The 120,778-nt window shown below is 43.8% G+C and overlaps 1 protein-coding gene and 1 non-coding gene across 2 annotated transcripts; both read left to right on the top strand.

The window, feature by feature from the left end:
- The first annotated feature begins 6,896 nt into the window (after window positions 1-6,896).
- Window positions 6,897-118,220, top strand: LOC114656893 (cell adhesion molecule DSCAML1). Its single transcript, XM_028808491.2, is given in 34 exon segments — window positions 6,897-7,031; window positions 16,195-16,512; window positions 22,606-22,752; window positions 61,226-61,372; window positions 68,241-68,519; window positions 70,330-70,605; window positions 74,787-75,010; window positions 75,012-75,084; window positions 76,074-76,346; window positions 79,311-79,589; window positions 79,679-79,798; window positions 79,876-80,052; window positions 80,595-80,794; window positions 80,939-81,035; window positions 85,971-86,099; window positions 86,221-86,388; window positions 86,645-86,715; window positions 86,923-87,163; window positions 89,968-90,114; window positions 90,427-90,582; window positions 98,010-98,149; window positions 106,460-106,613; window positions 107,863-107,980; window positions 108,071-108,234; window positions 108,334-108,432; window positions 111,585-111,773; window positions 111,854-112,141; window positions 112,509-112,664; window positions 114,726-114,756; window positions 114,869-114,987; window positions 115,066-115,218; window positions 116,529-116,723; window positions 116,802-117,113; window positions 117,216-118,220. Coding segments are annotated over 34 exon segments (6,117 nt in total). The 5' UTR covers window positions 6,897-6,988; the 3' UTR covers window positions 117,650-118,220.
- On the top strand, window positions 61,954-62,144 carry LOC114658285 (U2 spliceosomal RNA). Its single transcript, XR_003717335.1, has one exon. It is a non-coding gene; the product is annotated as a U2 spliceosomal RNA (small nuclear RNA).
- Window positions 118,221-120,778: the final 2,558 nt, after the last annotated feature.

Here is a 120,778-nt window from a genome sequence, read left to right on the forward strand (position 1 = left end):
ACTCCCTGCATCCTCACCATTCCACTGACCTCCCTCTCATTTACACACATGTATTCTGTCTTGGTCCTACTGACCTTCATTCCTCTCCTCTCCAGAGCTTATCTCCACCTCTCCAGGGTTTCCTCAACCTGCTCCCTACTATCGCTACAGATCACAATGTCATCAGCAAACATCATAGTCCAAGGGGACTCCTGTCTAATCTCATCTGTCAACCTGTCTATCACCATTGCAAATAAGAAAGGGCTCAGAGCCGATCCCTGATGTAATCCCACCTCCAACTTGAATGCATCCGTCACTCCTACCGCAGACCTCACCACTGTCACACTTCCCTCGTACATATCCTGTATAACTCTTACATACTTCTGTGCCACTCCCGATTTCCTCATACAATACCACAGCTCCTCTCGAGGCACCCTGTCATATGCTTTCTCCAGGTCCACAAAGATGCAATGCAACTCCTTCTGGCCTTCTCTAAACTTCTCCATCAACATCCTCAGAGCAAACGTTGCATCTGTGGTGCTCTTTCTTGGCATGAAACCATACTGCTGCGCACTAATAATCACCTCACTTCTTAACCGAGCTTCCACTACTCATTCCCATAACTTCATGCTGTGGCTCATCAATTTTATTCCCCAGTAGTTACTGCAGTCCTGAACATCCCCCTTATTCTTAAATATCTATATGTCTGTTAATAAACCAATGCTAATATATGTCCCAATTTATATGAATGCTTACACATGTATACATGCAGATATACAGTGGATTCAGAAAGTGTTTAGACCCCTTCTCCTTTTTTTAAAATATTTCTATATTGCACCTTTCTGCTTAAATTACTTAAATTCATTTTTTTCCACACATCAAGCAGATCTCCATGCCTCAGAATGACAAAGTAAAAACAGGATTTTGAAAGCATTTTTTGCAAATTTATTGAAAACTAAAGACTGAAATATAAGATTTACACACGTATTCAGACCCTTTACTGTGACACTTGAAATCTGGCTTGAAATTCTGTTGTTCATCATTGAGGTGTCTGGAGTCCAGCAAAATTTAAGCTATGAGGTCAGAGGAATTGCTTGTAGAGCTTAGAGACAGGATTGTGTTGAGGCACAGATCTGGAGAAGGCAAAAAAAAAAATCCTACAGCACTGTAGGTTCCCAAGAGCACAATGGCCATCACAATTCCTTAGTGGAAGAAGTTTGGAACAACCGCAATTGTTCCTAGTGCTGGCCACCCGATCAAACTGAACAATTGTGGGAGAAGGACCTTGGTAACAGAGGTGTCCAAGATCCCAACGGTCACTCAGACTGACCTTCAGAGAACCTCTGTGTAGACTGGAGAAACTTCCAGAAGCACAACCATCACTGCAGCACTCCATTGATTTTGGCTTTATGACTGTATGCTCAGACAGAAGTCTCTCCTCAGTAAAAGACACATAAAAGCCCATGGTGCACCTGGAGTTTGAGAAAAGACACCTAAAGGACTTTTAGGCCATAAGAAACAATATTCTCACGTCTGAAAGAAACCAAGATTAACGTCATGTCTCAAGAAACCAGGCACCGTTCATCACCTGTACAATGTCAGTCCAACAGTGAAGCAGGGTGGTAGCAGCATCATGCTGTCAGGTTGTTTTTTAATGGCAAGGACTGGGAGACTTGTCAGCATTAACATAAAGCCAAAATGAGCAAAATACAGAGACATGCTTAATGAAAACCTGCTCAGAGCACTTTGGATCTCAAACTGGGCCATAGGTCCACCTACCAACAGGACAATAACCATAAACAGAAAGTAACGATAACACAGCAGTGGCTTGGGTGCAACTCTGGGAATGTCATTGAGTTGGGAAGCCAAACCCAGACTTGAACCTAATTGAAGAGAGACATGAGAATCACTGTCCACAACACAGTCTCCTTCCCACCTGACAGAGATGGAGAGGATCTGCAGAGAAGAATGGCAGAAAATCCCCAAATCAAGTTATGTAAAGCTTGTCACATCAAACCAACAAGACTCCAGACTGTAATCGCTGCCAAAGCGTCAATGGAATATTTCAGTTTTTAATTTTAATAAATTTGCAAAATATCCTAAAATCCTATTTTCACTTTGTCATTCTGGGGTATATTGAGTGTCGCTTGATAAGGGGAAAAATGAATTTAAATTTAGCATATGGCAGCAACATAACAAAATGTGTACAAAGTGAAGTGATTTCCATACTTTCTGAATTCAGCATCGGTGTGAGCTAAATGATTCTTCACAATGTCTGTGTTTGACAATGGATGTCTGTCTGTCCATGTGTGCATTTTTGCACAGTTGTGAGTGAGCAGCTCAAGGATTTGAGCATACTAAAGCAGGGGTATATTAGTATGTGTGTTGATATGTGTGGCTGATGTATACGTATACTGTATAAATTCTGATGTTTGTGTATCAATATATTTGTGCATGTGGGTGACTGCACATTTGTAGCTATTAATGCATGGCAGCTTGTAATAAATGTGCACGTTACAGAGGCTGATGCTTGAGTATAACAGCATGCGTAAGTGTGTATGTGTATATATGCATTCATATATATATCAGTATATATGCATATATTAATATACAGTATATAAGTGTACATTCATATGTACTGCATATGTATATAATAGGCAGTGTAGCATAGTGATTAAGGCTTTGGACTTTAAAACCTGAAGTTGTGGGTTCAAATTCCACTACTAACACTATGACCCTGACCTAGTCTCTTCACCATCATGTGCTCCAGTTGTAAATAAATAAATAAATATATATACAGGTACAGGTAACCAATTGTATCTTAGATATTGTAAGTCACCTTGGACAAATGCATCAGACAAATAAGTAAATGTAAATAAACACATATATTAGCATATATTAATGAATACTGTTAAGTATATATATATGTGTACTGTATATGTATATAAATAAATACAAGCACATATATACAGTATGTATCAGCATATATGCATATTTTAGTATGTATAAGGCTACAATTATATATACATATTCTATTATATACATAAATAAACACACAGGTATATATATAGTATGTATCTGCATATATGCATCTTTTAATATACATAAGTGTGCATGCATGCATGTACATGTATGTTATGTATATAAATAACATATACGTGTTCAGTATATAAGTATGTGTAAATCTGTATGAGTGTGAACACCTTGTTGCTTTATATTTTAACAAATGCATTTGTGTGTGTGATTGTTAATGAATGTGAGCCTACTGCTGCTTGAGCATTTTAGCATATTTATATGTGTGCCTGTTGTGCTGTGTGCACATCTGTATAGCTTTTGTGTGCGTATGTATCTTTTTGTGAGAGTGTGAGCCTTACCGGCATTTTTATGTGTGTGCGTGACTGCATGGGCAGGCGTTTATTACGGCAAACTTACTGTGTATGTATATTATCGTATTTTCGCACGCTTGTCTTGGTTTATAAGTGTGTGGATATCGATACTTTTGTGTATCAGTCTCTTTATGCGTGTGGGAGACTTCGTTTGAATGTGTGTGGCTCTGTGTTCGAATGTGAACATATTGCTGCTTCTGCATATCAGCGCATTAATGTGTGTGTGTGTGTTTGTGCGGCCGTATGTACGAGTGTAAGCATTTGGATGCTTGCGCTCATCAGTTTATTTCTGTGCGCGAATGTGGACGTGTATCAGCATATTTGTGTGTGTGCATTTCTTTCTCTCCGCGCATTCGATGACCTCTGAAGACATGGGACATTCAGGACTCAAACGGCATGGGTGCGTGAGCAGCCGCCTGCTGCACTCCGGATGTGAGCTCTTCTGAAGCCGATCACTCCGGAGACATTAATTATTTAACTGGGATTTGCATATCACTGCAGGCGCAGCTGATCGCCCAGATTAACACGCAGCACAGCACATCGTCCTCACAGCTATCTACAGAGGGCTGTGTCCAGTGTCAGGGTGCCCTACAGAGCACCTGTGCGTGACTGTGTCCACTGCCCGAATCCAAACGCTCTGAGCCTGTCGCTCAACAGCGCTGACCGGTCTTTGTTCGTTGTCTAAAATAATTATTTTCTAACCAGCAAAGAGAAGGGGGCTTTTCAATGCCACAACAACCCCCACCCGACTAGATCCCGCCCGGATCTGAGAATACTATAATCAGGTTGCTCCACGCCACAACTAAGGTTTCGTAGATTCCGCCTGACTATGCTGACAGCTATGTCTGAAGGTGTCAGTCAAGTCCGTTTGGTCCACAAGGCACCCGCAAGAGCTTGAGAAGCGTGCACGCCTAGACCTGCCTCCTGAATGCCCCATGACCTGCTTAGGTTACGCTTTTGGTGACGTTTCCGTGACAACATTGTAACAGGTAGATGAGAGACGACACCCAGCGGGATCTCTGAGCTGCTCTCGGCACACGTTCTCCCTGCTGTCAGGCAAGTCTGGACAAGCCACACTTCAGACTACTATTTGGGAGTCGTGTCCTATAGTCCGACATTGTGACCAGCGGGAGGTGAGAAGCACTGTGGCTGTCCGATTAAATTTTAAATATTTAACCTCGCCTACCGGTTGAGCTGTGGTCGATTTAAAGGTAGTTGTAGAACGGATGGCTTTACACCCAAATAAACTCCGTCACTCTCCCACCGTCTCCCAAAAATAAAGAAGATGGGGCCGCACCCCTCTCATCCAGATCAGCACTCTTCCAGTCTTTCCTAATTAAAAGGAATGACGTTTCCAGGCACTTCACACAACCCACTGTGAGAAAGGCTGCTGCCGGCTGATGTAATGCCGCGCTAATTTATTTAAATTAATGTTGAGGAATAACGAAGGAAAGGTAGGAGGTTATTAACAGCTTCACGTCTCTCATCACCACTGCCCCTTCAAATCAGAAGGGGAAGGGGGGGTGAGGGGGGGTTCTGCAGACGGAGGACCGCTTCATATTTTCTGTTTAAAATGCGGGGCCTGTCATTGTCTTGCCGCTCATTAGGCAGATCCCGCTGTGTCAGTGCGCCGATTTGATTGTGTTTGAGGTGCGGGGTGCAGCCTTGGCACGAGACAACCTACTGAACACTCCATCATTATAGGCTGACTTCTTTCCCAAGGCGCCCATTCTCCGTCACAGTGCACGAGCCGGGAGACTGTGTCTTTATTCGGGTTCAAGGCGGGTGAGGTAAGATAGAAGGCTTGTTCTCATTTGGACATTTATGGCAAGTAAAATTTCCCTGCCTCAGCTCACACCCCGAGGGGCTGGCGTCACGCTGAGCTGAAAGTGCAGAAAGCAGGGGGTGATGCACAGTCAGCGGTGTGATGATGCCTGTCACATCCACACTTCCACTCAAGTGAGGCACCAAAGGAAGAGCAGAGTCCAGGTGAGGCCGAACAAAGCTTGTCGGGATGACAAATTCTGATGCCCTCCAGTACACTTGATCCACTATAACTCCTGCAGAAACTTGAGCACTAGGTCTACATAGGAAATCGTCTTTGAGCAATCAGATCAGAGTTTGACCGGCGAGCGCACATGTATCACCTCTCATAGACTTTGCCTTTGTTCTGGATTCTTTCCCTCCGTTGCTTTTAATTTGCTTTGATTATCTTCGGAGATTCGTTTCATAAAAATGCACAGAAAGTCGTCATCCACGCGCGAAGGTCAGACAGGTGTAATCGGAAAGCGCACAGGATCCTTTTCGTCGGACGCTTGGAAAAACTGTCCACTTTTCGTGAAAAGACAAGAGATGCTCGGGGAAATGTTCGGCATGCTGTCACAAGATGCAGAGCATTGAAAAGACAAAAGACAACAAAGCTCATCAAACCCCCGCCACGCGCGCATCGATCCCGGTGTGAACTCCTCACGTGGAATAGTGCGCCTCGGGTGTGTGAGTGTGTTTGAGTACGCGCGCGTGTGTGTGTGTGTGTGTGTGAGAGAGAGAGAGAGAGTACGCTGAATGATGTGTATCAGAGTGTGCGTGTCAGTAGATGAGCGTTTGTAAAAAAGGAAAGCCATCCCAAGCTCTGCACGCGTATGAAGAGCTGCACATCACCACAGCCCAAAGAGGCATTCTGTTCGATACGATTAACAAACTAAAGAGACAGACGAGTCAAACAACAGTCAAAGAAGGAAATAACTTGTTCTTAAAAGTACAGATATGACACAAAATATAAAAACGGAATGGATGTGGAATTCAATACTTTGATTTCTGCAACCATTGTGTGCGCGCGCTGTGTCCAGCGTGGAGACGCACGATAGCCCTTAATGGGTAAGCACGAACTCTCAGTGACCCAGACGGAAAGAGAGAGATTGGTAATGTACAGTGTGTTGAAAGCCAACGGGGTCTTTGGTACATGGTGACCATCGTGACATTTGCAGCATAATAAAAAAAAAATCATTGATATAAAAGCCTGAGCGCACGACCATGTGGATTTTCTTTTTTCTATATCCAGCCGAGTATCCAGAATCCACTTTCATCATGTCTTCCTGACGCCTTTAAAATCTCGTATCCACGGATCCAACTTACCTGATGTTCCAAGAAAATGTAGACGCACCTATAAAGTCAAGGGTCCTGTGCTCCTGGAGCAGTGTGGTTTGAGGTCTGAAGGAACCTGAGTTTAGAGGCGAATGCTGTTGTCGTACCTGTGCCTCCCCTCCAGTCTTGTATTTCGAGCGCACCTTTGCTAGGGGTTTTTGCGCCAGGACGCACACCTGCTCGTCCAGAATATATTAACCACGCTTACCAGAACTCCCGCGATCCAATCCACCTGTCTCTCTCTCTCTCAGGCGAACCACTTTCACTGCATTTGGGGAGGTAGCGAGGGAGGGGCGAGGTGTCACAGCTCTGCCCACCTTGGCGATGACGGGACGGTCTGGGAGGAGACGGAGGCGGCGCTCAACGGTCCCTCCAACTCGGAGCTTCGAAGCGCCGGAGAGAGGCGAGGACCACCACGACACCACGGAACGAGGAGACTGCTGTACCGCACATCCCGGAGAAACGGACCTGCTATTTATGGCATGTGGCTGATAACTGTTATTCTCCTGTACTCCTTGCGAAAAGGTAGGAATTGTACCTGCTGCGCTGCAGACGGGCACCCCCACAACGCCACAAAGTTGCTGGCTTCAGATACAAATAGATGTTAACACAATTAGAGGGAATTATGAACGTTGCTGCAGTGAATCATAAAGCAGGTAGGGGTGGGGGGATTATATGTGCACCCCTTCCGCTCTTTGTGGACCGAGGTTTCCTAGCGCCTTTGACCTAAACATAAAAATGGGGGAAAAGTTGCAATTGCGTGTTTCTTTCCAGTTGATGTGGCTCCGAAAATCGTGGAAAAGGGGTAACTAAACAGACGCTCGTTCGGTTTTATATCGTTTTTTTTTTTGGTGGGGGGAGTGGGTTGCTATATTTCCAGAATCTCTTGACTGTACTCCCCCGACCTTTTCATTTCCTCCCCATAAGAAGGTAAACGTGAAGGAGATGCACAAGACGAAGCTCTTGCGACCAAGCGGAGATTCCTGGGCAAGATAATTCATCTGCCGCACAATATAATCGCTCAAGTGAGAAATATCAGGGTGATCAGTCAAGTTGCGATTTAAATTTAATCACTGCGGACCTGGCGAGTATGCCCGAGTCCGAAACAAGGAAATTCAAGAGTAGGAACAACAGGAGAAAGAGAAACAAAGAGTTTGACATATTTTATTTGGTGCATTTATTTATTGTCGTTGCGTTCTGTGCGAGCAGATGCCATCTTCTTGATGAGCGTATTTAGCAGCAGCGTCACCGCACAAGTGGGCATTTTCTTTCTCTCTCTCTCACACACACTCGCTCTCTCACTCACTCTTTCCAAAGGAGGATAATTATTTTCTTTGTGAATAATTTATCATTCAAATCTTCCTTTTTGCTAAGTCTTCGACCGAATTCTAGACCAGTTGTCTCTTTTTGAGGTCTAAACTGCAATACCTCTGGTTCTTCATATCACATACATACGGTTCTAAGTAAGATTCTAAAAAAAATGTGCAAATGTCTACGCTTAAAACTACACAAACTTTTTCGTTCTTTTCTGGAAGCAAAAAATACAATAAACAGAGCGACCCCTTTGCCAGGAGAAGGTGATCCAGACTGCACCACATCTGTTTGAAGGGGCTCCCTGGGCTTGTGGTGGCCCTTTCCGCAGCACTGTTTCGCTAGCCTCCGCAGTTCTCGCACCTCTCGCGAAAAAATCAGCCCAGTTCTTACTTGCTCGTTGCGAGACAGACATGTAGCTGTCTATCCAGACCACTGAAACTGAAAGTGGGCTTACTTGGAGGTAGTAGAGTGCGAGGTCAGTAACGTGTCCCTTTACCTGATCGGGCCAAGTCGGTGAGGGAGGGGCGAGGGTGCAGTAGAGGGCAACGAGACTGGAGTGAGATTGGGCAACTTCAACTGTTTCGCCCGAGAACAATGGCAGTTTCAAAAGAGGAAGTATTTATTCGAGATAGAAGAACGAAATAGTATTTTTATTACGAGGATAATAATTCATTCTTAGCGGCTTGGTCTATATTGTCCATTTGTGATCTATAATTGTGAGAAAACCCTGTATAAGCCGCAAAGTAGCAGTGACTAAATGTTTTGATTGCATGCGAAGTAAATAGCCTAAATTTTTCGTTTACTGGAATACATTTCAGAAATGTTATTTCTTAGAAAACCACGTCGTGCATACAACTGCAAAAATGCAATTTTGATTAGCATAAATATGTATGGCAAATAATATTTTTTATATTTACGAGTAAATAGTAATAACAATAATGAATTGTTGGTGATCTCTTATCGCTTATTATAGCTTGTAAAAAAACAAGGCAACGATGTTTTATATTCATTTTTAAAAGAATGGGCAATTTTGTTTATAACTCATGATAGATTATCGCAATAGTATCCATATCCACAGACGTTGCTAATGTTTATAATTAGCGAAATAATATACCGTAATGGAAATGAGTTTTGTAGATAGCGCTTTTAGTATGATATTATATGTATGTTCAGTTATTAGCTGGGCGAAATGCTAACGTTTAATATGGGCAGTGACATGAATAACAAGAAATGAGGAACATCATTATGGATGGCGATAACGATGGTGGAGATTAAAAAGTAAAGCGACAATCTTATCAATTTCCCCCGTTTACCATTAATGTGTCATTTTTCTTCAAATAACAGTTGTCAAGCAACATTTCCCAAAATAGTAAAATTGTGCAGATGAAAAGTGAAAAACAAGGCATACCGTGCGCCAAGCGTTCTAGAAATAACATTTTTAAACATTCGGTTACTAAACAGATTTCTTCTTATTATTATTCCTGATATAAGTAAAACTAAAAGTAATTCATGGTATAGAATTCCCCGGTGGAAAGGGAATTCAGCGAATTATGTTCTACCATTGTTTTCAAAAGGTAATTTACTTTTCATTTTCTCCAAAGTGCCAATGAGACATTAATTCAAATCAATCTATTTCGACCCCCACACCCTTTGCACGTTTTATATTCACATCCTCTTTTGGAAACGAGATTCAGCTGCGTAATTAACACACTCCTCTGCACCCCACCCCCAACAAAAATAGGTCACTTTCTAAAGGTTACCGTTTATTTTAAAACGGTGTGTTGTACTCTTTTTGTTTCTTTCTGTTTAATTTTTTTTAAATTATTTTTTAAGGGCTCGAAATGCGCTCTGCACACTCAACTACCGTAATTCTGTATGAAAAAGCCCGTTTGAACGCGCTGCGAGGTTTGCTCAGAAGCAGAAATTCAATTCGTGCATAGCGGAGCGCACGCCGGGCTGCGCTGGACGGACCCCGCGCTCTTTATGACTCCTTATTTTTCAAGCCAATGTTCTCTCGGTTAAGTGCTCTTAGAGTCGTCCGTGGCAGCTCTTTCTCTCTCTCTCTCTCTCTCTTTCCCCCCCAGCTGGCACACTGGATCTCTTCGAATGTCCCGAAAGGGTACTTTCTGCCCGCGCTGTTCTAAATCAGTGCCGACTGAAAGGACAGCGACCCTCTCCCGCTTTCATCGCTATTTTAAGTATTTATTTATTTATCCAGCTTGTTATTTATTCAGTATTTCTTCGGCAGCTGCACTTTGAAAATTCAAGTCCCCCTAGCCCCCAGGGGTCCTGCTTCTATCTCGGTCCTGTCCAGACATGCCCCGTTGCTGTCCCTGGTGCTGATTACGGACTGTCCTATTTTGTTTGGCTGGCTCGCACTGTCTCTTGACCGCTTTGGTTTGCTGGACTCAATAACCATTCTGTTTGTCCACTTCTTGGTTTGGTCCTTCTCTTCATTCTGCTTCTGGCTCTTTCTAATCAGACACCTTTCTTTTTCTCTCTTTGCTCCGAGTTGAATTCTCTCCTTTGAATTTTGAGTTAATCAGAAGGAATTATTTAGAAGTAGTGAGGGAAAATGTAACGTAGTCAGATTTTGCTCTCAAATCAGCACAAGCTGCTTTTAATTGAGCTACTACACGGAGGAGACAAGAGTGCTGCTCACCCAGACAGGAGACTGCAGTGGCCCCATTTGCCTGACTGGCATTACTACACCATGTGGTTAAGTGGCCTTCAGTGGTCAAAGTAAGATCGGTAGTTTGTCCGCTCCCTTGACCTGTGAAGATGAGACATATATAGCTCAGGCCACCACATCACACAAACCCCCAACCCTTCTCTGGCTCGAGTGCCCCTGTTTACAAAGTTCTCCTGATGAAGCGCCGACTTGCCGCTCTGCCAGCACCGAAGCTTCCTACCGCATAGCTGCTTTTCACTGGCTGCCATTGTCACATGGCATAAGCTCACATCCCCCCATGTTGGCGTTCACGTTCTGTTTGTTTGATCCAATTTTGTTTAATAGCAGCCGCTTCTGCGCAGACTGCGTTAGCAGCAGGGAAAAATGCCCCTGGCAACCCGGCCTTGGTGCAGCATCTCACTGGGCATCCATGCTGTTCCCTAAATTCTTGGTCTGCCTGCAGTCTGCTCATAGCTTGACTAGAATGAGAGATCCTTAGGTGATCCTGAGATTCCAACCCTTCTCCAGACATTTGGTGAATTCCACACCCTACTGGATAGAGCAGCTGTGGACGCCCCGATACGCAGCTCAAGAACATGGTTTTTCATCTGGAAATGCTGCCTAACAGCAACAGTCCTAATGGTCGGCAGAGGGTTCATTGGCATACACTAAACAAGCACTTTGGAAAAAAAAATGGCTGCTTATGCTCATTTCTGATATTTATTCGCTCCAGTTTTCTCCTTTGAAGTCAGGCAAGTGCTTCTCAGTTTTTCCTGACATTGCAAAATGAACGATGAACAGGGTGGAAAGGGGGTGCTCCTGGTTAAAACACCCACACTCTTCCAGCTATGAATAGAAAACAAATGCCCAATGTGGCACCTCAGCAGGGTACACACCAAACACTTCTCCGCTTCTCCAGGATGCTCCTCTATGCTCAAGACGCAAACTTCCTTTGATGCCCAAAAAGCGCAAGTGACTCCCCCAGGAGGGACGTGTTGAGCTGAGCTCACGACTGCGCTGTCTACTCGCCGTGTGCACTGCGCAGTGAACAGATTAGACAAGCAGAGGGCTGCATAATGCATGGAGCGCAGAGACGGGCCTCATGCCGCCATGAATATTCATGTGCACATTCTGATGGCATTACGTGTGCAAATAAATACACAGGAAGCAGAGGGATGGCGCTGCCCAGGCAGGTGCCAGGTTTGAAGATGGACAACCAAGACCTAGTGATGCCCAGACTAGTGTCCTGACCTTGAACATAGTGGCCAATTCATTTTTCAAATATTCAACTAGTGCCTGGTGATTGCCAGTATTGTGCTTGTAACTCAAATGGGCATTTAGTGGCTGGTATTGATTTGTCATGGGCATGACTCTCTTGTTGGCAGATGGAGTCTGGGAATGACCAGACTTGGATAAACACCCAGGGCCCTATGATGTCCTGACTGATGCATGCAACTCATATTGTCAAGCTTAGTCAGTCAATTCAGGTGGTCAACTGGTGTCATTTAGTGCACAGACAGTTACTCACAGTTTACCTTAAAAACAGTAACTAGTGCTAAAGAGACATATGCCCATTATTGAAAGAGGCAACTGCTGCATGGTGGTACCAAGACGTGTAGCTGAGATAGGCAATCTTTCCTTGTTGGTGTCTGGGCAGTTTCTCACTTGGTGCCTTAAGGTCAGATAAGCAGCAGAAACCTGAAGATGCTTAGCCATGTCCATTTAGCTCAAATGGGTGACTACTATTTGTGACTACTCAAAATGGTATTCATATTCATAGACCAGTATTAATTGCTTATTTTGAGTAATAATCAGACATAGGCCATTGGCTAGATAAGCAACAGGTGTTTAGTGATACCCAAATATTTGCCCTTGACTTGGGTGGGTAACCACTGGTCTGGTGATATACCTCAGGCATCTGATATTTTGTACTAACCAGATTGGTGCGCAGAGCACAGATAGGAAACCAACTGCTAGTAATGCCCCGGCATGTGCCCATTTGCTCAAATAAGTAATCTATGCCTTATGCATTCTACCCAGGTACCCATAACTTTGAAAAAAAATATTGTGTGGAAATGCCCACATACAGTTTGTGTCTGTGTGCCTGGCATTACACAGACAGTTGAGCACATGTCAAAGCTAATAGCCTAATTTTTCACAAACCCACAATGGGCATGGGTCTTGGCAGTGCCCACATATTTGTTCCTAGCTCAGATAGACATTCTGTTCTCATTCCTTAGAGGAAGAGCATTGGACTCTCATTCATTTTTAGGATTTCAGTATGGCAAGGGCATCAGCCATGTGTCCATCTGGATTGTGCTGGGCTGCCCTCATTCCCCATCCCCTTCTGCAAAGATTATGTTTCTGTCAATCTTTGCCACAGATGATTTATGGATTTTTTTTAAGCTGGTCAGTAATCCACAAGGTGATTTACTGGAAAATGTTGACTGGACTCCATAAGCTGTGTGGAACAGGGATTCACCATGGCATGCAGGATCCACTGTTTCTCCCTTGACCATTCACATTCCCACATTTCACCTTCATTTATCACCATCTACATAAAATATTCTCCAAATAGCTTAACAAATCTCAGGAATGGCAGATGGAGTTCCTGGTCACTCGCTACAGTGCCTGCCATGGTCCAGGGACCCTAGAGGGCAGCAAGCAGGCAGTTTGGCCGCATTTAATCTTCTAGCGAACTGGAGACACTTTTCTAAAATGCAGTATTAAGGCAGTCCTGTGTGTTAAATGTTAAAGGAGATTAAATGGATTTGAGTGTCCGCGTCTGTCATCCGAATCAAGCACACAACACAACCTTTATTTTCTCTTTGCAAATCTCTCCTAGTAACCTAGAGAGACTTTGTCCCTAATCTGCATCAGCCCTTCAAAATGTGAATCCATCCTAGTCTTGTGATTTTTAATATTAGAGCAATGAATGGGGGCTACAGCAACTGTAAGAAGCTCCATTCAGTCTTGGAGCTGGCAGAGCGGGAATTTTGACTCTATGAAGACATATGAGCCCTGAGAGCTAGGGAGACATTGAGCCTGTGAAGACATCCTAGGGTATGGAGAGCCACTGGGAGAAGAGAATCTCTGAATATATATTATGGTGTGGAAAGCCAATGGTGACACTGAAGCTATGAGCACCTTTGGGGATTTTAAGAGCTTGGGTTGTCAGTTAGGTGATTATAAGGATATCTGAAGGTGTGGTGAACCAGTAGGACATTGAACATATGAGGACATTTGGACATATACAAATCCAGTGGAAACAGTCAGTCTATGAGGATATTTGATACTGTGGAAGGCCATTAGTTACACCGAGCCAATGAGAGCCCCTAGAGATTTGCTGGAGGTGTACAAAACCAGCTGGGGCAGTCAGTCTGTGAGGACATTTGGTGGTGCGGTGACCAAGTGTTGACACTGAATCAATAAACAACTTTGGGAATTTGTAGATCCAGAGTAATAGTGAGAACATGAGAGTTTCTACGGGTGTGCCAGGTCAGTGAGCATCAAACGTGTGAGGACTTTTAGATGTGTACAAAGCCAATGGGGACAGCCTGTCTATTTGATGGTGTGGAAAGCCAATGTTGACACTGAATATATGAACATCTTTGGGTTTTTTGGAGAGCCAGTGGTGACAATAAGCTCTTGAGAGTACGCAAGTGTGCACCAAGTGGGCAGTGAACATACGGTGACATGTGGATGAGTATAGAACCAGTGGAGACTGTCAGTCTATGAGGATGTTTGATAGCATGGAGAGCAAGTGGTGACATTAAATTATTCGCACATTTGGGGCTTTGGATAGCTAAGGGTGTCAGTGAACTCATGAGTTCTCCCATCTGTGTCAGTGGGGTACTGAACCTATGAGGACATTCAATGAGTGTTGAGAACCATAAGGTTCAGTCAACCAAATGAGGAAACCAGGTGGTGGAAAGGCAATGAAAACTAAGAGCCTATGATGATATCTAGAAATGTGGAGAGCCTAAACTGGACCAATGAGGACTCCTGATTAAGTTACGGAAATACTATGGGGAAAGTGACATAGGAATAATGGGGTTGTGGCATGCCTTTGGGATCTGAAGCAAGGATTGTGAGGACACCCAGGCAGTGAAACAATGAAGCCAATATTATGTATGGAGAACCAAATGCAGACAATGAAGCCATAGGAATTTATGGGTTTGAGGCAAAGTAGTGAGAGGTAGTAATGTGGAAATATCTGAGATACTGTAATACAACTGGAAACAGTGATATACTCTGGAAAGATCTGGAATTCTAAAGAGTCTACTTGGCCAGTAGTAGTTACTGAAGATGTGAGACTCAGTAGAGTGAGCGTTATTCTATGTGTAAAGCTGGGAACATGGTGAGCCCATGAGAACAGGGAACCTATGAGAGAAAATGGGGACTGTCAGCCTCTGAGGACATTTAGAGATGTTGAGAGCCAATGATCACAGTGATCCCTAGAGGACCTGTTGAGTTTTGGAGAACCAGTGTAGGAAATGTGGGATCGTGAAGAGCCACTGGGACCAGTGAACCCATAGTGGCCTCAAGGTGTAAAAAGCCAGAGAAATCTTAGTAATAGTGTTAGAGAGGAAAAGCATCAGTAGATGACGAAAAATCATCACCAAAAAATTGCCTAAATTATCAAACCAGAGTACAAAATGAGGTGAAAACCACAAATGTTTGTCTAAAGTTAGAAAGGACTTGGGATCAGAACACAGAGAGACTTCCGGAAAAAATAACTATACTGAACTTTGTCAAGGATTTAGTCCATAAAATTGAATACAGACCAAAACATGCTGCCATTTTCAATAGGTATCTGCTGATAACGTCACCTCACAATGATTACGTGGCTGCAAAAACACACCATTGCTTTAACTACCAGTCTCAGCCCCTTGGAAAGCAAACAAGATGACAGCGAAATGCGGAAGTATACAACTATCAAAACATAATCAAAATATGAAAACAAAATGAGTCAAAATCAACAATACATCCATGAAACCCTTGCAAAATTGTACAATAATATAAGAACCACATACCTAGTGAGGACAGACAACCTGTGAAGAGGCATAGGACTGGGATGCACCAGTGGAAAGTGAGGATATTATTGAGAGCAGTGACACGTTCTGGAAAGATCTTGAAATATTCATTGGCTACTGGGTATGGGGTAGCTTTTCAAGGTGACTCCCATTCATAATTGTGAGAGTATGGAAGGCAAGTGAACTTGTGTGAATACGTGAGGGTGTGCAGGGTCACTAGGAGTAATGAATTTAGGAGAGGAGTGCCAATGGTGAGAGTAAACATGTTGCATCTTCTGGTGGTGGGGAGATTCTGTGATGGAACTGCACCAAAAATATGGTAGAGTCTGAAGAAATGAGCATGAGGGGACAATTGGAGAGCTTGAGAGTTAGAAGGAACAGGGGTCCTCATATAGTTCAGTGATTCTGCACAAGAGATCTTTAAAGTGAACATGTATGGAGCATCAGTGAGGTTGAGCATATGGAGTGTCAGGCAGGAAGTGAACCGCTGCAGAACTGTATAACCAATATTATATGGAGAATCTTTGAGGAAAATGACATGGCCTGTCACCAGTAGTCAGGAGTGGAGAGACCAGTCCTTTGTGAATATGTTAGTTTGTAGAGGATCAGCGGCAGTGCCCCATTATATTGTGCTTACTGTTTCTCTCTTTTTTTTTTTCTTTTGCAGCTTTCAGTGAAGATGCAGGAACCAGTTTATACTTTGTGAATGACTCAATACAGCAGTTCACGTTTTCGAACTTAGTGGGGGTGTCGATCCCCTGTCCCGCCGCTGGCTCTCCGAGTGCGGTGCTCCGTTGGTATCTGGCCACAGGAGATGACATCTATGACGTGCCAAATATTCGGAAAGTTCACGCCAATGGCACGCTGCAGCTGAACCCCTTCACCAATTCCGCCTTCAACAGCTTCATCCACGACAATGACTACTTTTGCACTGCAGAGAACTCCGCGGGAAAGATCCGGAGCCCTAATATCCGGGCAAAAGCAGGTGAGAGCAGATGGAGAGGTACTCCAGTGTATACCTGCCACATGGATTTGACATCCACAATAGGGCCTGTATCTTTAAGATGAGAATGGCAGCTAGATGACTGAAGGCACAATTGTGACTTCTAACATATACTGTTTATTGTGTATATCATAAGGCACAAGTCTTGCATCCCACTGAAAGCATTGAGGGTGTCAGAGATAAACACAGTGGTATCAAATATTAGGAAGAAGCAAAAACATTTAAAGTGATGCCACCTTAATTACATGAATGTACCTAACTAGCCTACCCTTCTGCGGTCTCCCCTATATTATTCCCTTTTGGCCCTTGTGCCCCCTATAATCATTTCAGTGAAGTAGTTTGACAGTACTGAGGTGCAGACCATAACATTTATTCCATTCAATTTTCATCCATTTCTTCCAATCAACATTTTTTTTATGCAGTAACATTTCTGTGAATCTGCATAGATCCTCATACACCTGAGACAAGGTAGTCACCAGGCTGTAAATGGCAGACATGCTTCAAACAAGTGAGTGGAGAGCACACGGCTCCCAGAGGCAGTCCAGTAATATGAAGAGAAGGAGAGGAAGGTGCCCTGGGAGTCTGATGGGTGATTAAAATGTCCAGCACATACTGTGAAGTGCCAATTCATGACACTCTGCCACTCCTCAAAGTCTGTCTGCCAAGGTGGATGTTTGTGGTCTAACAGATGGCAAGGGGACAAACTCTGACATCAAGGGAACACTGCTGCAGACTAAAGTTTCTGCTTTTACTGCTTGCTTTTGCAGACTGCACCACATGCCTCACACGTGCCATGTTGCCCTAGTCAAGTACCATTGATCAGATTCTCCTTTCTGCTTTTAACAGGCTAAATGAGGAGAGGTTTCAAAGAATTTCAAGCCAGCGTGTAACGTATATGTGCGAGAGAGTTTAACAGGTCGGCCCAAGAATAGCTCACCACGCTGAATATATTTCTAAACTGCCCAAAGTGCAGCAAACATCCCTGGCAGAGAGTCTAATTGTTTTCAGGGTCAGTTAAGCAGTGGCAAGGGGCAGGCAGCATATCATTTTAAATGGCTGTATACACTCACACTAAAGCATTATGATGGCAGAAGTGCCCCCCACGTGTTTGCATTAGTTTTACACCCGTACAAATTCTGTTACTTAGCAACAGATTAGCAGTAGCTGAAATTTTTAGAGCCTAAACTTTATTAAATGTTTGAATCAGCATGCAAGAATGGCACACACTGGTATGCTGCTGACCTACTGGTGGACGTGTCATGCAGTTGCTGCCATCACTTCTCCTCAGGTGCTAAGCAGAAATGATAGGATAAAATATCCCAGGAGACCAATGTAAGGTGGCATGACTGTGAATGTGGGTGCTATTCTGAAGCGTGGGAAGAGATGGTTATTGGTACTTCTTTTTCCATCTCATGTCCCTGAAGTGCACTTTAGTTGGACCTAGTGTTGCACGGCTGTCTGTTCTTGTCCAGTTGGCATGAATGCATGGATGACTATGTTAACCCTAAGGAGTTTATTCATCCGCTTTACTACTCCTCATAAAGAGGCTAATCACATAGTTATACAAACCTGATGTATGAGGTGGTTAGAATAGCTAATCTTTTCAACTTAACCCTAATGGGATTGTTCATATCGCTATACTAACACTGTGAACATGACTCTTCTTTTGGCTATACTGACTCCATCTGTTTTATCTCTGTTCAGCTGACTATAATTCTTCACTGAGCCAAGATGGGCAAGTGTCTGCTGTTATAACATATATAATAACTATGCACTTCATAACAGCTTCTAATTATTAGCTGAGTAGACTAACCCTGTTAGATGAGCTATTCATTTTCCCGCACAATTACAGGGCCTGATAAGTTCTCTATGTAAATGTTAGCAGAAGGGAACTTCAGACAATAACATAGAGGTGATACTCTGTCTCTGCTAACCCCAATACATGGCTTGTTGGTCTGGCTATACAAAACTTATTATAGGATCTTGGCTAGATTTAATAGTTCCGTTTGACTGTCTATTCAACTGGCAGTATTATCAGTCGTAAACTTGAATGTCCTGCTAGCTATGCTAACTACATCAGAGTGAGGATTTAGGTGCCAATGACTATCTATATAAAGTGGCTCTTCTGTTTGGTTTAATGACTGTATATATTACTATTCTAAGCCTGATAAAGAAGCTATTCTTCCGACCAGAGAGGCTGATCGACTAGAACTATAGACTCCATCAGAGACAGAAGATGTGTTTTAAACATCGTTAGAGTGGATTAATCTGTTCATTAAAGGTTAAACTCCATTAAAGAGACTGTTCATCTGATTATACTGACCATGTTCGTGAGACTTGACAGTTGCATGAAATATTCTGTTTTTCAAGCTACTTTTCAAACTTCTTTATTTCCCTTAAATGAAGTGTCCAACTGGTTGCATTATTTCAGAGTGAAAATTTAAGTTCCAGTACTAACCCTACTACAAAGTTTTTCTCTGCACTACATTGGCTTTGTCAGACCTTCTGTGTAAACAGGTAGACTAGTTAAAAGAACAACACACCATTTCAAAGCACATAATTGGCAATCTCATAAATATTACCAATTGAAAAGTACAAATTTTGCCAATAACACAAAATTAACTATTTACTATAATCCTAATAAACAACTTGTTTATCTGGCCATGCTGTCCTGGTAGAGGAACTTAACTGTTCTACAGACTAATTCTGACTGTCCATTCTTCAGGTTGCTTCATTCCTTTAGAATGCTTGTATTACTAGCTATGCTAACTGAGTCAGAGTGAAGGTTCAAGTGCTAAACCTAATCCTGTTGTGGGTGTATTACATTAGCTACTGTTTACTGACTCGTTTAGATTGTCAGCTCACTTCACTATAACTATTAAAATTAGAGGAGATTGTTTATCGGGCCCATTAACCTGTTCAGAGGGGCTGTTTAACTGCCTATATCACGGGTGTCCGACTCCAGTCCTCGAGGGCCGCAGTGGCTGCATGTTTTCATTCTAACCATCTTCTTCATTAGTGAGCTGTTTTTACTGCTAATTAACTTCTTTTGCTTTAGTTTTAATTAACTTGACTCAGATCCCTTAATTGTCTCTTTTTCCTTAATTAGTAGCCAATCAATAATGAGACATCAAACAAGCCACCATATGACCAGCTCACCTGTGCCCATCACACAATATCTAAAAATAAAGAAAGGTGAAGGTCTCAGTAAGGTAGCTCTCTCAGGTCACCAAACATTTTAACGGTGTTCTTAGAAAAAACAGAAAAATCAACAAATTTGGAAATAAGAGCAGCAACAAGCCATTGAATTAAATAACGGGCTTAATTAACAGCAAGAATCAGAGACTGTTTGGAGTGAAATTGGTTGGAGTTTGAAATCCCAGTTTAGGTGGTCATCTGTTGACTCGTATCACATCTCATGTCTGTTTGGCTGCCATTTAATGAAGAAACAAATCAATTCAGAGGGCTGAATCCTTAAAAACAGGGCTATTAAAATGAAGGGAAAAGGAGATAATTAGCAGTGAAAACTGGTCAGTGATTAGGAAAAGGGCTAGAATGAAAACCTGTAGCCACTGCAGCCCTCCAGGCCCAGAGTTCGACACCCCTGACCTATATGCACACCATTTGAAACAGGTGCAAAAGTGGTGAAGAGCTCATTGAGAGGTGGTTTGCCTAATCTAACCCTAGTGACTATACTAACCCTGCTAGGCAAACTCAGCCTTCTTTTCATTGTTACTAATTCAGTGGCTGGCGCTTTTATCCATATAATTGGTTACATTTCTTTTGTTTTTCCAGTTAGAGCTACGACCAATGAAATGACTTGTTCATGGTCATGCACTGTGTCAGTAGTAGGATTTGAATCCAAAACCTCACGGTTTGAAGTGCAAAGCCTTAACCACTATGCCACACTGTCTACCTACTTTAATGTCCTTAGATGTACTGTCCAACTAGCTAGAGTGAGGATTCGGGTGTCTGTACTAATTCTGTTAGAGGTCATTCTACTGTCTATAATTAATTACTCTGTCAAATCATTTGTTCAAACGGATAGACTAACCCTGTTAGACGAGCTCTTCATCTGATCATAACAATCCTTTCAGAGGGTCTAATTTGGTGCTTATGTCAACTTGAAGAGTGAAGAGGCGAATATGGTCAGAAGCCTCTTTTACAGTTTGTAATTTATTTGTACCAGTTATTTCAGCCTGGCTATTCATCAGACTGTTTTATTCCCCTTATATGTATTGTCCAGTCAACTATACTCACTATATTAATAATGAGGATTCAGATGTCTGTATTCTCATCACACTAATCGTTTCAGAAGGTTTAGTCTACTGCTTGTTCATGATTTTCCCTGTCTCATATAGTTGTATTCTCTTTAAGTGGACTGTCCATTTGTTACGTTAACTATATGAAAGTTGGGGGTCCATGTGCCTGTAGCATTTCTAGAGCAAGAGTCATTCTATTTAACACTCCGTACTAACTCTGTTAAAGGACCCATTCATCTGGTGACACAAACCCTTTCAGAACATGCAATCTAGTGTTTAAATCAACTGCCATTAAAGGTGAGGGGGCAGGTATTGTGACAAACCTCTTATCAGGTGGTAAATTATCTGGACTAACCCTAATTTATCATCTGGCTATACTAACCCTGTTAGATAGGCCTGACATATACATTTAATAATTATTTCTGCCTGGGTATTCATTAGTCTACTTTATTCTCATTAGATGTAGTGTCCATCCGGCTATGCTCAGTCTGTTTAGAGTGAGGATTCACATGTCTGTGCTAACCCTACTACAAGGGGGCATTCTACTATTTGTAACATTCTGTCTAGTCACTTTTTCAACTGGATAGACTAACCCTGTTAGACAAGCTGTTTATCTGATCAGTCTAATCCATTCAGAAGGTTTAGTCTACTGCTTGTTTCTTACTGTCTGTACATCAAACAACTGTATTCCTTTTTAGATGGACTGTCCAGCTGCTATACTAAATATATCAAAGTGGGGGTTCATGTGTCTGTAGCAGTTTTGAAGCAAGACTCATTCCGTTTAAGTCTCGGTACTAACCCTGTTAGACAAGATGCTCATATGATCATACTAATCCTTCCAGAAACTCTAATCTGTTGCTTATTTCCTGTTGTGGATCAAACAGGCCACTCTATTCTCTTTAGATAGTTTGTATAGCAGCTGGAAAGTCTATGGCAGATTTAGGGTTTGTGTACCTGTAGCAGTTCTGAAGCAGGGGAAATTCTGTTTAACTCTCTATATCGTTAGAGGACCTGGAAATCTGACCACAGTAATCCTTTCAAACTTGCTATGACAAACTCTGGTACAGATGTTGTTGTAAATGCTTTAGCAAGTGGTACTCTGTCCATATCCACTTTAGTGAGAATATTACATCTGCTTTGCATAAAATAATGGTTCATCTTGTTATACTAACGCTGTTAGATGGGACTGAAACATATACTGTATATATAATAATTAGATTTGAATGTCTGCTTATCCCCGTTAAATGCATTGTCAAACTAGCCATACAAACTATAAAAGTTCACTTGCATGTACTGCACATGAAAATACTACCCCCTGAAACAAGTGGCATACTAACCCTGTTAGAAGAGCTCTGCATCAGACCTCATTATTTGATTGGTTAACCATGTCAGTTCTACCAGAGGAGAATAGTAGATGTTTCAGTGAACACCCTTAGATGTGTTAGTCTGTGCACGTTAAAGTTTGTAAAGGGCTTGTTTATCTGACTACACTAACCCTGCTTCTTATCTTGGATAGTCCTGCTGCCTGCTCATGCCGCTGCACTAACCCTGTGATGCTATTTCTTCGCCTTACTATACTAGACCTTATAGTGAGATTATTCAGGTGCAGCAGGAACCTATTGACTAGTAATATGGACTCTGTATTTACATGTACAAGCCCCTGTTAGGGGGGCTTATCATCTGACAATACTAGCTCTGTCAGAGAGGCTGCTTCTCCAGGAATTGTAACTGTATTACTGTTGTTTCATTGAGCTAACTTTGCCATGGTGTCTGCTATACTGTTTATAATCTAAAACATTGTTTCTTATTACAGTTTTCAGGGAACCCTACACAGTGCGCATGGAGGATCAGAAGGCGATGCGCGGAAATGTTGTCGTGTTTAAATGCATCATCCTTCCTGCTGTGCAGGAGTATGTCAGTGTGGTGTCCTGGGAAAAGGACACAGTCTCCATCATCCCAGGTAAGATGCCTTTTGCTAAACGTGATTGTTTTTGCCGGTTGCCGAAAAGCTCACTTTGTTAAACAGCCTGTTTGTCAGAATGCCCAGCAGGATTTGGTGCGCTGAATGTGCTGCGTGTTGAGTCTTGAGTTGTGAGACAGGCTGTCCTTGGAAGCGTGTTTGTTTTGGTGGGTGGATCTTGACTCCTGGTTGCCGTTAGAATCATCCTAATTGTTACACAGGCTCTTACACAACGCCTCCGTTCTCTGAATTCTTGTCGTTCTCAGCCCCGGGCTCAGAATGCAGACCTGCTATATATCCTGCCTCGCATTCCCAGCTTATTTCTAGCACTTGACAACATCTGACTTCTCAAATGTCTGATTCCTGGGCTTTCATTTATTATTTCTAATTTACAGTTTCCCTTTTTCTCTTCACATTCCCAGTCAATGATTCTGCAATTTTTTGCTTTCTACACTTTGTCGTGCTTGTTTGTCTTTGGCCAAACCACCCAAAACAAGTACTGTTCCAGTTTATTTATGGGGTCACAAGGGTGGACATAGACAAGAATCCACCAGCAAGCAGATGATTTCCTCACCTGATGGATTAGCAGGGTTTGGTGTGAAGTTTGTGCATTTCGAGTAGCCTGCCTTGTGTCTATTTTTTCCACCTTTATAGCGTCTTGCTCCGCAGAGACTGGCATCTGCTGCTTGGCACCTAGTGTGTTACAGATGTGAGGATGAGCCCAGACTTGCAGGTTGGCTTGTGATGGCAGCGTCATGCCCGTTAGATGTGCAAGAGGGGTGGGGGTGCCACGTATTAGTGCTCCTGTCCCAGGAGAATGATGCCGCATGAATTCCGTCTCATCACCATAGCAACAAACAAAACCCGAGCAGGAAGAGATGTGGTATTTTTGTCTGCTGTTGTCTCCTGTTGTGTAGTAGGGATGGCAGATCTGCCACTTCAGGTCTTGTTTGCTGGCTTTCGACTGTCTGGAACGTCTGTGGTGGCCGCAGTGCTGTCCGCCGACTGACTTGCTTTGAGGCAATTTGCTCTCTTTGAGTGCCTCTCACGAGAATGAGTGCCTGGAGTGAACGCTCGGCTAGGGGGCAGCGCTCCAGTGCGGCACTCGTTACTGTTCGCAGGACGTGATGCAAGGGCATGTCGAGCTTGGTCTGAGTGTCTGCATGTGATCACAACAAGGGTCCTTGGGAGTATATGGCCATAATGACTGTATATGTGTGTTTACATTAGAGCAGATTGTAATGATGCTGTCATAGCTTTGTGCATGTGTGTGTCTTTAAGGGTGTGTATGTATGGATGAGTGTAATTGAGGCTATGTACCTAAATTTGAGACTGTCGACTGTCTGAGTGTGCGTTCATATCTGGGACTGTTAGTAATCATGCGTGTTTGTATCTCATGACCCTGAACGGCTACAAAAAAATGAATAGATGGGTGGATGGACCCTAAATTGCATGTCTGATTCCCTATGTGTTTCCATTAAAATTGTATGTCTGTTCCTGTGAGTTTGTGGCCACATTGTTTGTACATTTTTTTTAGTGCGATCACTAGGTCTGTCTGTGTGCCTCTGTGAGGTAACAAGTCGATCATTCGCCTTTCTTAGAAAGCCTAAGTATGTCAGTGTGTGCATTGTAGTGGGCTGCATGCACAATTTTGCCGGAGCCTCTTAGTGTCTGTCTGTGTCCTTGTATGTGACTTCCCACACATATGACCCTTCATACAGTCACCGTTTGAGTCTGTGTGAGCGTTTACCTAGTTTTGCACAAATCTGCGCTCATCCCTTTACTGGACTTCACAGTCACTCTAAGTGCCCCATCGGGACAAGCAGCTCATTGCCTTCAGCTATGCCCACTGCTTCCTCGGGCAATGCCAGATGAATTGTGCACCAGGCGGCCACAGCTTTTTTTTTTTGTTTGTTTTGTTTTTTCTTTGTGTAACATTGAGGTGGCTTTCCTGTCCTGTCGCTCCAAGCAGAGAAAACCAAAAAGAGGGAGAGCAAATTAACCCTTTCAACATGAAATGGAGAAAGAGGAGGAGGGCGGATTGAGGGAAGCAGGGAAGCAAAATCCAAAATGCAAGGAAAAGAGGAAAATGCCTCAGATTCGTGGGCCGCCTGCTATGTGACTTCTGAAATATTGATGCAGCTTGGCTTCAACGGGGAAGATTGTGTCGCACAAACGCATGTCTTGTTTGTCAGCAGACTGGCACAGCGAATGCAGGAAATGCAGAGTGTGTGTGCTTGAGAGCTGTGTGTATAGTGTGTGTGTGTGTGCGTGTTTTGTGCTATTTTTGTGCAACCGGTGTGTGAATATCTAGATGTCTCAAGAAGTGTGTGTGCGTTCACATTTGAAGATATGCTTGAGAGAGTTGTGTAGCATCATGTGTGTTAACTGCGAGGTCACATCTGAAATATTTTTTTGCTATTTCCCTCTTTCCACCCCTTGTTACCTCCATCTCATTGTGTCTGTTTGCCAGGCCCGCTGCCCTGATGGTGCTCTGTCTCTATGGTGTGCACCACAGAGCTGGCAGTGTGGGCGGAGGAGGAGCCCCTTGCAGTGAGTGGGCTCCTGCATTAAAATGTAAAAAGCAAATTCTGCCGACGTGAATATTAATGAGGTTTCTCTTGGGATGCGATGAGGATGCTGGTGTTCTTGAATCGTTCTGCCAATCGGGATGTAGCGCCACCTGTGGTTCACAGCATATTCAGCTCCCGAATAGAATGCCGTGTGACTTTATTGCCCAAGACCAGGGTCTTTGGTTGGTTATTTGGCAATGAAACGAGGGAGGAGTGAGTGTGTGTATGAGTGAGAGTGAGAGAGAGAGAGTGAGAGCGAGTAAAGCAGAGGGTACACACTGGCATCAGTCTCCCCACTAGCCCAGCTCCAGGCGTCTGTTCCTTGCCCGACGGGCTCTGCTCCTCTGTCACACTGGCAGCTGGGCAGAGCCCTTGGCCCTCCCTCATTCAGCAGACAGGAGCTTGTTAAACAAGTGGTGCTCATTCATATTCATGGCTCCTCCAGTAGTGATGGGGTGGCACTCGGTTTCTTCCACTGTCCCTTCCTCCCTTTGGTCAAGTGCTTGCCCCGGAGTGCCAGCCTGCCACTGGTGACTATTTTGGCACACTGGCCAGGCACAGATGTGTCCTTCATTCAGTGTGCCCAGCTGCACTTGAGGCCGCCCAGTGATACTAATTAGTGGCTCAAATGATGTGAGCGGAAAGCTTTGTGTTCAGTATGTGTGACTGACTGTGGTGTGACCCTCCCCTCCTGTTACACGTGCTGCTCATAGACACACACGGCTGTCACTTTTCTCATACACTTTTCTGGGCTCACTTGTAAATGTGTGCGTTTTAGCTGCACCTATTATATATGCACATGTCAGTTAGCACACGTACACTCACACTTCATTTCTACTACACAAGTACATCACTCTCTATTCTTGCATATGTGCCTCTTTACTTCATTTATACACCCACCTCTTACCCTCGCTACATACATACACACACTTTCTCCTGCACAGATCACTCTCTTTAGACACACCACTCCATCTTTGTTACATATGAATATCACACCATCCCTTGCACATATGTAAGTACACTGCTTTTGCAAACACATCTCTCCCTGCCCTCGCATGCACCAACACTGTACTATTTACACGTATATACTGTACACACACAAATACACACCTGTCCTCAGTGCTTGCATTTACACATTCTCCTTACACCTCTTCACTTCAGTTACACATACTGTGAGAAAGGCGCTATATAGCGCCCGACCTGGCACAGACTGACACAGAGGCGCATGTAAAATCCAAACAAGACTTTTATTTTCTTCAGCTGGAGGGCACGTCTTCCCCGTGAACCCCCCAGCCATAACACAGTCCCAAAAGCACTGAACCCACAACACATAATCCTCCACCTTGGCACCACCACTCCTCCCAGGCAACCTCGTCCTCTACCTCCCGATTCTGGCTCTTTTTATAGTCCACCCAGAAGTGCTCCAGGTGCTTGATCACCTGTTGCTAATTGCACTTCCGGGCGGGGCTGTAGAGGTGTCCATATTGGCTCCGGGATCCATGCAGCACAAACTGGTGGCAACCCCAGATCCCCACAAGGTTGTGGAGAACTCCATCTCCCATGGAACCTTGCGGGAAACTGAGGCACCATCGTCAACCAGAGAGGCTGCCACCAAGCATCCTGGGGGAGGTACTGAGGAGCCTATGGCTACTCCCCCGGAACATAAGTAGAAGGGGCATCCCTGCCAGGCGTGGGACCCGGCCCCTTGGCACAATACATAACTACTTGTGTGCTACTATCAACTCATGTTTGGTTACATGAAAAAGTCTTTCACTCTCCTTACATGCTCACTAGTTCATTATTGTGACACAAACATTTCACTCTCTTAAGACTTGTACATCTTCATTCCTCTTACACATGTACATCACTACCGATTCTTAACTTGCGTGCCACTTTGCTTCCTTTGCACACACACTTTGCGTTCTCCCTACACACATACGCACACATACATTTTACTTTCATGAGCACAGATCACTCTCTTTGGACACACAGCTTTATCTTTGTGACACATAAACATCTTACCATCCCTTGCACAGATGTAATTACACTGTTTTTGCACATTCACTACCCTCACATATATACCTATTATGTTGTTCACTCACACACACACGCGCACACACACACACACCTGTCCTCAGTGTTTGCACACACACAATCTCCTTACACTCAACACCTCTTCACTTCAGTTGCACATACACATCTACTTGTGTAAGCTCCTCTAACATTAAGAATAAACATCACACATTCCTTGTGAACCACTGCATGACACGTTTGGTTACACAAAGTCTCACACTCTCCTCATGTGCGAACCAGTTCACTATTGTGGCACACATCTCACTCTCCTTGAACACATCCATTATGCTGAAGTAACCCTCTTTAAGTCATTCCTCACTGTTATTATGTGTACACCAATTCATTATTGTGACACACATCTCATTCTCTTTGAAAACATCCATTGCTACTCTTTACTCTCTTAAAGCAATTTCTCATTCCCCTTACAAATACAGCAATTCATTGTTGTGTCACATACATTTCACTCTCCTTGGGCTCTTTCACCATTGCCATTTACCTTTTAAAACTCACTTTCCATAAGCACCCCACATAATTTTGTTAAACATACAATCACTTCGCTCTCCATGCACGTACATTAATTAGATGGTGTCTGCTGTTCTCTAACACTCTCTTGCACACACACTGTGCTTTATTATTTTCATTCCTTACTTAGTTGGTGCATCCTGTTCCAACTGTACATCACACTACTTGTTCTGTTATGAATTAACATCTCACTCTCCTGTGTGCATATCACTCCTTGGCTGTTATAAATGTTCATCCTTCACTGTTCACCCTTCACTAAAGTACACATGCATTTTATGAACACAACACCTGTTTTATGTTAGACACATTTCACACTCCTTACACATAAATAGTACAAATTAATTTAGTCACTCTGCTTGTGTGTATACAATTTGTCTCCTTTAACACACATATCTCTCATTTTTACACACAGGCTGCCTAATTAGCCATTAGTTGTGGCACGTATCATACACATAATCATTCCGAGATCCTGTCCATCTCACTATGCTTATGTTTAGCATCCCTCCCTTGTTATGAACACATGTGTCTCACTGCCATTCACACACTCTCCATACAAACATCATATCTCTGATATTGCTCGTGTATCGTACATAAATGTCTTGCTTTTATAACATGTATACCTTCTCCATGCTGTTCTTGTTTTACATCCCTCACTGTTAAGCACATCTGATATGCTTACATAAAATTTCACTTGTGTAATACATGCAGTACATGTCTCCATCTCTTCACATGTATTTCCTCTGCTGTCACTGTTATGCATAAACTTCACTTTTAGCACACCTATAATGTCACCTCTGCTATACGTATACGTCTCACGCTTCTCATGTGTATGCTGCTGTTCTTCTCACTCTTCTCACTGATATGTCCGCTTCATGTGATATTGCAGACATACAGTGTCACTTCTGCCATATATTGACATCTCCCTCTTCTTACCTGTATCTTTCCTCTGGTATTATTGTTACACACCTCTCACTATCATAAATACCAGATGAATGCACTGTTATTGGTGCACACATCTCGCCGTCTTCACACAAACACTGTCTTTCCTGCTTATACATAACTGTCTAACTCTCCATGTGTTATTGCTGTGAATTTCTGTAATTTACACTACATAAACACTACACCGGTAATAGTGCACACAACTCACTCTCTTTACACAGATACAGTGTCACTTCTTGTATGCACAGACATCTCACTCTTCTTACTTGTATGTCTTTCTTCTGCTGTTACTGTTACACACCTCTCACTGTCCTAAACACTAGTGTTGCACACATCTCACCCTCTTCACACGCATCCTTTGTCACTTTTGCATATACATAAATGCCTCACTCTTCATTCCTCTGTTGTTATTTCAGCACATCTCTCACTCGTATACACATTGTCATATATTGTACACGTCTCACTCTTGTCTGGTAGACAAACATCACGCTATCACCACCCGTGCACACACCACACTCCTCTCATTATGCACATACCATATGTGTATGTCACTGACCTCGTAAACAGACACTCGCATTTCTCTACCCTCACTCTCACACACACACACACACACTGCTCCACTGTACCACTCTACTCATATGCCCAGACCTCCGTCTCCTGTCTTGCGCAGCACTTGTCCGACATTTCAGGGTTAATCTACATCCATGTGCTTGCTGGGAAGGGGGACGTCCCTTGGCACATTCTCACAGGGTACTTGCTAGGCTTTGCCCTGAGGCTTGGCATATGGGCATTCACTCTGGGGAAGGCACTTGTCCAATCAGGGTTGGTGGCTCAGACATTCAGCTTTTAACTGGAGTTGGGGCAGCTGAGTTCTTGTGAGTCAGTCCGGAAAGGCCCATAAAATCCCAGAGCTTATTGCAACACTCTCAATTAATCAACTAATTGTCGAGTTGAAATAATCGATCTGTTTTGACCGCTGCCAACGGGTGTCCACAACGATGTGACTGCTGTGGCTCAGCACATCAATACACCTGCCGGAAATGTTCTCGTAAGGCCCCTGGCACACAACAGTGCATGCAGTGCCAAGCTGCAAAAGGCGGCTTGTCCCAACGCCGAGGCCATAATGTAGGTCAGGCGATGAGCATACACAGCAGGATCGCGTGTGGGGGAGTGTGTGTGCTACTGTGTCTAAGCATGTGCAACCCAGTCTATTGGAATGTGTGCTCTGTCCCCCTATATGTGTTCCCCCCGAACTGTAGGTTGTACTGTAGTAATGGAGTGCATCTGATCTGTGGCGTTGTAACTAATATTCCAGCAGATTCAGCAAGACATAAAGATTAATGTCATCAAGAGAAAATCTGGAAATCAGTGTCAGGGAAAGACAAAGATCAGAGCAATAATCCATATCTGTTGTGACATCGTCGGGATATGGAGTGCAGCTGCTATTAAAATCGATAATCTGTGCAGGCGGACGCAATGTTAGAGGGGTACTGGAGTGTGACCAGACCAGAGTGGAACGTGCAGCGGCAAGAGTGTATCTGAGCAAAGTGCTGTGCCAGCTTGTGATCCTATGCCTGCCTCCAAGCTATGACCCCAGGAGAGACACGTGGCACCACATCGCAGCAGCTAGGGTCCATGCCAGTCCCTGCCAGCTCTTCAGCACCCCACACATTAGACTTGTGAGAAAGCAACAGCTGTGAGAACAGCTAATGGCAGATCTAAATATAGCGACAGTTTTAATAAGCTCGCTGCCGCACCTTGTCTCTTAGGATTTGATCTGCAGTAGCCTGAGTGGCGCTGCAGTCGTGGCATGGCGCACAAGGCCGGTTGCCTGTCATTCTGATTACATGACGCGTCCCGTCCATGACGCTTGGCACAATTACGACCTGTCTGCCATTCGGGAAGCCTGATCCTGCCAAAAGTGGCCCCTGACCCTCAAGCTCCAATCTCAGGCAGCCGTCTCTGGAGAGCCAGTACAAGTCCGGGCCGTGTAGCGAGTGCTGAATAATGAATGCGTGCGCCATCCTACATGGTATCAGTGGCCGGGGGGGCAGGCCGCGGGCCTCAGGGACTGATCCTGCATAGCGCTGCATTATTTACAGCCGCGGTGGCAGAACACTACAAACAGCGGCAGGCCCTCTGATGCGCTCTAATGGAAGCCTTTGCCTCGTGCTTCACTAATTTTGCCCTTAATGGTTGCTGTTTTGCTGGCTTCTCTGTTTTTCGCCGGCTAATTTAATGAGCAGCCCTGCCACAGATTGCTTTTAGCATTAATATTCCAATATGGAACCGCTAAATAATTAAACGCCGTTTGAGGTGGGGACCCATCTGTCCGCTGAGATGGATGCAAGTGGACAGCCGTGCCACTGAGAGTGACAGCCGAGCCTTTTCATCTTGTGCGTGCTGTCATAGCTGCTTGGTGTCTTATATGCCATGTTTGCAGCTGGCCATCCCGCCAAGGCAGCTTGCTCCTTCACTGACCATTACAAATCCTAGTAGCCAATGCAGACATTTGGGCTACTACATCTGACATCCCTGTAGCCCAGTTGGCTGTGGGTGCAGCTCAAGAGATGTTGGTGTTCCTCTTTTTCATGTGTTATGCTTGTAACGTCAGCTCACTAGTGCTAAACATACCAGTGCCTCTGCCCTCTCAGAAGGTGCCAATTCAGTAGAGCTTTCAGGCCGATTTTCATTCGTTATCACCTGCTGAACTCTTATGCCTGTCAGGTTGGCATTTAGAGGCATCTTGATGGTGAATGCCAGTTGCCCTGGTTTCACTGCTCCCTTTGTCATATTTCAGCCTAAAGCTTATAATCTTCCTCACTGGGTCTCCTAGCTTGAGTTGTACTGCCATCTTGATGGTTGTTGCCAGCTTGTGCCTCCATTCCATTCCATTTCACAAGAGCCACTCCTCTAAAATTCACTGCCCCCTGTATCTTCCTTTGGTCTGCCCCATCTAGCTTCTGCTGCCATCATATGGCCTTTCTTTTCACTCTTGATAATAGATGCCATTTTCACATCTAGGTGCCAGTACCACTTGAGTCCGATACTCATTTACCAATAAACGGTTTTAAGGCCCCTCTTCACTATATGCCAACTCACTTCTATAGAGCTACTTATCGGATATCTATGGTCTTCTTTAAGAAATACCAACCTGAGATTTGTACTGTGTCTGACTAAGGGGTGGCCAGGTTGACATTTAGTGCCATCATGTTGTTGGCTGCCAACTGGACCCATGTTGCACCTCTCCCTGAAAGTCACAGCCCACTTTATCTTCATCTCATTTTGATGGGTACCAGACTGAGGCTTATGGCCTTTCTCCCCTGTCTTGATAATGGATGCCAGTCAGACACCTAGGTGCCAGTCCCCACTTGCGCCTGACATTTATTTGCCATTAAGTGGTTTTAATCACTTGCTGCCTTCTTTGTTAGGTACCAGCCTTTAAATTGTAGGGCCAACTTGGCATCCTCCTCTTCTTCTCTCTTTGCTAATTAACTCCTTGAGGCTTGAGGCATGACTTACTAGGGCTGCCAGTCAGAACTTTACAGCCATCTTGATATTGGCTGCCATCTTATGCTTCACATCCCTTTAACAAGAACCACTCATCTAAAATCCACAATCCCTTCTACCACTTTCCAAGCCTGTCTCCCTTAAGTTGTCCATCTGGTATTTAGTGCCATCTTGTTGGTGGCTGCCAGTTGGACCCTTGCTGTGTCTCCCTGAAAATCTCCCTGAAAGTCCACTATATGTACTTCCCATTTTACCAAGTATTAGACTGAGGCTTATGGTCTTTCTCACCAGTATTGATCGTGGGTGACAGTCAGCCATCTAGGTGCTAGACCCACTTGTGTCTGGCATTTATTTACTCTAAAATGCAGGAGCAGATTCACCATCAGGGTGTTCTGGGTATTCACCCAGACGCCTGTGATGGTAAGGGGCCTTTTCGGCATTTAGAAAATCTGATGAAACAATCGAGTATCTGCCAATCAAAATGATAAAGGTGGGACAATAAAGTGACTGAGTCTTGTGCCGAAATCACGCAAAATGTGACATTGCATTAAATGACCTGGTGTCATTGTTTAAAGTATTATCAGCTCTTTGTTAAGGGGCCTGTGGGCGGGGGGGTTAATCCGGCCTTGCTTAAATAGTTTTAATGACTTGTTGCCCCCCCTTCACTAGGTACCAGCGTGTCACTTGCATGGCCACCCATCTGACATCCTCCTCCTCCTCCTCCTTCTTCTTCTACTGCTCCTCTTCATCACTCTTTGCTAGATACCTCCTTGAGGCTTGAGGAATGACTTACCAGCGATACTAGTCTGAACTTTACTGTCATCTTGATGGTAGCTGCCAATCAGATGCCTACTGTTGACTTTATCAGATGCTGTCCCTGGAGATTTCTCCTTAGCACTCATTTCTCCTTTCCATTTGCCGCCCTCTTCACTGTATGCCAACCTGGGAGTAATAACCCATTTTTATAGAGCTACTTATCTGAAATCCATGGTGTTCTTTAAGCATTACCAGCCTGGGTTTTGTACCCCGTCTCATTTTAGAGTGGCGAGTATTACATTTACTGCCATCTTGTTGTCAGCTGCCAACTGGACCCTTGCTGCATCTCTCAGAAAATAACAGTCCACCCCTCTATTGCCCACTTTTGCCTATTATCAGACTGAGGCTTATGGTCTTTTTCACCAATCTTGATGATGAATGCCAGTCAGACACCCTGATATTGGTCCCAGTTAAGTCTTGAGTTCATTCCCCATTTAGTTGCCACACAGTTCACTATGGGCACCCATCTGGTATTCTCTTCTCTCTTTGCCAGTTATCCTCTTGAGGCTTGAAACAACCAGACATGCACTACACCCTTCACCAGGTACAAGTTAATCTTCAATGGAGGTGTTTGTTTGACATTCTATTTTTAATGGTAAATTTCACCAATTGCCCTCTTCACTTGGTGCCAGTCCAGTTCTCAAGAGCCACCTGACAGACATCCCTTGCCCCCTTTACCAGGTATCATCCTGAGGCTTTTAGGTATTCTCACTTGGGGTTGCCAGTCTGGTTGATGGATACCAGCTTGAACCATTTATTAGTTTCTAGCCCCACTTCTCATACTGACCAATTCATCAGATCCAGACTGGGGCTACCAGTCAGAAATAAATGGCACACTTATTAGTGCTTATCAACATGAAACCCCTTGCCCCCTCGACCAGATACCTGTCTACAAGCTGCCCTCTGTGAACACCATTTTAGTTGAGGAGGACCCACAGTAGGACAGACTGTGGCTGAGAGCTACACTGACTCACAAATCCACAGCGAGTTCAGCTAATTAATTTAGCTCATGCCAACAGATGGCATTGGCCACGTGCTCGCTGGTGAGGCGCCTCTCATGCCCCCACCTCACCCTCACCCTCATCTCTTTTAACCCTTGGCTATCCTGCACCTTCTTTAAGGTTAGAAGCGTAGACACTCATCCAGTGCAGACAGTGCCCATTGAAATACCTAACAACTAGGCAGCATTTAGCTGGTATTCTGGAAACTGTAGGCCCACCCCCCCTAACTCCATCTGAATGCCAACATCATTAGAAGACAGAATGGAAGGAGTTAACATTCACTTTGCAGGCTGTGGCTCAAGCAGGAGCTCAGCTGTGTCTGTGAGCAGAAGAGACAAGTCAGCCAGCTGGCTGGCACTGCCAAACTGCCTTTGTCTTAAGCCCCCACTGAATGATAGGAGAATGGATGCCCATGTGAGCTTGCTGGGGTCCAGGCCGGTGATCCCACAGCCATTCATTTCCGAAGTGATAAGGCTGGCATAATTCCCCTATTTCAAGGGCAGTCAGTGCAAGAGTTCCAGCAGGGTCAAGGTGGCACCTGGATTAGGACATAGCTTGCCCATCAGAAATGACAATAACGGAAAATGGGGCATGTGGACAGCGGGGTCTGTTGGTCAATCCATTGTTGGTTCGACTTTGGGGGTCTGCGTTAAGAATATGTGGGACCAGAGGCAAGTCATTCAAATCATCACAATTTCTAAGTAGCCCTCTGAAGTGGGAAATATCACACACGCATAATCATTCAGTGATCCTGCACATCTCACTCTCCTCACATGTTTAGCATCTCTCCATTGTTATGCACACACATGTCTCATTCCCATCCACACATTCTGCATACTGCACTGCAAACACCACATCTCTGATATTGCACACATCTCACACTCTTTACACTTGTACATTTTCCTCACATTCATACCCTCTCCTCATTCTTATACATCCCTCACTGTTAAGCACACTTTATAAAAAGCACATGTCCAGTCTCACTCTCCTTATCCTTACACACGTACAATTTCACTTCTGTGATACTTAAATGTCTCACTCTCATCACACATATACCTTTCCTCCTCTGTTACTGTTACAAATATCTCACTCTTATGAACACAGTAAACCTCTCTTATTGTACTCCCCTTACACTTTTAACACACATGGTGGGGGGGGGGGGGGTCACTTCTGCTGTACTTAAACATCTCACTCTTATTGTGAGCACACCAGTTCACTATTATGGTACACATCTCACTCTCATTGAACACATCCATTGCTGCTCTTTACTCTCTTGCAGTTATTTCTCATTCACCTTATATATGGATATGCGTCGCACCAGTCTGCCTCGGGGTGAACACACACACTCGCTAGGGTCTAATTTAGCGTTGCCAATGCTCCTAACCTGCATGTCTTTGGACCGTGGGAGGAAATCCACACAGACATGGGCAGAACATGCAGGCTGCACACAGTGAGGACCTGGGATGCAAACCTTGGTTTCCTTACTCTGAGAGAGAGCAGTGCCACCGTGCCACCTGTGTGTGGTTCTAGGGACTGAAACCTTTCCTGGTAAACAAACTTGCCTTTAGTATTAAGGTCTTTGATTTATGATTAGCATTGTGAACTTGATAGATTAATAGAATGTTTGGTAACAACTTTGTCTTAAATTTTTCAAGTACCAGTCATCTCCTAATCCTGTTCTCTTTTTGAGTCAGTAAAACTCATGCCAAAGTTTTTAAGTATTGTCTGTAATCTTGGACAACTAGGGAGTTCATGGCCCCTGACCTTTATGTAGTCGCATTGATAATGTCATGTGGCAGGTACAAAATACCATAGCAACATGTAACAAAAAATGGCATCAAGGGAGTATGTGAATGAATTTCAATGCCATTAAATACATGTTGAATATGAAAAAGATTTTGCCAAATTTTTTCCATGTTTAAATCCTCAGCAAAGAACCCAGTTAGCCATGAAGAGTGCAAAAGGTATGTGAGTTCAAAATGAGAAATACTTCAGCTCATAACAAACTGCTTCCATGTCTCATGCAATCCCATCTTAAAAAAACACCAGGGTATCCGTTTAAAATGCGTGACGTCTTCTCAGTGCTGCCTCATTTAGGATTGGCCACACAGCCAGGGTTAACTTCTCACTGATTGAGACGTGCAGGTCAAGATGGACAGCAGAAACAATCTGCTAATTTGAGCATTTCAGTCCACAATTGATTGTGGCTGCCAATCATGTACCTGCTGAACTCCTCACTGCACTCCACGTTGAGACTTACAGCTCAGTTCACCCGTGGTCAGGTATCACCCTGACGCTTGTAAACTTTTACACTAATCCTGCCATCTTGAGACCAGCTACCAATTGGCTGCCTCCTGTACATCACTGATTTGCTTCTGCTTACCACCTTCAAAAGCTTGAACCTTTAACAGGTGACTGAGTCCCACACCCTTTCCTAATATGCCTTGGTTTACCACATTTTTGACATTTCTGCTTTAATAAATTACATTCACCTCCACATCTGAGGCGTGTTCTCTGAAAGTCCTTACGACTTGGTGTTTGTGTTGGAATCACCTTGTATTCTGTTGACTAATTTCCATTCTTTACTGCTTCACCTTTGTTTGTCTCCAAATGGCCTTGCAGGTCCAACTGACCATTTCAATTTCCTGTCCAATTTAATAATTGTTGTTGGTGATTTACTGTACGATGAATGTGACCCATTTCTGTCCCACAGACCAGCCTGTGCCATAGCATTTTATTGAGCTCCCAGGAGGGAATGTAAGAAAATTAAAATAAAGTGAAATACGCATAGCGCATGTTAATAAACCCGTCAATGATCACGGCACTGGAGAGTGGTGGTATTGATTAACACATGCAAGTAACAATTTGACAGGACTATACACATGTGAAAATAAAGATCCTATAAACCTATGAACATTTCAACTAGAGAGAGACCAGTTTCTCCAGGGCATTCATTCCCCCCACTGATGGCAATTTTCTCATTTATGTATTAACTAGCTGTCCCCCCGTGGCTCTGCCCACTTAGTGTTAAAACAGGACAAACTTTAAAAATCAATAATAAAATGTAATTCTGGCCAAGTAGGTATGCTCCATTGTCAAACGTTTGCACTATATCTGATCATGTTCAGCTCTGACGAGAGAGCGTCCCCCGTGTGGGGAGAAGAGCACTGGCCATGATATCTCTGCCAATGAGCAGGTACCTTCTAAAACACACGTAGCTTGATCTCTCTGTCTCAAAAACGTCAAACGTTGCTCCTTAACAATCCCTAGGTGATAATGTCTGTTGAACAAACAGGTATTGCTAGCTAAGCGGAGGCAAGGTACGCTCCAACACGTGGCGAGAGGTAGAGTGACTCGAATGGAGGCTCACACAAGAATGAGGATGGCCCCTCACCCTCCCCTCGACCAGTTGCCTGTCCCTTGGGTTCACCCAAAAAAATCAGTGCAACCACAACCAAACTATGACACTTAGAACGTTGAGATAAGTCGCAAAATCAAATGGAATGTTCAAGCAAATTAGTGAAAAAAAAATCTGTTAAGTAGTTTTCTCATGAAAAGCGGACAGACTTTGGATTTTATATATATATATATACTCTTTAATAAAACCTCTGTGTGCGTCCAGGGTGTCCGTGTGTGTGTGTCTTCTGGTGAAGTGTGCATGTGCGGCGCCGCATTGCACAGTGCTGTGCGCAATGTTTATGCACTACTATTCTAGCGCCCGTTATTGTAACGGGCTTAATGTCTAGTGTATATATATACTCTTCATCAGAGGATAATGCTTAGACTTACAAGAATCAAAGGCATATATAGCAACACATTCAGTGGGGATACTGACTTAGTCACCTCCACCCACCCCCCCCATCTCCCCCCCCGTACTGAATGTGTTGCTATATATTGCCTTTGATTCTTGTAAGTCTAAGCATTATCCTCTGATGAAGACCCTGATAGGGGTTGAAAGCTCAGGAATAAAACTATTTTATGATACGTGATTCGTTTTTTCTCCCTTTGTGGATCTCCAACTGCAAATATGCAAACCGTATCACAGACCTTCTCTTCCATACATATATATATATATATATATATATATATATATAATATGTAGAGTGGATTCAGATTCAGACCCTTCCACTTTTTTCCAATTTTTATTAGTTGCAGCCTTGTGCTAAAATCATTATTTTTTTCTCATATCAACCAACATTCTTTACTCCAGAATGACAAACAGAAAATGTGATTTTAGAAATTTTTTCAAATTTATTAAAAATTGAAAAAAAAAGAACCCTTTGTTATGACATTTGAAATCTGGCTTAGGTGCATCCCATCCTATTGATCATCACTGAGGTGTTTCCATCCCTTGTTTGCAGTCCATCTTTCATTGTACTATGTAAACATGACAATAAAACTGACTTGACTTCGCCTCCAGTGTCCACTTTGCCAGGTACCACCCTTCAATACGCGGGACCACCAGTATGAAATTTACACCAAGGTCAAAGATGGCTGTTAGGATTTGAGGCAAATGTCTTAAATTTTCTTGGAACTAGATGCTTTTCTGGTTAAAGGAAAAACTGTCTGTTATGTTCAAATTATGGACATTACTTTGCCATTGTTATTTTTTCTTTCACTTACCTTTTTAACCATGATTAATATTTACTAGGATATTATTGGTGACATTTTGTTTTATGTACAGTATGTCCGCTGCCATTTTGAGAGTTTGTTGCATGGATGTGAAAGTTATTTGTTAGAGGACACACACACATGATTCTTTATAAGCTACTTGCGCCATTAGTGAAACATCCAAGATTGTGGATATTTTCTAAAAGATTGTGTTTTGATTAATAACTGTGATTATGTTTTCTTATTTATTTTTGCTTATTTTAAAAATGGGCTTCTGCAAACATTCCTGTGTTTATTATGGTTTTCTGGGTTACTGATGTTTTAACTCCAGTTTAATTTTGACAAAATCACTTGCATCTTACCTTATTGTTAGTTATAATCTCTGCCATTTTTGTGGCAATTTTGTGATATTTTTGTTTACAGATTCTGTGGCAAAGCCACCCAGAGAAAACCCGGGAGTGTGCAACACATGATGTTAGTTAGAACTATATAAAAGTCATCACACATTTTTGGGTCATCCAAAATTATGTATGGATAGTTAAAACTAAGTGTATTTTGGTGAAGCTTCTCCAATAAACAAATTATTGGCTTTGAATTTTCAACCTCAAGTTTAAGATTTAGTTTTGAGCTTGGTGAAAGATAGATTTGATATTCTAATTATGATCAGGAGCATTGCTTTGACTAAGGTTCCTCTTCTGGTTCTTATTTAAAATATCGGTCTGGTTTCCTTTAATTAAAGCAGAAGAATTTTGACCAAGCTCTGGATTTTTTGACTATTGAATTTTGACTCACTTTTTTACATAGGCAATTGTCCATTATGGCTTCCTTGATATTTTAACTAACATTTATCTCCTCATAAACGTCAAGCAATACATTCTAAAACCACTTGGTATCAGTGGTGTAGCTACAAGGGGGGACATCTGTCCCCGGGTGCAGCATCCAGGGGGTGCTGAATTGATGTTCCCCGTTGCATTTTGGCAAACAGGAGGGGGTGTGAAATCTTCAGTTGTCCCCGGGCGCTGAAAACGCTAGCTACGCCTCTGCTTGGTATATTGTCCCCCTTCACCAGGCGCAGACTGAGACTGCCAGTCAAGAGTTGCTGCTCTCCATAAGAGTGGCCACCAATATGTCACCCATTGCCCTCTGGATCAAAAGATCCTTTATTCAGGATCAACCTGATCTTCAAGGTGAGCCTGAAAGGGCAAAAGAAGTCCATTTAGTGTCTCTGAATGGATTCATCACCTCATCGGCTCACATCTAAAAAATAACAGGATCTCTAGTATGGCCCCATGCCTCCTTGTCAGTGTCCATTCATTCAGTACTGGCCATACTTCATTTGTTTATTAGAGCATTACAACAATAGTAATGAGATGAACAATTCAGTTCAACAAAGCTCACCAATCTTATTTATCTAATTCCTCCAAAATGACAGTGAGTCAAGTTTTAAAGGTCCATAAAGCCGGTCACCTATTCAAAGTATCTGTGGTTTTTTGTGTCAAGAGCTGTCTGTTTTGAAGCTGTGGCACCAAATGGTCAAAATAAGTGAGAGGCCACAAAATGACCCAAAAACCTGACCAGTACCTCACTGGTCACACTCAGATACAGGTCTCACCTCAGGCAGTCTAGCCCTTAACTTGACCAACAGGCTTCTAGGCCTGAACAGGCCCAACAACAGATTCAGAATTAATGTTAAATGTCCAAAGTACACAAAAATGCCCTTCTAGGGAGAGGATGACCGTAAACGTCTGGATTGAGAGGACAAACGCAAAACTAGGTTCTTTAAATTCAAAGAGCAAAGGAAGGTCAAAAAAGGGAGATAACAAGGTAAGAAAGGCCAAAATGAAGCAAAAGTCTTTTCCTAAAAAGCCAATCCAAAGCAAACAAGACCAAACTTGACATCTTGTACTCAGAGTCCAAAATCAGAAGCAATAAATCTACAAACACCAGAAACATTAATGTGATAATCTCAACTAAGATCTCATCCAACTAATATAAAGGTAGGTGTTCACTCAGAAGTGACATCATGGCGGCCTCTGGACATATTCAAACAGCTTAAATGTACAGTATGTACATACTAAATCATAAGGAAATGTAGCAGTATTGACAAAAATTAGATAAAAACAAACACATGAAAAATAAGAATTCAAAAATAACAATATAGTGGAAAATAAAGGGATCCAGTCATGGCCTCTTGTTCTTGTTGAAGATGGTTAACTGCCAATATGGATGGCTAGTTATTGTCAGGCTGCTGTATTAGTCAGGAGTGGACTTGCAGTTGGGGACAGTGTACCTGAGAGAATGACCACCCATAATTGCTTGCCAGATATTCGGATTCATGACATATTAGAGAGACATAAGAAAGCCAATAAAAGGATAACATCAAGTCAGTCCATCTGGCTTGCATGGTCAGCTAAAATCAGTCACTCCCAGTGTCTCACTTGCCCCTTCATAAATTCCACACTTTCTTCCTTAGCTACCATGTGAGTGCCACCTCATTCAGGAGCAGCCTCATTTAATTGCGGGCTGGACAAGTTTGTGGTCAGTTCCAGCCATTACAATGGGCCTGTTCAAGGTGTCTCAGTTAGGCTTGCTTGGCATGGAAGCCTGACAGTGAGTGTCTCTGCGCCAAGCAGTATAACCATTGGGGTCTCAGAGCCCTGCTGTTTGTGGAAGTGACAGCAAGCATGTGGAGGCCAACAGAACATCCGGGGGGCCCAGCTTTCCCGGCTTGCTGCCACACAGCTTTCTGTACCCAGGAGTCATCCTTGAAGCCCTGCTCGTCTTTCCCTAGTGTCAGGATAAAGCTTCTCATCCTGCTGCACCTATTCTTGGACCTCACACGCCTTGGGTTGTTTTTGTGTTTTAGAAGCCCGTAGCTGCAGGCTGGTCATTCCCAAGAGTGAGCGAGGCGGTGGAGCGGTCAGAATAGCGGCGCGCGCCTGCATTTAAAGTGCTAAGCAGCTCTGAGCCACGCTTATTAAGGACTTAGCAGTTCTGAGGCTGTGTGTGTTTGTGTGTGTGTGTGTGTGTGAGTGTGCAAGAGAATGTGTAACTATATGCTAGCCCATGTCTGTGAATATACTTGTTAATTTGTGTATGTGTGTGTGTGTAAATGAACACAGGTTTGTGCGTGTCACAGTGTATGGGAGTTCTAGTGTGTGTGAGAGGGCAGAATACTAGCATCTGTCTGTATCCTGGATGTAAGAGGGTTCATTGGTATGCACAGGTGTGTGTAAGAAAGTAAGAAAACGCAAGTTTGAACAGGTACAGGTACCTCTGTGCTTGCAAGAGAGTGAGTGTGAGTGAATGTGTAAGAGGATGTGCATCTACCATGGAAGTGTTAATGTGCTTGTCAAACACAAGCCAGAATATACATCTCTGTGTGTGTCACATTGCGTGCGTCAATATGCTAGTGTCTGTCTCTAGACTTACATGCATTAAAAACAGTACAATGGTGCATGGGTGCTTGTAAGTGAGTGCAAGTCTGAATGTGTGCACCTTTATATGTGCAAGAAAGTGTGTGTGTGTGTGTGAGAGAGAGAGAGAGACCGAGCATATAAGACAAAATGTGACATTATGCTTATGCTTGAGTATGTATGTGAACTTATAAACTTGTGTACCTTGATGAATGCAAGTGTGCATGAATGTGTGAATTTATATATTGTGGGAGATGGCCGGTCGTTCATCCCGACCAATACCCCCAGGCCACTAGATGGAGCCCTCCCTGTAGCGTGGAAGTGCCCCAAAGACCAGCAGGGAATCATGGACAATGGAGTTTTTATTCCCGACCCTGCTGGACACCATGGGGCCCACCAGAGGACGCTGCAGGGAGGCTCAAGGACTTACATGTGCCCTATAACCCGGAAGTGCATCTTAATTAATGCGACAGAGGAAACAACGTACTTCCGGGATAAAGAAAGAGAGTTTTCATCCGACCTGGAAGTGCTAATGAGTCACATGGACAAGGGTTCAGGAGCACTTCCGGGTCATGGACTATAAAAGACTGTGGGAAACCTAGACGAGGGAGCTGAGCTGGGTGGAAGGGTGGCAACGCATCTGGGAGAGAAGGATTGATGATTGATTATTGATTTATTGTATGAGTAGTGTGGAGTGGAGGGTGCTTTGTGCACGTTGTTATTATAAAAATAAAAAGTCTTGGACTTTTACCTGGTGTTTGGTGTGGTACCTGAGGGTTCAAGGGAGCAATAGCGCCCCCTACTGTTACAATTAGTAACATGTATTTGATGACATGAGTAGGCATGTACGTTGGTTGTTAGTGTATGTGACTGTGTACATGGTTGTCTGTCAGTGTGTCTCAGTGTCTTTGTGAGTTACTCACTGTATATGCACATTTTCTGAACTAGCATGTGTTTGAAGTGCATGTATTGTGGCAGACTGCCAAGGTTGTTACCCGGCCACAACGCCTCGATAGTGGAAGCACTGGGGGAGCGAGTTTATTTATGACATTATCTCCCCCGAAACGCTAGATGGCAGCCCCCCTGGCTTGCAGCAGGGCCACAGGTTTGGAGCATGGGAGCTCAACCTTGCTGGTGGCCATGGGCACCGCCAGGGGGTGCCTGGATGTTTCCCAAGCCCTATTTAGCAGCACGTCCGCCACACCCAGAAGTGCTGCCAGAAGAAGGTAGTTGGACACCTGGAGTGCTTCCGGGTGTTTTATAAAAGGATCCAGCCACCATTACTCAGGGAGCCACAATCGGGAGGTGGAGGACAAAGCTTACTGAGCAGGAGTGGAGGTGAACAGACAGAAAGAAAAGAGAGAGAAGAAAAGATGACTGTGCTTATCTGTGCTATTTGGTGCTTGTACTGTGCTGTGTAGTGGAGAGCAAAGGGAAAACGCAGTTTGCTGTGTGGCAAGACTGGGCTCTGTGTCTGTTGCGTCCGGGTTTGGGGAGCTGTATGCCCCCTGGTGGTCCACTGTATGTAAAATATATGATTGAAAGCCAATGTGTCCATTTGAGTGTAGGAAAGTGTATGTGTTTCATGTGTGTAACGGTGAATTAGTGTGTATGAGAGTTTAAGTGAGCATGTACATGGGTAAGTGTGCAAGACTGCATATAAGTACATTTGTGTTTGTGTGCTAATGTCTTCAAGATTTTAAGAGTATTTACACATGGCTACATGAGTGAGTTAATGAGCAGGTATACACCTACTTATAAGCCACTAAGCAAGTGAATGGGAATGTATAATCTAGTATGTGTGAGAGAGTGTGCAGACAGGTGCCTTAGTATGGGTGTAAATTTATTTTTGTAACAGTGAGTGATTGAGTGAGGCCTCATAAATGAGAGAGAGAGTGAGTGAGTGAAAGAGTGAGAGAGTATGCGAGACTGAAACAGTGAGTGAGTGAGCAAGCAAGTAACCTTGCGAGAGAGAGACTGAGTGAGAGAGTGAGCAACGGAGTGAGCGAGTAAGTGAATGAGCGATTGACCTAGCAGAAGAGTGACTGAACAAATGCGAGAATGAGTGAGAGTGAGCGGCTGAGAGAGCAAATGAGTAAGTGATTGAGTGAACAAGCGAGTAACAGAGAAACAGAGGGTGAATGAGTGAGTTAGTGATTGACCAAGTGAGTGACTGAGTAAGCGAATGAGCAAAGCTATGTAAGGGAGTGTGTGAAAGTTTACGTGTAGACTGACTGTAAGTATTTTTAAATGAGGGAGAGTGTATGCATAAGTGAATCTGTACGTGTTCTTGCTTCCCTGTTTGTATTGTAGCATGTCTTAGTATTATTATTATTATTATTGTTATTGTTATTATTATTATTGTGTATCTTAGTGTGGAACTGACCTTAAATAAGGCTGTGCCTGCACACATGTACTGCATACCTATCAACACTATTCAGTCTGAGTGTGAGTTAGTGAGTGCTTACATGTGTGCTCGTGACTTAGTAAGCATGCGAGTATCTTACTTTGTGTTTTTATGGTGCACATTATTGAGAGTACGTGTGAGCATACTTCTGTGTGTGTGTGATTCAGAGACGGGAGTAAGTGAGCACATGAACGAGTGTGGGTATGCAAGGGTAAGTATGTCCCCGCTTTTGTCATCGCACCAGGTGTGCGTGCAACACTGGAGAAGAGAAGCTCTCAAGCCCCCGTGTGCCTTTAATTGGATTTGTTTAAAAAACAAAAGCGCCCCTTCCCCCTCCCGGCACGCGCTCCTGCTGCGCTCTGCCTGCCTCGGCCATGACAGCTGTGTAATTAGACCCCACCATGACACGAGGTGACGATTTAATTAGTGCACTGGAGCGACTCGGAACAACAGAGCCTCACTGTCTTGGCCCTTTCACCAGCACAACCTCCTGTCCATTTGTCCATCCGTCTCACTTGCCTCTCTCCCCAGTTTGCCCATCTTCCCTAATAATGACATTCAGCACCTCCTATAGGACCCCCCCACCCCCAACCCCACCACAAACACAGCAGCGCCCTCTGGTGCCATTCGTAATAAATCTCTGTTCTGCACCCAGGCAGCATGTCAACACATGATTAAATTTTCAGGCCTGGCTTCTCGACTCTTGTCTGCTGTGTTGCGCTGGAGCGGAATCTCGGCGTGTAGCACTCCCAGGGACAAGCATGGCTAAGCGTGCAGCAAAACACCGTGCTGTTCCTCCCAGCGAGCGCGGAGGCCTGCCGATAAATAAATAAGTGCTTCGCTTGTGTGATGAATAATGCAGATCTTTGGGCGCCAAGTAAGTGCTGCTCTGGGCTTCTCGGCCTAAAAGGTACACTTGTAAAAACCAGCAACCTGTTGGATTCAGTACCAGTAGTGCACTCCTCAGCCTGCAAGCCACACACAGGGTGAAACTCGAGCAAATGGAGCCATGGTGATGTCAGAAAATAACCTGCAGCGGGGACATATATGTGCATCTTCAAAAGGACAGGAGGGAGTTCTCAGTGGTAACACCAGGTATCAGTTAGCCATACCTCTCATTGCCCCTCCTCCTTCTCATAAATTACTTGGTTGACCACACCCCTTGCTGTAAATTATCGGGATAGTTCCACCCTTTGGTCTATGTTACTTGGCTGGCCCCACCCCTTATTATAAGCAGCAACACCCCCAAAGTGAATGAATGACAGATCCAGTCTCCTCCCACTGATGAACTGCATGTGAAAGAACTCCATTGACTGTGTGCTTGAGCATGCATCTTTGGAGATAAGTGTAATAATATGTGTGTATACCTAGAAACTGCACACATGAGCATATATACACATGTGCTCAACATGCACACATCTGAGTGCCAGTATGTGATTGTTTGCCTGTGTATTTGAAGGTGCACACATGAGCCTATGTACTTTATGTGTCTATCCACCTGCACATTCATGTTTATGCTGGTTTGTGGATATTTGAATGTGTGTACTTGTGCACATGCACAAACATTTTCAATGGAGAGACTGTTGCTCCAGTATATGTAATATTAAAACTGTCTGGACATACTATGTGTATACCTGGTGTTTATACATCTGTAAGTTGGTGTTGGCAGAAATTGTTTGAATGTGCTTACTGTTGGCACATAAGTAATGACACACGTGTGTGAGTAAAAGTGTGAATATATATCTGGAAGTGTTTGTTCACATGTTTGCCTGCTTGAGTATATGGAAGTGTAGATGTGGAGTGGAGTGACAACGTGTGTCTATACTTGTAGGTAATTTTCACAATGTACTGCACATATATACTTGAGTGTGCACTCGTGCTTGAGACTGCAGTGTGTTTCTGGATTTGAAAGTGCTTTGCCTCTTGTGAATTTGTGCATAGACATTGAGCAAGTGAGCATATCCTTGTTTGGATGTGTGCACTTTTGCACAGATGTGATTGCACAATATGTGTCTGGTTCAAACTACAGTATGCCTGAGTAATTGGAAGACTGAATGAAAGTACTTGTATACAATTGGGGAAATAAGTATATGATCCCCTGCTGAATTTGTAAGTTTGCTCACTTACAAAGAAATGAACAGTCTCTAATCTTTATGGTTGTTTCATTTTAATGAAGAGAGAGACGTAATATCAACCAAAAATCCAGAAAAAACACATTAGATAGATAGATAGATAGATAGATAGATACTTTTATTAATCCCAAGGGGAAATTCACATACTCCAGCAGCAGCATACTGATACAAAAAACAATATTAAATTAAAGAGTAATAAAAATGCAGGTAAAAACAGACAATAATTTTGAATAACGTTAATGTTGCATGGAGCTCCTGACCATTACCATGTAGGCATCTACACATGTGTGCTTGCGTGTGCTTATCCAGAGGTATGATTGTTTGGATATGTGAGTGTGCACTTTTACAAGTGTATATATGAAGGGATCTGTATGTTAGTGTATATACTTGTACATAGGTGTATGCACAAACACAAGTGTTTTCGCTGTAGAGCCCGTTCTTCCAGTCAAAAGTGTGTAGTAGCACACATTTCAAAACATCTTACTGAGGTCAGTTAGGTCTTTGTGTACTGGCTGGACTAAAGAGAGCGCCAACTGGAACCTCTGTCCTTTTTGAACACTCCAGTGTCACCTTTCAAGTTAACGTGATGAGACCCAAGGAGCCAGCTGCTCTGTAACTTCAGAGTGACAAGGTAATGCCCGTCTCATTGTCAGTGAACATTGTGGTGACTCTCACTGCACTGCCATGCTTGAAAAGAACTTGACTTGGACAGTACATATTTTGAAAATGGAGCTTAGCATGGCAGTGTGCACACTCAGGTTGAGTATGTAATTCACACTGGCTTGAAGTCTTCAAGAGTGTTTGAGTAAGATGAATTGTTCCGCAACACAAGAGCAGTGGTTCTCCTGTCCTGGTCTCCCATGTGTACATTTGGAGCTTCTAGTGGAACAACAATAGAGGGAGTCGAGGCACGCCAGCAGGCACAGAAGGCATCATCACTCTGAAATGAGGTCACCGGGGTGACTGGCACCTCTCTAGCTTTCACTGTATGTGACAGATCATGTGCCTGATGCACGCTCACTCTCCTTTGCTGTGCTTGAAATGCTTGCTGCTTCGTAGTAAGCTGACAGGATGGCGTCTCATTAGGAGGAACTGCATGTCGAGAGACAATGCAGAGAGAAAAGCAACGACTCTTTCGAGAGTAACAGGCAGCCTGCTGGACAAGAATACTTCAGCGTCAGTGGTCAGAAAATGGGAGACCTGGTGTGTGTATGTGCGTGTGTGTGCGTGTGTGTGTGTGTGAGGGGGTTTATACAGGTGTTTTCAGGTGACTGAGTTTGTTGTTCAATGAAAAGCTGCTTAAAAAATCAAAAATTTTAACCAGGCTGAGTGCGTGTTGCCCAAGATGGTCAATATCCATCACCCATCAAGCATTTTATGTGGTTTGTAGGTCTAGGTGATATCATAGATCAGTCTGTGTGCGAGCTTGCTGGATGTGTACAACAAAGGTGGCTGATATTGCTGGTCAGTTTTTGGGCATCGCTATTCAGTTTGCCTAAAAATCTGCAAATTTGCTATCAGGTTGATACTATAAAAAATCTGTATGTTGGACGGGCCGATATTGCTTAGCAAATTACTGTTCAGATCTGTGTTAGTGTGTTGCAGCTAATGTCATGTGCACATTTGTATATGCATGGCTGACGAGAGTTGCTGATATCACAAGTATATATCCTTGAGACAAACAGCCCATGCGGCTAATGAGGCCTGTCTTGGTAAGTCTGTTTATGACAGGAGCGACTGATACCGCTAATCAGTTTGGGGTGATCTCTCTGCATGTGTACAAATTGCTATGTTTGTGTGATCACTTTGTGTACAAGGATGCATATGAAAATTTTGTGGCAGCGTCTGATTTTGCTACTCAATGTAAAGGTTGTAGTTTACTTGAGCAGTGTATGTTTTTGGAGATAGCACAGTTGTCGTGCGCTTTTATGGTTGTCACTGTCTGCGTAGTGTTTGTCACACAAGTTTTTTTCACGTATTGTGGTTCCCTTACTTTTCCCAAAGGCATACTTGTTAGATTAGGGTTGGTAGATTGAGGTTCCCGATGACCCAGAAATGGATAAAGTGGGTTCATTTGTATCTGTAAGTGTGTGTTTTAGACTGGAGAGTTTAGTTTTCAGGGTGGTGTTAATAGCACTGATAAGTCCATATGGTGTTTGATTGGAGTGGATGATACCCCTAGTCGGTTTGTATGAAGGTATATGAGTGTTTGACAAGAGAAGCTGATATCACTAATTAATGTGTGTAAAAATTGGTGACAGCGTCTGTATGTGTGCGTTCTTGGTGCAGTTGATATTTCTGGTGTGATTATGTGCATATATTGGATGGGGCAGTTGATGTTGTTAGTTATCTGTGTGACTTACTGGAGCATCTCATATCACAAGCCAGCTTGTGTAAAAAATTCTCTGAGTGTTTGCTTGGTGTGACCAGTGTTGCCAGCCAGTTTGTGTGCAGATATATGAAGAGTAGTGGCTGATGTCGCTAGTTTGTTTGTTTGTAGTTATGTTTGTGTTTGTCAGGAGTAACTGATGTCAGTAGGGTAATTGTGTAGGACTTCACTGTGTACATGTGCTTGTTACAGTTGTTATAATTTGTCAGTTTTTTCGCATTTATTGGACAGGAGCAGCTGTCCTTTCCAAAAGTAACTGATGTCACTAGTTTAATTCTGTAAAACGTCATTGTTCTCACATGCATGGTGCAGCCGATATCATTTGTCAATTTTTTGTATGTATTGGAATGGAACAGCCTATTCAGTAGTTGGCTTAAAGGCAAGAATGTGTGATCTGAATTCTGTCTGTTTTTAAAATTTCTTTGTCAAGTCAGTCAGTCATTTTCTAACCACGCTCAGTCCTAAACAGGATAACGGGGGTCTGCTTCAGCCTATCCCAGCTATCTTAGGGCACAAACCCTGGACAAATACACACTAGGGCCAATTTAGGATCACAAATTCACCTACTTTTTTTTTGGATTATGGGAGGAAACCAGAGCACCCAAAAGAAACCCACACAGACACTGGGAGAACATGCAAACTCCACACAGTGAGAACCCTGGACGCGCATCCTGGTCTCCTTACTGTGAGGCAGCTGCACCACTATGCTGCCCAAAATTTCTTTGTATGTTTGTTTAATGTATTTTGTATTGTTGGCTAGTTTGTGTATAAATATGTTTAACGGGGTGGCTGATATTGCTGGCTGGCTTGTATGTAGTTGTGTATATATATTTAATAACAGTAACTGTATGTGTGAGCTGCGGTGGGCTGGCACCCTGCCCAGGATTTTTTCCTGCCTTACGCCCTGTGCTGGCTGGGCTTTGCTCCAGCAGACCCCCTTGACCCTGTGTTAAGATATAACGGGTTGGAAAATGACTGACTGACTGACTGTATGTGTGAGTGCATGCTTTGTTCAGCTGGTATCATTTACCAGTTTTACTAAATTAATTGTAGAAGAGCGGTGTTATAACATGGAGTCCCAAAAGCACTTATAAAAATGCTCACTAGAGGGGGAAATCCCATTAAAAACCCTGGCTAGATACAAGAAGGGCAACATCAAATCTTTATAAAATAAAAGATGTATCATCACATGCTTTGTAAGTATGTGAAGCTTTGAAGAGCACACAAGGCAAAAAGTTGGCAACAAGGGCAATCCAAAGAGGACAAGTCCAAATACACAATCCAAAGGCAAAAATAGAACAAAATGGTCAGGAATCCAGACAAATTCACAAAACTGTCTAAAATGGTCAATTGTCTTAACAATCACCAACTGTCTAACGCAATCAAAAATGAACCACCAGGAACTGTGGAAGATGCTTCGGATTTATAAGGCAGAGGGTGGTTCCTGCTGGTGATTGGTAGGTGGCTCCACCTCTTGGGGAACCACCCACAAAACATAGGGAACATAATAACGGCAGGTTACATAAATTGAGAAAATCCAAAATTAAGAATGATGCCCATAAATAACATACAGAATGAACAACAGAGACAGAAAACATGAATTAGAACTCCAGCCAGGGGAGGCAAATTGGCTGAGAAATAACAAGCGGCTGATATCGCTATTTGGCTTCTAAATAGTTGTATATGTGCTTGACAAGGGTAGCTAATGTTACTGATTTATGTGTGTTAAAGTCTGTGTGTGTTAGGTGCAACTAACACTGTTGCTCAGTTTTGGTGCATGTATTGGACAGGAGGGATTAATATTGCTAGTTGCCTTGTATGTAGTTACATTTGTGTTTGGCAAGAGTATCTCGTGTCACTGGTTTAAATGTGTAAAACTCTAGATGTGTCTCTTTGGCAAAAGCAACATCACTGGTCAGCTTTTGTGTATGTATGTACCTGTATTTGTAGGAGTTGCTGGTGCTGTTAGTTGGCCTGTATGTAGTTGTAAATGTGTTTTGAGTAACTAATGTCACTACTTTTAATTTTGCAATACCTTGTGTGCATGTTTGGGCTGACATTGCTGGTCAGTTTTTTTTTTTTTTTTGCATTAATTGGACAGGAGTGGCTGATGCAGTGAGTAGTTGTGTATGTGTTTTTTTAATTTAATTTCACAAAGCTATGTGTGTGTGTGTGCTTGGTGCAACTGAAATTGCTGGTCAGTTTTTGTGCCTGTGTTGGACAGAAGTGGCCGATATCACTAGCTGGCTTAAAGACAGGTATGCAAGCGTGAGTGACAGGGACAACATTGCATCACAAGTCTTTCTGTGTGTTTGCTTGATGTGACTGGAATTGTTGGTCAGTTTGTGTGCAAGATTGTGAAAATATGATTGACAGAAGTGGCTGATATCGCTAGTTGGCTTGTGTGTTGTTGAGTATGTGTTTGTCAAGAGAAGCTAATATCACGATTTAAATCACATAAAAGTTACATAAAAGGCTTACTTAGTATAACTGATGTTGTTGGTCAACCTGTGGGGATATGCGTTAAAGGAACAACTGACAGTGGGGTTCTATGGAAAGGTGTATTTCTGACTGACTGAAGCATTTCCTATCTTTATTGTACTACATCCATCCATCCATCCATTATCCAACCCGCTATATTCTAACTACAGGGTCATGGGGGTCGGCTGGAGCCAATCCCTGCCAACACAGGGCGCAAGGCAGGAAACAAACCCCAGGTAGGGTGCCAGCCCACCGCAGGGCACACACACACACATACCAAGCACACACTAGGGACAATTTAGAAACGCCAATGCACCTTACCTGTATGTCTTTGGACTGTGGGAGGAAACCAGAGTACCTGGAGGAAACCCACGCAGTCACAGGGAGAACATGCAAGCTCCCAGGTCTCTTTACTGCGAGGCAGCAGCGCTACCCACTGCGCCACTGTGCCGCCCTATTGTACTACAGTTTGAGTAAAAATCTGTGTGTTTGCTTCATGCGGATGTCAAGTTTGATCAGTTTCTGTGTACATGTTTGACGTGAATTGTCAGCTTAAATTTAGGTGTTTGCCTTTGACAGGAGTGCCTGATATTGCTAGTAAGCTATGGTGTTGCTGTTTCTATGTGTGTGTCTTTCCGTGGCGTGGCTGATGTAGCTGGTCAGCATATCTGAAAATGTGTTTGTATTTGACTGATCCCGTTGGTCAGTGTGGGTTGAAATCTGTGCACCTAAGGTTATGTGTGTTTGGTCATGTTACCAGTTAACGTGCACACCTTTGTGTGTGTTAAATCCATCCATTTTGTAGCCTGGAGACCTACAGAGGGTGCCACCTCATTGCAGGACACAGTCACGTTCATTCATTCACACAGGTAAAAATAACAGGAGTTGCTAGCACCAGTGAGGAGTTGGTGCACCATTCTGTATGTGTGTGCGTGTATGCGCATGCCTCCATAAGTGTGTTTGTTTGATTGGATCAGCTGAGTTTGCTCTTCCCACCCTACCGGTTTGGCCGATTTTCCTCCGTGACTCTGTAGGTGGACGGGTGTCATGTGTCATAAGTCACTACTGTCGGGAGGCCAGTGTCCTGCACATTCCCCTCCTGACATCCTCTCTCTCTCCGCTGCCCTGGCTCCACAGGGGTGCCTGGGTGATGTGTTATGCACCCTGCTCTGGTTGCTACAGCAACGTGAGGCTCTCATCTCTCCTCCCAAATCTAATTACTGTCTCGTATTCTGCATTTTAAGAGTAACATGAGAGACTCGTGTCGCTGCAGCAGCTGGGGAGCAAGATGCTGAGACGCATGAATAATTTGTGTCCCATCACCCGATCCCATCAGTCAGAGAATGGGGTGGGAGGGGGGAGGCGAGGGGGGGTGAGTTTGGCGGATGCCATAGGCAGTAAAAAGAATGTGACAAAGACAGGCAGATTCCCTTCAAGTAACATATAAAAGACATCAGAGAGAGAGCCTGATGACATCACGTGAAGGTAATGTGGTGGCTGTGACATCATGGGGAGAAGCAAAGCAGTAGTCATGGCCAGGTCTAATGGCAGGAAATGGATGACATCACAGGAAGGTCCAAGCCGTAGATGCATTCATGGCGTCAGTGGAGCATATTGTTCGGCTAGGGCTTTAGCTTAAGTTGTACCATTTCAGCAGTACACGTTGTATTTGTATAGTGCCCCTCACAGTGGAGTTGTTTGGAACACCCTCTTTGGGGTCATGCGTCTCAGATGTCCATTCAGACATCTGAAACCTGATATGGACTGAAAAACAAGATGGAAATCTAAGTTCCTGATGCCAATAAATTTTTCAACATGTTTGCCGTATAACAATAACCTGTTATACTGGATATCACTACCACACTCCCCCCATCCCAGCACCCCAAGAGATGCCCGCTGCCCCCCCCCCCCACCCCGCCACGTGCCTACAGAAAGGCAGCCACTGCAGCTGCAGCCTACATGCAAATGAGCCGCTTTTAAAAGCTACCGCTGTTTCGTTGAAGGAGACTGGACGATTGTTTTGCCATTTCCTGGCAAGCTATCCAAGTGCCTGATGTACTCCGCACCCCCAACCTGTCCAAACTTAAGGAGAAGCTGATTGACAGCGAGTCGGGTGACTCGGCACCGAGGAGACAGCGGAAGCGGAAAATGCAGTGTTATGACAGCTGTGTACCTGTGTGCAGTAGGTAATTCCTAAAGTGTATATTATCATTTAAAGCTTAATTCACAGCTTGAGTGCTCCTGACTTCTAAATTACACAGCGCGCCTACTCACACAGCGAGAGTTGCCCGTTCGCAGGGAAACACGCTTCTACGCTGAACATCAGTGAGTCTGCAGGCACATGGCTGAGTGTGTGAGAGACGGGTGTGACTGGGTGAGATCGGGGCTCTGGTAGGGCTCTCAAGGTCAACAGCATACCATCTAGTAAGGTGCAGGAACCCACTTCTCTAATGGGCCAGACAAGGACAGTGAGTGTTCTGTGATCCTGAACTAGCCTGCATTACGAGGAACAGTGTGCAGAGCAATGGAGCAGGCTCAGTCATTTTAGTGCTGCTAGTGCCAGGGTCAGTCTATGATAGTGTTCTCTCCTCTTGATTTGTGTCTTGGATTCTTTTTGTTTTAGGATGCAGCAGATTTTATATGGTTTCGCTGCACTATGGTTGAACATGCTGATGGAAAAACTCGGGATTAGTCTGTATGAAGTGGCAGGCCCCTTCAGACAATCGGTGTCTGTCTACACAATGGTGAAACTTAATACTTAATAGTATCATCTCCAGACAGAAGAGCAGCTTCAGCGACAGACTGCTGTCACTGTCCTGCTCCACTGACAGATTGAGGAGATCGTTTCTCCCTCAAACTATGCGACTCTTTAATTCCACCCAGAGGGGTAAACGTTAACATTCAACATTATACATAGTTATTGTCTGTTTTTCTGTTTTTCACCTGCATTGTTATCATTCTTTAATTTAAAATTATTTATTGTATCAGTATGCTGCTGCTGAAGAATGTGAATTTCCCATTGGGATTAATAAAGTATCTGTCTGTCTGTCTGTCTGTCTGTCTGTCTGTCTGTCTGTCTGTCTGTCTGTCTGTCTGTCTGTCTGTCTGTCTGTCTGTCTATCTATCTATCTATCTATCTATCTATCTATCTATCTATCTATCTATCTATCTATCTATCTATCTATCTATCTATCTATCTATCTATCTATCTATCTATCTATCTATCTATCTATCTATCTATCTATCTATCTATCTATCTATCTATCTATCTAAACCCCTTTCATCATCAAGCTATCCATAGTAGATTATGGAATAGCCTAGTATAGGAACACTCAGGATCGGTCAGAATATCTGTGCAACCCCTTCCTATAAATCCAGAGCATTGACCCTTGGATTAATTATTACTGAAGACCATCTCAAGAGCAGCCAGAATTAGTCTACACAGCAGATCAGTTCATTCACAGGTCAAACACAATCGGTGGAAGCCATCAGTATCAGTCTATGTAGAGGTGTAGCCTTCCTGATGAACAAGGTGTCCAGATAAAAGAAGCCCAGTCTACATGACGGTGAAGCTGCTCGTGAGGTACATCAGGATCAGTCCATATAAATCAGCCATTGTCAATCTTCACTGTTTCACAGTTTTTTAGAATCCATTAGAATGTGTCTTTATTGTCTACAATGAAGTCACGTTATGATGCAACTCTCCTTATTATCCAACAGCATCCATGTTCTTGGCCACATAGGTCAACTGAGGAGCGCAGCATTGTCATGCAGGCCTCCAGAAGTGTGCACTGATTGTGACGTGGTTGTCTTCACTGACATCAAGTTTGTCTACATAATAGTAAAGCCTAAATAAAGGTGACTTGAGATCCACCTGCATAGTATTATAACTCTCCTTAATTATCTACATGGTGGTCCCCATAGTGTTTGGGATAAAGCTGTAGTTGTGTGTCCTGTCACATAACAAGCAGCATCAGTCATTCTGCATACTTGTGCATACTTCCTTCAGAGCAGACAGCCCAGTGAATTCTGTTTGAGGGTCAAACAGAATGTGTGCATAGCGAAGTCCTCCTCAGGACAAGTGAAATTTTGATTGTATAGTTCTATAAATTAATTCATTAATTTTTCATGACTAACCAGCAGTGGATCAGTGTCAGTCCGCAAAATGTTGTGGAGACCCACAGACTGATCTATCAGGATCTATCACCCTAACGAGATCAGAAGTTTCCTTTAAGAGCAAATAATACTGATATTCACAGTGGTCCAGACCAGTATCAAGATAAATAACAAGCAGACCACAGGGATGCACCTTCATAATAGTGCAGCTAACTTCAGGAGCAGTTAATGTCATCTACATAGTGATGCAGCTTTCCCTAGGGTAGTCATGACTACTCTGAAAGGCTTTTCCAGGAGTAGTGTTAAACTATAATGTGTTTAAACCTACTGAAGCAAGAGTTAGGATCTGTCTGCAAAGTTATGCAGTTCAGCTTCATAGAGGTAGAACCTACTGAAGGATCAGTTGAGATCAGTCTACATAGTGGGTGGACAGAACGTCATTGTGAATAATGGTGTAGCCTGCTCCTAGAGTATTTCAGGACTCGCATACATGGTGATGCAAGATTTTTAAGGACATAAAATGTCAATGTACCATATATCATAGTGCAGCATCTTGAGAGATTAATTGGGATCAGTCTACTGAATATAGTGGTGCACCTCGTATTGGTGGCAGTTAATGTCCGTCTGCTTAATGGTGTAGCCTATACCTACAGCGTTCAGAATTGCCACACAATCACAGCCAGGCCACAGTCTACCGAAGGATCAGTCAGGATCTGTCTACACATTGGTCCAGATCACATGGGCAGCACTGAACTCCATCCTGCATCATGGTATAACACACTCCCACTCTATCTGGGACTAATCTGCAAGGTTATGCAGGCCTCGTAATGAGCAGTCAGTGTCAATCTGCAAAGTGGGGCAGCCTACTGAAGGATCAGACAGGATTAATCTACAGTGCATAGTGTTGCAAGTGACCATCAGTCTACAGAGTGATATAGCTTACAGACAGAATATTTTAGACTTATCTGCATGGTGATAAAGTCATCATCAAGAGCTGTCAGTCGATGTTATGGTACCACCTACTGAAAAATAAATTAAGATCTTTCTACATTATAGTGCATCTCATCTTTGGGAGCTGCGTAACATGCTCCCCCGAACATTCAGGAGCAATGTGCATGGTAGTGCAGGCTTTCTAAGGAGCATTCACAGTCAGACTATACTGTGATGTCCTGAATGATTTGTCAGGATCAGTCTACATAGTGGTGTAGCTCAATGACAGCCTACCCAGATTTATAGCCTGCTTTTAAAACAATCAAAATCAGCTTTCATTGTGGTGCTGACCAGCCTAGAATTCCTAACTCAACAACAGTGTGAATACTATTAGTGCCTGTCAAAAGTGCTGATCACTTCAAGTGTATATGTCAGTCTACATAGTGATACTTGTCTTCTCCTAGGGTGTTCAATTAGAATGAGTCTACATAGTGGTGGAGCTCACCGTGTGAGCACTCAATGTCAATCTACATAGCAGTTGAGCCTAGTGAATGATCAGTCTACAGAAGGATCTACTAAAGGATTGATTCATCAGGATCAATCTAATTAGTGTTAAGAGTATTCTGAAGGATAAAGCATAGTTAGTCTACATGGTGCTCCGGCCTACTGAAGGGTAAAACTATGTATTGGTGAAGTCTACTAAAGGATTTGTGTGGCTCAATCTACATAATGACAAAACTTACTGAAGGATCAGTCAGAGTCAATTGACGTGGTGGTATAGTCTACTTGAAAGATCAGATCATATAGCGATAAAGTCTCCTAAAGTACTCATTAGGATCAATCTGCATAGTGCTAGAGTCTACTGAAAGATTAGTCGGAGTTAATCTACAAGGTGGTATAGACTACTGAAGGATTAGATCATTTAGTGGTAAAGTATCTTAAAGAATTCATTAGAATCAATCTACATAGTGCTAGAGTCTACTGAAGGATCAATCAGAGTTAGTCTACATAGTGGTATAGTTTACTGAAGGATCAGACAATATAATGGTGAAGTCTGTGGAATGATTTGTCTGAATCAATCTATATAATGGCAGAACCTACTGAAAGATCAGTCAGGATCTCTCTCTATAGCATAATTTGTGAGCCCTGAATACTAGTCTTCATAGTAGTACAGCAAGGTGAGAGATCAGTAGAGTCAGTCTACTGTAGGATCAGACCATGTAGTGGTAAAGTCTACTTAAGGATTCTTCATGTTCAATCTGCTTAGTGCTAGAGTCTACTGAAGGGTCAGACACAATCAGTCTACTGTAGGATCAGTCCATATAGTTGTGGACTGTACTAAAGGTTTCATTAGGATCAATCTACATAGTGTTTGATTAGACTAAAGGTTCAGTCAAAAGAGTCTGCCCAGTGGTGCTGCTCATGTTTGCCATTTGGAATGTTATAGTCAACATAAAGGTGTAGCCTGCTCCTGTAGTTTTAAGGAGAGGTCATCATCAATGTACTTTGTAGAGTAGCCTCCTTTCATATAAAATAAAAATGGGTCCTTAGTGGTGGCCCATACCACCTTAGTTTTGATGTCAATGTAAATAGCAGTACAGACAGCTGGGATGTTTGTTTGTAAATAGTGCAGCACACCTCAGGAGCAGTTAATGTCAGTCTACCTGGAGAAGTATTCCATACCTAGGGATTTCAGTACTTCTTCATAGGGATTTCAGTACTTCTTCATTTGGCATTTCCAGGAACATTCTCTGCCAATCCACAATGAGATGCGGTTTACTGAAAGATAAATTAGAATATGTTTACACAGTGGTGTAGATCAGCTTGAAGCAGTTAGTGTCAGGCTACTTTGTGGTGTTGCCTGCTTCCCTAGTAATCAGGACTAAGAAGAACTAAAGGCTTCCTCAAGACTATTAAATGTTGATTGCTATGGTGTAGTATATTATGCGCCATTGCTCAAGAAAAGTCATGTCAGTCCACTGTCCTCAAGAGCAGTAATGAGCTACTCCCTCTTTATCACTATCCGCTTACTCAGCTAGGTTTAAAATACTGCAGGCGTTAGAGGACATGCAAATGGACACCCTTAGAGGCCAGAGGTTTCTTGTACCCAAATTGCCCTCTGCTGATTGTCAGCCTTTGCGGTTTTGTCAGCTTCATCCAGACTCACGGCTCTGACTTTTCAGCAGAATGTTGTGCTGGATTCTGCAACTTTTCCACTCCACTAACCCAGAATGCAGTGCTGCCGGAGGCTCTTCTACTGCGCTCACTAAACACACACACACACACTCTCTCACACACCCCCGCCACCTTGTTCCTGCTGTCTTTTTATTTCTCTTCCTCTTCCTCTCGCCTCCCTTCCTCTCATTTTCAATGCTTCCCTGATCACCTCCTCTGTCTGGGATGAGCGCAGTAATTACTGGGAGAAGATGGCGTCATTTTAACAGGATTATCTCTGCTTGTTTTCCATCCCCTCCTCCTTCTCTTTCTCTCAGTCCTGTCCTAATAGGATTAGCACTGATGATTCCCTTCCCTCTACTGTCTAATAAACTGCTACAACCAGTGCCCAAGTGAGAGCGCAGGGGTGCTCAGGGACCGATTCAGAGAGGCGAGACTTCACTGGGGGCCTAGGGGCTTTCTGGAACCAGCATAGGATAGCATAAGGCAGCTACAAGTTCAAAGCTTGTCCTGAAGCAGCACCTGGAGAAAAGCCCAAAATGGAGATCTAGAGTAGATCTGGATTCAGACCCAAAATATTACAACTGGCTATGTGCTCAAACTCAAAAATAATCAGCTGATAGTCCAGAGCTGTATTTTGCCCAGAAGTTGCACAAAAGACCCAAATGGAGATCAAGAGTATGTATGGAATTGGTCCAAAAAGATGACAATAAGATGCGTGCCCATAGCCACATTTAGTAAAGAATCTAGAAGAAACATTCACCTGGGAACCTAATTGCGATCTAGAGCCATAATCTAGGTGAAGTGATCAAACAAGAGTCCAGAATCGAGCACAAGCAGGACAGAACCAGATTTGGGCCCCGGGGGCACACAGGTTCAGGTAGTTAGAGGAGACAGCTAGCTGGGAGTTAGGAGTCACTATAGGTGCACTGCCTATGGGAAAGAACCACACATGAGGTCAGAGTACTTATGAAACCAGTACAAAAATGCATGGACTAACAGCATACATTGTGCCACTCTGGTGTGATTATCTAAATTAGACACTCAGCTAGCGACAAGGACTATATCTTAAAGTCAGTATTTAGTATAGCAGCCCAAACTGGAGGAACCACTTCCATATGTAAGACTCCTCTTTGTGTCTGTCCTTGAGATAGTGATGAATAGCGGCACCGAAACAGATCTAGCAACTACGGTATACCTATGAGAAAGACACAAATGAGTAGAATAAGCAGCTGTGGGCCTGAGCCATGAGAAATCTAATATTTAGAGAAAACACCCAGCTGGCCATTCAAATCAGATCTGGAACCCGTACCTAACCCAACTGTACAAATTTAAACCCAGGATCACTTTTGAGCTGGTATCAGAAAGAAAGACCCAACTGGAAGCCTATATGTGATCTAGAACTAGGACCTATCCCAAGTGAGAGCCCAGAGTCATTCCATATATACAGTAGTACAAAAGGGTTTGAACCAGTTAATGTGCCCAAATGTAGACTTGTGTGCCTAGTTTTATTCACAGACTAATAATCAGAAGAAGCACCAACTGTCAGCATATGTATTCTAGAACCATTGCTGAGTAGATCATCCCAACTAGAGTCACTACTACTATAAAAAAATGTTTGTGTTTTCACCATCATTCTTGAACTAGTAATTGACCAAAAGCTGATCTAGAACCTGTACACTCCAGTAAACTAAAACTGTCTGTGTACCAAGCACCAATCTTGAACTAGTAACTAAAAGTTATAGGTAAACTGAGCCATTGACATAGTCTCAAAAAGCATTCCCAAACAACAAATTCATTGAGGCAAATTTGACCTTATTGTCCAAAGGTATTCTGGAACTGACATCTAGAAGAAACACCTAGGCTATACTGAGTCTTTATTGTCTATGTCAAGCATATGTATGAGAGTACAGAGTATCTCCAGAGACAGCAAACAAAGGCAAGACGCAGCTTTGAACCCAGCGGCACAGCACTTAAAGGAAAGACCCAGCTGAAACAGTACCCAAAGGCAGAACCTAACTGGGAGCCAGTACCACCTGCTCACAGCAGCGGGCATGCCTGGCCTGGGCACAGTTGTACTGTGCTCATGAATGTGAGGTAGGCCTTCTGCCAGATCTGGAGGCAGACCAGTTGTGGCAGGCAGCCACGGAGCTGACAGCCTGAGCTCTGCCTTTGTGTTTACTCTAATTTCCTGTTCCTTGTGAAAAAATAAGTCCTGACAGGGAGAGTCACCCGAGCTGGTGGAAGGACACACACTGCCTAGTCTCATCAGCCTTGTCTCCCACAGGGCTGGCTGCCTGTCGACCCACACTGCACCTGGGCAGCACTGCACTCTCATGTTCTTTTGTCTTACCTTTTTTTTTTCTTTTTTTTTTTTTGCAGGTAACCGGATCTCCATCACCTCTTCTGGGGCACTTTACATATCAGATGTGCAGAAGGAGGACGCCCTGTCCACCTATCGCTGCAACACCAAGCACAAGTACACCGGTGAGACAAGACAGAGCAATGGAGCCCGTCTCTCTGTTCTGGGTAAGAGGCAGAGGCCACCCAACATGGCCAGCCTTCTTTCTATGTAAATTTTCATTCCCTTCCCTCAATCAATTTCTTACTCCAGTCATTTCAACTTTGTTCAGTACATGGTGGTACAGTCTACTGAAGAATCAACCAATATAGTGGTAATGTCTACTAAAGGATTTATCTGTATCACTCTACATAATGAAAGAATCTACTCAAGTATTAGTCAGGGTTAATCTACATAATGATGTACCCCTTGAGCACCGAATGTCACTTCACATAGTAGTAGAGCTTGTTGAAAGATCAATAGAGTCAGTCTACTGAAGGACCAGACCATAGAGTGGTAAAGTTCACTAAAGGACTTGTCTGGATCAATCTAAATAATTGAAGAATCTACTGAAGGATCAGTCAGGGTCAACCTACATAATGGTGCAGCTCACCTTGTGAGCATGGAATGTTACCCTACATAGTAGTAGTAAAGTCTGTTGAAAGATAGAGTCACTCTACAGAAAGACCAAACCATATAGTGGTAGAGTCCACTAAAGGATTTATCCTGAGTAATCTATATAATGGAAGAATCTGCTGAAGTATATGTACTCGCTTCTCGGCCTTTTGGCTAAGATCAAGTGTAGTATCTGTTCTTATCAGTTTAATATCTGATACGTCCCCTATCTGGGGACCATATATTAAATTGATTTTTGGAACAGGGAGATGGAATAGGGGCTTGCTCCGTCCACTCCACGCATCGACCTGGTATTGCAGTACTTCCAGGAGCGGTGCACTTTCTCTGTGAATTTCCCCCTGGGATTAATAAAGTATCTATCTATCTATCTATCTATCTATCTATCTATCTATCTATCTATCTATCTATCTATCTATCTATCTATCTATCTATCTATCTATCTATCTATCTATCTATCTATCTATCTATCTATCTATCTATCTATCTATTATCTATCTATCTATCTATCTATCTACTCATCACTGGGTTTAAATTTCTGCCCACACTATAAATGTTTGTACTTATCAAAGTTAAGATCCTGATTTAATTCCTGTCTAGGGCATCTTCAGTGTGGTATTTGCACTTTCCATCTCCATGGATTCCAGTCTCCTCCCCACAATCAAAAGGAATTACTCATAAATCATGTACTGGACCAAATCAATGGACTTACCAAATCAATGGATATTCATTATCCATCCTACCTAAACCAGGTCTGGGTCTCAGGGCCACATGTCTACCCCTGCAGCATTGGAAGCAATGCATGTACGAAACCCAGATGGGATGCTAGTCCATTGTGGAACACACACACAGTTGCCCACAATGGGCCAGCACTGCACATCTTTGGGATGTTGGACTAAAACTGGAGTATTTGGAGACATGAGGAGAACATGCAAACACCACAAAGACAAAGGGTTGGGTTAAGAATCTTTGTGTTTTATAATGTAATATAATATAATATAAAACACTGGCTATCTGTTTTTCCAAATATGCAAAACAAATATACAGTACACATACTGTATGTGTTTATGCTAACTGCCATACCATTATGTTTATCACATCTGTATATGTGTTCTCTGGACCTGCTTAGTTTTCAACAGCATCAAAAGGAACCAGAACCTATCCCAGCAATTCTGAGTGCAAAGCAGGAACCAAGCCTTTACCAAAAGCCTATAGCAGTAGTAATGGGCCTAAGGCAAGAAACATGTTTTCAACCCAGGATCCCGGACCTATCAGGAATCAGAGTTTATAATATAATATAATATAATATAATATAATATAATATAATATAATATAATATAATATGGGCAGCACGGTGGCGCAGCAGTAGCGCTGCTGCCTCGCAGTAAGGAGACCTGGGTTCGCTTCCTGGGTCCTCCCTCCATGGAGTTTGCATGTTCTCCTCTTGTCTGCGTGGGTTTCCTCTGGGTGTTCCGGTTTCCTCCCACAGTCCAAAGACATGCAGGTTAGGTGAATTGGCGATCCTAAATTGTTCCTAGTGTGTGCTTGGTGTGTGTGTGTGTGTGCCCTGTGGTGGGCTGGCGCCCGGCCCGGGGTTTGTTTCTTGCCTTGCACCCTGTGTTGGCTGGGATTGGCCCCAGCAGACCCCTGTGACCCTGTAGTTAGGATAGAGCGGGTTGGATAATGGATGGATGGATAATATAATATAATGCACCAATCAGCCAATACATTCAAAGCCCTGACAGCTGAAGTGACTAGCATTGATCATCTTATTACAGTGGCACCTGTCAAGGAGTGTGATATGTTAGGCAGCAAGTGAACTGTCAGTTTGTGAAGGTTATGTGTTGCAAGCATGAAAAATGGGCAAGCGTAAGGATCTGAGCGACTTGGGCACTGGCCAAATTGTGATGGCTAGACCACTAGAACAGAGCATCTCCAAAATGGTCGGTCTTGTGGGGTGTTCCCAGTATGCAGTGGTTAGTGCCAATTAAAAGTGGTCCAAGGAAGGTCCAATCAGTGACAGGGTCATGGGCACCCAAGGTTGATTGATGCGCATGGGGAGCGAAGGCTAGCCCCTCTGGTTCAATCCAACAGAAGAGCTACGTTAGCACAAATTGCTGAGAAACTTAATGCTGGCCATGAAAGAAAGATGTCAGAACACACAGTGCATTGCAGCTGGCCTAGCCACAGAATAGTCAGAGTGCCCATGCTGTCTGCAGTGCACCACAATACAATAGGCACGTGTGTGTCAGAACTGCACCATGGAGCAATGGAAGAAGGTGGCCTAGTCTGAGGAATCATTCTTTCTTTTAGATCATTTGGACAGTCAGGGTAGTGTGTGTGTCATTTACCTGGATAAGAGATGGCAGCAGGATGCACTATGGGATAAAGGCAAGGTGTTTGAGGAAGTGTGATATTCTGGACAATGTTCTACTGGGAAACCTTGGATTCAGGCATTCACATGGATGTTACTTTGACACATTCCTCCAACCTAAAGCTGTTGCAGACCATGTACGGTACACCCCTTCATGGCAACAATATTCCCTGATGGGATTGGCCTCTTTCAGCATTATAATGCACTCTGCTACACTGCAGAAATTGTTCAGGAGTGATTTAAGGAATATGATTAAGAGTTTAAGGTTTTGACGTAGCCCCTAAATTCCTCATATCTCAGTCCAATCGAGCATCTGTGGGATGTGCTGGAAAACAAGTCTGATCGATACAGACTGCACTTTGCAACTTACAGGGCTTAAAAGATGAGCTATTAATGTCTTAATGCCAGATACCACAGGACACCTTCAGAAGTCTTGTGGAGTCTGTGTTTTGATGGGTCAGAATTGTTTTAGTGGGATGAGGAGGACCTACACAATATTAGGCAGGTGGTTTTAATGTTGTGACTGATCAGTGTATAATACATTATAACATTAGAACAATCTACAGTACTTGGTAGCTTATTCCAAGTGTCTATTGTTCTTTGTGTAAAGAAAACCTCCCTAATGTTTGTGAGAAATTTACCCTTCACAAGTTTCCATCTGTGTCCCTGTATTCTTGATGAACTCATTTTAAAGTCACAGTCTCGATCCACTGGACTAATTCCCTTCATAATTTTAAACACTTCAATCATGTCACCTCTTAATCTTCTTTTACTTGAACTTAAAAGGCTTAGCTCTTTTAATCTTTCCTCATAGTTCATCCCCTGTAGCCCTGGACTCAGCCTAGTCGCTCTTCTCTGGACCTTTTCTAGTGCTGCTATGTTGCTGGAGACCAAAACTACACTCAGTACTCCAGATGAGGCCTCACCAGTGTGTTATAAAACTTGAGCATAAACTCCTTGGACTTGTACTCCACACATACCATGTACTTCACAATACTGTATAATATTCAAACACATGCAGATTAGGTGGGTTGATGTTGCTAAATTGTTCTGTGTGTGTGTGTGTGTGTGTGTGTATGTATGTTCATCGTGCAATGGACTAGTGCCTTGTCCAGGTGTTGTTCTTGCCTTGCACTTAATGCTTTCTGGTATAGGTTCCAACTTCTCTGTGGCCCCGATCAGGATAAGCAGGCTTAGTACCTGGATGGATGGATGAATAATATAATATAATTTTCTTTATCTCTGTTTGTTCTTTTTTTTGAGCATTTTGTGGGCTCACCCAGGTTAGCCAGTTCTCCTTTCCCAGGTTGGCATTGGAGCAGAAAGTTTTACAACTGGATGTACACCAAAACACCAACCTCCTGTAATCACTTTTTATGACACACAGTAGAGACAGTGACAATATTCTAATCCAAAGGTACATTGGTATATTGTATTATATTATCACCCATCCACCTTCTAAGCCCGCTTTATCCTGAGTAGGGTCCAGGTGAAGCTGGAACCTATACTAGCAAGCAAAGGGCGGAAGGTAAGAATAATTGCTGGACTGGGCACTGGTCAATGACAGGGTGAACACACATACAGACACATACACTACAGCCAATTTAGCATCGCCAGTCTACCAGATCTGGACATCTTTGAACAGAAAGCAGAGAACCAAGAGGAAACTCATGCAGACAGAGGGAGAACATACAAATTCTAAGCAGGAAGGACCCAGGACATGAACCATGGCCTCCTTGTTGCGAGGTAGCAGCACTACCACTAGGCCACCATGTTATGTTATATTATATTATATTATATTATATATTATATTATATTATATTATATTATATTATTTAAGAATAATATAATATAATAATATAATATAATTATAATATTATATTATATTTAAGATGTTATTTCCCAGTTTCTGTATTTTGGGCGGCAATGAAGAAATTTTAAAACTGTTTGGTAAATTTCTATTAAAATGTACTATGCAGTTTTATAGGGATAATATGTTTATTTTTTAGTTTTTAACAATATTTTCATCCTGATTTTCATTCTGCTTTTCCAGGTATTCTTTTTATTTAATCCAATTATTTACTAATTAGTGGGTCTAATGCTGAAGTAGTTGCAGCCTTTCATCATTCAGTGTTGTCTGCTTGGGTGCCTGATCTGCTTGTTTTGAATTGTCATTATTAGGATACAATAAAGGCAGCAGACTACACAGGAAAAGGGCAAAATAATAGGAAAACAACAAGCGAGAGTTAAGCATGTAAAGCTATATCAATAACAGAAATTTTTCTAAATGTCTTATAAGTGTAAAATCATACTGCTGTGCTTTGCTGAATGCAGCATAATGGAAGAAAACAAAAGACCAGCTAATTAAATGAGATCAGTTATTATCAGTTATTATCACTGACAGTGAATCTGGTTGAAACAAAAACCTGCAGCCACAGGGAGTCCTCCAGACTGAATTTAGGAACCACTATATTATATTATAATATTATATTATATTATATTATATTATATTATATTATATTATATTATATTATATTATAGATAATTTAATATGCATTGTCTACAAGGGTAGCACTGCCATCTCACTGCTTTTCAGGTCTTTGGTGTCTACCTAGGTTTTCCAACAGCCACACTGATTTTCCTTCCATATCCTCAAAGAGGTGCATATTAGGTTAAGTGGTGATTCCATACTGACCCATGGCTGAGTGTGTGTATAGTATATTTGTGAATCCGGTAATAGATTGGAGTTCTGCGCTGGACTTTTTCTTCTGCTTTGTGCCCGCTGCTGTTGGGGCATGTTAACCTACAACAACCAAGACCATGAATTGGTTTAAGTGGGTTTGAGAAAGGGATAACATGAAATAATTTTGCTGTTGATTGCCACCCTCACTCACTGTCTATGTGAAGTTTGCCCACTCATTAGAACATCACAACAGTTTTGACAAAAAGAGGCCATTCAGCCCAACAAAGCTGTTCTATCACATGTACACAGAGAGAATATGTAAACTCCACACAGATGGCAACCATCTTAATGTGTCTATAAGGATTTCCCTCTCTGTAATCATGTTTTTCTCCCACAGGTTTAGTTACACACTGGCTCCAGTGTTTGTGTGTGTGTGTGTGTGTGTGTGTGCGTGTGTGTGTGTGTGTGTGTGTGCTTGTGCCCTGTGATAGACTGACACCCCATCTAGGGTTCATTGTTTCTTTGCACCTAATTATTTCAATATATGTTTGGATGCCTCACAACTGTAACTTAAATACATCTAAAACTGAATTTAGGTATAACGCAAGAAGTCTTCACCAGGTGTCAAATCCAGGGTTGATTTCTGCCTTGCCTTAAATGTTGCTAGAATAGGCTTTACTTAAGCATTTTTAAAATGGTGGCTCTTTTAATACCCCACATAAACATTATATTGTGATACATTATAAAATAAGATTGCACAATGTACACATTGGTTATGGAGTTTGATGCTCTCCCTGTGCCTTCACTGGTTTCATTTCTCAGTCCAAGCCAATTTTGTTAAGCACATCTGTGTCTTTGATTTTGATGTCAGTGTGTGAATTTGTGTGCACTGTGATGTGTCCTAACTTCCAGCCTAGGCTTGGTTTATGCCTAACACTACCAGGGATCTGGATACTGCAGATTTGAAGAATGAATGAATAAATGCATTTTGTAAACCTCCCTCTTACTTGCTCACCCTTTCTTTTGCTCCCCTTCCCTTTTTCCAGCTCATTATAAGAATTTGCCCAGCATGTTTTAGGCACATCTGCTCAGGAAGGCCCGCCCAAGGCTGCTGTGAGCCACTGAAGCGCCTGGAATGCAGCTGCTCATTGCTGTGCTTCGACGCGAGCAACTGCATTCTGGACGCATCTAAAATGGACGAGCGGTATGTGAAGGCCAGAGCGCCTGCTGGCAGACTTCAATGTGTGCCACTGTAGGACACGCTGGCGCAGAGCCCACCATCTAGGGGGCATCTCCGGCTCTGTTCTGGGGAGCCAGGGCCTGGCCCACTCACTGAGCATTTTTTTTGTGTTCTCTTGTTCCATAGACCCCACCGAGTCAAAACCGACAATCCTGGACAGTATGCAGTCCCAAGAGGTAGGAGTGGGGCAGAGCGTCGAGTTGGCCTGCATTGCATCGGGATACCCCAATCCTGCCATCCGCTGGCTGAAAGATGGACGTCCCCTGCCTGCTGATAGCCGTTGGACCAAGAGCTTGACTGGGCTGACCATCAGTGACCTTCGTCTAGAAGACAGTGGTACCTACATCTGTGAAGTGACCAACACGTTTGGATCAGTGGAGGCCACAGGTCACCTCAGTGTGATTGGTGAGAGTTCATGGGGCTCTGGACAAGAACTGGGGGGGTACCTCGTAGATGAGGATTGGAGCTGCCAGCTGCAGGCAGAGCTAGCCATAGGCGAGAGAGAGAGAGATGGCATCACGGCACGTTATCCTAAATGTTATGCAGCAGCTGCAGTATCTCACGCTCTGAACAATCATCCTCGTCATTCGGGCTGACACAGATCCAAATGGACAGCACAGTTTAGGAAAGTGGCAGACCGGCTCAGCGTCACTGCAGCACAGATGAGGCGCAGCCGTGCCCACACCTCACTTGCCGAGAGTGACTCAGCCCCCGTCCACTGTCAGGGGTGTGGGGGTGAAATCTGAGAAAGTGGAAGTTGGCCAGTGGGCACGTCTGTCTGTCGCCCGGGAAAGACACTGTGACATTTGTGGAGATGTAAACCAGTTTATGGGGTGGGGGCTGGGGGGCTAGGCCAGCTGCAGTATTGTTCAGTGACATTTACTGCGAAGGGTAGCACAGACTCCTCACCTCAGAGACAAACTGTGAAACAGAGCACATCATGCAAGGGCTCAAATCAGGCCTCCATTTCCCAGATACAATGAGCCCAGACTCCCAATAAGAATTCCAGTAAAGCTCAGCAGGGTCCATTCCAGAGAGCTCTGCAAGGCTTCACTGAAGCTGACATAGAAATCTCTTTAAAGGCAATGATGGGGTGCAGAGTTGTGTCATCTGAGACGCCAGTTTGGAAGAAATACTAATGCCTGAAAGGGTAGTTTAACAAGAACCTAACAAATTTGGTTTTCCTGAATAATTTTCTTCCACCGGAATTCAAGATGATCCCATCAGACTCTGTCTTTTGTCATTGGAGTCATTGGATCACATCCTTGTGAGCTCCCAGCTGATCCCTGACTTTAGCTAGAGTCTGGCATTATTGTGGCTTTATCAGTCACAGGTGCAAACCAAGAATATTCAATGACATTTTAACAGAGGTTCCCTAATAGGTTTATAGCTTCATAAGGTCAATAATGTCACATGTATAGTGAAATTTTTATTTGCATGTGCTAATCAACATATAACAGGTTACCACCCTCTGACGCCAGGATTAGTGAGCAGAACAACATTGTCTCGAAAATTCTGCCTTTCTTTTCGTAAATTCCTACCTTATCTCAAAGTTCAAGTAATAATAGAACTAGCTGTCCCCCACAGCTCCTCCCACATAGTAGTAAAACAGGACAAACTTTTAAAAAAATTTTTAAAATGTAATTCTGGCCAAGAGGAAGGTAGGTATGCTCCAACATCAAATATTGGCACTGTATCTGATCGTGTTCAGCTCTGATGGGAGAGCGTCCCCCATGTGGGGAGAAGAGCACATGGTCATTATATCTCTAAAACACACGTTGCTGCAATCTCTCTCTCAAAAACGTCAAACGTTACTCCATAACTATCTGTAGATGATAATGTCTGTTGAACAAACAGGTATCGCTAGCTAAGTGGAGGCAAGGTATGCTTCGACACCCTCGACACGTGGTGAGAGGTAGAGCGACTTGAACGGAGGCTGGCGCATGAGTGAGGAGGGCCACAAAATCATGAGAAGTCACAAAATCATCTGTAACATTCAAGCAAACTATAGAAAAAAACCTGATCTAAATCCACTAAGTAGTTCATTCATGAAAAGCGGAAAGACATACAGACAGACTTTGGATTTTATACATATGTGTATTGATGTGACATGAAAGTACTATGAGCAGATATGGGTGATACTGCACAGACATTCTGCTAGGACTCCAGTCTACTTCATGTTTCACATTTCATTCACTATGTCCTTTATTGGCAGAACCTTTACGGGTGACTCTGACACCAAAGAAGCTGAAGACTGGCATCGGCAGCACTGTGATCCTTTCGTGTGCTGTCCAGGGTTCTCCTGAGTATACCATCCAGTGGTACCGCAACACAGAACTGGTGACACCAGATGACTTCATTTCCATCCGCGGTATCAACAACGAGACTCTTCAGATCACGGCAGCACAGAAGAGCCATTCTGGAGCTTATCAGTGCTTTGCCACCCGGAAAGCACAGACTGCCCAGGACTTTTCTATTATCCTTTTAGAAGGTGAGAAAGTAAATGAAAATCCAATGAATAGGAGAGTATCAAACATGTACAAGAGCATGATGGGGATGAATGAATGGTAGGAAAAGCCATGAAAGATTTATACAGGAGTCAAGTCAAAATAGATAGATAGTAATAGATAGGTCCTAGACAGCAACCATCAAAATGGTGAGGAGATGCACATGAGGAACAGCCAACAGAGGAAGGGTGAATGTTAGACAAGACAAGACAAGACTAGACAAGAATAAGGGAGGTGCCAGGAATAAGCCAGAAATAGAATGAGGTCTAAGGAAAAGTTTGTAAATGTGGGGTTCAGTGAGTGACAGGAAAAGCCAGGGTATAGTTGGGTGGTAATATAAGAAAAAGCCAGAAGGAGACCAAAGTCTAAAGAAATGTCAGTAAATGGTGGTGAGTAAGTAACAGAGTATAGTTGAGGGGAATATATAAAATGGACAGATGGAGACTGAGATCTAAGGAGGAGTGGTGAGTGAAATAGAGGTGGGAGTAAGTAAATGATAGGAAGAGCCAGGGCATAGTCAGGGGAAGTATAAGGAATGGCCAGAAGAAGACTGAGGTCTTAGGAAGAGTTGGTAAGTGGTAGTGGGGTGTAAGTGAGTGTCCAGAAGGGACTGGGTTAAAGTCAAGGGGAGTGTAAGGAAAAGCCAGAATAACAATGAAGTCTAAGGAATCGCCAGTTAATGGTGGTGGGGGTATGTGAGTAACAGAAAAAGCAAGCACAGAGTCAAAGAACGTGTAAGGAAAAGCCAAAAGTCTAAGGTTCAAGGTAGAGTGAGTTTGTTGTGGAGGTGAGTAAGTAACAGAATGAAGTAAAATATGTGGAGATCAGACAGTATAAGGAAGAGGCAGCATTGGATGATAGGATGGATGGCTGAGAACAAAGAGGCCATCAAAATATTTGGATGAGCCAATACAGCGAAGAGAAGTATAAGGAAGAATCGCAGATCTCTATTCCTGTTCATTTGAATCAACATGTAAGCTGATGCATGTACAGTAAATACTTCTTATTTTTCTGTTCTTACTGCATATTTGTAAGTGCACTGAATCATTAGCAACAAATGCTTTATAAGTGTAAACAAAATTGAATTAAATGTGTGGTGCCAAAGAATGAGCTTAATTAAGAGCTAATATTACGATGTAAAGAAAAGGAAGCAAAGAGTTTAAAGGAAGATTGAGTGACAAGAACAGTAACCATTGATGTATCGAAGAGCAATTGCAAAGTATGAGAAATCTGAGGAAGATGCAGCAGAGGATGATGAGGGAAGGAGCATATAAGGAAAATCCTGTAGAGGGTAGTGGGGATTGCTGAGTGACAGAATTTGGCACTGAAGATACATGAAAGAGTCAAATTTTAAGAAAGAGGCAGCAGAGGGTATTGGGGATGGTGGAATCATAGGGAGAATTCCTTAAATATATATAATAAAGCCATATCAAAGTGAACAAAGTATAAGAAACAAAATTATTGGGTTTCGAGCATAATGAGACCACAGCAGAGGGTTATAGGTGTGGGTGAGTGATAGGAAGAACCATCAAGTAGTCTGGGGTGGAAGACAGAAACAACAGAGGATGATGGGGATAAAGGCATGATAGAAAATGACGCCAAAGATATATGGAACAACCAGATCAGAATGGAGGAGTGTAACAAAAAGATAACAGGGGATCTGGATTTGAGGAGGAGACAGCAGAATGTGATAGGGATGGTTGAGGGATATCAGTCGATTTCTAAATTGCTTCATCCTGATCAGGGTCAAGGGGTGGTGCCTGAGCCTATTTCAGCTAGCATAGGGCACAAGGCAGGAACAAACCCTGGACAGGGTGCCATTCCATCGCATGGCAAACACACACACACATACTCCAACCAATCACTAGGGCCAATTTAGTATCACCAATCCACCTAACTCACATATCTTTAGAGGGAGGAAATGTCTTTTGTAGGAGGAAACCGGAGCACCCAGAGGAAACCCACGCAGACACAGAGGGATACAGGGAGAACATACAAACTCCTTGCAGGGAGGACCTGGGATGTGAACTACCACTGTGCCACTGTGCCGTCCTGGTTGATGGATATCAAGAACCATAAAGAGAATTATGGTGTAAAGAAGAGATAGCAAATGTGGTGACAGGAAGAACCATCAAGAAGACGGGTGTAAGGAAGAGACCACAAAGGATAGTAGAGATGGCTGTGTTATAGGGAGAACCATAAAGAGGAATTTAGTGTAAAGAAGAGAGTAGGGTTTGGTTGAATTAGTGGAAGAACCATCAAAAGTATATGATAAAGAGGGGTGAGATGAAGCGGAGTGACAGGAACACACATTAGAGGAATAGGGTGAAAGGAGGAGATAATAGAGCATTGTAGTGATTAATAAGTTATTAGAAGACCCATCATAAGAATTGTGGTATATGACAGAGACAACAGAGGGCAGTTGTAACGGCTGAGTGATGGGAAAAATCATCAAGAAGATTGAGGTGAAAAGAACAATCAGCCAAGAAGAGCCACCAAGGATACATGTCATCAGATATATGCTAAGCAATCAGAATCAGGAACAAGCAGAAGAGGATTAGGGCAGAGGGTGCTCGGGATGGGTGGGTAATAGAAAGGACCATAAAGGTGATTGTGGTTTGACAAGCAGAGGGTGGTGAGGATGGATGAGTGACAGGGAAAAACCATCAAAGGGATACATTATGGAAAAGGGTAGTCAGAGGTGGAGAAGTGTAAGGAGCAGGTGTTGCCCAAATAAAGAAGACAAAGTATTAGGCCATTGATAAGAAGAACCATCAAGATGATTCTGGTGTAAAGAAGAAGCAGCAAAGGCTGGTCAGGATGGATGCATGAAAGGTACAAACAACAAGATGACTGAGGTGTAAGGAAGAAGAAGCAGCAGATGGTGATGGAGTTGAGTAACTGATAGGATATTATGCCAAAGATATATGGAAGAGCCAGGACAGAGTGGGATGTGGTGTTAATAGAGGACTTTGGTATAAAGGGGAGAGAGCAGAGGAACATAGGGATGGTTGATGTATATTAACTACTAACAAATATATTATGGAAAAAAGAGAAAATAAGAGGTGCAGGAAAGAAGAAGCACTAGAGGCCTGTCAGGCTGAATGAGAGATAGGAAATGATTGCAAAGATACATTAAAGAAGTAGGTCTGACTGGAATGTTTGGGGGACCTTTGCATAATGAGGAGACAGCAGAGAGTGGTAGAAATGGTCGAGGGTTAGAAACTACCATCAAGTATATTTTCAAGTAAAGACAAAATAAGAGAGGCGGTGGCACTAAATAATGATAGGTACCATGATGAGGTGTAATGACAGATGAGCAATTGAACCATCAAGAAGGCCGAAGGCTAATTAAGAGACAGCAAGAGGCTAGTGGACTTGGTTGAGTTAATGGAAGAGCCACCAAACATATATGGTATGGAGGTGTCAAAGTGTTTGGAGAGCCAGGAACAAACATTAGATGACTGGGATATAGAGTGCGGTAAGAATGGATGAGTAATGAGAAGAACCATCAAGACTACTGTGGTATAAAACCGAGACAACAAAGGGTAATGTAGAAGTCTGAGAGATGAGAAGAACTAGCAAAGGTATGTGGTATTGCCATTTCAGAGTGGGCAGAGTGTAAGGATGAAACAGCAGAGGATTAGGGCATTACAAAGAGTGGAGAATGGTTGGGACGTGTGAGCAACTGAGAGAACCATCAAAGCTTTACAGAATGGAAAGTGAGGTCAGAGGTGGGGAATTGAAATGATCAGATAGTGGGGGATTAGGGTGTAGTAGGAATGGATGAGTGAGAGGAAGTACCAGTGAAAGGATTCTAGTGTAGAATAAAAAAAATAACAGAGGGTGGTGGGGATGGAGGAATGATAAGAAGTGTCTTCATAAATATATGGAAGAGCCCAGGCAAGGGAGGGTGTAAGAATAAGACAACCAGAGATCTGAGTGTAAGGAAGAGAGACAGCTTAGTGTGGAATGCTTGAGTGACAGGAAGAGCTAGCAAGAGGATCAGGACATTAATAGAAGGCGTTGAGGACATGTGAGTGAATTGTAAAGCCAACAGAATCTAGTTAGATGTTAAAGGAAGTGCCGGTAGTAAGAAGGTGATAATAAATGGGCACATCTCCATGTCCCACAGGCTCTCAGAGGCTCTGTTTTCTCCCTACAGATGGCACCCCTCGGATCATCTTCTCCTTCAGCGAGCGTGTGGTCAATCCAAGGGAATCGTTTTCTCTGATGTGTTCTGCGAAAGGAGCACCCCCTCCCACGATTAGCTGGACCCTGGATGATGAGACAATTGTGAGAGACAGCAACCACCGGACAAACCAGTACACCATGTCTGATGGGAGCACAGTCAGCCACATGAACATCACCAGCTCACAGATTACCGATGGGGGGGGTGTACCGCTGCACAGCCCGCAACTCCGCTGGTAGCGCCGAGTACCAAGCGCGAATAAACGTAAGAGGTGCCTGTCTAACTTTCAATATCAGAATAGGAGTTATTCAGCCCATCCTTTGCCTGCAATCATTTCCTTCTTCCTCTTGTCTTTCTCATCTCTCCGCTTTCCCATCACTTTCTGAGAGCTCTTCCATCATGTGGCATCCCTTCATCTTCACTTTCTCCTCTTGTCACTTGTATTCTGTGTGACATGTCAGTGTTTTAAATCTCTCTTACTCTAACGAGTGTGAAGCTGAGTATCCAGCACCCCAGGGCCAACAACTCTGGCACACAGCATGAAAGCTATTGGTGTGGAAGGGCTTCGAGAAGAAGTCAGTCCACCATGAGCACATGGAATCCTCACTTCAGCCAATCAGCTCCTACTGCTGACCAGAACCCCACCCCCTACCCCCTTTTTCCAAGATATTCTTGTTTCCTTTCCTATTTATTTAATGCTTGTTCTCCCTCATACATAAAAGTGGGACATAAAGAGGATTTGCCTCATGGACATTTTTCGACCATCTCCGGTCCAGCCTTCGTCTTCGGATGGTCAGAGCAGCAGAGATCCCTTCTGAAGCTGTACAAGCCTGAGAGGCCTGCTGCCCGCTTCTCCCGCTCCTTTATGTTTCTGTCACCCTGAAGGGGAGGAAGCAGAGCAGTATTCTGACGTGTAATTGTAGCTGCTCATGTGTGTGGATGAGCCGGGTGGACAGCAATGAAATCTGATACTTGTCTTGTTATCCTGTGCAGACTGGCTTTGACAGCTGCAGTAATATGGCTGTCTTTGTGATGCTGATGTGAGGGAGATGGCTTTGGCAGACAGTGACTATGAAACGTTTTCCCCTCAGCAAGGCCCACGTCTTCTGCAGAATGGCTCTTGTGAGAGCGCAGAGCTGCGTGCCGCTGCCTCAACCCGGGGTTCTTCTGTCATCCTTGCCCTCTTAAGCATGTTTTACTTGCTGAAAGTGGTCTTTAGTTATTCTCTAACCCTCTGTCTCCATTCCATGTGATCTGCAGGTCCTCCCAGCATCCGTGCCATGAGGAACATTACGGCAGTGGCAGGGCGTGACACTTTCATTAACTGCCGTGTCATTGGCTACCCCTACTATTCCATCAAGTGGTACAAGGACTCCCTCCTCCTTCCTGATAATCACAGGCAGTTTGTGTATGAGAATGGCACTCTGAAGCTGACCGATGTCCAAAAGGGGATGGATGAAGGAGAGTATGTCTGCAGCGTCCTCATCCAGCAGCAACTGTCAATCAGCCAGAGTGTCCATGTCACAGTTAAAGGTACCACCAGGCAATGTACACAGGCACGTGCGAACAAGTGAGCCCAGGTGTGTGTGCGTTAGCAGTATTGAAATGTGTGCACATGTGTTTAGGCGGTGTGTGAAGTGTGTGGTCCTTGTGATCGAGTACACTTGCTTATAGTGTGTGAGGCACATTCAGTGAGCAAGTGAATGAGGTCTAATAAGAGTGACCGAAGTGAGCAGGTGTGTGTGTGCATGTGTGCCTGCGTGCATCAGTATGAGTGACCTGAATGTCTACGTCTGCATCCATATGTGAGATTTTGTGTGTGAGCAGAAGTGTAAAGAGCTTTGAGTCCGGCTAAGTGTGCAAATTAGAACAAATAGCAGCATCGTGGCTTACCTTTGTAAGTACACAAGGGCTTAAGTATGTAAAAGTGTGCATGTGTTTGTGAGATCAGAGCGAATACATATGCATGAATATGTGACCTAAAAAAGCATCTGAACCTATCATGTGTGTATGGGTGTGGGAATGTGACTGTGCACACATGTGTGAACAAGAATGAGAAGAGACCTAATAAATTGGTGTACATTTGGAAGCATACACAAGTGTGTGTAAACAAAGTGAACAAATGTGCACAAGAAGACATAGTCACATATATGGGTATCCTGAGTGAGCATGTGAACACAGGTTTGACCGGAGTAAGCATCTGTATGCTTTAGTGTTTACATAAATGTGTATACAGAACCTTTAAAAAGTATTCATTGCCTTGTATGTTTCATCATTTTATTGTTGAACAACCTTGAATCACAGTGGATTTAACTGACCTTTTTTGACACCACAAAACAAGACTCTTTAACATAAAAGTGAAAACAGAGCTTGTTAAATGATCTAAATTAATTACAAATATTAAACCAAAATAGCTGATTGCACAAGTATTCATCTCCTTTAATATGAATTAATTGATTTTACAAGTCACAGAATTAGTTCAATGGAAGTCACATGTCTGGGGTTTCACTTGATTGTAGCCTAAAAATGCATCTGAATGTGGAAGGGCCAGCTTGTGTCAGTCAGTATGGTGGGGTTAACCCACACGATGAAGACAAAAGAACTCTCCAAAAACTCCATGAAAGTACAAGTCAGGGGATGGAGACCAGAAAATATCCCAAGTCCCAGAATATTCAGTTAAGTCAATCATAAAGAAAGAAGAGAATGACAACGCTGTAAGACAAACAAGGGAAGGACACCATTGGACCTCTGAGAACTCTGAAGGTATAACAAGCTACAGCAGTTCAGATTGGAGAAACTGTGCAGACAACAACTGTGCCCAGGTGCTTTACCAGTCACAGCTTTACTGTATGGGAGATGAGCAATAAAGAAAGCCACATGTTAAGGAAACAAACATAACATCTCGGCTAGTTTGCCAGAAGGCACATGGGAGATTCTGAAGTCAGCTGGAAAAAAGGTTCTGTGGTCAAATGAAACAAATAATTGAATTAAATGCTGCACATTATCAAAAACATACCATCCCCACTGTGAAATATGGTGGTGGCATTCTCATGTGGTGGGGATGCTTCCCTACTGCAGACCCTGGAAGGTATGTTAAATGAATGCAGCAAAGCACAGGGAAATCCTGGAGGAAAACCTGATGCAGTCTGCAAGAAACCTGAACCTTGGGAGAAGATTTGTTTTCCAGAAAGACAAACGGCTCCAAGAATAAATCAACACTACACAACAATGGCATCAAAACAACAATGTGACTGTCCTGGAGTGGCAGAGTCAGAGTCCTGATCACAGTCCATTGGAGAATCTGTGGCTGGACTCTCGATCGCCATGACACCGAACAGAGCTTCAGCAGTTTTAATAAGATGAATGGAGGGAAAATGGCCATGTCCAGATATGCAAAGCTTATAGAGAGGGAGAGAGATCTGTGTGCACAGACATGGCTGACAAAGATTCTTCTACAAAATACTGACCTGACAGGAATGAATACTTATGCAATCAATTAAGTAGTGTTATATCAATCACTTTACAGAGATCTTTGTTCACTTTAATATTACACTTCTGTTATTCAATGTTAAAAAAGCCAAACTAAATGCACTGTGAATCAATGTTGTATAACAATAACATTTGAAAACCTCCGAGGGCAGTGAATAAATTTCATAGACGCTGTATATAAGTGTGTATACTTTCAAGCGTGTGTAAATTGAATGAAGGTTGTGTATAAGGTTTGTACGTGTAAACATAGGCATGTATTTGTGTGTTCCCGAGTGAACAAGTACACATGGGTTTGAGACCTCCCAGAGCATGTATATGTGTAAATATGGAGTGGCACGTGGTCACACAGTGGTTGAATCCGACAGCTCGCAGCACCAGGATTCTCCATTTAGCCAGTAGCTGTCTAAGTTTCCATGTTCTACCTGTGTGTGTGTGCATGTTTACTTCATTGGAGACTGTCCCTATGTGAGTAAGTATGGCAGTGTCTGTGGTCCTGTCCTGTGCCCGATGCTGCCCAAACAGATAGCAAGCCCTGCAGCCCTAAACTGAATAAGTGAGTTTGGTACTGCATGAGTGTGCAAGTATACACAGGCTTCTATGAACAGTTGTTTATGGATGTGTAAGTGTGCACAAGTCTACAAGGAAGGACAACTAGATAAGTGATAACTACAGTAGGTACACGTTTATGAGTGTCCACAGGCAAATGTAAATTTAGTGTGCAATAGGTATGTGTGCACAATTGTGTGGGAACCAGAAAATAGAAGTATGGTGAGCAGATGCACATGTATGAATGTAATTGGATAGATAGATAGATAGATAGATAGATAGATAGATAGATAGATAGATAGATAGATAGATAGATAGATAGATAGATAGATAGATAGATAGATAGATAGATACTTTATTAATCCCAAGGGGAAATTAATTGTGCCTATGTAAGCATTTGCGAGTTGACACCAGTATGTGACTGGAGTCTCTTTATGACATGTTTCTCTTTACCCTTTGCAGTGCCTCCTCTTATCCAGCCCTTCGAGTTTCCCCCGGCGTCCATTGGCCAACTTATTTATATCCCCTGTGTACTGTCATCCGGAGACAAGCCCATTCGCATCACATGGCACAAAGATGGACAGGTCATCGTGTCAAGGTCCGAAGTCACCATTGAGACCAAAGACCACATGAGCTCCCTGCAGATTATGAACGTGTCCCTGAAGCACAATGGTAACTACACCTGCATAGCAAGCAACGACGCGGCCACAGTCAGCCGAGAAAGACAGCTGATTGTGAGAGGTGAGAACCACCCAACTGATCCCAGCTTGTAGAGCACATTGGCGACACTAATTTGCAGTGTCACTAACAGTGCTATCTTTGCCTTGCAGTGCCACCACGCTTTGTAGTGCAGCCCAATAACCAGGATGGAATCTACGGGAAGTCAGGAGTCCTGAATTGCTCAGTGGACGGATACCCACCGCCTAAAGTTATGTGGAAACACTCCAAGGGTAAGGAATGTCCTCTCTGTGTCCTGCCTTGTGAAAGCCCACATGCCTGCCACTTACCTTCTCTCCTCTGCATGCAGCTAGTGGAAATTCCCAGAAGTACCACCCAGTTACACTCAATGGGAGAATCCAAATTCTGGCTAATGGATCTTTGCTCATCCGCCATGTTCTAGAAGAAGATGTTGGTAATTACTTGTGCCAGGCTAGCAATGGAGTGGGGACAGACATCAGTAAGTCCCTCTACCTCACAGTGAAAAGTAAGTAAAGTGCCCACACGTGTGCCATAAGCATGTTTTACTGGGGTATTGTTTAAGAAGGTAATGTCTGGTGTTATGCCATGTGAACTCATATTTCCAAATTGTGCCACTCGGTATCCAGCTCCAGGCTTGGAACTTCTAGTACCGCAGATGTTTGATTTTTGGGCTGCTCGCAGCACCTCCCTGGCATTCCTAACACTATGCAGCTCCTACTCATTGGTGATCTCTCTACATTCCTTACTTAAAGGAGTAGGAATAAGGCCAGCGTATTGTTTTCAGGCCATCCACTACACCAGGTCTGATGTAATTGTCTTCGGCAGTTTGTTTTTTTGGTTATGGCACAGGACTTTAGACCTTAAGTTTGCTTATTCAGTCCCATGGCAACTCAGTGTATGACCCCAAGAAAATCACTTAATCAAATATCTAAATAGAAAAATTAACTGTATGTATGCAGCTATGCTATAGCTTTGTGCCTTTGGACAGTGCATGCCATGAAAAGGCCCTATAAACAAATCTTTCTTCATTGTTTCTGCACTCTGCAGTTCCAGCGATGATCACCTCCCACCCAAATACCACTATGGCAATCAAGGGACAGAATAAGGAGCTCAACTGCACTGCCCGAGGTGAAAGACCCATCATCATTCGGTGGGAAAAGGGAGACACAGTGGTGGACCCTGACCGCAATGCTCGATATGCCATTTCCACCAAGGACAGCGGTGATGAGGTCATATCCACACTGAAGGTAAGAGGTCACTCTGTCTTTATTAGTCTTCTGCTTGCCATTCTTGCAAGAAGACCCTGGACATCCATAGGTTTATAGGCTTATCAGGTCAATATTGTCACATGTTAGATGATACCATCTTTTTGGTTCTCTCTTGCCCTTCAGCTAAAACCATCAGAGCGTGGTGACTCTGTGTTCTTTTCCTGTCATGCCATTAATTCATATGGTGAAGACCGAGGCCTCATACAGCTCACTGTGCAAGGTAAGGAGTGCACCCATTGCTTACAGTGTGGAAGTTGCATCTCTGAACTTTTGAAAGATGATAAACTCTGGATTATCATTCTCACTGAGCTCCCCCCTCTTTTCTCTCTGAGCTTCACATCCTTCCAGCTTCTCTCTTGTCTGCGTTCATCTCCACACCTCTCCTTCAGCTGCATCACAGCCATTCTTCAAGTCCACTCCACCTTTCCAGGGCACCGTCCACTTCCCATCTTGGCCTTTTTCCCATCTCCTTTTTCTGCAATCTCCCCTCCATTCCTTCTCTCACTCTCTCATCTTTTCCCACTTGCCATCTCCTCTTAAGTCTCATTGTCTACACTCCTCCTTCTCCTCCTCCTTCACTCTAAGCTCACCTCTATCTCCTCATCTTTCAATTCACTTGACATGACATTATCACAGAGCTCGATATATTTACTTTTGCAGACTCCACTTCTAAATTTCTAACTCACAGTTCTGATTTCTTTGAGTTTCAGCCTCTTTTGATTTATCTGCCACCTCTTTTTTTCTGCGATTTTCTGTTCTCTTTACCTGAATTGTAGCTTGTATCTCAGTGCCAACCCTACACCTTCTTAACTTATTGAGATCCACTGCACCACCATCTTAGTCCCTTTGCATAATCTCACCTCTTTTGAAGCCCTTCACTTTCCCCCCACTTACCATATCATTCTTTCAGTCTTTCACTGACTTCCTTCTCCTCCATCCCACCTTTAAGTCTTCAGCATCAATCCCTTTGCTTTGTCAGCTTTAGCTTTACACCTTTCCTAGACCCACCCTATCTCCTCAGCTCTTTTGGAACTTGCTTATTGTCCCTGTTTCTATCAGTCAGGTCCACACCCTTGTGTTCTCCTTAAAGCAGCCTCTATGTCCTATCCCTCCACCTCTTTACCACTTTGAGCTTATCTCTGCCCTTCCCTAACACAGCACTCCTCTTTGAGATGCCCTCATTCTCTTGTTTGCTAAGCTACTCTAAGATCCATCCCCTCACATATCTTGATGTTTTTCTGTCAAACACCATGTCACTTCCACTACGCTCCAGCCCCGTAACATTTTGCTGATTATGGCACCGGTGAGTGAAAACGTGGCAAACAGAACTGGCATTTGAATTCTTCTGCAGTCCGCTTTTATGTGTTCTAAGGCTCTCTTTTTCAGCTTCATGCTGTATCCCTTCATCTCTGTTTTGTTCTGCTAAATATGGGCGACTAGCAGTAATAGGTGCGGTGACCTGGTAAGAGTCTTAAATCAAAAACAAAGAGAAAATAATAACTAGGAATTCAGGGAGTGTCGAAGAAGCCAAAATGCAAGCCAAAAATCAAAGTCGAGAAAATCTGCTAAAAGTTCTATTACCAGGCAGGCAATAAAGATATTCACTATGAAGTTTTAGAAGTTTTCTCCGTACCCTTCGATAGAGACAAGACATCAGCACCGATCTTTTATCCTGTTGCCTTAAAGATGTCTTAAGCAGTGCATATCCGGTTTGTCACATCGGTAGTGCTACAAAAAATGTTCCAAAATGGTTGTGCCTATTTCTTCATTTGTAGGAAAAATTGCACATTTACCTGGTCAGCATTATTAAAGCAGAAGTCCATATATGAATCTTCATGAAACTGATCAGATGCACAGACAAACATATGTTTCTTGTGTTTTACAAGTACTGTACATTAAGTCCCTCACGTGTTATGAAGTAGAACACATCCATTCCCTTTTTACATCCTTGGCCTGAGATCCTGAAGAGTGGCACAATAAGTACTGGCCACTGTGTCACCTGATCACAGTGTTGCAACATATCTATAACAAATAGCTGGATTCAAACTAAACTGACTCTTTATTATTAAAAGATTCTTGTTACTGGATTGCATGCAGCACAGTCTTCTTCTTGGCTGTGTGACTGAGCCCTATAGTGGAGCAGCGTACTGACCCGTGTGCTTCTTGTCTTACAACCAGTGCTGCTGGGATAATAATAATGCAGGTATTTTTCCTTTAATATAATAAGATATGTGTTAGGTTATTAGTTACTTTAAAAAGTAATTGGACAGCGTAGCACTCATTACTTTTAATGTGTTACCCCAACACTGCTCCTGAGATTATGCTGCTGAGTTTATTGTTGTACATTCAGCACATCAACATAAATTTAGCGATTTCTGATATATTGAAACAGATTATTTCAACCAGGAGAACGAACAGTGTGATTGCTCGAGCATTTGGCTCAGGAAATTGATCTTTATGGACACTTCTACCTTTTTCTATCCATGGCTACTGGAAGCTAACAGAGTACATTGGACATGCCCAGGCTACAGAATCCTTACCTATAACCCAATTAAGGGCTTACATGGCCAAATAATCGGGTTACTCATGGAGAAATCTACATGTGTTAACCTGGTTTCCTGTGGACCAGGGGTCCCCATCTCTGGTCCTGGAGGTTCCCAGTGGCTGCAAGTTTTAATTCTAACCCTTTTCTTAATTAGTACACTGTTTTTGCTGCTAATTAACTTCTTTTGAATTAATTGGCTTGTTTTTTAAGATTTGTCCCCCTGAATTTCTTCATCGTTCCTCTGATTTGCTTCATTTCTTTCCTTAAATGGCACCCAAACAGAAATGAAATGTGAAGTGAGTGAGCCAACAGAAGACCAACTAAGTAAGGGCGTCATATTCCAACCAATTTCACTCCAACTACTTGCTTAATCAGGTGCTGAGTCTTATTGTTAATTAAACCCGTTCTTTAATCCATGGCTTGTTACTGCCCTCATAGATAGATAGATAGATAGATAGATAGATAGATAGATAGATAGATAGATAGATAGATAGATAACAAATTACTGCTATGTTGTATGTTAGAGAAATTATTGAAAAAACCCTAATTTCATAAATTAACCATGTTAATACTAATCCAGAATAATAACCATCCATCCATCCATTATCCAACCCATTCATTGTGCAATAGCAGACATTTCTGATATTGATATTTCTTTTCTAAAAGCACCGGTCAAATGTTTTGGGGACCTGAGCAGCCCAACATTCCTGGGACCTTCATCTTTCTTTATTTTCAGATATTGTATGATCGACAATGTTGGTCATGTTTGCTGGTTGTGTTTAGGCTCATTTGGTATCTCATTATTGTTTTTCTGCTAATTAAGAAAAAAGAAACAATTAAGGGGTCTGAGTCTTCAAGAGCAGGTCAATTAAAATTAACTCAAAAGACATTAATTAAGAGCAAAAACAGGTCATTAATTAAGAAAAGGGTTAGAATGAAAACTTGCAGCCACTGGGGCCCTCCAGGACCGGATTTGGGGACCCCTGCTGTAGACCAATATCCTATACATCCTAATATACTATCTATGTGTGCTAAACTGGTTTCCCATAGACTAAATGTTCTGGTTTAGACATTTTAGAAACAGAGTTTCTATTACTAACTGGATTATTCAAGCTCATGTAAACACACTCAATGTTGTCATTGTTAGTGGATATGGGTGGGTATCCGGCTCCCACTTCATGTTTAACACTTGTCCAGTTACTCCATTCCTAAATACTCTGCCATGGAAAAACACTGTCTCTGTATTATGCAGGCAGTCTTCTATGGTTTTCATCCCTTGGTACACCTTCAGCCTATAAAAAGTGGATCACTGGTCTCTGCTCTACTTTGGAACAAAGTGCCATGCCACTTTCATTAAACCTCACTCATTTTCTCCTTTTTTGCAGACTAATTCTTCGCACTCCACCTCCATCTCCATACCCGTTGAGCTTCAGCTTTGCCCCTTCCCCAACTCCACTCCACCTCCTCACCATTTAGTGACCACCTCACATGTCATGTCACTCAGTCAACTCCATCCACATCTTGCCCCTTCCTTCTATGTACTCTGCCTCCACCTTCTTAAGTCTTTGAGCTCCAACTCTTGCTCATTCCTGCTTCATGTCCTCACCTCTCATTGTGCTCACTGTCCTTGTTTCATATGCCAGAGCATTCTCACAAAACACCACCCATTTTTTGTAGACTAATTCTTCATACTCCACCTTTGGCTCCATACCTGTTGAACTTCATCTCTGCCCCTTCCCCAACTCCACTCCACCTCCTCACCACCTAGTCACCACCTACCTTGTTTCACATGTCACGTCACTCTCACTCAACTCCACATACTTCCCTTTTCTTGCAGCTTGCTTTGCTGGGCTCAGTTTCCACTTGTATGTCTTTGTGCTCCAACTCTTCCTTTTTCCAAAGCCCACACTCTCTCTCTCACTCTCTCCTCACTTCTTTGTGCCCACCTTTACTTTCTTCAGTTTCAATGCCACTCTCACTAACCCCCACATTGCCTTTGTATGCTCCACTTCCACCTTCTTACCTGCTGAGCATCAGCTCCACTCTTTTCCTAAGTCCATTCCACATCTTCACCTCTATGGTCAGCTCCTCTTTTTTCCTAACCCTTCTCTGAGTCCACCCTCTTTCCATCAAGTGTCACGCCACCCTCACTCAACTTCAACAACTTGCCCTTTCTTGCAGCTTGTTTTGGTGTTGTACACCTCAGTTTTTATAAATCTTTGTGCTCCATCTCCTCCTTTTTCCGGACCAAACTCTGTCTCCTGACCTTTCCATGAAGTTCACCCCCCCTTCACTTCTTACAGGGTGGCTTTTCACAGCAATTTTTTACCTTTCCTGCAGCTCTCTGGTCTCTGTTTCTGTTTCTTCACCTCTATCAGCCCCGTGCTTCCTCCTCCTCCTCGATCCCTCTTCTCTCTCCACTCTTGCAGAGTCTGCCTGTCTACACTCCGCCTCCACCTCCACTTTCTTATCTCTCTCATCTCCTCCTCCATATCCTTTCCCGTCTCTGAGCTCCCCGCTCAATATTTATCAGCTCTTTATTCCTCCACACTTGAGAGACGGGGTCATCTGCCTGTTTTTCACAACCTGCCTGTTTGCTTCTATTTGCAGAACCACCAGACCCTCCGGAGCTTGAGATGCGAGAGGTCAAAGCTCGCAGTATGAACCTGCGCTGGACTCAACGTTTCGATGGCAACAGCATTATTACTAGTTTTGACATTGAGTACAAGAACAAGTCAGGTAACGTCCAACAAGCTGCCGAGCCCACTCACATTTCAGTCCATTATCTTCCCTCTTTAGGTAAGGGACGGGTTCTACTGTATTTGGGCCCCTCAATCACTATGCCTTTTCTGATTCCCAGACTCATGGGATTTCAAACATGCCACAAGAAATATCTCACCAACCAACAACCAGGCCACCATAGTGGAGCTACATCCAGCACGTGTCTACAGCATTCGCATGTATTCTTACAATAAGATCGGACGAAGTGAGGCCAGCAAAGAGCTGACTGTCAGCACGGAGGAAGCAGGTAGGATGTGGTTCCCCTCTGATCGCCTCCAGCAGTAAGTCATGTGAGCTGGAGGTGGAAATGTGAACCAATATCAAGTAAATAAGAGATCCAACACTGCGTCCCACAGAGAAAGTACCATTGCTGGTCACTGGCCGCCTGCGTCTTGCAGAGCAGTGGATTGACCGGATGTGGACAGCAGCTTCTCAGGTTCAGGGCTGGGCGTTAGAGCCAAGTGAACTGCTTCTCTGACTGCTGTTCCTGCCTGCCTCTGCAGCTCCAGATGGACCACCGATGGAGGTCACCTTACTGCCGATGACATCGCAGAGTATCCGTGTGACCTGGAAGGTAAGGCCAAGTGGCATCTGAGCTTTGGCACTCGTAATCAATCTGTGTCTAGCACAATTATCGAAAAAAAAGGTCAACTTCAAACTTTTGTGTTGTGCATCACTTAGGAAAGGCCTTCTATAAAAGAAAACTTTAGTGGTGAATGTGGAGGAAGCAAAGGTGGGGGTTCTGGACTGACTTAATGGAGTAAACTGTTTCTCTTCTCAGGCCCCCAAGAAGGAGCTTCAGAATGGTGTGATTCGGGGATATCAAATTGGATACCGGGAGAACGGGCCAGGTAGCAACGGGCAGTACAGCATCGTGGAGATGAAGGCGACAGGAGATAGCGAGGTCTACACACTGGACAATCTCAAGAAATTTGCTCAGTATGGCGTTGTTGTCCAGGCCTTCAACCGAGCAGGGACTGGACCATCAAGCAGTGAAATCAACGCCACCACACTGGAAGACGGTTGGTGCCCACAGTTCTCATTATAACTGTTGACCTGCCTCGAACACCAAGGCCATTAGCATGTACTGGTGGTGGACATGTGTGTGAAAGTTTGTCTGACTGACAGCATGCTTTGGACTGTTATCAAGTATGTAATCAAGAGTATGAGCACATGTGACTGTGTGCATAAGAATATACAGTATGTATGCCCACATATTTTCTAAAGCATGTACATGAGCACATTTGCCAATTTCTGAGTGTGTCATTGTTTTTGGACATGTGAAAATTTGCCTGGCTGTGTACTGTTAATGTATGTCTAGGTGAATCTTTGTAAGTGTGCATGCATTAGTACACGTAAACATGAGCATTTCTAACTATGTGCCAGTGTTATCACATTTTGTATATCTATCTAGAACATAATTGTGCGTGTTTGTGTGTGTACACCGGTGTGTCCATGTGAAAGTGCATAACAGCACATGTACACACATACAAGCAATACAAACACGTTTTACTTTATGTAATGGCTCTCTACAGTGAACAGCATCACAAGCACTTGACAATGACCTTAGTAAATCTTAGTTCAGTATTATTAGTACAATATCTGCACAATATTATTTTATTAGCACAAAAGCAGTTTCAATATAATTTTATTAGTACAACATTACTGTAATATTATTTAGCCCTTTCTATAGCAAACACCATAATTTAATGTAGTGCCTTTCTGTAGTGAATACCATCTCAAGACACCTTACAATTACAGGATCTTAGTACAATATTAGTAAAATATTTTATTTAGCACTTTTTTATAGTAAACAACATCCTAAAGCACTTTGCAGCTACTAGTTTTTGGTGTAAAATTTTGCCAAATCAATATGCGTACAACAATTTTGGATGATCCGCTGTGGCAACCCCTAACGGAAGCAGCTGAAAGAAGAAAAAGAAGAACATTATTAGTACAATATTAGTATTTTGTTTTATTTAGTTCTTTGCTATAGTAAACACCATCCAAAGGGACTTTATAGCTACTGGTTTTTAATATAATATTATTAGTACAATATTGTTTTATTAGTACGATATTAGCACAGTATTATTTTATTTGTACAATACTAACATAATATTTTATCTAGTACCTTTCTATAGTGAATATCATCCCAAGGCACTTTACTGCTACTGGTTTTTAGTATATTTTATTACATGATCACCAAAAGTTTTTATTAGTGCAGTATTAATAAATGAATGTATATACCACCTTTCTATAGTAAACACTATCCCAAGGCACTTTACAGCTACCAGTTTTTAGTTTATTATTATTATTAGTACATTATTGCTACAATATTTTTTCATTAGTGCAATATTAGTATAATTTTATATAGCACATTTCTATAATGAACACCATCCCAATGCACTTTACAGCTACTGGTTTTTAATATAATATTAATAGCACAATATTGTTTTATTCATACAATATTAACATAATATTTTATATATAGTGCCAATCTATAGTGAACACCACGGCACTTTACAGCTACTGGTTTTTAGTATACTGTTATTTGCATGCTATTGTTACAGTATTTTTTCATTCATGCAATATTAGTAAAATATTTTATATAGCACCTTTCTGTAGTGAACACCATCCTAGGATCCTTTATTGCTACTGTTTCTTTTCCCTTGTGGGGCTCCGGCAGGTTAAGTGTCTTGCTCAGGGTCATGCAGTGGGTCAATGGCGAGAGCGGACCTGACAGAAAATAACAGTATTAGAACATATACCACTGCTGCTGGATGTGTGTGCCAGCAGGCTTTCACAAGTTTATGTGTGTGTATGTCTTGGTGCACATCACCTCATCAGTCCATGAGCAGTCACGAGCATGTAACTGGTTGCCAGATGTATGTGCACATACATATATCAGCACCTTTGTGCTCTTGACATTTTTATGAACACATGCCAGAAGTGTGTGTGTGTGTGTGTGTGCGTGAGTCAGTCTTTGAGTGCATGTGGCCGGTTGCCTGTGTGTCTTCTTATACGAATGTATGTGCAAATACATATATCAGCACCCTTGCACTCATGACATTTTTATGAACACATGCCAGATTTGTGTGTGTGTGTGCACACACACTTGTCAATATGCCTGGCTCAAGTGCTTTGTATGTGCGCCCAGTTCCGCGTGATGCTGAGGCTGACTAATTGATTCATCAGGGAGGCTGAGGACAATGAGACATAAAACAAAATCCTCTGCGTGATACACTTTATTAATGTGCTCATTTGCATGCTCATTTACATATGCCTTAGAACGAAAGCACAGCGTTCAGAAGGCGTGGTTTAAGTCAGCCCACGTTGCTGCCAGTTGGGCTTAGCCCCGCCCTACTTTGAGCCCCCATGCCGCACATTTGTGAGGAATAATCAATTAGGGCTGTGCGTGCAGTACTCATAATAGCATTACCTAAATGGCTGTTAGTGTAAGCGCTGTCTGGGGGTCTGGCTAATGGGGGTCCCGGCGGCCATTCCAAGAGAAGCATCGTTTTTCTTCATTGTAGCACACAGCTGTGCCAAGCTCATTGTGAGGCAAAGAGACAGAATTCAACCATCCACCCAGGTAGATGGAGATGGGGGTGGCCATCTTCCTGACAGGTCCTGATTGAGGTTATTCTCAGTAGCAGGGCTAGAGCTGTTGACCGAATGATTGTTAGGAGTGTGGGAGGTGGGATGGATGCTGTTCAGCTATAGCCCTTTGGAAGGAGGGGTGGAGGTAAGGACTGTCCACAGGGGGTGTAGTCTGTGCCAGACTCTCTAGAAGGTGACTTTTGCTTTGTTCTTCACCTTGTTACAGTGCCCAGTCAGCCACCAGAAAACGTGCGGGTCATGTCCATTACCTCTGATGTGGCAGTCATCTCCTGGTCTGAACCTCCTCGCACCACTCTGAATGGAGTTCTCAAGGGCTACCGAGTCATCTTCTGGCCTCTCTTCCCTGATGGAGGTAGGTTCTGTTAAAGAAGACATGTCTGTTCACCTTTAAACCAGCTTGTCCATCAGTCTGTGGGCAAGGGTGACAGAGAATGGAGGATCAAGCACGCCCATTGAGCTGCCTTGTTCACACCGAGGGCATCATACAGCAGTATGGGTGTCCACAGCACGCAGGAGCCAGTGCAATGGCCGTCAGTCTGTGTTTTTGCATTTATCCTGACTAGGCTGTCTCTCCCTCTTTATTCTTTTGTGTCTGCTTGTTGTTTATCTCAACATGTCATGGCAAGGAGATGATGTCTGTTTCTGTTCTCTTCACTTATCTCAGAATGGGGTGAAATGCAGAACATCACAACTACCAGAGAAAGAGTAGAGCTGAAAGGTCTGGAGAAGTTCACCAACTACAGTGTCCAAGTGCTGGCCTACACCCAGGCTGGCGATGGGGTGAGGAGCAGCGTCCTCTACATAGAGACCAAGGAAGACAGTAAGTAGACACCCTTACTCTAATCTGAGACACAAAGGGAAATTAACAGGGCCAATAAAAATGGTCAAGACCAGAAGCATAGGGGTGACCCCAATGTACCCCTGATGATGAGTATTATTTGGGGTACCTAGAAAGGAGGATGATGTCAGAGGACTGCATGTAGATGAGATTGGGTCATGGGTGGCAGAAAAGGCATGCAGGGTGCTATATGTGAGCAAGAGCAGCAGGCATGTTGGTGCTTAGAAATGACGGACTAGCTAAACGGAGACCCCCACCCAGCAGGGGGCGGTTCTTTAAAGCCCTTTTGGCAGCTAATGTGCTATTAGGGGTGTTAATTAGAATTAAGAAGATTGGACTTGGAGTTGAGAGGCGTGTGGGGAGGCAGCCAGAGGGCCTGAGCATTGTGTGTCGGATTAGTTCTGCTGCTCGGATTACAGAGAATTCATTTCTGCTTACACTGGTGTCATTTGGATTAGACTTGTATCTGTCTACTTCCCCAGAGCGCAACGAGAGTGAGGCACAGAGAGAAAGAGGAGCTCAGCATAAGATGGGGTGAGAGTGAAACATGCTGTACCCAGTAGCCTCATCAGAGGGTATTGGCCAAGCAGCGAGCGGCCATATTCCAAAGTCAGCAGAGCACTCTGTGCCGGAAGAAAGCTGGCTGGGTCAACTAACCCTAGTGAGGCCTACAGGAGAAAGGTGAAGGGTCCATTCAATCAGTGGCACCACCACCAGTTTTGCATGCAGAGGAAATGCCACCAACACTAATGATGCCAATGTTGCTCAGAGGGCACAGAGGTTCAGCCATAACTCTGCCCCACTCCATTTTACTGGACCCATTTTAGCTAGTTCAGAGTCAAAAACAGTCCATGGCAAGATACGACCCTGCATGGGGTGCTACCCCATCACATGGCACACTCATTCATACAGGGCCAGTTTGGATTTGCCAGTGTGCAGTGCCAATATCCGAAGGACGTGTACATCTAGAACAGTGGTCTTAAGCTACATCAACACTGCTATATTTTCGTTTAAAAACGCAGACATTACTTTCCATTTTCAGCTTTCGTCCATTTCCCTGGCATTTTTAACACCCTAAAATGGAGTCTTTTGAAAATGCTCTGCAGAGCAGTATAGTTCTAGAAACTTCGGTTCGGGGTTGTGATGTAGACCGGTGGAAAAACGTTGACTTTTAAAGAAATGGATGGTAACTGTGCTGTGATTTGTTTCTGCCTATTAATTTGTCCTTCCCTGATTGGACCCTGCTCATTACAACGCCTTCTTCCATGATTAGTCAATCTTCACCCTTCACCCTTCCTTAATGGAAGGATAACCATTTTTCAGCTTAGCAGACATAGCAGCATAGAGGAGCTGCTATCCATGGCACTTGGGTTGCTTATTTGTATGCATCTAAATGGCGTTTTCTACAGTCTGAATGCTGAATACACATGCAAAAAGCAAATAATGTACCAATTGCTATAGTCTCGCGATAAATCCCATGGCTGATGACAATACCTTCCCTTCAAGGATTTTTCTGTCGCTGTGCGCTTGCCCAGTGTCGGTGAACATCTGCGTCATGTGCATTTTCAGTCGTTTTAGTGTGAACTGAGATACTTTAGTGTGGATAGAGATCATTTTTGTTTTTTTTTTTGTTTTTGTTCTGTTTTTAAATGAAAACATATTAATAATAGTAAATAATTACTTACATTTATATAGCGCCTTACATAGACAATGGAGAGACACTTCAACCGCTACCAATGTGCCAGTATGCTCACCACATGTTAACTATTAGGTAGTGAAGGGATGAGAGACAAAGTAAGGGTAGCCAATAAGGGACAGGGGACAATTAGGGGCTAGAATGACCAGGCCGTGGTGGACAATTTAGCCAGGACATCAGGGTGCACAATGCTGTTTTTCAAAGATGCCCAGAAATCTTTTATAACAGCAGAAAGTCAGGACCTCTGTATTATGTTTCATCTGAAGGACAGTGACAGTTTTTTCAGTATACTGTCCTTGTCCCTGCATTGGGGTATTAAAATCAACACACAGATCACAGGGCAAGCATCCCCTGATGGCCTCCGCATCACCTCTTCCTATAATGACCCTTTTTTTCCTAGATGGTTCCCCATCCAAGTACTGGCCAGGCCCAACTATGCTTAGCTTCAGGTGGGTTGCCTGCTGTGAAGTGTAGGTGGTATGGCTGCTGGTAGTAGTGTGGACGTAGCCTCAATCAAAATATTCTAAAGTTTACAGACTTGAGCACTTGGCACTTCATCCATCTAACGCTCATTAATGGTGTATTATAACACAACACTCCACTGCAAGGCCCTTAACCTGCAATTGCTCCATCCTGGGTTTGACGTTAACCTGCAGGCAGGTCCTCTAACTTTGCAGGGAGAACTTTTCCATTTGAACTAGTGTGGTGCTAAGGTGTCACCTGCTGCCCTATTTTGGGATCCTGAGGTGGTCCGTCATGTGGTGGGCACAGTAATGTGCTGTATCAGGGCATGCTCCCAACCCCACTCCTCCCTTATTCTTCAGTCCACTGGGTCAGAATCTATGCCAGGAGCATCTATGAAATGGCAGGAGCCCACACTGGATGGACATCAATCTGTCACCCACACACGGACACTTTAAACGCTCCCATTAACCTAACATGCATGCCATAGGGATGCCGTAGAAAAAGTTACATTGACATATGGAGGACATAAAAATTCCACACCTACAATGTCAACTCCAGGACGCCAGCTTCATGGGGTTTTAGCAATAACCTCTATGCCACTTTGCTGTACCAGCAAATGTGTACAAGAGAGTAGAATTTACTACTGGATACTCTGGGAAAATAAGCATCTATGCCAGAGAACTGTGAAGCATTATCAAGCCTCAGAAAAAGAATCGATTACACCCACACAACGCTTCTTCACCACCGTCCAAGAATGAAGACAGCTGTATCCTGAGTCTTAGCAGCTACGTGGCGCTGTGGTCAGTGAAAGACACCACCAATCCTGTCATCCATTTTCAATTCATCCCGAATCCAAGAACAGAGTCACAGCCTGGCCCAACCACAAGACAGGTATCAAACCTGGACAAGGGTATAAATCCATCATACGACACTTGCACTCTCGTGCAGAGCCAGTTTGAATTTACAATGAGAATAACCCGCCCCATCTTGGGATGGGACAGGAATACCAGAGCATCAGCTGGCAACTAGGAGAACACACAAACTCCTAAGAAGCAGTGAGCAGTAGGAAATGTGAACCCCAGATCTGTCTGTTCATTCTGTCCCACTTCGTGCAGGGGTCTGGACTACTACATCACAGAGTGCATGGTCCAAATGTAGAAAGTAAAATGAAAGTAAGCTGCAAGTTTTCAGAATGTGCGAGGAAAGCACGTGTACTTCATACACATGCAGGGAGAACATGCAGACAGTGATCAGAATTTACTCGTCAACCCTGGTGCCTTGAAGCAGCACCTCTAACCACTTTGCTTAAGAAGTTAAAATTATTCATCTGACCATACTGGGAGAAAAGAAGGAATGACTGGCTGGACAGTTTACCCAAGCATGATCCAGTCTAAGGGACAGTGGAGGGCAGATGGACAAATTCGGGGAGAAGGATGGCAACAGGGAAGAACATGTGGTTTCACTCTTACAGTTTATTTAATTTTCTGTTCATTTTTCTTTAGAATTTTATAAACAACTCATCATTCTCAGTGGTTGCCCTGGCAGTAATTGGCACAAGGCAGGAAACAGACCTGTCCAGAGTGCCAGTCTCTCACGGGGTACACTCTTGCACATAGTAACGCAGGGCCAGTTAATCTACTTAGCAATCCTTTTGGGTGACTTGGGATGAAAAGCAGCACAAGCACAGAAGAAACAGCGACCATGTACCCGGAATTGTGAATCCATGACACGGCAGTGCTACTTAATGTGCCATGTGACAATCTGAACAATACAACATAACATAATTCATAGGAAAGGGGCAACAAGGCAGAGAGATGGAGAGCCTGCTGCTGCGTAATCTGACAATTATTTACCTGGGCTTGGATTCCTCTCAGCTCAAATGGATGTGTTGCCACATCTGAGTCGGGGGGGTCCTGGGTTCATAGCTGCCCCCATCTACTGTTTAAGCATATGAAGTGGAGAGAGGCAGACCCTCACTGATAATGTAATAATAGTAATAATACAAGTTTAAACAATGTGTGAATATGTTTTATTTTGCTGTAATTTACTGTTTGGGGTTTCATTATTCTGTGTAATACGTGCCATACTGTATGTGACATGGTGTATGAGTGTGTGTTCATTTTAATTTATTTACTTAAGTGTTTACTTGTGTGTTTTCATGTATAGGTAGATGTACAGCATAAATGTGAGTGTGTATGTATATATTCATGAACACCCATGCACACTACATATGTATACTTGTCAGATTGTGTGCGAGTGCATATTCATATTTATTGGGAATACAGTACATTAAGACCGGCTATGTTATATGGGTTGGTGACGGTGGCACTGACCAGAAAGCAGGAGACAGAGCTGGAGGTGGCAGAGTTAAAGATGCTAAAATGTGCATTGGGTGTGATGAGGATGGATATAATTAGAAATGAGGACATTAGAGGGTCAGCTCAAGTTGGACGGTTGGGAGACAAAGTCAGTGAGGCAAGATGGCATTAGTCTGGACATGTGCAGAGGAGAGATGCTGGGTATATTAGGAGAAGGATACTAAGGACAGAGCTGCTAGGAAAGGGGAAAGGAGGAAGGCCTAATAGAAAGTTTATGGATGTGGTGAGAGAGGACATGCAGGTGATGGGTGTAACAGAGCAAGATGGAGAGGACAGAAAGATATGGAAGAAGAGGATCCGCTGTGGCAATCCCTAACGGGAGCAGCCAAAAAAAAGTAGAAGTAGAAGAAGAAGACAGTATATTATGTGTATGTTTATGTTAAGAAATGCGAGAACAGAAACAAAACAAGAGTTGGGGCATCAGGGCTGACCTTGTTTAATGTCCAGGTGGAAAGTAATAAAAGAATCTTTACAAAAAAAAAATTAAAAATGACTCTGCGTTGATGTGCTATAGCCTTCATCAAAGAGGGGTGTTCCAGTTGGAAGCTCGGTCCAGAATGCCGAGAATTTCCTCAGGTGGTTTATATGGAGGAGGAAATGGCAGGGGCAGAGCTGCTGGTGTTCAGAGCAGAAGTGACATCATTAGTACTCTGGATAGTTCTCCTCCGCTATAAAGCAAATGGAGTGTGGCTTTGCCTAGCATGTGTGTGTGTGTGTGTGTATACACTACATATATATATATATATATATATATATATATATATATATATATATATATATACACACACACTGTTTAATGCTGCCATTACAGGTTCCAACGCCCACAAAATCTGAACTGGAGTAAGTGATTACAGAATATTGATGGATGGATCTGTTATTATTTTATTTTTGCCTTTATTTATTGTTCTTTTTCTTTCTAAATCTGTGATATTGCATTTATGTTTTACTCATTTGTCAGTAGCAAAGTGGTGCAGTACTAAGCACTCCTGCTCCAAGGTTCAAGTCTTGCCTTGCACCCCTCTGCCTGGTGCCTGCCCACTTTGCCCTCATGCACCAGTTCCTTCTGTTTTCTGAAGACACATTTCCATCAATGGGTCCAGTATAAGTACGATGCCTTGCGATGGACTGGCACCCACTCCTCTTTGCTATAATGCTGCCTCCCTGAGACTACTTATCACATATGCAGATTCCAAAAATGGATGGACGTATACTTTCTGCTGCAGTTTATATAAACACGTGATGCCGCCTTTGTTTCTAATGTCTTGATTTTAAAGCTTTGTCAACACTCTTTGTCACTTCATGACTAACAAATTTACAATATGCAAACTTTTGAGGCAACTCATGCCCCTTCTTCTGGCAACATGTTTCTGGGGCCTGACTTGCCTCGAAAGCTTGAATGTTGTACATTTTTTAGTTGGCCAATAAAAGGTGTCATTTTGCTTGACTTCTCATTGCATCCATAATGGCTACCACAGTACAACACCCAACTACTATTACTCACTTCATGTCATAAAGTGCCTCTGAATCAAAGACGCAGGACTAATAGTTAACCATGGCAATGAGGTGAACTGCACAAACCAACCACTCTGCAACCTCCCGACATTTTCAAACAGCTTCACTCCTGGGGCACAGAGCATTGGATGTCCACTCTTGGGAGTGTCAAGCACAGCTTGGAGTGAGACAACATCCCTCCCCCACCATGAGACTGGGAGGGGCAGCTGTTGACCTTGTCACAGAGTGACTGGTCAATGAAAGTTGTGAACAAAGGCCTCTGGACAAGTGTCCACCTGAGAATGCATTCTGAGACCAGGATGTAAGATGTGCTCCTAGGGGGTGACCGGTCTTGGTGACAGTGTCCTGCTTCCAGGTCATTAGGTTTCTGTCCAGCTGCTCTGCATTTTTCTTTCAGTTCTTTTGGGATTTCACTAACCCACCATGCTGACCAGCGTTCCATCAGAGGGCACATTTCCATGTGATTCAGTTGATCATTTAAAGGGGCAGAGCCCAGAGGGTTTGCCTGGGTTGTGGAACTCAACTTTTCTGAGCAGGCTTCCTTATAGTTGGGTGGCCAGCAGCTTCAATTAGCCTGCTAGCTGTTTAATCCCCAGGATGAGATGTTCACTTGTTAATGAGGCTGTGGCTTCCAGCTGTTGAAAGGCAGTACTGAACCAGCCCCTCGGCCCGCTGTGTAGCCCTGACCCACATTAGTGGCATTCGTATTTGCTCTTCATCTCCTGTGCTGTTCAATGAAAATTGTTGTGTTATAAAAGAGAAGAAGAAGAGCTTTACTGTTTCCCCTTTTTTGGGGGTGGGGGGGTCCACATCCCATTTAAGATGCCACTTCTCCTTGGCGAGTTTTCTTTTGCTCTCATTTCTGGCAGAGTGTGTCCTTTCAGACAATCTTGTCCTCTGTGTGGTCACCTCACATCTGCAGTGGGAATTCTCTTTATTGCTGGGGACCATTTCACTAAAGGCCTTTTGAGTGTTCCCCTTTTGCCATTGGGGGGGGGGGTATTCTTTAGGGTTCCCCTTCCACTGTCACACCCAGACATGCTCCGTAGCCTGCTTCGACTGTGCCGCCCCTCCCCCCTGCAGAGACACGGGCGGCCAGATGCTCCCTCGCAGGGGGCCCTGGAACAATAAGCCTATCAGCTGTGTTTGGGGATTAGAGGAGTGCATTAAGAGCCAATCTCGGCTTCTAAATATAAGCAAATCTAGCAGCTTCAGGCCATTATTTCAACGAAAATAACACGTAAAGCCCATTGATTTGGGCTTTAATAGAGATCACCACTGCAGACCCTCAAAGCACCAGTTCAGCTTTCCCCCTGCCTGCCCGCAGTCCCAGCTTCACCGTGCTTTTTCTCTTCCAGATCCAGGGCCACCAGCTGGCATCAAGGCTGTTCCCTCATCAGCAAGCAGCGTAGTGGTGTCCTGGCTTCCTCCGACCAAGCCCAATGGCATCATCCGCAAATATACCATCTTCTGTTCCAGCCTGGGCTCCGGCCAGCCGGTAAGCAACATGCCAGTTTTCCCAGTCTTTCATGTTGTACCTACTAAATGCTCTCCCATTCTTCCCAGTCTTGTATCTCTATTAATCCCAGTCTCACAGATAGCATCTGTGGGAGTGTGCTGGGGAGGGGGGGGGGGGGTAACAGGCCATCCGTAAATTACTGCTTATTGAAAAGCACTATCTCAAATTCATTTCAATATCCATGTCTCATCGCGTCGCCATGACAACCTAATCTTTTCATCAGAGCGACTGGTTAAACCGCAGGGATCGGATATTGTTTGCTTGGCATCATGTCAAAAATAAAAGATAGAAAGATAAAAACCCACAACATTATCCTTCCACTCCCCTCCCCCAAGCACAGAACAGAATCCCCTCCCGAAGACCTCTGCTCTCCCCACCCAGCATATGTGCATCCCCCAGAAATTTACAACCCCACCAAAATCTCCACCTCCTAAATATGGGAGCCTCTGTGATTATTTCTAATCCTTAAAATATATGGGTCCTTCTGTAAGCCCCCAAAACTTGTCCATGTGGGCCACATTCACCCCAGATATTTGGCCAATGTCCTCTATGAAATTCCACCCGCAAGCATATAAAAACATCCTTTCAAACAATCTATTTTATTTATATATATACACACACACAGTATAGCATGTGTGTAATATTGTGACCAGCAGCAAGGAGGCAGACAAAACAATGAAAAAACTAGGGCTACCACCCTGGTCCCCCCATTAATTTATGAACTCAAAAGGGAAAACGTTGTAATAGAAACAGTCCCAGAGATTAAACAACACAGGATCAAAGTACCAAAATGACAACCAGTTATTCTGAACAAAAATCAAGTAATGCACGCCTCAGCACCTCTTTTTTTTCAGTGGTCCTCTCAATAATGGGCTTCCACTTTTCATGTCCTTGGGATTGAAAGGGGCGAGATCTCTGTTGGACTTTACAGCTGGGCTTGGTGGAACTCACTGGGCAGGTTTTATGAGCTGTAGAAAAAGGAAAGGAGACAATTAGCGACATTGCCCCCTCTCACCCAGGAGTGGTACTGCTTACCTTGGCACACATGCATGACACTAATATATGGTAAACAGTAGGGGGCGCTTCTGAGCCCCAAAACTCAGAATGCCCAATGCAGCCATAGGTTCAAATAATGGATTATTTGATCCAACAAGCACCTTGTACAATGAACACAGCCAATAATCATAAAAAAAGATCAAAACTCTTCCCTCTTCATCTGCCTTCTGCTGAGTGTCACCCACAGTCTCCCAACTATGACTCCTCAAGGTAAGGCAGTGGGTTCGTTTTATGCTGGCATGATTTGTGGAGAGCACTTCTGGGTTGTTCAGGAACTAAGTCGTCCCCCGACAGTGCCCCCTTGTGGTATCCAGGAAACCTGACGGGGCTACACTTCCAGACTCTGCTTCCCATGAACCCCTGCTCCTGGCCTCCAGCATCTGCTCATCCATCCGCTGGCACCTTCCATCTTGGCAAGAGGTCATGCCATCATCCAGCCAGGATGCCCATCTGTCCTCCATGGTACTTACAATATATATACTGTATATATATATATATATATATATATATATATATATATATATATATATATATATATATATACATTAGAACAATTATGATGAGCTCTGTCTAGGTACGTGTGTGTGTCACAGGTGTCTGGTCACATTTATAGGTAATCTAACTTAGACACCATTAAAATATCCGACTACGCCACCCAGTTTTATTAAGAGACTGGGAACTCTTGAAATTTACCAGTAATAGCACACAGGTTTCTTTAAATTGGGCGGTGAGTAAACACACAATGAAAGACACAACAGTAATTTAGAAAAAAGCAACAGTAAGTTCTATTGTACAAGACAATATAAGGTACATTAAAAAGATAAATGAACATAACAGAACCTAAACATATGAGGAATTAATGTCCTTTTTTTTAAAAGGAAAATACACAGTCCACACTCTAAAAGTCCGTAAAAATAAGAATTGTAGGATACAACCTTTAGTGGTGCAGAGTCCAGTTTGGGCACTGTGTTACCCCAACACTTAATTGTTCATGGATGCACTCTGTTACCCGGCAGAAGGCTGTGTCAAATTGTTGACTCCCTGTCAGCGTCTCTTTGTTGTTCCTTTTTCTTCCACTCTGGGCTCCTTGTGTGGCTGGGACCTAGGCACGCCTCATTCCTCATCTGTCAGCTTCGCTTGGTCCTCTCATGCGGCTTCCCTCTTTCGCTGGACCCACAACTGGCATCTCCTTGTGGAGCTGTCTCTTCCTCCCTGGAAGTATATGTTGCCGTCCTTGTGCCTCACGTCGTGCCAGCCAGGTACCCTTGTCTGCCTGCGAGCCCCTGTGCCCTGTCCGAGTGTCTTGGCAGCGTTTCCTGTGGATTCTCCCTCTCTTGCCTTCTGCTGGACAGCAGTTTATATTTACTTCACCCCTCTGTTGTCAGACCTGGACAAACAGTCTAATCAATGGCACCTCTAAATTGCCTGGGTTTAACAATTAATAAAAACATAAGTTAACAAAATGTATGGTTACCAAACATTAATAAGTTCAGATATGCTGATTAGGAACCAATATTTCCAAGCCAGGTAAATACAGACATTCTCTAAGGTCAGACTTCAAAGCAGTGATTCCCTTGCAGAATAGCAAATACCATTAATAGGTACAGATAGCCTTTTAACTTCTCACCCCCCAGTCCCCAACAGTGGGTGCCTAATGGAACCACCCAGTGCACAAAAAAAATGTAAAAGTGTTCCCCTCTGACATGTGTGTACACTAGGAGTTCCTATCTATTTAAGACAGGTTGAACTCTAAGTAATCAACTCATGTTTCTTATTTCATACATGAGTTGTCCATTTGGCCTGGTATAAAAATACACACCCAATCCCTTTCCCTCAGAGCAGCCTCTCCTCTTCAGATAGAGCTGCCTGTTTTGTCACTTTTTCCTCTCAGTGTTGCTTGTTGAACTGACCACTCTTATGGTGGAAGTGTTTTGCTAGGAAAACATAACAGTGGTCACCACTGCACTGGCCTGGTTTGGTGACTTTAGTCTAGTCATGTCAGGGCTTTGCTTTCCCGAGATGCACATCAATTTATCATTATTTACATACACCCATTGCCCAATGCGCAGAGTTATCAGTCATTAGCGTTACAGCAATTAACCTCATCCACTTGGCCTAAGTGGGTGTAAGAAAGTCACATCAAACAACAGAGTAGGTTGATAAGACCAACTTTCTTATTTTTAAAGCCTTATTTGATATTTTTATTGTCAGTTTTGATTGTTTTGACAATTCTTCCACATTTTGCCTTTTTTTCCCAAACCGTAACAACCAGACAGACACTTGTCCTTTTATTAAGGTGGATGGATAGAATATTAGCACAAATATGATCAGCACAGACTATGTATGTATGTGTGCATATACAGTATGTGTGTGTGTGTATATATATATATATATATATATATATATATATATATATATATACACACACTCATATATGTATCAATTACATTAGAACAACAATCATGAGCACTATATAATGTAATACATGTGAAAAATGTTCATTCCCCTATCTTAACTCCTTATTCTGAAAATGCGAGTCTCAGTAATCAGTACACACCAACAATTTAACTGCAACCATCACTCCTCCTCTTCTGAAATTCTGTCTTCCTAGAGTTGGCCATCCAGCTAAACTTTGTGATCAGGCAAGAAGGGCCTTGGTCAGTAGAGTGACCAAGAACCCTATGGTCAGTCTAACAGAGCTTCAGAAGTCCTCTGCTGAGGTGTCAGAAGGAGGGTTATCACAGCAGCACTCCATCAATCAGGAGATAGTTGTAGAGTGGCCAAATGGAAGTCACTTATGAGTGAAAGGCATATGGCAGTTTAAAGGACTCTGTTAGCATAAGGCAAACATTTCTCTTGTTTAGATCTGTAAGCTGTGCTTCTCCCCGTACCAACAAAGTGTGCCCCCATTTTTTTACCTATTTATTCCCGACATGTGTATCACCAGTCATCAGCATAGATCTCCTGCACACTAGCAGCTTTTCTCCTAGATATCTGTAGTGTACCTCCAAAATGTTCATTTGACAGTCCGTCCCTGTGCACCGCCAGAAATCTAAGCTTTCTCCCTTTTCTGGGTAGCTCTTTTCCTCAATCTAACATTTATGCATCTCCTCATGTACCCTCAGAAATCCCCACCCCCCCCAATCAGAAAATTTGTACTCCCAGAAATTAGTTTCTTATAGATTTTCAGAAGAAGAGGACTACCAATAATTCAGCAGTGAAGATGTGTGTCTTAGACATCTCTGGTCCCCAGTAACCTATACTGACTCTCTGAGTTTTTTAAGTCATACATCTGCACTGCTGTTTCTGAAAACCTCTACCCCCATTAAACTGCTCCCGACCTTTGAAAATCTGAATTCTGACTCATCTGTGCTACCACCCTATTCCTGAACGCTCAGAAATCATCACTGACCCTCTGAGAATCTCTGCCTATGGAAGTTTGGACCTGTAGTAAAATGTGCCATTGTCCTGAACCCTCACCCACAAGTCAGTGCTGTCCCTTCTGAAAACAAGTAACTTTAAAATTTAGCACTTGAACTCAGAAAACCTAAACCCTGAGTAAACTAAGCTACCATCCTGTACATTTTAAACCAAAACTTGCACACTGCCTACACATTTCTACCTCAAGAAATCTGTGCTACACCTCTGTAAATCTGAACCTCCGGAAAACTGTTGTATCACCCCGTTCAGGCTAGCCAAGACATCAGTAATGCGTCCCTTAAAACCTGCACTCCCAGAAAACTTCACTGAGAAAGTCTCAATCTGCAATAAATTGCGTTAGACTGTTAAGCTCTGCTAGCGGCAGTAACCCCTCTGAAAATATATACCCCTTAAAAATATCTTCCCCAACCCTCCTAGGACCTCTGGTAAAGTGTAACGATATTCTGAACACACAAACCCACAAGGCAGCACTGACCCCTCTAAACATACGCACCTTTAACAACGATTGTAAATGGATGATGAAGAACTACAAATTCACATTAACTCGTATGAAAATCCGTACCCCCTGAAATCTGTGCTCACTCTTATTAAATCTGGACTAGCAGTAAATTGGGATACCACCCTGTGCTGCCCATCTGAACATCTGTGTGCTCACCCTGGTCATGTAAAATGTTCTCTTCCTCAAAATCTGCACTGCCTGCAATTACAATCTGATAGCACAAGAAATCTGTGCTGTCCTTCTGCAAATCTTGACCTTGAGTAAACTGTCCACTGAAACTCTCTGAAAATAAGTACTCCCAAAAATCTCACCTCTCCCATGAAAATCTGGATTGCTCTCTTACTTTGTATGTGTTAACTCACAGTAATACATGTGCACACCAAAAATCTGTGCTAACACCTTTGAAATATCAGTGGCCCTAACTGTTCATCTGTGCCCACTTCATCAGTACGGTATCCCCTGCTTCAAAATTTAGAGTGGCTTGGGTTTCCTGTATTTGTATCCACAGCCTTCAGAAAATTAACTTTACCATCCAGGTATTTACACCCTTTGGGTACACACACCTCACTTCTACAAACCTGCAGCTCTTGTGGAATTTGTACCCCAGTATGCCAATGTACACACAACACTCCCCTCGACCTTCTGTAAAAGCCAAATTTCTCCTTGGGATATATAAAGTGTTATCTCTTAATATTTTAGACAGATGTGAGAGGCACTATACAGTGCATCCAGAAAGTATTCACAGCACATCACTGTTTCCACATTTTGTTATGTTACAGCCTTATTCCAAAATGGATTAAATTCATTTTTTTCCTCAAAATTCTACACACAACACCCCATAATGACAACGTGAAAAAAGTTTACTTGAGATTTTTGCAAATTTATTAAAAATAAAAAAATTGAGAAAGCACATGTACATAAGTATTCACAGCCTTTGCCATGAAGCTCGAAACTGAGCTCAGGTGCATCCTGTTTCCCCTGACCATCCTTGAGATGTTTCTGCAGCTTAATTGGAGTCCACCTGTGGTAAATTCAGTTGGTTGGACATGATTTGGAAAGGCACACACCTGTCTATATAAGGTCCCACAGTTGACAGTTCATGTCAGAGCACAAACCAAGCATGAAGTCAAAGGAATTGTCTGTAGACCTCCGAGACAGGATTGTCTCGAGGCACAAATCTGGGGAAGGTTACAGAAAAATTTCTGCTGCTTTGAAGGTCCCAATGAGCACAGTGGCCTCCATCATTCGTAAGTGTAAGAAGTTCGAAACCATCAGGACTCTTCCTAGAGCTGGCTGGCCATCTAAACTGAGCGATCGGGGGAGAAGGGCCTTAGTCAGGGAGGTGACCAAGAACCCGATGGTCACTGTGTCAGAGCTCCAGAGGTCCTCTGTGGAGAGAGGAGAACCTTCCAGAAGGACAACCATCTCTGCAGCAATCCACCAATCAGGCCTGTATGGTAGAGTGGCCAGACGGAAGCCACTCCTTAGTAAAAAGCACATGGCAGCCCGCCTGGAGTTTGCCAAAAGGCACCTGAAGGACTCTCAGACCATGAGAAAGAAAATTCTCTGGTCTGATGAGACAAAGATTGAACTCTTTGGTGTGAATGCCAGGCGTCACGTTTGGAGGAAACCTGGCACCATTCCTACAGTGAAGCATGGTGGTGGCAGCATCATGCTGTGGGGATGTTTTTCAGTGGCAGGAACTGGGAGACTAGTCAGGATAAAGGGAAAGATGACTGCAGCAATGTACAGAGACATCCTGGATGAAAACCTGCTCCAGAGCGCTCTTAACCTCAGACTGGGGCGACGGTTCATCTTTCAGCAGGACAACGACCCTAAGCACACAGCCAAGATATCAAAGGAGTGGCTTCAGGACAACTCTGTGAATGTCCTTGAGTGGCCCAGCCAGAGCCCAGACTTGAATCCGATTGAACATCTCTGGAGAGATCTTAAAATGGCTGTGCACCGACGCTTCCCATCCAGCCTGATGGAGCTTGAGAGGTGCTGCAAAGAGGAATGGGCGAAACTGGCCAAGGATAGGTGTACCAAGCTTGTGGCGTCATATTCAACAAGATTTGAGGCTGGAATTGCTGCCAAAGGTGCATCGACAAAGTATTGAGCAAAGGCTGTGAATACTTATGGACATGGGATTTCTCAGTTTTTTTATTTTTAATAAATTTGCAAAAACCTCAAGTAAACTTTTTTCATGTTGTCATTATGGGGTGTTGTGTGTAAAATTCTGAGGAAAAAAATTAATTTAATCCATTTTGGAATAAGGCTGTAACATAACAAAATGTGGAAAAAGTGATGCGCTGTGAATACTTTCCGGATGCATTGTATATGTATATATATATATATATATATATATATATATATATATATATAATATATATATATATATATATAAATATATATATAGGTAACCACCCATACAATCAGATTGTGACACAGACTTCGAATGCCGTGAATATATATATATATATATATATATATATATATATGTGTGTGTGTGTATATATATATATATATATATATGTGTGTGTGTATATATATGTATATATATATGCTTTCTTTCTATCTTTAACTTTAGTGTCCTTCTATCTATCTATTATATACAGTAGTGCCTTTCACATGTATCTGTCTATAATAGAATGCCTTTCTATCCATCTATCTACGGTGTATATCAGCGGTTCTCAACCTGTGGGGGGGCGCGAAGTAACAAAAAAGGGGGCGCGAATGTTGCCATATGTGACGTAATTTCGCTATTCGTAGGGAAATTTTAAACTTGTATCGGTGTATCGGCAGCCAAAAATATTGGAATAAATTTTATTAGGGTTTCAAAAAAATGTTAGGGGGCGCGAATAAAACTGTTATGAAAACTTGGGTCGCAAATACTTAAAGGTTGAGAAACGCTGGTGTATATATATTATATATTGCCTTCTTTTCTATCTTTAACTTTAGTGTATCTATCTATTTATAATATTGTGTCTTTCTCTCTGTCTTTAATTTAGAGATATAGTACCTTTCTTTCTTTTCTTTTTATAATATACTGTCTTTCACAATATTTCTTTTTTTCCATCTGTCTTTAACTTTAGTATCTACTGTATCTATCTATATATAATACTGTGCCTCCTAATTGTGTCTAAAAGTTCAGTAGCATGCCTTACCTCTGAGCTGAGCCACAGGGATGTCATGCCAGTCTGTATGTCATGCCAGTCTGTAGAGCTGTGCGCCAGGGCATCCCGTCATGATAACTGACCAGCAGTTTAACGTAATTTCCATGTTCTTCACAGGCACCCAGCGAGTATGAAACAAGCCCGGAACTGCTCTTCTATCGCATTGCTCACCTCACCCGTGGACAGCAGTACCTACTGTGGGTGGCTGCCGTCACATCTGCTGGAAGGGGCAACATTAGTGAGAAGGTGACCGTGGAGCCTGCTGGGAAGGGTGAGTCAGCCACACTCCAGTACCAAGGCAAGCGCAGTTCTCCCTCATTCGTGACATTAGGACTGACATTTGCTGGGTGGTTTTGTCTAATATAGGGCAGCAGAATGTCGAGTGAAGGCTCAGACACCAACTTGCTGGGTGGGGGGTGGATAATGTCTTACCTGGATTTAGCCAAAAATTGGATACACACAAATAGCTTGACCAAGAAATCCACTTGCAGCTGGAGATGAATATGCACTCATTGAGTTTATTCTGATAGAGCTTGACTAGCAAAACCAGACTTGACATGCACCCTGATTGTAATGTGACGTCCTAAGCAGGGCAGGAGTTGGATAGACATACAGAACTTTCACCCTCAGCTTGAAATGAGCACACACACATTTTGACAACCTGGTATGACAGTGTGACATCTTAAATACATTCGGTAAAGAACCCTGAGGCAGACAAACCCCCTCAGACCCTGCAGTCAAAATGCGTAACCTTGATATTAGGCTTCAGCTCAAACTGCGAAAACCCACAAAGAATTTATATGGAGGGCTACACTTCACTTACTCATCACACCTTGGTCACACTCATGCATATTGTGAGTCAGGCGTCAGACTGACCAGGTGAACATGGACAATTTGCAGTGTGGGTGCCTGACCAGGGGCCACTTTGAGGCCACTTTGGTCTGCTCTTGTAAGCCTCCCAGATTGCACTTACAGTAAGTTACTTGGTAGGTCAGTTGGGTGACATGACCTCAGCTGCTGCCAATGATTGGCTCGGAGGAGGGGGGGAGCTCTAAGCTCTCTCTCTATCTATCTCTTCTTGAAACCCAATAACCCCCCCCCCACACTCCCAGGGGCGTCATTCTTTCCAAAGAGAAGGTCTGTTCAAAGCTGACAGCACGGCTGTTGGACGAGGTTAATTATTTGGGGAACTCGTGCAGGCAAATTAACTGGGCAGTGATGTGTCTGAGCAAATAGACATGAGATTTGTAGCGAGAGGCGGCCGATCAATAGGCTGCGGACTCCAGCGAGCAGCTCAATGCGGCGCTCCGCTCTCCGCACTTAATAACGAGCTGTAAAAAGCCATTCGCCGAGAGGTGGTCCGCTCGATACCCTATTGAACAAAGACGGAACGGCACAACGGCATTAAGATATCAAGAAAGCTGTTTGTGTTTATTCTGCGACCCCCTGGCAGGAGCCCAGGATCTCTCATGGAGCCCACAACCCCCCGCCCCACTCACTTTCTTCTTTGTCCCAATCAGCTCCTGCCAAAATCATCTCGTTTGGAGGCACCGTCACAACACCCTGGATGAGGGATGTCCGCCTGCCCTGTACCTCCGTTGGTGAGCCTGGGCCGACAATCAAGTGGACCAAAGACAGGTGAGATCTGGGAGTGTAGAGGTAGGGGGCTTGAGGCTAGAGCCCATAAGTGGTGCCAGCTGCTCACTTTCATGTACCCTTGTATTGCAGTGAGGATTCGGCCATCCCAGTCACACTTGATGGACACCGGATAATTCTTGGCAACGGAACACTGGTTCTGCGCTCCGTTAAAGCAGAGGATTCTGGGTACTATACCTGTACAGCCACCAACACACTGGGATTTGACACCATTATTGTCAATCTGCTTGTCCAAGGTACAGTGAGCACATGTGTAGCAGCTGGTATGAAGTAGAAGAGAAGTTTTTATTAAATCTTGCCATTATTAACTAGTCTCTGTACCCCTCTGACCATAGTGCCTCCAGATCAGCCTCGCTTGACGGTGTCCACCACCTCCACTTCATCCATAACCCTGGCCTGGATTCCTGGCGACAATGGCGGCAGTTCCATTCGAGGTTAGTTGTCCAGTTGATATCCAGGGGACGGGGACTTTTTACTTTTGTAAATCCTGATAAATCAATCATCACCTGTGAAACTAGCAGGGGTGGGCCAATAGAAAGCGAGGACTGCCGAATGTGGTGCCACAGTGCCCTCTCATGGCAGTCCGGAGAACCAGCACATCCACAGAAAGATCCTGAGTCTCCACCGGAATCTGTTTGGTTTCATTTACATCAGACAAACATTTCATTGGCTTTATCACTGACATCAGTGAGCTTCTGCCTCCCTCTCTATTTTGCACCCCAACTTCCATCTTTGCTCTTTGTACTTCACATCATTCACTTTGTTATTCTAAATCTAATTTAGGGTCGTGGGGGGACTGGAGCCTGTCTCAGCAGCCCTCAATGGGATGCCAACTCATCACAGACAGACTCATGCACACACTCACTCAGGGACAGCATGGAATCACCAGTCAACCTGCACATCTTTGGGAAGTGAGGGGTAGGCTGGGGTGACCCAGAGAAAAACTCACAAGAAACAAATAAAAAAAAACAGAAATGACTTGAACCCAGAATGCTGGTTTCAGTGAAGGGGCAGAATTAACTAATAATTTCTCTGATCCTGATTATTCCAGGGCAGCCCTGAGGGATGCCAACCTTATTGAGCTTTGGGTGTAAAGTATGAGATTGAAAAGGGGGTACACATACACAGGCTCACACTTGTTTTATCCAAAGCAACTTTCAACATTTAAGATACAATTGGTTCCATTTCTTTTGTTTTTCTAATTGAAGCTCAGGCAGGGAAAGTGACTTGCTTATGGTCGCAAAGTGTCAGTAGTGGGATTTGAACCCATATTCTCAGGGTTTGAACTTCAAAGTCTAAAGCCTTAACCACTCTGCAAACACTGCCTGACGGCTTTAGGTTTGCCACACACTTACCAGTTAACCTCACCTGCATGTCTTTGGGATGTAAAAGGGCAAATGAAATAGCCTGAAGGAAGACACACAGGGAGAACATGGAAAATTTAGGATATTTAAAGCACCACTGCGCTATCATACTGCCTTAAGTGTAAAATACCATAGTACATAATAGTGAGGAGTTAACATAAACTATATTGAAATTTAAGTACAAATTTATTGTTCACACAATCAATACATACATATATACTATGCATACATACAAGTTCAAGGTCTTGTTTATTGTCATGGGTACAAAGTACATAATAGAGTGACATGCCTGGTGCCTCAGAGCAGTGACAACTATACAATGCTAACTGAGACACACACACACACACACGTACACATACCTTTCAACATATACAATGATGTACTATACTATATATATATATATATATATATATACAGTAATCCCTCACTTATCGCGGGAGATAGGTTCCAAGGCCGACCGCGATAACTGAATTTCCGCGAAGTAGGGACACCATATTTATTTAATTATTTAACGTGTATTTGGACGTTTTTAAACCCTCCCTGTATTGTTTACAACCCACCCTTTACTCTATTAATAACAGGGACAACTGCTAAGCAATATGAAATCGGTAGATAAATTTACACTTACTGTATAGCGAAGTACACGTAGCTATATATGACGTGATGAATATGCTGCGCAGTAAAAATGATGACGATGAAAGTGATGATCCCCTGAATGCAGTAGCAGGAGCACGTTAATGTTGAATGAGTGAGATGAGATGAGACTTCCTGGTTAATGCAGCGCTGCGTCGCTGAGCCAATCAGCAGCACACAGGAACTTAACTGCGTGCTTTGATTGGGTAGCTTCTCAGCCATCCACCAATAGCATCTCTTGTATGAAATCAACTGGGCAAACCAACTGAGGAAGCAAATACCAGAAGTAAAAAGAGTAATTGTCCGCAGAAACCCGCGAAGAAGCGAAAAATCTGCATTATATATTTAGATATGCTTACATATAAAATCCGCGAAGTCGTGAATCCGCGAAAAGTGAACCGCGAAGTGGCGAGGGATTACTGTATATATATATATATATATATATATATATATATGTGTATATATATATATATATATATATATATATATATATATATATGTATATGTATATGTATATGTATATGTATATGTATGTATAGACACACACATATAAATACATCAGTCTTATTAAGCCACTTATCTAGAACAATCATCAGGTATAAGGTAAGAACAACCCATTTACTGGGTTTACCAGCACATCACAGGGTTATCACACACACACATCAGGGCCATGTAGCAATGTCACTCTTTTTCATACCTTTCCTGACAATGTCAGTATTTATACTCGCTCACTCCCTTTCTTCTCCAAGGGTGCCTTTCATTCTCATACTTCACTGGAGGTCTTGACCAAGCTGTCTTCCTTCTCCTCTTCCTTCTCCTCCTCTCACTTCCAATTTCTTTCTTCAATATTATTGTTTTTTTTTTTTTAACAATATCTGAAGTATACACTCACATTCTTTCTCAGTCTGGTTGTGCAGTCTCACTCCATCTTTCACCCTAGTCCTGGTTCACTATTCTCAGGAATTCACCTGGTTTCCACTGTTTCACTTATTTCTCCCTCTGCTCACTTTTTCTCTCACTCTCTTCATCCAGGTTCACTCTGCTCAGAGTACCTCACTTTCTGAGCTCCTCCACACTCCACTGTGCTCCCCACATACAGTAGATTTCATATTTGCTTCCTCCTTGCTTCACTCCCCTAACTCCCTCGCTCCATCTTTCCTATCTTTCTCGCTTCTTTCTTTCTCCTCCTCCTCCTCCACTTTCAAAGAGTGCCCTTGTTCTGCGCCTGAGGCTGCACTTTGCAGATGCAAGGCTGCACTCTGGTCCAATTTGCAGCAACTCAGGGGCTGATGTGAGCCAGACTCGGAGGAGCTGTGAGGCGGCCGGGGGCTGAAAACGCGCACTCCCCCGAGACTTGTTAGGGAGGCAGGAGAAGGCGTGTGGGCGTCTGGTGAGCGAGGGTGGCGGTCCGCCACGTGGCTCTCTTTGATTTTCCTCTTCCAACATACACGTGTGGTGCCCACACTTCAGCCACGTCATAGCCAGTGGCAAGGGTGATCTATCTAGACTTTAGGCGTCACCCTGCCCGAGGTTCACACCCAGGGTGACCACCCAACTGAGTTAGTAACAGTCACTATTCGTGTCCACAGGCTTTGTTCTCCAGTACTCAGTAGACAACAGTGAGGAATGGAAGGATGTCTTTATCAGCTCCACTGAACGCTCCTTCAAGCTGGACAACCTGAAGTGTGGCACCTGGTACAAGGTGAAGCTGGCGGCCAAGAACAGTGTGGGCGCCGGGCGCATCAGTGAGATCATTGAGGCCAAGACCTTTGGTAGAGGTGAGCTGAGGTGGTGAGGTAGATGAAAACAAGGGGAGGAGGGGGGCCGCCTGCTGACCACTTTGTTCATCTGCCCACAGAGCCCTCATTCAACAAGGACCAGCAGCTCTTCACCCACATCAACTCAACACATGCCAGGCTAAACCTGCAGGGCTGGAACAGCGGCGGCTGCCCCATCAGCACTATCCTACTAGAGTATCGACAGCAGGGCACATGGGCGTGGCACTCACTGCGCACAAACACCTCGGGTGACGTCTTCTTGTCCGAGCTGCGGGAGGCTTCGTGGTACGAGCTGAAGATGAAGGCATGCAACAGCGCTGGCTGTGGCAATGAGAGCGCTCAGTTTGCCACGCTGGACTACGATGGTAGTAAGTGTCTGTCATTGGTCTGTGCCACCCACTCCTGTCCCAGAAGTGCATGCTTCATCAGGCAGTGAGGACAAACATCACAGTTGGCCGTCATGTTGTGACAGCTCCTGTTTGGCTGGGGGGGCGGGCGGCACAGTGCACGGTGGGTCATTGGTCTGTGACATGATGTGCCGTGACGGAGCTGCTGCAAAGTGCCCTATATTTGAGCGCCATCATTATTGCATTAGCACTGCGGTCAACCAGGCCACTGGGCACATGCTGCACAGCCTCCCGAAAAGAGCAGGTCCAGCCAGGGGCGAGCGAGATGAGCTGGGCGCCACGTCAGTGCCCTCATGACCTTTCACCCTCTCTCCCCTCCCAACCACAGGCACGATTCCTCCAATCAAGTCGGCACAGGGGGAAGGGGACGACGTCAAGAAGCTCTTCAGCATCGGCTGTCCGGTTATCCTAGCCACTCTAGGGGTGGCCCTCCTCTTCATCATCCGCAAGAAGCGCAAGGAGAAGAGGCTGAAGAGACTGCGAGGTGAGGGCGGCCATGTGCACACACTTGTACGCACAAATCTACAAAGAGTGGATGGACACACAGAGCTGAAGAGTGAATACACACAGAGTATATGTATGCCCATGCATATGCCACACATACCGGGGCAAATGCAGAGCCAGTGCTCACACGTGAACATGTTTCCCCCAACACGCAGATGCAGAGTGAATGTAACATGCCGTAATATAACATAGTCCATGCCGCTTAATCTAATTCAGGGTCACGTGGCAATGGAGTTACTGTGTACATGCGCAAATAAAGCCAAAGCTCTTATACGCACGTACACTCAGCAAGTAACTGCAAACAAACACACATGGATACAAATGCACGCCCACACACAAACACACGCAAGCTGACAGTTAATGTACAAACACCTACACACCCCTTCACAGAGAGGTACTGCACACCCACACTCACATTCCAGTTAGCAGTGTTAATGCACATACTGTTTGCGCGCACAGAGTGAACAAACAAACACACAGTATGAATGCACGCAGGAGCTTCTGAATGCACACACACACACACATAAAGTAGCTATGCAAGCATTCTTAGAGAGAACACACTAACACACACCCTGTCGTGGAACCCAGAGATGGACATAAAAGCGAGTGAACAGACAAGATGCAGCATTCCGAGCAGCAGTGTACACAAGTTTGCTCACAGTGACATACATTTAACATCTATATGCTCCCATTGGGTGAGATTATTCGTCGATATGGGCTGAGCTTCCACTGCTGTGTCGATGACACACAACTTTATGGAAGTGTTGATGCAACTGCAATATCTTCACCTGTTGCACTGACTGACTGCATTTGGGAAATCAATCATTGGATGACAGCTAATTTTTTACAACTCAATCCTGATAAAACAGAAATCTTATTAGTTGGTACCAAATCTGTCCTCTCTACCCTTCGTGGGCAAAAAATTGACGTTGATCCTGGTTGAACCCTCAGCATCAGTCTATAATTTGGGTGTCATTTTTGATCAGCTTCTTACATTCCAACTACATATTAGCTCAATCGTACAGACAGCTTTTCTTCATCTTCGTAACTTTGCTCATCTGCATTCTTTCCTCAGTGTGAAGAATACTGAAACATTCATTCACGCTTTCATCACCACCCGTCTGGACTATTGCAATGCATTGTTTTATGGCCTCCCAACTAAATATATTAATAGATTACAGTATGTTCAGAATTCTGCTGCTCGTTTACTTATACACACTAAAAAATCTGCTCACATCACTCCTGTCCTCGATGATTTGCATTGGTTACCAGTTTCTTCAAGAATCAAATATAAACTTATTCTTCTCACATTTAAAGCCCTTCATGGTTTAGCCCCTCATTATCTGTCTGAGCTGCTGCTTCCTTACACTCCTGCCCGTGCATTAAGATCATCGGACGCTCACTCACTCACTGTACGTAAATACAGGTTAGGAACTATGGGTGGCAGAGCTTTCAGTGTAATAGCCCCTAAAATTTGGAATGCTCTTCCTCCGAGGAAAAATCTATTATTCATTCCAAACTCCTGTTAAAAACACATCTCTTCAATGAGTATTATTCATTTTCTTGTATGTAATGTCTGCTGTCTTGTTAATGTGTTTATTGAATTGTAAAGTTTCCTTGAGTGCATGAAAGGCACTACATAAATAAAACTTCTTATTATTATACATGGAAAGAACACACAGACGTGTATCTTGATATAAGGTACACATTCTGCATATAAAGCGCACACACACATAACCTACACTGACTTGCTCACATAAAGTTGATGTCTCGTTTATGTTTGATGGCCAAGTACTCTGTGACTTGTTTTTATTTTTATTGCAATGTCGTGGTCTTACTGTAAAACCTGCTGATAAACCAAATTTCCCATTTGGACAATACTGTATAATTGAATTGAACTGAAGTTCATCAAGGTCTCTAGTGCTCCCTGGTGGTCACCTGTTGAAGTGGCTGTCCCTCCACACTCCCCTTTTGTACACAGCTGCACACACACGCTCAAAATTGCTGTCGTTTATTTTTATTATTTTGCTTTTCTTTCCAGATGCCAAAAGCCTGGCAGAGATGCTCATCAGGTGAGTGTGGCTTGTCGGACTGACCAGTGACCCCTGATACCCTGGGTGTCTGGCCTCACTACTGTTGATTGAACATTTTCTGTCTTTTTTTATCTCATTGTTTCTGGAGCAGCAAAAACAACCGCAGCTTCGACACGCCTGTGAAGGGCCCGCCTCAGGGGCCTCGACTGCACATTGACATCCCACGGGTGCAGCTGTTGATTGAAGACAAGGAGGGCATCAAACAGCTGGGTGAGTACCGAGCCACGGCTCCAGTCATAACACAGGCAGGAGAATGGCTCCTAAAGCATCTCCTTTCATTTCCTGCAGGTGAAGACAAAGCTACCCTCCCTGTGACGGACACAGAGTTCAGCCAATCGGTGAACCCACAGAGCTTCTGCACGGGCGTCTCCTTGCATCACCCTGCCCTCATTCAGAACACGGGACCCCTGATTGATATGTCCGACATCCGGCCTGGAACCAGTAAGTTTTCCAGGGTTTACTGGGCTCAAAGTTACTGGAGTGAGGTGTACGTCACATCAGAAGTGAAGTGGTCTCCAAAATGGTCAGGAGTGCCACAGTGGATACTCTCTCTGAGTGCTTTACATTAGGAGACGCTGTGTTACATTACACTGGAGCTGTGTCACACTGGGGTTGACTTAAATTGAGTGTGTGACACACCTATGGTTGCCTTCCACCACAGGTTAGTTTGATCAGATCGTGTTACCCTTAGGTCACCTTGTATTGTGTCACACTGGGGACACGTCAAATGGAGGGTTTGTTATAATAAACGTTGTAGTGCAGGTTAGTTTGATTGGGTTGTGTCACACAGAGAGTGTGTTAAACTGACCATCAATTACAGTAAAGTTATGAGATGACGGTGGTGGTCTGGCACTACTGAATCGTTTCCCTTAGTTGTGCCACACTAAACACGAGTTCAAGTGTGTGATTAGTGGTGTGTTACACTTTATGATGAGTTAAACCACTTTATGTTATGCTAGGCCTGAGTTACACCGAGTGCTGTGGTGTGCTAAAGGTGCATTCCGCTATGGCACGTGTGTGTGTGTGTGTGTGTGTGTGTGTGTGTGTGTGTGTGTGTGTGTGTGTGTTTGCACACACCAAATGCCCATCCCTACATCTCTAACTCCACTCAGTAAGCTCACCTTAATAGGTGGGCACAGATCTCTGTGGATTTTTTGTCAGTGTGCAGGTTCAAGCTGGTTGGCTGCACATTTTTCTATTGTAAGTGGTCACCCAAGCAGTTTCCGAGGGTCTAAGTCTTTAGAGTCCTGCTGCTTCCTGTTTGTGAGACATGGATGCTATCCAGTGACTGGAGATGAAGACTGGACTCCTTCAGTACCATTGTTTCTTCAGAGAATCTTTAGGTACTGCTGGTTTAACTTTGTGTTGCTGATGGAGTCCCGAATGAAGCACATTACCTGCACTGTGAGGGAGCGTCAGTTATGGCACTACAGCCATGTGGAACGATTCCCCGAGAGTGATCCAGCTCGCAGGACCCTCATTATTGAGGACCCAAGTGGATGGACCAGGCCAAGGGGGATACCCACGTGGCAGATAGATGGCCATTTCTGGTCCAGTGGGACTGGACCGTATCCCTGCCTGGGGGGTTTTGTCATGTGGTGGGTGGGGCAACGCACTGTACCAATGCATGGTCCCTGACCTGACCTAAGTAGATCCTAAGATGTCCTCTTTCAGGCAGATATGAGCTACGAGGAGGTGTCTCTGCAGGGAGGTCACCATTCTGACAGCCCACATTTCCTCTCTCCCACCAGACCCAGTGTCAAGAAAGAGCACCAAGTCAGCCCACAGCACACGAAATCGCTACTCCAGCCAGTGGACGTTGACCAAATGCCAGGCCTCCACACCTGCACGGACGCTGACCTCTGATTGGAGGACCGTGGGTTCACAGCATGGCATAACTGTGACAGAGAGCGACAGCTACAGCGCCAGCTTGTCCCAGGACACAGGTAAAGTTTATCAAGACCCATGTTGCCCTTGTCCAACCAGGCAGTAGCCCTGATCCCACCTGCTCCCTCTCCTTCCAGATAAAGGTCGGAACAGTATGGTGTCCACAGAGAGCGCTTCGTCCACCTATGAGGAGCTGGCACGTGCCTATGAGCACGCCAAGCTGGAAGAGCAGCTGCAGCACGCAAAGTTTGAGATCACAGAATGCTTCATTTCGGACAGCTCGTCTGATCAGATGACAACGGGGACCAATGAGAACGCAGACAGCATGACCTCCATGAGCACACCATCCGAACCAGGCATCTGTCGCTTTACTGCCTCGCCACCCAAACCGCAGGACCATGATCGGGGCAAAAACGTGGCAGTTCCAATCCCACACCGAGCTAACAAGAGTGAGTGACAGCAGCAGTTAGGTCATTGTGAAAGGCACTATATAAACACAATACAGGCTGACCTCCTTTCTCTCTCTCTCTCTCTCTCTCTATTCCTCTTAGGTGATTATTGCAACCTGCCCCTCTATATGAAGACAGACCCGTTTTTCCGCAAGCCAGAACTCCATGACCCATGCCCGGTGGTGCCACCCCGCGAGGCCTCCATCCGCAGCCTGGCTACACGAGCTTATCACACGCAGGCGGCACGTCACATGACTCTGGACCCGGGCACCAGCAAGCATGCCCTGAGTCTGGCACATGCCATGGGAGCAGGCAGCGCCAGCACAGCCACCTTACCTCAACGGACTCTCACCATGCCTGGCTCCTCCGCACTGAACAGTAGCAATGCCACCGTGGCTGCCACTCCTGGCAATCCCACCTCTGCCACCAAAACGGGAGGTTCCAGAGACTCGCTCTTAGAGGGCAGCGCGGCAGGCCTGGGAAGAGCCCAGAAGCAGGGGGCAGGAGCCTACTCCAAATCCTACACTCTAGTGTGAGGTTGGCGCCTTCCTTGCCTGCCCCCCACATCGCCCAGCCGCCCGTTCCCCTATGCCCCCCTTCCACCCGTGCGCCCAACCCCCCCCCCCCCCCCATCCCCAGGGACGTGCCACGCTCTGAAGACAGCACGGCCCTCACTCTTTCAATATTTCAGAGATACTTGTGTACATAAGGACCTATTTTCTAGAAATAAGAACTATTTTCATCTTTCGAACAATCCAGGGCACAAGAAGCGTTCACGTTTTCACGGTGACCAGGGCAGCACCAGGGAAGCGGCTCCTCGCCTTTTTGTTTTGCTTTTTTTCTTTTTCTTTCTTTCTTTTTTATTTTGTTTTTTCATTTTCTAGATTTCTTCTTTGGTTTTTATCTTGTTTTGTTGTTTTCTGCAGACTTTTGGAGGAGGGGCTTATGCATGCAGAATATTTTACTGGTGAAATAAGAACAAAGTGAAGCAACCCTCAATCTTCTGCAATGGTGCGTCAATTTGCAACTGCTTGTGTTCAACTCTACCTTTTTCTATGAAAAATAAGAAACCCAACGCCATGTGCAATAAAAATTATCTTTCTAAGAGCCGCACGTCTCTTTTGTGACCGTGCCCGCAGCAGCAACCCTTGGACGTGGGCCAGGGGCTCATGATAGGGTGGGCAGGGGTAGTCATCCTGTTGTAAGGCAAACTCTCAACATGACTGGGGAAAGGGCATAGAATAGGGGGCCCTCTATGGGTCTGACAGGTGGGGGGGGGGGGGTGGAGGGTCTCTCCATAAACCATGGAGATGACGAGAAGCTCTCCGTGGGTCAGAAGGTGTAGAGTAAGGGGTCATCTAGGGGTTTGGCAGGTGGAAGGGTGGCAGAGGGTCTCTCCATAGACCATGGAGATGAAAAGGAGTTCTCTGTCACACAGAGGGTGTAGAGTAGTGGGACCTCTAAGTTGTTGAGGGTCTTTCCATAGATCATGGGGATAATGAGGAGCTCTCAGTCACACAGAGGGTGTAGAGTACGGGGCCCTCTAGGGGTCTGGCAGGTGCAGGGGTGGCAGAGGGTCTCTCTCTGCATACACCATGGAGATGATGAGGAACTCTCAGTGGCACAAAGGGTGTGGGGTCTGGCAGGTGGAGGGGTGGCAGAGGGTCTCTCCATAGACCATGGAGATGAAAAGGAGTTCTCTGTCACACAGAGGGTGTAGAGTAGTGGATCCTCTAAGTTGTAGATGGTCTTTCCATAGATCATGGGGATGACGAGGAGCTCTCTGTGGCATAGAGGGGTGTAGAGTAGGGGGGCCTCTAGGGGTCTGACAGGTGAAGGGGTGGCAGAGGGTCTCTCTCCATATACCATGGAGATGACGAGGAACTCTACATGGCACAAAGGGTGTGGAGTAGGGGGCCATCTAGGGGTCTGGTAGGTGGTGGGGTTGCTAAGGAGTCTTTCTATAGATTTAGGGGATGATGATGAGGAGCTCTCTATGGCACAGATGAATGTTTTTGGCAGGGTTACTTTTAAGTGTGAAGGGTATCGGGGGAGTCTCTACATAGTGGGGAGTAGTACTGGGTGTTGTCTTTTGGCCCGAGGTGGTCATGCGACTCATTATAGGACTAGGCGTGTTGGAGACTCATTATTGGACTAAGTGTGGAGGGGGGCTCCTTATAGGCAAATTGTAGAGCAGGTCTGAGAGGTGTTGGATAATTGATCTAAAGGTCTCTGTATGGTACGCGAGTGCTGAGCAGGACTCTTGTTATGTCTGGGGAATCTTAAGCTTTTCACATGCCAAGGGGTTGCTGGGTGGTCTTTCTGAGTCAGAAGGGATGCAGTGATTGGCTCTTGGTCTTTCTGAGGGCTGAGAATATCACACTGTAGAACAGGCAAGAGTAAGATGGACCTTCCTAGAGATTGAGAGAAGATGGTCTAGACATCTAAAAAAGTGTCTGGCGGCTTCTCTACATGTGTCCATAGTAAAGGGGGCTCTATTTGAGTCAAGAGGAATGCACTGAGGAGTCCTTTGTACATCAAAATGTAAGAAGAACAGGCTCACCATAAGTCTTTGAATAGAGGAGTGAAATCTCCATGCAATTAAGAGCAGTCCACTGCTGTAAATGTAGAGGATGTTGAGTGGGGTCTGTGGATCGGAGGGGGCTATGAACAGGCTATCTATAGACGAGAAGAGATGCATTGAGAAGCCATCTCTATGTCAGCTGAATTTTACGAGGGGCTCTCTGTAGGTCTTAGTGAGTGAACCCTTTCTAGGCTGAGAGTTGATGGTTGCAGGAGCCGTCTGTAGGGCTCAATGGGTGCTGTGCTGGTTCCCCATAATTTGGGGGGGGGGGGTATGTAGGTAATGCCGTTTGTCCTACAATACCACATCCAGCAAACCGTTCAGCTTGTGTGATCTCAGTCTATACAGTCTTTTATCAACATCAATGACTTCTAGAGAGACCCTCGTGAAACTGCTGCCAATGTAAAGACGGCTTCTCAACACCTCATTGCCAGGCTATAGACAGCCCACCCAATAACCCCCTCACCTCTATACAGAATCTGCACAGCACCCCATAAACCCACCAACTGCCTACTTAGAGAGCCCCTCCTAAAAGTCGCTAATGTAGAGACCGGCCCCTCAGCACCTCAACACCAGTCTGGAGATTGTATTGGGCAGGCTGCCCCTGCCATTAGATGTTGAGGGGCTTTCTCCACATCAGTAGTGTTAGGAGGGGTCTCTGTGGTTCTTTGAAGATGAGAGTGGAATCTTAATTCAGTTAAGAGCAGACCACTACAGTGTATTTGGTGCTCTCTGTCAATCTGGAGGGATTCTAGGCAGGTTCTCTACAGATTTGAAGAGTTATTGGCCAGACCCTCATTAGGTTAGCAGTGAGGTGTTGAGGGGCTCTCTACACACCAGTTAGAGAGTCTCCTATCGGATGAGTGCGACCAGTTGTTCGGACCCCTCTGTAGCTCTAGGGGTTGGTTGCTGGGCAGGTCTTCTAAATGTTTGTGGTGGTGGTGTGCGCCATATTGGTTGAGATGGACGCGTTCAGGACTTCTGTGCACATCAGTGGATTGCCGTTGATCAAGTGAGGGCAGTTGTAGACTTTCTATAATTCTAATTGGCCGTTAGGCAGGCTGTGAACAGGCCCACATTG

Source organism: Erpetoichthys calabaricus, chromosome 9 (genome assembly GCF_900747795.2).
Source record: "Erpetoichthys calabaricus chromosome 9, fErpCal1.3, whole genome shotgun sequence".
Taxonomy (NCBI): domain Eukaryota; kingdom Metazoa; phylum Chordata; class Cladistia; order Polypteriformes; family Polypteridae; genus Erpetoichthys; species Erpetoichthys calabaricus.